Raw genomic sequence first — 144179 nt, 5'->3', positions numbered from 1 at the left:
CATAGGCTATTTTGAGGATTTGTAAAAAATGTTAAAGCATTCACCACATTTCTAAATATATAATAAATAATGAATGTTATCAACATTATTAGAGTTTTGTACTCCCTAATAATATTTCAGTTTAAGTCCCAATCTGTAAGTTACCCTAGTTATAGGTATAGCCTGTATATTGTTTGATTATCCTCTTGCTATGTTTTTAATCCATTTTTCTCTTAATAGAGAAAATATTCATTCCAACAAATACTTATTTTAATCATTTTAGTATTTCCTGTTGCCCTTGACAGTAGAACCTCACTCCTTAGTTAATCTTATTGTAGTTTTCACTATCTGGCCCCTCTCTCTTATCTCAATGGACAGCACTGCACAACTCATTCTGCTAATGTTATCCCATACTTTCTCTTGCCTTTGGGTTTCTATCCTGCTTTTGTCCAGCAGATCCTTCATTGTAAATTCTCATCATTGGTTACACCAGATTCCATCCTTAAACTTGACCTTAAACTTCACTTCCTTCCTGAAAAGGCTCCTGTCTTTGCCTTGGTCTAGCAGATACTTCTGTACATATCCATAGCACACCACAGCTTGTCCATCATTACATGCAGAAGCATTACAGCAATAACTTTTAGCTAAATTTCATCTTGGATAGAAATTACATGAAAACATGATTCATGTTATCTGGTTCCCCTATAAACTCTTAATGCCCACTCCACAATATGGCAAATTGTAGCTACATGACAAATATAAGTGTGTGATGTATGTAATGTAGCTATACTAAATTTAATTGGGTTTAGTCCTAATTGGTTCTCACTGGAGTATTTATAATAGTCTCCTTCATTTTCTGCCCACCCACCTTGTCATTCCTAAAATGTATTATTCACTACATAAGACAAACTAATCCTTCCAAACACAATCCCACTTGCTAAAACCCATTAGTGTCTTGCCATAGTATGTGAGTTACATTCTAAGCTATGCTTTCATTCATCAAGTATCTATCGATCAAACTTCTGTGCAAAGCCCTGAGGTAACTTGCTCAGCATTTTATCAGTGCTTCTACAGGGCAAGCTGAGCAATCTCCCTCAAGTCCTCCTCTCCTCTCTACTCAGCAGTTAATGAGACAAGCTCTTCTCATCCGACACAGGGAGCCAATACACTCAGTTATAAAAAGACCATGGAAAGAGGTGCATTACTATCCATAATTAGTATACACTATAGGCATTTTACTTAAACAAATATATTCCCAATTAATTATTATTTGGCATGTTTTCCATTTGTTTATCTTTTAGTATAGTCTTAGTACATTTTGCTAAATGTAAGGCAGTTGATTTAAATTCTGATTATAGTATTATTATATATTATTGTATAATTTATTATTATAAAAGAAATGCTTGTTGCAAGTATCAGTCTTCAACGTATTTGGGAATCATTCTAATTCCTAAATTATTATTTAATTGTTTTCAACATCTTTTTATATATTTTGTCTTCAAAATTCTTCAACAGCTTCCATCATTTTAGTTATAATCAGCAAAAACATATTTTGAGGCCGGGCGGTGGTGGCGCACGCCTTTAATCCCAGCACTCGGGAGGCAGAGCCAGGCGGATCTCTGTGAGTTCGAGGCCAGCCTGGACTACCAAGTGAGTTCCAGGAAAGGCGCAAAGCTACACAGAGAAACCCTGTCTCAAAAAACCAAAAAAAAAAAAAAAAAAAAAAAAAAAAAAAAAAAAAAAAAAAAACATATTTTGATTTAGAATCTGTATTCAGCAACCATGTTAGTATACAAAATTATAATTGCCACTAAAATAAATACAACTGACTCTTGGCGTGCATAAAAGTCAACTGTTGAAGTAGCCAAGGTCAAGCCATCCAGGTAGGAAGGTAAGTACAACAATGTATGTTTTGTGCTGAATGCAACTTATAATGTTCTAGAGATGAAATGGAAAAGCTAAGCTAGTCAAGGAATTAAACTAAAACTGTTTTTTTTTTTTTTTTGTCCTGAAATCCCACTTGCCAGTTGACGGAGAGAGAATGATTTGCAAGCTATTAAAGACCTATAAACCAAATGCTTGGCCACCAACCTCTAGTACTATTAGGAGTCAGGGCAAACATCCTATGTTAAGGGATGTAATGAAGTTATTGAGGCTGTGCCTTTGAAGGAATATTGAGACTGGAACTTTCCTCTCCTCTCTCCTTTCCCTCTTGTGTACTTTAAAGTGAGCATTTTCTCTAGCATTTGCTTTCCACCATACTATGTTTCTTTCCCAAAAGCCTGAAGGTGACAAGGGGTAACAACCATGCACTGACACTTCTGAAATTGTGAGCCAAAATAGGTTATGTTGTTTTTCTCTACAGTTTTTCATAGCCATAGAAAGCTAACTAATTCAATGACCTTCATTCAGTACTACTACCAACCTAACTGATCATGTCTGAATCTGTTTGGTTTATTCCAACTAAAAAACATACTTTTACTCACTTTGAACACTTACAACTCATTCTCAAACATCACATTTCTGCTTAGATTCTAGAAAGTCTTTCTTTTGTTTCTAAGATACTGGATGTCCCCTCTATATCATACTTTGCACAACACATTGAAGCATTAGGTAGATTTGGATATAATTTCATTAGGTTTTATTATCCTAGAATAAATTTTGTTCTTAAAATTACTTTTTTGCAGAACCTTGCTTTCTTCCAGATATATCATATAGAGTCAAGAAGTACCTACTAATGTGATTTTTCTTGTATTATCCACTAAGAAATTCAACCTCATCTTTATCACCAATTGGAATGCTTCTAATGGCAAGGTTTACATTCTGAAATCTTGAGTTCCAATTACAAGAAATTCATTGAATCTGCTTTCTGATGCTCAGCCAGCTTTTGCTTACTCATTCAGTCACACCTCTGACTCCTGGTTCATCATTTATATCTATGGTAAATCCTATAACGTCTCCAGAGCTTTGTGTTTTCTGTTTGTTCATTTTAAAAAGAATCTGGAGAGTAAATTTAGCATTTGTTTCAGTACCTACTGTCATCTTCTGTTTTTTCATAAAATTGTCTTACCTAAAGGAAATAAAAGTCCTGGCTATTCACAACCATGTGTAACTTCACTAGTTTCTTTCATTTTTTGAGTAAGATCCACCATTCCTCGTTTTCAAAATTCAGTCAGCCTGCCTACTTATTCTTACTTCTGGAACTTGCTCTATTAACATTCGTAGCTCTCATTTGCATTTTAATGTCTTTTTTCAACTTTTTTTTCTGATTCTTTAGATCATCCATGTATCATACATTGTGATTTTTCAATACAGCATTTTCCAATTTCATGAAAAGTTTGCCAAAAGATTATCTTTGTAAAATTTATATGATTTTTTAACTCACTAACCATTCTTGCTATTTTCAACAACAATATAGTACCTTTACTAATATAACTTCTACCAAATATTCACTATTTTTGTTATATGATGTTTCCCATGTTCATTACCATGTAAAATCTTTTAAGTATCTCAAGTTTGCTTTCATATCATTGTATCTCTACGAATTCTACCTAACATTTGTCTTTCAACAGTCACTAGCCATTTTTGGCTTTGTTTTGTTTTAAATTGAAGTGAAATGTAAAAGCAAACAACCTCTTGAAAGAATTCAATTGAGCATTATTTAGGATGTTGTTTATATCGTGCACAAATCATATCATCTCAAACCTTAATAACCCAAATTTTGTCATCTCCTCTAAAGATGATTTTATTTCCATTAATCAAGTTCTCCCTCCCATCAATCCCTGCCAATCCCTAAGATTATTTCTGTATAATAAATTCTCCTTTTGTGTATGTTTTATATAAACATAATCATGTTGATATATTTCACTTTTCCTACTATTTTATTGTTATCATGTGACTCATCAGTATTGATTTCTACTGAAAAAGTATTCCAATGTAATGTTATAATATGTTTAGTTTGTTGGTTGTTCTGCTTAATATTTGCATCAAAATGAAATTTTGGCTATTGTTGAAGTACTGTTATGAACATTCCAGCAAGCTATGTGTGTTAATACTTGTATACCATTCTTCAAGTACTTATCTAGGAACTGCTGCTGCTTCATGTAGTAAAACTAACTTTCTGAGGGTCTCCAGATTATAGCTGCAACATTTATATCCCTATAAACAATATACCAGGGCTGTAGTTTCTTCACATACTTGTCAACACTTAGTTTCCATACAAATTATAGTGATCAGCGAAGTGGCATTTAATCATAATTTTGGTTCAAAATTGCTAGTGATTTAATAGGATAATAAATTTTCATGTGCTGTAAACTATTATTATTTTTGCAGGAGAATTGGTCTTTATGTTATATTATAAGAAGCATTAATATATTCTGGCTCCAGAACACTTACAGAATACATTATAAACAATTATTTTCTCACATATTAAAACTTTTCTCATTATACTGAAAGTGGTCTTTTTTATTAAGATTTATTTATTATGTATACAGTGTTCTGCTTGCCTGCCAGAAGAGGGTGTCAGATCTCATTACAGATGGTTGTGAGCTACCATGTGGTTGCTGGGAATTGAACTCAGGACCTCTGCAAGAACAGCCAGTGCTCTTAACCACTAAGCCATCTCTCCAGCCCGAAAGTGGTCTTTAATGTACAAAATACTTTTTCAATAAAGGGTCTAGCTTACAGATTTGTTTAGGTACTTATGCTCTTAAGGTTCAATGTAAGAAATCATGGCCAAGTTCAAAATTATAAAGATTTTGTATTGTATTTTTCAGTCACAGATCTTATAGTTTGGTCTTAATATTAGTCAAATTTTAAGTGGTATGATATAGTGCTCATTTTGGTGTTTTACCTATAGAAATCCAGAAGTCTCAGTGTAATTTGTTGAAAAGACAAGTATTTTCTTGTCTTATTGTAATGTAATCCTTGTCTAGAATCCTGTGAGTATGATAGCAAGGTTGATTTCTGAAGTCTATTTTATTCCACATTTACACATGTCTATTATAGTATCAATTTCTATAGTATTGATTAGTATACCATTATAGTAAATTTTAATAAATAATTGTGAATCATCAAACTTTTTTTTTAATCTGAGAGGAATGAGAAGTGATGTGATCTGTCCCTACATCTGACAGAAGGCTGCATTCCAAATTATATAAAGAATTAAAGAGATGAGACATCAAAAAAACCAAGTAGTCCAATCAAAAAATGCAATACAGCTCTAAACAGAGAATTCTCAACGGAAGAATCTCAAATGGCTGGGAAATACTTAAAGAAATATTCAACATCCTTAGCTATCAGAGAAAGGCAAATCAAAACAACTCTGAGATTCTTCCTTATACCTGTCAGAATGGCTAAGATCAAAAACACAAGGGACAGCTCATTTTAGAAAGGATGTAGAGTAAAGGGAACATCTTCCATTGCTGGTGTGAGTGCATACTTACTTGTACAGCCACTTTGGAAATCAATATGGAAGTTTCTTAGAAAATTAAGAATTAATCTACCTCAAGACCCAGCTATACCGCACTTGGGCATATCCTCAAATGCTCAATCATACCACAAGGACACATGCTCAATTATATTCGTAGCAGCTTTATTCATAATAGCCAGAACCTGGAAACAACCTAGATGTCTCTTAATTGAAGAATGGATAAAGAAGATATAGTACATTTACAAAAAGGAGTACTCAGCTGTTACAAACAATGAAACTATGAAATTTGAAGGCAAATGGATGAAACTAGAAAAAAAAAATCTTTGAGTGAGGCAACCCAGACCCAGGAAGACAAACATGATATATAACCACTTATAAATGGATATTAGCTCTAAAATAAAGGAAAATCATTCTACAATCCATAGACCCACAGAGGCCTGATAACAAAGAGGGCCAATTGGAACACTCAGAACTCCCTGGGAAAGGGAAAAAAAGAGCGAGTTTGTGGGTGGACTGTGGACAGATGGGGATGAGAATACAAGGGATCAGTTTGGCGCAGGGTGGGGGGAGAATATTAAAAGAGGCAACTTTTGCATAGGAAACTCCCAGAAATCTACAAGGATGACCCCACCTCAGGCTCCTAGCAAAAGGTGCCCAAACTGGTCACCTCCTGTTATCAGGCAAGACTACCAGTGCAGGGATTGGGAAACCAACCTAGTCACATAATTTTTTACCTATAATTTGTCCGACCTTTGGGATGTGTTAGCTTAAGGGTGATACAGGAATTGTAGGATTGGCCATACAATGATTGCTGCAGCCTGAGACCCATGCCATGAGAGTGAGCCCACCCATAACACTGCCTGGAATGCCAGGACCCAGAGACATGATGGTCCAGACACCTAGGATAGAGTCTAACAGGAATGGAGAAAAAAATGTCAATGTAATGATGTCTAACAATATTCTGCTATACTCATAGATTTTGCCTAGCCCAATAGTCATCAGAGGGGCTTCATTGCCAGGCGGTGGTGATGCACACCTTTAATCCCAGCACTTGGGAGGCAGAGCCAGGTGAATCTCTGTGAGTTCAAGGCCAGCCTGGTCTACAGAGTAAGATCCAGGACAGGCACCAAAACTATACAGAGAAACCATATCTTGAAAAACAAAACAAAACAAAAGAAAACAAAAGAGCTGGCCAGTGGTGGTTCAAGTCTTTAATCCCAGCACTTGGGAAGCAGAGCCATGTGTATCTCTGTGAGTTTGAGGCCAGCCTGGTCTACCAAGCGAGATCCTGGACAGGCACCAAAGCTACACAAAGAAACCCTGTCTCACAAAACAAAACAAAACAAAATAAAACATAACAAAACACAGGGGCTTCATCCAGCAATGGTGGAAACAGATGTAGAGACCTACAATCAAACATTAGGCCGAGCTAGGGGAATGAATCCTGCTAAAGTGAGAGAGCAAAGATTATACAGCCTGAGGGATCAAGGACTCACAAAAACCCCCACAGATTCAACTAACTTGTTCATAGGAGTTCACAGACACTGCACCTACAACCAGGGAGCCCACATGGAACTGACCTAGGCCCTCTGCATATATGTGACAGTTGTGTAGCTTGGTCTTTATAGGCAGAAGTTTCTGTCCTCAAGCTACTCTCAAGTAGCCAACACAGAGACTTAATAATAATTATAAAAGCTCGGCTGATAGCTCACACTTGTTACTAATTAGCTCTAACAACTTAAATCAACCCATTTCTATTAATCTATGTATTGCCACACAGCTCAAGGCTTTACCTGTCTTCTAGCACGTCTTGCTCCCTCTGGGATTTCTTTCAAATGTTCTGGCTTCACCCTTCTTCATTCCAACATCCTTAGTTTGGTTGTCCTGCCTATTCTTCCAGTCTGGCTATCAGCAAGATAGCTTTTTATTAAAACAATTCAAGTGACAAATCTTTATAGTGCACAAAAAAGATTATTCCACAGCAGGTCTTTTCATGGGCATCCTAATAGTGCGAGCAGTGACTGTCACTTTTCCTGGCTTTTGGAAACCTTTTGTTCATACTGGGTTGCCTTGCTCAGCCTTAATATATGGGGAGGTGTTTAGTCTTACTACAACTTGATATGCTATATTTTGTTGATTTCCATGGAGGATAACACTTTTCTGAATAGAAACAGAGGAAGAGTTGCTGTGGGATGGTCTGTATGTCAAATGTGTTGCTGATTGGTCAATTAATAAAACACTGATTGGTTAGTAGCCAGACAGGACATATAGGCGGGACTAACAGAGAGGAGAATTGAGAGAACAGGAAGCTGGGTGAGGGAGACACTGCCAGCCACCACCATGACAAGCAGCATGTGAAGACACCGGTAAGCCACGAGCCACGTGGCAAGGTATAGATTTATAGAAATGGATTAATTTAAGATATAAGAACAATTAGCAAGAAGCCTGGCACAGCCAAACAGTTTAAACAATATAAGTTTCTGTGTTTACTTGGTTGGGTCTGAGTCGCTGTGGGACTGGCAGATGACAGAGATTTGTCCTGACTGTGGGCCAGGCAGGAAAACTCTAGCTACAAATGGACCTGAGAATATTTAATAAGCAATTCTAAACAGAGACAAAACCAGGTTCATGCTTCATGTATCATACACACAGCAGGACACAGCAAAACGTGGGTTTGAGCTACTGGCTGATTCCTGGTGTTTGTGCTTGACCTGCAGTATGGCGGGAATGAGGCATCTACAGGCTGCAAATTACACTGCTGCTGTGTGGTGGATTTAGCCTTTGCTAGTATTAAAAAAAAAAAAAGGTTTCTGGGCTACACGCTGCTTGGATAAAAGCATAGACCAATGATGGCTCTCAGAGCTGGCGGTAAAAGTACCACCGCCATGTTCAGGAGCTGAGGTGGGTGGAGCCAGCAGCCATAGCGCTATTTCAGTCTTGGAATGCTGCAGTTTCAAGCAATAGGCTCAAGGTAATATAAAAAATAAGCCACATAAAGATGGCTACCACACAGAGAATCTGGATTATGTTCTCTTTGATATTCGTAACTGAAGAAAAACATTTGATTGCAACAGCTGTTGAGTTATGCCAAAATGTATATTTTAAAGATACCTTGACTTCAAAATTTGGATGTAAGGATATGTTGCTTTGGAAAGGAGGCTCTGCTTTTGTTTCTACAGAAAGCTAGAGGCTATGGATTTGTTCCAGATTAAGATACATCAGGTTTGACCAGCCAAGACCCCCTGAAAGGTCTCTGATGATACCAAGGCCCAGATGATCCAACATCCAGAACTTTTTCAAGGCAACTGGCTCAGACGATATACCCTCACAGACTACTCCATAATCCTAAAATTGTCTTTGTGTCCCCATAAGATACAGCGCCCCCCTCCAGCATGAAGCAGTAAGAGAAGCTATGCCCAAATTCCAAAATATACCAAGCTGACTTTGGAGATGTGTAAAAGTTAAAACCTTCCTTTTTGCAAAAAAAAAAAAAAGAAAGAAAGAAAGAAAGAAAGAAAGAAAAAGAAAGAAAAGGGGAAGTGCTGTGGATGGTCTGTATGCCAAATATGTTGCTGATTGGTCAATAAATAAAACACTGATTGGCCAGTAGCCAGACAGGAAGTATAGGCGGGACTAACAGAGAAGAGAATTGACAGAACAGGAAGGTGGAGGGAGTCACTGCCAACCACCACCATGACAAGCAGCATGTGAAGACACTGGTAAGCCACGAGCCACACGGCAAGGTATAGATTTATAGAAATGGATTAATTTAAGCTATAAGAACAGTTAGCAAGAAGCCTGGCACGGCCAAACAGTTTAAATACCATAAGTCTCTATGTTCACTTGGTTGGTTCTGAGTGGCTGTGGGACTGGCAGATGAGAGAGATTTGTCCTGACCGTGGGCCAGGCAGGAAAACTCTAGCTACAAAGAGTGGATAGTGGAGGGAGGCCAAGCAGAGGTGATGGGGGAGGGACTGGGAGGCAATGAGGAATATATAAGGAACTCAAGAAACTAGACATCAAAATACCTAACAATCTAATTTAAAAAAAAATGGGCTAGAGAGCTAAACAGAGAATTCTCAACAGAAGAATCTCAAATGACTGAAAGACATTTAAGGAATTGCTCAACATCCTTAGTCATCAGGGAAATGCCAATCAAAATGACTCTGAGATACCATCTTATACCTGTCAGACTGGCTATGATCAAAAACACTGAAGACAGCTTATGTTGGAAAGGATGTGCAGCAAGGGGAACACTCCTACACTGTCAGTGGGAGTGCAAACTTGTACAGCCACTTTGTAAATCAGTATAGTGGTTTCTCAGAAAATTGGAAATCAGTCTGCCTCAAGACGCAGCTATACCACTCTTGGGCATATATCCAAGGAATGCTCAATTATACCACAAGGACACATGCTCAGCTATGTTCATAGCAGCATTATTTACAATAGCCAGAAACTAGAAAAGACCTAGATGCCCCTCAACTGAAGAACGGATTAAGAAAATGTAGCACATATATATACAATGGAGTACTACTCAGCACTAAAAAATATTGACATCATGAAATTTGCAGGCAAAGTGATAGAACTAGAAAATATCATCCTGAGTGAGGTAACCCAAACTCAGAAGGACAAGCATGGTTTGTACTCACTCATAATTGGATAATAGATGTAAAGCAAAGGATAACCAGACTACAACCTACAGCTCCAGAGAAGCTAGCTAACAAGGAGGACCTTAAGAGGGACTCATAGATTGCCCAGCAAAGGAGAAATAGATGAGATCTACATGAGCAAACTGGGGGTGGGGATAGGTAATGGAGGGCAAGGGATAGGTGATGAGAACATAAGGGGATGGGGAGGTAAGAGCTGGAACAGGGACAGAGTGGGAGAGCAAGAAAAGAGATACCATGATAAATGAAGACATCGTGGGAATAGGGGGAAACAGGGTGTTAGGGAAGTTCCCCAGGAATCCACAAGGATGACCCCAACTTAGACTACTAGCAATAGTCGAGAGGGTGCCTGAACTGGCCTACTCTGGTAATCAGATTAGTGAATACCCTAAGTGCCATTATAGAACCTTCATCCAGTAACTGATTGAAGCAGATGCTGAGATCCACGGCCAGGCTCCACGCCTTGCTCCAGGAGTCCAGTCAATGAGAGAGAGGAGGGATTATATGAGCAAGGGACATTGAAATTATGATGGGAAAATGCACAGAGACTGCTAACCAAACTAGTGGAAACTCATGGACTGTGGATCAATAACTGTGGAGCCCCCATGGAACTGGATAGGCCCTCTGGATAGGTGAGACAGTTGTTTAGCTTGAACTGGTTAGGGGACCCCCAGGCAGTGGGATTAGGATCCATCTCTGGTGAATGAGCAGGCTTTTTGGAGCCCACTACCTATGGTGGGACAACTTGTGCAGCCTTGGTGTAGGGGGAGGAGCTTGGACCTGCCTCAACTGAATGTACCATGCTCTGCTCACTCTTCATGGGAGACCTTGCCTTGGAGGAGGTGGGAATGGGGGGAGGGTTTGGGGGAAGGCTGGGGACAGGAGGAGGGAGGAGAAGGAGATCTCTAATTGGTATATAAAATGAATAGACAATTTCTTAATAATAAAAATTTAAAAATCCAAAAAAAAAAAACGAAAAAAAACAGAGGAAGAGTGGATAGTGGAAGGAGGCTGAGCAGAGGTGAAGGGAGAGGGACTGGGATGAGATGAGGGATGGGAAACTCTGGCAAGGATGTTAAATAAATAAATACATACATACATACATACATATTTAAAAAAAGAAATTCTGAAATAAAGAGTATAAATATGATGTTGGATTAAAAAAATAAATTTCAGCAAATATTCTGAATTTGTTTATCCATTCTGAGCTTCTTGAAATTCTCTATTAATTCAAGATGGACTTTTTCCAACTTTACTAAAATTATTGGGCATTGAATTGAATTTATAGAGTAATTCAAGAAGGCTTGTCCTCTTATTTGTGAACAAGACATATGAAGATGATATGTATGTATAAGTGCATGTTTTTCAATTAGTGATCTCCTCCTTGCTAAGGGAATATGTACTCTTTTTACTGCATTGGAGGCTCAGAACATGAGACTAGATAGGCTATGGTGCTAGTGGAATCCAAATGCTGTTTTCTGTCAGAAGTATAGAGCAAAGAATAACTCATAACAACAATCTGCTGTACCCATAGGGGGGGACTGTGATCAAAATACATTGATCAATGCTGTTTTCAACTAAAAATAGCAAAATAAAATAAATCAAGAAATAGATTTTCTGTCATGTTGCTATTTTTCTATATTTTTGTAACCAAATCCTATTGAAGTTATTTAAGAGGAGTATTGATATATTTTATGAGTAATTTTATTATGTAATATTATGTATTCCCATTTAGTTATTATGCATATATCTCTAATTGTTATCTGAATACTTATTAACAATATTTCAACAAGTACTTTAAACTTATTGGAATTTTATTTGAATTAAGACTATTAGCCCACTAATATACAATAATGTTTCTGTGTCTCTTGTCTTCAATTTTGCTGACCTATTCTTTGTCATATATTGCTGTGGGATGGTCTATATGTCAAGTGTGTTGCTGATTGGTCGATAAATAAATCACTGATTGGCCAGTGGCTAGTCAGGAAGTATAGGCGGGACAAGGAGGAGAATAAAGCTGGGAAGTGGAAGGCTGAGTTAGAGAGACACTGCCAGCTACCATGATGACAAACAGCATGTGAAGATGCCGGTAAGCCATGAGCCATGTGGCAAGGTATAGATTAATGGAAATGGATTAATTTAAGCTGTAAGAACAGTTAGCAAGAAGCCTGCCATGGCCATACAGTTTGTAAGCAATATAAGTCTCTGTGTTTACTTGGTTGGGTCTGAGTGGCTGTGGGACTGGCAGGTGAGAGAGATTTGTCCTGACTGTGGGCCAGGCAGGAAAACTCTAGCTACAATATATACTTGATATTGTTTCATAATTCTCTTAGGTCTTTTTGTTTTTCTTTTTTCTATGGTCCTTCTACTGGGAAATTTTACTTGGTATTTCAATTTCAGAAAATTTGCCTTTGTTTCTCCAAATCAATTGGTAAAATTTTGTTTCTTTATTTTAAAATTTCTGTAATTGTACATTTTAACACATGTAGCTGAAAGTTTTCCTGTGTCCTGCCCTGTCCTCCAGCCGCTCAGACCAAAATAAGCACATAGAGGCTTATATTATTTTTAAACTATATGGTCCAATGACTCAGGCTTCTCGCTAGCTAGCTTTTACATCTTAAATTAACCCATTTCTATAAATCTTTACTTTGCCACATGGCTCTTGGCTTACCAGTACCTTTACATCTTGCTTTTCATGCTGGTGGCTGGCAGCATCTCCTCTGCTCTGTCTCTTTGCTTCCTCAGTCTCTAGTTAGAATGTCCTACCTAACCTCATTCTGCCTCACCATTGGCCAAACAGTTTTATTTATCAACCAATCAGAGCAACACATATTCACCACATACAGAATAATATCACATGTCATTTGCCCTTTTCTTTCTATTCAAAAGGAAGGTTTTCACTTTAACATAGTAAAATTGCATATAAGAAAACAGTTATCAAGCAACAATTATAGTTACAATATCTATTCTATTTGTATTTGACAAAGTTGAAGAAAATATTCTATCTGTCCTATATTTGTGAGTCTAAAGTTTCATATGTAATTTATCTTATATCATGACCAAGGAAAATTATAACTATCTAATCTTCAACTACATCAAAGACCCCAGAAGGATATAATATTACCTAAGTAAACAAGAAATGCATTGTATGCAACTTCCAAAAATCTAGAATGACAGAGACAAAGGGTTGCCTGAACAGTCACCCAAAGTTCCTCTGTAACATTGGGACATCCATCGTCAGCCCATAGGCTTGCTCTCTCAGTCACTTTTCCCTGTGTCCTGTACAATGTCTGGAAGTTTCTTCTGTGAAGCAGGAACCTGAAGAACCATCTTGCCTTGCAAAGTTCAATGGTCACCTTCCTATGAGTCCTGCATGTCCAGTTCATAGGACATATTGTCAAGCAGTTGACACAAGGGCACTTTTTTGCCCAGTGGCTAACTTTTGCCACAAAGAAAGCAAACTCCATAATGAGTTTATTCAACACCCATCATTCTCCTTGAAGTAATTGGTGCTGCCAGGAGCAGATGTATCTCATTGTCCAGAAAAGTCTAAGTTTTTAAAACATTTTAAATGCCTTATTCCGTAGGTCTTTGAAGTGTTTGAAGATTACCTACCTAATATATATATATATATATATACATATAAAACTTAATATGACTATAAGTTTGACTATCATAGAAGACTAATTATTAATCTGTATTTCTCAACTATACACTACAATTTCAACTGAGTTGCATAAACAAAATACTTTAAACAATAGTAGAAATATATATATAGCATAACAAAATTAATGTTACATTTGTATCAATAAACTAAAATCTATAGTAATGTAAAATATTTTTCTTATTTTTCTATATCATATCCCCCTTTCTTCTTTTAGAAAGAGATTGACTATGACCAATAACAATTTGTAACCACCAATCTAAACAAAGACAAACACCCATAATCTATTTTTGGGGAATGTGGGCATAGTTTTTTAGGTTAGTTCCTGCTGATAGAGGGCACTGGTAATCTTATGGGAACATAAATAAAATTTTAGGATTATGGCCAAGTCCTGACTGGAGGACTCTGGAGACTGTATTCTCTGAGTCAGTTGCCTTGAAGTTGATTTTGGATGTTGGGTAATCTGGGCCATAGTGTCATTGGAGACTTTTCAGAGGGTCTTGGCTGGTCAAATCATATTAGCCGGAAGCAATCCATAGGTTCTCATCTTCTGTGGAAACAAAAAGCAGAACCACTTTTCCAAAGTAACCTATCCTTAGACATAAACTTTGAAGACCAGATACCTTTAAAATACATTTATTATCTTAACTTAACAGCTTTTACAATCAAATGTCTTTCTGCAGTTAAAAATCCCAAAGACAATATAATCCAGACTCTCTGTGTGATATCCATCTTTTCAAGGCTTATTTTTTCTATTACTTTTACTGTCTCTTTAATGACTTTATTCTCTAAAACCATCTATTTCTTTATTTAACTGTCTATCCTCCTTTTCATATTTCTTTCAAGCCTACGTACATTTTCACACGCATTGTAAACTGTTTAAAGTCTTGTTCCATCTGAATCTGCCTTATTGTGAATCTATAATCCTTCTCTGACCAGGAGAGATTTTAAACTGCTAAACTGTGTGGCTGTAACAAAAAGCAGCAGTCTTAGCTGCTGGCTCCACCCACCTCAGCTTCCCAATATGACATGGTTCCAGCTCAGGGGGAACCATGCTCATCACTGACTCTGGGAAGCAGTGGGTCTATATGCTTCCTTCTGAGTAGTGTGTAGCCCAGAAAACTCTTTTTTTTTTAATCTAGCAAAAGCTAAATCCACCATGCAGCCTACTGTGTGGCTTGGAGATGCCTCTGTTCACTTCCATTTTGATGAGTATGTGCTATGGAAAGAAGATTGCTTCCTTATCTTTTAATGTTCATATAAATATCCTGCTTTAGGATTTCCCACCCTGAAAGAATCAAGTTAAGGATAAATGAGGTCATATTTATTGCATACATACTTTAGCAACATCTCAGACATTCTGAATAGTAAAACAGTTTAGGAAGACAATGTATACTATAATCGCTCTAAAACATTTGACACACTGGTACATTGGAGTATAACTCCCAAGAACAGAGCTAAAATAGGTAAGAGGATCAATGAGAAAAAGCTAAGTTAATATGGTACAACTTGCTCTCATAATGTTTAGGCTGCTAGTTTTCAATTCACTATATGCTTGATTGTTGTATAGCATCAAGAGTTGTGATATAGTTGATGCTGACACACGCGTGTATGTGTGTGTGTGTGTGTGTGTGTGTGTGTGTGTGTGTGTGTGTGTGTGTGTGTGTTTGTACCAAATCTTATGCCTTTAGGCCTACCCAGTGTGTTGTCTCACTCCTAAGTTCTTGATATCCAATTCTTCTCTCTTTAGAAATCTGAAAACTCTAAGGCATACTTGGCATATTGACTATCTTCTTTCATTCCCCAGTAGCCAAAACATTGAAATGTGTGCCTATAGATTGAAACAAGAACATTTTCTTCTTTTCAAATCAATTTACTTCAAATTGCACTCTGCATGTTTTTTACTTTTTTGTGTTAGACAATTACATTATTTCCTCTACTTCTCTATTGTATTGTAAATGGGTTCCAGAGGGGTTTTTGTTTGTTTAACAGCTGCTGACAAATAAATGAGAGAGAGAAGTTGGTAAAAGAATCCTTTTGATTCAAGTCCAGATTTGAGGAAAAAGACACAGGATTAAGTACCAAAATGGCCATTTTGTAGGTTGGCTAGGGTTTGGGGCTGTTATATGACAAGAGATGGAAAAAAACACACTCATTCCTTTTGAGTAAATAAACATGTTCATATCTTATGCTCATAGTACATATATTATGCTATTTTTGTTAATATTGTCATAATAATTCCAGGCTCTGCAATGTTTTTTCTTAGTCTATGCATTTTCTGCCTTCTTTTCCCCTTATTCTTTCATCATTTCCATAGAGGTTTACATTGTATATCCATTATGAGAAGAGATTAAAGGTATTTTGAGGTAAAATCAGCCCCTGTACTAAGTATTTTTACACGTTATTGCAAGATCTATCAATCAAATGATTAAAATAATACTTAAAATTATTTTAGCAAGTAAGATGAAGTTGCATGAAAAATCATAAGAAAATGAATAACTGAAGCCAAGAAAGCAAGAAAAAACTTATGAGGGAATGTATATGAAGTAAATCTAATATGAATATAAGGATTTGATAATGCACAGGAGTAAGCCAATAAAGATGAAAAGTTTTGGTAAGAATAAACAGAATGAAAGAGAAAAACCTCCTGTGACTATTGTGGTAGTTTGATTGTAATTGGCCCCCATAAGCTCATAGGTAGTGGCACTATTACGAGTTGTGGCTTAGCTGGAGTAGGTATGGCCTTGTTGGGAGCAGTGTATCATTGTGGGGATGGGCTTTGAGGTTTCTTTGATCTTGCTTCACTCAGTGTGACACTCAGACCACTCTCTGTTGCCTGCTGATGAAGATGTACAACTCTCAACTCCTCCAGCACACCACCATGTTGCAGCATGATAATAATGGACTAAACCTCTGAGAATGTAAGCCACCCCAGTTAAAAGTTTTGGACTCTTTAAGTGCTGCTTAAGTGCTTAGTTCTACCACAGCATGATATGCCATGCTTTATTGATACCCATGAGAGGCCCACCCGTTTCTGAACAGAAACAGAAGAGGAGTGGATTTGGGGAAGGCAGATGGGAGGAAAGGGGAAGGGATGAGAGAAGAGAAGGGAGGGGAAACTGCAGTTGGGATGTAAAATAAATAAATAAATGAATAAACAAATAAATAAAGGAATAAACAAAAGAATAAAGAAAGAGAGTAGTGACTTCAGGGCAAGATCCCACCCAGCTAAGTTTCCAAATTGGTAAAATGAATTAAAGGAAATGATTAAATTTGGCAGAGGCTGGTGGTTCTCTGAATTTGAGGCCAGCCTTGTCTACAGAGCAAGTTGCAGGATAGCCAAGCCAGTGAATATGTAACTGAATGAACGGACCATGTTCTAGCCCTAGCAGACAGCAGAGCTTGGCAACTTAGTCCATGTGTTTGTGGCTTTAGAGTCAAAAGATAGAAGAAAGGAGTTATGGAATATTCCCCTGTGATGAAGGAAAGCTGCTAAGGCCAGACGCGTGTAACAGTTATACCTGAAGGTAGGCCCACAGAGGCCATTGTATGAAGCTGTGATGGAGAAACCTGGACTGCTTTGGAGTCCCCAATATGTTAGAGATGCCAGGGTTGTGGAATACCTGCCAAAGAATGCTGCTAATAGGGAGTGGAACCAGCCCAAAAAAGAGAGGTGTGTTTCTGCCAACAAAGCTGAAAGGAGTTGGAGATCTGAAGTGTGTTGGACATCAGAAATGGAGAAAATTTACTTGTTCATTTGAGCTCTACAGAATCCACTTTCAAACTACACATAAATTATCTTTTATTCTATTGCTTATTGAAACTAACTAATAACTATAAACTCTGATGTCTGTAAACCAGGGAAAGAGAGAAGTGGTTTATTTCAAAGAATATCAATAAACTATTTAAAGGGTACAAATTAAAGATGGATTTAGGGTGAAAATGACATGTATATATGTTCAAAATCATGGATGTAGTTGGAGGATAAAGAAAGTAAAGTGCTACTGATAAAACTTAGTGATGATTTAATGAATATATGCTTTATGAAAAAATTTGTAGTATGAAAATGTGATTTTTGTTTATATTTCATACATATTTTTAACAAAATATATTATGTTAAAGAAGCACTATAGTGAGAAGTATATATCAGAGAGGAATCATTTTTGAAGGATTTATTTCATTTTATGAAGGTATATATTTATGAGAGGTAGTGTCTGCAACATGTCTATCAGTGTCCCGTGTAGCCAAAAGAGGGCAACAGATTCCCTACAGGTGGAGTTACAGATGGTTATGAGACATCTGAGTGAGTGCTGGGAACTGAACTCAGGCTCTTTGGAGCAACTCTAGGTGCTCTTAACCACTGAGTTGTCTTTCTAGGCATAATTTTTAAATATTGCTTTTAATTTAAGAATTACTCTATAGAAAGTTTTAACCGTGGACATTCTATTCTTTGCTTAGTTCACACTTTAAAAACAGTGATGTGGAGGATAGTGAGTTGTGAATGTGAGTTGTAAGAACACTTACCATATGATCTCAGTGCTGCAAGGCAGGATGTCACAACACTGGGATTTAATTATATATTTTTCTGATATTAACTTTATTTGTCTGTCCCATTGGTAACAGACCTGTGTTTTCCTAGGTGGAAAACACAGTATCCTAGGTAAAACCAACAAAAGCATAAAAACACTGCTTCATAAAGGAGAGCAGAGATTTAAGGAAAATTGATTATGATTATTGCCTTTTTTGTTTCCTAAAAGTTAAGTTTCTTTCATTATGTTGCCCTAATATTCACAAAATATTTACAGTTCTGTGCTTCTGAGATTCTAATAATGTCTGCAAGTGACATTCCAAATGCCAATATTAAAACACATAGAAAGATGAAGTCAACAAAGTAGGTAAGCATTGAGGTAATACAAACCTTGCATCCAAAAATAAAGTTTAGAAACTCAACTTTAGAAGAGTTAAGGAGAATGCCATTTAAAAAAATGCTTATAACTCTTCTGATTTTTAAAATGCAAAACTTTTACTATTTCTGTTTACATTTAACAGCATGTATAGTAGGAAATCCTAACATGCAGAGTTGGAAAAGTTGCTCTGATTTTGCTTCAGAAAAGCACTTGAATAAAGGCAACACACAAATAGAACAAAACGTAGATTGTCAGTCAGTTAGGACTTCCTTGAATGGAGCTGTTTGAAAGACTGATAGAACATGTCACAATAACCAACCTTACAATGTAAGATATCTAAATCAATTTGAAGGTGAATATAGAAAGACCAAACTTAATTTTGTCATTTGATATATTCTTCAAATAAGACTAATAATTAATTCTTATGTTTAAATTAAAAATAACTTTTAGTACTCTTAATACTTTAATACTTTTGAAAAGGCAAATTTCAGGAGCATGTTTAAAACTGCAACTAAAATGAAACACACAATTGAGTGTTTTTGTCATGCTTTGTTTTTTAGTGTTTCATCCTGATTTTGTATATATATTATATATATCCTCTAGTTTGTAGCATTTACTGTTCTATTCTATTGGATATGTAACTTTCAAGTGACATATGCCACCCTATCTAAAATAAATTAGTGACTGACTATGGCTGGCTATCACCTAAAGCACTAAATCAGCTACCTTGGCAGTGAATGGCCTTTGATGCCAATGACATTAAACTTTCAGATAAGTCACACAAAGTTTTCCAAAGTTCTGCATGTAAAACTGCATATGTTTCAACTTTGTTTTCCATCCAGACCATTCTCCTCTTCTCTAGTAAGGTATTGTCAATTGACTAAAAGCATGTCTATCAGAGTATGCATGTAATTTCCCCAGCTGGAAGTGAAAATTCTGTTCATTTTTGATCAAATTTACTTATAAAACATATGGCAGATAAAAGTTCACTTTGTTTTGAAATGTATGTTTTATAAATAGACATTTTGTAGGTAGTCAACTTTGGCAAAGGAGGCAAAATGGTATTGGGAAAGAAAGTAGCTATGTGGTTTTGAGCAGTCACACTCATTAGCCAAATTTATAGATCTGTAAAATGGAAGACAGTACTAAATAATTGTGTGTTTCTGCCAGACCAAAACAATGAATTGTTCTTAGTTAAAAGTCATTTGTCAAGGACATATTAATATTTGTAGAAATGAATGAGCTTATCAATCAACATAATATCATCTAGAAGACTTTGTGAAAATTCTAGAATAATTTCATTACATTTTTCTCATACTTTCATTTTGATCAAAAAGCAAAAAGACAGGCATGTGGTTGTGGAGGTAGTAGATGAAGAGGAAAAATCTGGACTCTAGTTCCAGTAAAAGAATATTTCACTAATTATTCAACGTAAGAGCTTTGTGTTTCAGTTTTATAATGTACATGGTGTAGAAAATGTGTAAATATAAAATAATCACTTTATAAGATTCAAAATGACACATGTAGAGACCTATTTGGGGGTATAATGGTGAGGTTTTACTGATATTATCATAGTGCTTTGGGAATCCAGTCAACTGTTATTAGCATACAAGAATAAGTCAATCAATATTTAATATATGAGGGGAGCTAAGTCAAGAAGTCACTTCCAATTCAGTTCCACTCTCTCCTAGCTTTTAATGTTGATGACAGATTCAAAAATACTTGATAGTCCAAAGCATAACCTATTATAATATGCACATATAACTTACTATGAATTCAGATAATCCACCATTTTCATTTTACATAATACTTTCAAACAATATATTTTAATCATATACTTCCCCTCCCCCAACTCCTCCCAAATTGACCCTACGTCCACCTCATTTCATCTTTTTCTCTCTTTTCATTTCTCTTCTCTCAAAAATAATCTCAAAACAAAAAAAAAAAAGCAAAATTATACAAAAAAAGTCCAATGAGACAAATACCAAAACAAAATAAGAAAGCACACAAAATAACGTGGAGTCTGTTTTTGTTGGCCAACTATTCCTGGATATAGGACCTGCCTTAGACTGTGGTAAATACACTCAGTGGAGAAAATTACAAATAGCTTCTTTGTTAGAGGTGGATCTTTATGCCCACTTCCTTTTCTCTGTGTTGTGACTTAGTTTGGTTTGAAGTCGTGCAGCTTTTTCACTTGCCGTCTCTGCTCCTCTGAGCTCCTATGTCCATCAGTTCCATTGTGTGTGGAAGACACACTTCTCTAAGACATTTACCAGCTCTAGCTCTTGAAATCTTCTGGCTTCTTCCTCATAGACTCCGAAACTTGAGGAGAAGGCCTTTTGGAAGAAGTGTGTCACTGTGGAGGCAGGCTTTGAGGTCTTATATATGCTCAAGCCATGCCCAGTGATGTAGACCACTTACTGTTGCCTGTGAATCAAGATATAGGACTCTCCAGCATCTTATCTGCCTGCTTGCTGCCATGTCACACCATGATGATAATGGACTAAACCTCTGAAACTTTAAGCCACCCAATTAAATGTTTTCCTTTATAAGAGCTGGTGTGGTCAGGGTATCAATTCTCAGCTATAGAAATTCTAACTAAGACAGATCAAGTGGTTTCAGAGGAAAAGAACGTTAATATGGGGCCTAGAGACTGGTCTTGTGATATTTTGGTGAAGGATGTGGCTGCTTTTTGTCCTTGTCTGAAGAGTCTACCTAAGACCAAAGTGAAGAGTTTTGGATTAATTCCATTGGCAGAGAAACATTTCCAAACAGCCTAGTACAGACTCAGCCATGTGGTTATAACTCACCACTTTTATACAGATTCATAATGAAAAGGAGCAAGCTAAGAAGGGTAAATTATAAAATGTAAAAATTGAGGGTAAAAGGAACACGGAAGTGGAATGGAGCTAAGATATATGACTAAGGAGATAAACAGATTAAGAAATGGAATAAATGGAGTGGTGACTTCAGGGCAAAGTCCCATCCAGCTAAGTTTACAATTTGTGAAATGGAATTAAAGAAAAGCTTAAACCCAGGTGTTGTGGTGCATAGCTTTAATCCCAGCACTTAGAAGGCAGAGGCTTGCAGATCTCTGGGTTTGAGGCAAGCCTTTCTACAGAGCAAGTTGAAGGACAACCAAGCTTAGGCAGTGAAAGACACCATCAAAAACAGAAAGCTGGTGAAGACATAGTTGAACAAGGGTCCATGTTGTAGCCATGGTAAGAAGCAGAACCTGTCAGCTTTAGTCACATGGTTCTGGCTTTAAGAGTAGAAGAAAGGTCTCAACAATTCTCGCTCATATAAACCCTCCTCATTCTCGCTAATTGGACTCCCAGAGATCCACCCGGGGCCTAGTCATGGATCTCTGCATCCAGATTCCTCAGTAGTTGGATGAGGTTTCTAGCACAACAATTAGGGTGTTTGGCCATCCCATCACCAGAGTAGGTCAGTTCGGGCTGTCTCTCGACCACTGCCAGCAGTCTGTTGTGTGGGTATCTTTGTGGATTTCTGTGGGCCTCTCTAGCACTTTGCTTCTTCCTATTCTCATGTGGTCTTTATTTACCATGGTCTCCTATTCCTTATTTTCCCTCTCTGTTGTTGATCCAGCTGGGATCTCCCGCTCCCCCAAGCTCTCTTTCCCTCAACCCTCGCCTTTCATTACCCCCACTCATGTCCAGGCTGTTCATGTAGATCTCATTCCATTTCTCTGTCATTGGGTGATCCCTGTGTCTTTCTTGGGGTCCTGTTTTCCAGGTAGCCTCTCTGGTGATGTGAGGTTGGATAAAGCACAGGGACAAATAGCCAAATGAATGGAAACACATGAACTATGAACCAATGGCTGAGGGGTCCCCACTGGATCAGGCCCTCTGAACGGATGAGACAGTTGATTGGCTTGATCTGTTTGGGAGGCACCCAGGCAGTGGGACCAGATCTTGTGCTCATTGCATGAGTTGGCTGTTTGAAACCTGGGGCCTATGCAGGATTGTTTGGCTCGGCCTGGGAGGAGGGGACTAGACCTACCTGGACTGAGTCTACCAGGTTGACCTCAGTCTGTGGGGAAGGCTTTGCCCTGGAGGAGATGGGAATGGGCGGGGGGGGGGGGGGGGGGGGGGGGGGGGGGGGGGGGGTTGGGGGGAAGGTGAGGGGGACGGGAGGGGGGAGAACAAGGGAATCCGTGGCTGATATGTAGAACTGAATTGTATTGCAAAATAAATTAATAAAAAAAAAAAAAAAAAAAAGAATAGAAGAAAGGGGCCTAAGCATTGTGTGTTCACTAACTGTGGCTAAAATGGTTAAAAAAGAACAAGTTAGATATATGACCATACATTTTCTTGACAAATAAACTAGCATTCTGATCTGTATAATTAAAATCCATCTTTACAAACTGAAAAAAAAAGAAAAAAAGAAAGGTAATATGGAACGTTGCTCTGTGACTAAGGAAAGCTGTTGAGGCCAATTGTGTATCGGGGTGTCCCTGAATGTAGGCCTAGAGAGGTCATTGCATGAAGCTGAAGCCTAGATTGCCATGTAGTACCAAAGATGTTAGAGATGCCAGAGCCATGATATACCTGCAAAGGAAATCCACTAACAGGGAGTAGAATCAGCCTGAGAGAAATGGTGTATTGCAGTCAACAACTCCCAAAGGAGTTGAAGATCTGAAGAGCACATTGACATCAAACATGGATAGGGAGAGTTTTGAGTTTTCCCAGCTTGTTATCAGTCTTGCTTTGGTCCAGTATTTTCTCACTATACTCCTTTCCCTACATTTTGGAAGTGTAATCTATATCCTGGGCCATTATATGTTGAAAGTATGTTATCTGATTTTGAAGTTGGACTAAATGCATTTTGCATTAGGATGTTGTTAATATTGTTATAAGCTTTTAGGGGCCAGGGAGTGAACTATGGTAGTTTGAATGGAATATTATCCATAAACTCATAGGGACTGGCACTATTAGGGGATATGGCTTTGTTGGAAAAGATATGGCCTTTTTGGAGAGTGTGTGTTACTCTGTAGGCAGGCTTTGAGTTCTTATATTTGCTCGAGCCATGCCAAGTATCACAGCTCACTTCCTACTGCCTGTGAGACAAGATGTAGTACTCTCCAGCACCATGTCTGTCTCCATACTGTCATGCTCCAGCATAATGATAATGGACTAAATTTCTGAAATGGTAAGCCACCAAATTAAATATTTTCCTTTATAAGAGTTGCCATGACCATGCTGTCTCTTCACAGCAACAGAAACCCTAAGCAAGAGACGGCCCTTCCACATTGTTTTCCAGGCCAATTTCAAAGACAATTTCTCACAGTCATGCACAAATGCTATCCTATTTTAAATTATTGTCGGAGAACATATGTGTTGTCAAATATACAATCAACATTAGCCATAGCAATCGCTTTCATAATATATTCTAAATCCTTAATTTGTCATAGTTTTACCATCCCAGATCACTAATTCTGAAATCTTAGTGTGCATTGGACTCACGAAATAGTGTTTCTTTACATAAACACTTAAAGTATACTTATATGGTGGTGTGCATTTAGTTATGTATAATTTATTCAGAGCTACAATTATTGAAGAATGAATATTCTATTCTGCTGGATGAGAAGATGAGAGCACATATCTTTACCAATAGTTACCATATATGAGATTTAAAAAAATATTGTTGATCTTAAGAAAGTCAATATTCATAAATTAGTTTGTTCAATTTTCACATTTGAATACGCTACCATATGCTACCACATTCTGAGCCTTTCAACATATGTATGTACTAGAACAGTCTGGGTACTTATACTTGTTGAAACACAGGAGTAGTTTTGGTTACAGCAGAAAGACAAGTAAAGTGAATATAAGAATACAAAGTACATATATGGCCGGGCGGTGGTGGCACACACCTTTAATCCCAGCACTTGGGAGGCAGAGCTAGGTGGATCTCTGTGAGTTCGAGGCCAGCCTGGTTTACAGAGCAAAAAATCTAGAATAGGCACCAAAACTACACAGAGAATCCCTGTCTCAAAAAACCCCCCAAAAAGTACATATGTGATAAGATATATTTTTGTTTTGTTCTCTTCAAATCTTAGCAAAATATTTCAGATTTATGACATTGCTGAGATGGTATTAGGTCTGATTTAAATTTGAGGCATAGTATAGTTTTTAACTAATCCATATGTCATTTTATATTATTTGTGAATATATTTTAAACTAAAATTCATTCTTTCTTAATTAGGCTTTAAAAGAGAGTTCTTTCTCCAAGATTCATGATAGAACTAGCCCCATGTAGTTTGACAGGTTTATCAACACCAGCTATGGTTACCTCTGTTGAGTAGGTCATAAGTCAAATTAGAGAGCTGTTGGTTACTGCCAAGGTATGCATGCCATTACTACATGCTTAAGGCTAATGTGCCTACAACCCACACCTTACCAAACAAGCATAATTCTGAACAACATTCTAAATATTTGTCCTCATCCCTACATATAAATGCAGTCCTTAAAACCCACCAAGGAAACTATACTTTACAACAGATGGACACCATTACAGAAAAATAACAATGGATCAAAATGCAGAGTTGTGGGACTCAGTACCAGCTGATAAACCTACAACACAACTTCTGCACCCAAGACTTAGGGGTCATCGCAGATGAGGACACAGAGAATTATAAGAGCCAGAGGAACAAGCCAGAAAGTGCTTGCTATGAGACTGTAACTCCTGGAATTTTTAGAAACTACACCCATAATTTCTCACCAAATGACTGCTTATTTCGGACCTGAAGAAGGATAACAATGACAGACATGCTAAAATTGATAAGGTAAATCCCATGGAACGTCAACACTAGACAAACAACTACAGACAACTGGGTAATGCAGAAAGCAGGGGAACTGTTCTGCCTCGGGGAAGAGCACATCAGTTTTTTTCTAATGCCAAATTGTCAGCATTTATGTATTTAGGAGCACACACACACACACAAACACACACTTATAGAAAGAAAGAGGTGATGAATGTGAAAAAAGCAAGGAAAGTACATGAGAAAGTTTGGAGGAAAGAAAGGGAAGAGGTGGGATTTCTAAGAATTATAATTGCTGCTTGTTGTGCTCAAGTTTACCATTAACACATGGCCAATAGGATTACTATTGTTTATTTACATGTTAGGTACTTAGAAATAAATAGTTACATGTTTATCACGATTATAAAATTCTAGACTGAGAACTCAATTTTGGTTGTTTCTTTCTTTTTTGTTTTTGAATCCTGACCACAGTTTCACCTTCCCCTGTCCCCACTCCACTAATGTACTACTCTTCTGTTTCTTTCCTGAAAAGGGCAGGCCTCCCAGAGATGTCAGCTAGCTTAGGAATATCAGGTTGCAGTGAGACTGGGCAACTCTTCTCCTATTAAGAAGACCCCAAAGTAAATCCACACACCTATGGACACTTAGTTTTTGACAAAGAAATCAACATTACACCGTGGGAAAAAGAGAGCATCTTCAACAAATGGGGCTGGTGTAGGCATGTAGAAGAATGCAAATATATCCATATCTATCACCCTGCACACAACTCAAATATTTTATAATTAGTTAAATTCATAAAGTAGGAATTGCACAGATTAAATAAAATTTTTGATAAGCCACTAACTTAGACTCAAGTCCTATGTTCAGGCCCGATGGAAAAACCCAAAGTCATTGTAAATTGCACTGTTTTCATATCATCATGAAAGCAAATGCTGTCAAAATACTTTGAAAATCCTGAAATTAGATGAGATTATGTTGAAAAGAAATGGTTTAGAATGCCATACAGCTTAAAGAAATTGCATATTTAAATGTGCTATCTGAATAAAGGAATAAATCACAAAAGAAACAATTATGGAACATATATAGATATACTTGCTAAATCCTTAGACATGCTATTAAATTCACTTGAATTTGATTACCAGGTTAGGTAATGAATTATTTTGAATTCTATCTTTATTCTACCTATGGCAATACTTATGAAAAATACCAACTAAAGAAACCTGAAAACTATTCTTTCATAATACAATTGAGAGTATGTATACATATGCTCACTCATTCCAAGGTATCTACATATATGTCTATCAGTGAAATGATAGACTTGTGCAAATGATATGTGTATCATATGTATTCTATACACCAACATGACTAGAAATACAATGTGGTGGTATTGTGTCCCCCAAAATATTGTGCACCCTAATAAACTTATCTGGGATCAGAGACAGAACAGCCACTAGATACAAAGGCTAGAAAATGGTGGCACTCATACCTTTAATCCCAGCATTCCAGAGGTAGAAATCCCTCTAGATCTCTGTGAGTTCAAGACCACATGGGAAACAGCCAGGCATGGTGACACATGCCTTTAATCCCATAAGTGAGCCTTTAATCCCAGGGAGTGATGGCAGATAGCAGAAAGGTATATAAGACGTGAAGAACAGAAACTAGAAGCATTTGGCTGGTTAAGCTTTTAGGTTTTGAGCAGTACAGTTCAGCATTCGGATATGAGGACACAGAGGCTTCCAGTCTGAGGAAACAAGATCAACTGAAAAGTTGGCTAGGTGAGATTAGCTGCTGCTTGTTCTGTCTCTCTGATCTTCCAGCATTCACCCCAATAACTGGCCTCAGGTTTGATTTAATTAATAAGACCTTTTAAGATTCCTGCTACAGATAAGAGAGGAAGGAAGAATGGAACAAAGGAAAAGAGAATATAGGAAAGAGCAAAGGAAGCTGAGACTGAAAAGCAAAGAGAAACCTAGAAAATATATCAGCAAGTTTGAAGTACTAAAGTGCATGCAAATGTAGCTATTTGTATTATTCAATAAGCTTTCAGGTATAGAATCCACTTTGTTTTCAGAGTAGTGACTAGTTTAAACCCTGTAGAAGCCCTTGGATCCTGAGAAAACCTGCAGCTACCTCCATTTTACCTGTCTGTCATTGATGAGCTTTAATGACACATGTCACTCACTAGCTCTGTGTCTTAGACACAATTTTAATTCCATTTTTGGGATAATATCACCAATATTTAGGTACAATCAAATCTAAAATTATTTTAAAATCCCAAACATTATATAATCATGTGGTGTTTTATTTAGTTTTCTGTTGCTGGATAAAACGCCATGACTGTGGCAACTTTTAGAAGGAAGAGTTTACTTGGGCTTACAGTTCCAGAGGAATGAGTCTATCACCATGGGAAATGGCAAGAATGGAGCAGAAGATGAGAAAACAAAGAAATAATTTTTGATCTCAAAGCATATTCTCAGTGACCTACTTCCTCCAGCAAGGTTGTACCAATTAAACCTCCTCAAACAGTATCAACAGTGTGAACCAAGTGTTCAAATTCCAGAATCTAAAGTAGATATTTCTCATTCAAACCTCCACAACAGGTATCATGTAGTATTAATTTTTAGTAGTAAAGTCTATACTTCTGGCTCAATATGTAAACAAAGCTTGGTGGTAGATGTATCTTACCCAAGATTTAGTCTGTATTTACCTCTCCATATTAAATGATTTGGGGTAGGAATTTATAATTTTCTATTGTCATTTCTCAACTGCAAAATTGTTAATTTATTTAAAGACATATGAGATACACATGGTAAATGATCTACACAAATTGCACATTATTAAATACAGAGAGATGAGATGATGAGGATGTTGATTTTTGACAAATACCTGCTTTAGAAACCAAATTGGCACCTTTTATTTGAAGATGAAATTTTGATCAAATAAAATAACCAGAATATGGCTTACTGGTTAACTAACAGTATGATTCTTTCTTTGTGTATATAAAAGAAATCTCATATATTATATTAGATGAATCTATTGTTTGCTATGACAAACTGTTCATGTTGAATGGGAACAATGACATCCACAGCTGGAGCAATTTCTGGCCCAAGACTCACAGAGTCAGGGTGAGACCCCAGCACTGAAATTATCTGATCACATCATTCCTACTGCAGCCCAATGCGGCCAGTATTTAGTACACAGAGTAGCTGTCACACAATGAAAAGTCTTTTGTCATATTTGGATGAGAACATCCATGATGTGGCTTGGAAGGAAACAGCAGACATAAGGTACAATCATCTGTGAAAAGAAAAAAAAAGGTCATTATTGGCTATTTCTGTGAGGTAACTTGAAAGGGGGAAGAGAAGGGTGTCACACTCTGCATGGATCCTTGAAGTTTTTCAGGCTCACACTCCATTAGCAGTGACAAGTTGCCATCTGTTAGTGAACTCTTCCAGAAGAGTAAAAGCAACCCAAGAACATTTTGCTACATTCAAAATGGTTCTCCACACCCAGTGTTTGGTTTTGTTAGATGTGCCAAGAGTCAGACTTGGTCCCTAGCAAAGTTCTTCAGTAAACTAAATAAGTGCCCAAGAATAAATTGTACACATTTCTAAATTACAAATAGCTGCATGGAATAGGTGCTGATTCTTCAAGATTAAAAAGTCATATGGGTTACATTTTAATAACATTGTGTACGATTTTATTCAGCAATTCAGAGTTTTTATTATTTTCTACCAAACTATATCTTTCCTAGGCAGTGGTCTGAGCTGTACCAGGAAAAAATGAAACTGGCCAGTTTATGCATTCACCTTAAATTGCATCTCTCACAGATTTCATGATAAACATTGGGGAAGTGCTAAGCTGTAAATCATGAGAATCTCTACATTTCATGCATGCTAAATTTATGAAGTGTCAGAGAATGAAATATTTTCACTTGAATATATCAATAATTTTGGAGATATATAAATCATTAATAAATTATATATTCATTTGTTTGCTTGTGCTTTTTATGAACTCCAAATGCATACATAATATGCTCCCATTTTATTTTTCTATTTTTCATAGAAATACAATACCAAAATATTTACAGAAACAAGCAACAGTAAAAGTTCAATTAAGGATACTTTTAAATATTAAGAATCCTAGTACCCAGATGAAAGAATAGTAATTTATATGCATATATATGTACATTTTGGGCATATTGTCTGTATTGAATTTTAACTAAGCCTCTTGTTCTTAGAAAATATTGAAAGCTAACAAACTTCCAGATCATCTTGTATTCTGTGAAGCATCTTATTGTACAGAATCATTCTTCTGTGCAATTTAATATGGCTAAAAGATGCCCTTGCTTACCCATGAACAGGGCAAATAGAGGCTGTGACTCTTCTGTTCTCTGCCTCATAAATGGTTAGCTGAACTGTATTGTCAGTTCTTAATTGCAAGAAACTGCTTGTTATCTAAACTCTTTCTCTCTGACTCTCAACATTTGTGTATGCATCCCTGTGCATGTTTTCGTCTGTGTGATATCTGTGTGATTTTTCTTTCCTTTTCTCTTAAAACTGAACTTCTGACTTATTCATAACCCAAGTGACATATAATTCTGTTAAAAAAAAAAAGACTGCCCTAAACCCCTTTCATCTTTAACATTGTCTAGTGTCCAGGTAAAACATTTTCTGTCCTACTATCTGATCATTACTCTTATTATCTTCCTTCCCTACAGCTCCTAGTTTAGCATTGTATGTTTCTTATGAAAGAAAATCTTCCATGAATGTTCCTTATGATGCAAAGAACTGTATCTTTTCTTATTAGAATCATGTTTCCACCCTACCTATGTACAATTCTTCCTTAAGAGAGATAATAATGTAAAACAACATTATTCATTAATAAATCTCATTTTATACTTCTTTCACAAAAATTAGAATAAAGATGAGCTATTTGGAAATAGCCATGGTCCATGATGCTCTTTCAATATTTTCCACTAATTTCATATTGTTATTCTTTGACCCAAACTCTAGAACAACTGCTAAAGTTAACCAAGCATTTTCATCTTTCCAATGTTTCCATCAATATCAGGTTTTTGTGTTTGTGCATGTGTGTGTGTGTGTGTGTGTTTCTTTTGTGTTCTTTAGAAGGGTCATAATGTGTCACCTATGATCTGTCAAATTTTTAACTTCCAACAAGTATATTTAAATAATTATGACAATAGGTCATGATAAAATACACACACACACACACACACACACACACACACACACACACACACACATATATATATATATATATATATATATATATATATATATATATTCCCGAATCAAATGGAAATTTTATTTTTGATTTTTTAAAGAAACTTCCATGTTATTATGGTATTATTGAGAGTGACTGAGCCATCACCTACTTATATTACTGGTTTTTGTGGTGATGGGAATGGAATCAATGGCATTGCACATGCTAGGCTAGCATTCTGCCTTTGAGTGATATCTGCAGTCTCTGTTATCTACATTTGGAAAGCTATCTACAATTGATATAGTATATTGGGTTGGCATTTTCTTTATCACTTTCTGGTAAAGATATCATTCCATTTTGTTCTCGCTCCACTTCCTTTGTTTCTGCTGAAAAATAAGATGTCAAAATTATCTTTGCTCTTCTTAATCTAATAGATTTTTATGAACAATATATTCTGATTGTATTTCCTGCCTTTTGAATTCCCTCCCCATATCTTCCTCATGTCCCCACCCACCCAAATCCATATATCTTTCTGATTTTTTCTTCAGAAAGAAAACAGGAATCAAAAGGAAAAAAAAACTAAAATAAGATTAAAAAAATAAAATCCTGAATACAGCAAAGCAAACAATTGGCAAGTAAAACAAAAATCCAAACACAAGCATAAAATCCAAATATAGACACGGAGCCACACACAGTAGCAAACACAGAAACCCCTTAAAAACACAAAATCAGAAACCATCATGCATAAACAAAATACCTGTTGGGTAAGAAAAAACATCCCTAGGCAAAGCATCATGAACCAAAATAAAGTAAAATAAAATAAAACAGACAACAACAATAACAACAACAGCAACAACAAAAACCCTCAAAAATCCTGTTGAGTTCATTTGTGTTGGCCATCTACTGCTAGGCAAGAAACCTGGCCTTAAGAATTGTTTGTATAACCAGTGAGACCCATTGGAGAAAACTAATTTTTCATTTGTGTGTAGTTAACAATTGAAGATAGTTTCTGTGTTAGAGTTGTTGCCTTGTGTCCACTTCCACTTTCAGCATTAGAGTCCAACCAGGCCATGACCTGCAAGGCTCTGGACATGCTCTCCCACTCTTTCTGAGTTCATATGTTTTTTGTTTCTGCTGTGTTTAGAAGGCTTTGTTTCTTTGTTGTCATCCCTTCCCTCCAACTCTTACAATCTCTCTGCCTCCACTTCTTAGGGCTCTCTAAGTCACAAGGGAAGGGAATTAATGAAAACATCCCATTTAAAATGAAGTGTTCCAAAGTTTCTCACTATCTGCATGTTGTCTGGCTATCGATCTCAGTATTCATTCTCATCTACTGTAGAAAAAAAGCTTCTCTGACCATGGCTGAGCATGGTGCTGAACTATGAGTATAGCAGAAATGTCATTAGGAGTCACTTTATTACTATGTTCCTTTAGCAGAATAGTAGTATTTTGTTACATTGATCTTAAAAGGTCTCATTAATAAAATCAAAAATCTAGAGCCAGATATTGGGGTGAAAACTGAAAAGATCAGAGAAACAGAACAAGCCAGCCACGTTCTTACCTCTATGAAATCCTTAGCCTCAAGAGAGAGACTTCCTGTTTACTCATGCCTTATATCCTTTTCTGTGCCCTGCCACCTTCTTTCCTTCCTAGTGCTGGGATTAAAGGCATGTGCCACCATTCCTGGCTCTGTTCCCAGTGTGGCCTTGGACTCACAGAGATCTGGATAGATCCTTACCTCCTGAATGCTAGGATAAAAGGCATGTGGTACTACTGCCTGACATCTATGTTTAATATAGTGACTGACTTTGTCCTCTGATCCCCAGGCAAGCTTTATTGGGGTGCACAATATATCACCACAATATTTTGTGTGCTCCTAGTGCAATGGCCTATTTAGCATCAGGTACTTAGTCACCCAAACAGTGATATGGTGGATAGGTTCCATCTCAAGGAGTTGACCTTAAATCCAATGAGATATTATTTAGTTAGTCCTACAAACTTTGTGGCATTATTTCACTACTATATCATACATGCAGTTCATCATTGTAGATCAAAAAGTTGATAGCTTTTTTGGTGTTTAGCTTTTTCCTTTGGTAATGAGCAAAGTACTTACCAATGCCATGAACACTATTCATTAGGGCTAAAGGCTCTAGGTAAGCACCAGTTTGACTTTTCCTTCTTCAGTAGGTTGGGTTGGTAGTGTCTCCAGAAATAGCCCCTTACCATCTGTTTGCAGAGAGCAAATAATGGTATTGGCAACAACCTGGGTTGTTTGGGACTTCCCAGGGGGCTCCATTGTCCACCAACTCAATTCAGTATAACACTGTCCCCCAAATGGAGTCTTAATTTGGTGAACTAGAGATGTCCAGACAGAACAATCAGTGACTCAGTTAGATCACTTTTATATAAGTATATATTATAGGAAGCATCTGCTGTATTAGTTTTCCATACAATCCCTCCAATGGCCCTTAAGCTTAGCTTTCTCTCCCTTCATTCTCACTCTCACCCCCTCTAGTCAATCTTTATTTTTTTTTCATTTGATCCTCTAGTTCCAACCTCAACTTCTGTCAATTTTTAAGAATCTAGTCTATTTTCCCTTTTAGGAAGATCCATCCCTCCTCCCTAATCCCTTTCTCTACCCTTAAACTCTGTTGTTATAAAGATTGTAGCCTGGTTATAGAAGACAATAACTCATATCCACATATAAATGAAAATATATGATATTTGTCTTTTGAGATCTGACTTACTTCAAAAACAAACATACTCTGCTGTACAACTACATGTATCTTCATTCCACAGTGCTTTAGTATATAGTCTCACTCTTTTGACTATTGCTGTCATTGCATAACCTCCAAGACTTTTTGTTTGTTCCTTGTTTTGAAACCTATTGTGAAATGAAATACATTTCATTTGAACTATTTAGCTAAAATATTTGAGATCAATTTGTAGGCATAGAGGAGATTTTCAATGATAATTCTTTGGTTCAATATGTCACACATTTCCAAGTAATCATGTTCTGATCACTTCTAATCTTCAATAAGATTATGTGTGGGTGTATGCTCATTGATACTGGGTGCCCCAACAAAATCTTGCTCTTATTCCATGCAGCATGTGAATTCTGAATGGTCACTGTGCTCAATTTCTCTGTCCTCATCATATTAATAGGGGCAATGTTTGACAGGTTTGAAAGTTTTAAATTTTAATATTATCAGTATATTACTGTATAATTACTGAGTTGTGTTGAGAAATACAAGAGTAACAAGTAACACGAAATTTGCAACTATGAAATAATTATGGAAAAGAAAATTAATTTTGAGTTAAACATAATTTTTATACATTTTATTTAATAAAAATGAGGCTATTACTAATTTTCTGCTATAAAAATGGAAAACAATGAAGAATTATCCTATATTTTGTTTATTTATTTTATTACTTTCTTTGTAATCATGGATTATGTACCATCCCATATTTAATTAACCCATGATGGTGAAAATTAGAAGCTTTTAATCAATTAAAAGATAATTTATCCTATGAATTACTTTCAAAAGCCATAATAGCATCACACACTTGCATATGGATTCTTGTTCACACACACACACACACACACACACACACACACACACACACACACACAGAGAGAGAGAGAGAGAGAGAGAGAGAGAGATTCAGTTTACCTCAACATTGCCTTGCTACATTCTGTGTTCAAAGCATTCACACAGGAATTAGTAGTCTTTCTTCATGCAATGCTAAATTTCTATGGTGAACTTTTACTTTTTAATTCAAAATGTCAATCCCATTCTATCTGCTTTTGTAGTAACTACTATGTGACCTTAGTATAGAAAGCATACTGAGTAGCTTCCGACTGATTCAGGCCATGGGTCTTTCACAATCTGCTCTGCAGGACAGTCTGTCTGTGTGAGGTTTACTGTCTCTTCCCTGAGAGTCAACTCTCAGCTACTCCTTGACTCGTGACCTCAGTTCTCACAAGAATGCAGAGAATCTATCTCTGTCTCATACAGGGGGCTGCTGTGTTCAAGCTTAAGTCTTTGTGAATTCTTCTTTGTTTTCCACTGCAAATGCTTTGTATTCTTCTGTGATGGTAAGGATTTTCCAAAACCAATGAAGGGTATAAATCAACCATCCTTTATTTCAAATTCTGTTTCCATGGGTTTTTAATTTTGTAACTATGCACAATTGAAAGGACTACTTCATATTTATGGTGTGTTGTAACATTATTATACGAAAACACATCTGAGTAGGAAAAGGAGATTCTTATTTTCTTTTGAAAAAACAACAAAAAAAAAATTTCTCATCGTTTTTCTTGCCTCAAAGTCTCCTTAGTCTATTCCTGGAATAACATCTTCTCAGAGATACTTTCACTGTTTTATAGTTAGAAATGAATTGATTATTTAATTCATTTATTCTTTGGAGGCTTATTTATTTCATAACTCAAAGTGATAGTCTATCTTAATTTTGTGAATAAGTAATGTTCGTATTTTAATTCATTTACAAATTGATATACATATTGCTGTGCAAATCATAACACATTTCATAATCTGAGGAAGAATACCAAAGTTTATATTTTGTGGAAGGCAAGTTGGGTCTAAACAATGTAAAAATAAGACTTTTAGTCAGTATTCAATTTTTTTGTTGGTTTTGGTTTTTTTTTCGAGACAGGGTTTCTCTGTGTAGTTTTGGTGCCTGTCCTGGATCTCACTCTATAGACCAGGCAGGCCTCGAACTCACAGAAATCTGCCTGGCTCTACCTCCCCAGTGCTGGGATTAAAGACATGTACCACCACCACCCGGCTCAGTATTCAATTTTTTTTAAAAAAAACTAAATTTTCTTTTTTGAGAAAATGATATTTGATAAAGGTGCAAGACCTCAGCCATTCAGACTGGGGTAAGTTGCTTTAATTTGTAATTGCCAAAGTTGATAAACACTTTGGGGAGTTTATTTCTTAAATGTTTTAAGTTTCTTATACTGCAAACTATCTGTTTAGATGTATAGTAACAATACAATACATATACATAATGGAATTCTATTCTGCTGCAAAGAAAAATGAATCCAGAAAGTTCACAAATAAGAATAGTTACCACCCATAATCAAAAACTCTCTTTTTTGGCAGAGCAGATAGAAACTATCCCAAAAAACACAAGAGGGCACAATGCTGAGGTCATCAGATTGTTGGGATCCCATCCCCTGCGAACACATCTACTTCATAACTCCTGCTTCTGTCACTCAGAGAACATTGACGAAGAAGTTACTGAAAGTTTGTAAAAACCACAATATCAGGGAGTCTTCTGCTAGAATCTGTTTCATAGAAATGTTGCATAAATAAGACCAGAACAATGCCAATATTAATGGATACATTAGTGTAGAAGTGAGAATATTTTCTGAGTCCTGTTTTTGGGCACATAACTATAGGAAACTAGTAACTGCTGAGATAAGGTGATTCAACCTCTCCTAGGGAAGATTATCCTTACTAGTTGTCCAGTGCAAAGTGATCAGCCTTGAAATTGTATACATACAACCAACACAAATAAACTCAATAGGATACACACACACATACACAAACAAACAAGTTTGTAGCAACAATCCTCAAAGACAAAGAGACTACCAACTTGAGAATGGGGTCATAAGAAGGGATCTAGAAACAATAACAGCATGGGACTGAAGGAAAAAATAGGTTTGGAAAAGTTATATAATTCCACTTCAATTACAAATACATTTCTAAAAAAAGAAATGGGATGTTTAAAATATGATTGTGAGCTGGTTGTTTTACTGAGCACAAGCTTATAATCTCTATACCTGGATGGCAAAAGAGTATCATAAATTTTTGGCCAGACTGGTCTACATAATGAATTACAAGTCAGTCTGGCAAAAAGTGCTTTATTACAATTGTCCAGTACTGGCTTTAAATTTTTTCCTACCTCTTCCATGATGATGCCTGCACGTTGGGATAGAGGTGGTGGGATGCAGACATCCTATCTAGACATGAAGAGTGTACAGTGTATTTCTGCTTGTATGTCAGCTAGGTCCCTGTCAGTAACGTGGGTTCAAAACATACACTATTTCAACTTTGAAGTGATAAATACATTTTGTTTTTTATCTTACTAAATCTGAACACTTAGTACTGCAAGTTGATGTGTAACTTCTGTAATTTCTTTCAATTTGTATATATATATATATATATATATATATATATATATATATATACTTACACACACATATATATACACAAATAAACACACACATATATATATACACATATATGTATATATATATATGTATATATATGGGAAATCAGAAATATTTTCAGAGTACATTTATCTAATGCAAACTGGAGAGCTGATCCAGACTCTCTTGGTTCCTCCAGACCCTAGGGCTCAGTAGAAGCTTCCAGAAGGCTGGTGTCTGGGAAATGGTCCTAATTCCTAAGGGTGAGAAACTGGGGGTAAGAATGGAAATAACATCCCCAGTACACCCACACAAAGCCAGAAGCATTGGAACTGGAAATGCATTTTCAAACTTGGGAAATGAAGTAGAATATCAAAGCAGATAAGTACCTGAGTATTAAACCACATTAATTTATTTTGGCAGTTACAATTATCACTGTCTGTGTGAAATTAACAAAAAAGAAGGAAAGATTATGTTGGTTAAAAAAATTGAAAGATGGCAAAAGTATAAAAAAAACACTGAAAATTTCTGTAATTTGAACATACTTAGAATATGAATTTAGACTGTGATAATTAGGATACAAGTTTAAATCCCCAGGAAACCATTTAAAGATGAGACATGCTCCTAGAGCTTAAATATCACGACATTAAATAAAAATGTGAGAAAAAAAAGAAGAAAGAAGAGTCAATACACTCATTAAGCAATAGGTGGATACTATTTTTATTTTCCTTTAAAATGCACCCAACTAAAAAAGCTATGGTGAGAGAAACTTGTAATTCTGCTACACCAGAGACGGTTACCCAAATATTGTAGAATAAGGAAAGACTGAGCTACATAGTAAGACAGTGGCTTAAAACAAAACAAAAGTCTCCCCTTAGAAAAGAAATTCACTGTGAAATAGTTAGTAAAAAGAAAGCTGGTTTATAAGTATAAAATAGACTATTGAAAGGTTAAGGAAAAGAAAGCTAACTACTTGAACAAAAAATTCATTTTCCAATATCATGTACATTTTGTCAAACAGCTTAAATCTACATAAATTTGGAAATGTTAAAAATAATATATAATTGTAACAGAAATTTTATTCAGTTGAGTGCATCAACTACATAAAAAATGGTGTCAACATAATTTGCCTACCAACAAACCATCTGTTAGAAAATTCCAGCTCAAAATAATGAGCTATATGCTACATTAAATCTACAGATCAGTGGGTTATCAACATCCCTAATGCTGTGGCCATTTAATGCATTCTTAATATAGTGACGCCCAACCATAAAATTATTTTGTTGCTACCTCATAAGTGTAAGTTTGCTACTGTTATGATTGCTACTGTAAATATCTAATATGCAGATACCTAAAATTTGACCCTGTGGAAAGGGTTTTTCAACCCCTAAAGGGGCTGTGAGCCATAGATTGGGAAACCCTGCTATAGATACTTATAGTAACAGCAATTAATGAAGAAAAAAAAATGTCATGTATTTGAAAAAGAGCCAGGGAGGAAAGAGATGAACAAAAGATATGATTATACTCAATCACAAAAAAAGAGAAAAAGAAGAGACAACTTCAACTTTTTAAAAACACTGTTTTTCACCAAATGAAGCAGGAGGAAAGCAGAATCAATCATGGTCTCGATTCCTAGACACAGTTGAATTTCAGTCAAAGTCTTTGAAATAACCTAGTTTCTTGCTGAGGGCCGTGGGAGTATACAGCAGGTGACAACTAGTGTTTTACAAGTCGCCCCATAAGACATGTAACTCCCTGATGGGGAGCCCCACCTGGCAAAGCCGTGGGGTCACTGGCTGTGGAAACCGGTTGTTTCCTGTCTGTACTTTCTCAGGTGCCACTGTTATGCCTCCCTAATAAGATCAGCTGTGGGGTTCTTTCTACAGCCCTTTGGTAGTGTATTTTACATCTCTGGACAGACATTTAGCTGTGGATTTCTGTTTAAGCTATATAATTCTGATGAGCAGAAATATTACCAGAATATTCTTCTTTACTGACGTAGGAAAGCAACAGTATTCTCAATCTCAAAAACAGCCTTTACACATTTTGCAATGACCTTAGAACTACTCCAAAGCAGAATAAGCTGCCCCTACAGAATACACGCAAAGACTAATACCCAGGTGTTGTTTATTGCTAAATCAAGGCCAGGCTGTTTACACTGAGATTGGCTCCTCACAGTAGTTCTCTTTCTGCAGGTACCCTGACTGCTCAAGGCTCAAGGTTCAGCCATTTGTTTAATATCTGGGACCCCTCACCAACTTAGATCTACACGCATGGGTCAGTGTGACATTACTAGCCTAAAAGAAACTATGTGACTTATCTGGGGTTTTGAGTATGGGTAGAGCCCTGAAAATTAATTGTCCAGAGTTTGGCTGTTAGAGGGGCAGCAGCGGCAGTGTGGAGAGAGATGGCTGTGTAGAGCTATGTGAGAGCTGCTACAGAATGTGAGTGGTGTGTGTGTGTGTGTGTGTGTGTGTGTGTGTGTGTGTGTGTGTGTGTGTGTGTGCTGGGTGAGAGATGAAGAAGCATGGGAGAAGTGTGAGAACGTGAGTGGGTAAGAGAATGAGCGAGTAAATGATGTAGAAGTATGTGTGTGTGTGAGTAGCTTTGAGAGAGAGCTATGTGAAAGAGCTGCTGCTCTGTAGAGGAGCTGTGCCTAGGAACTGTGTAAAGGGCTAAATGATGGGAGAGGTATGGAAATGAGATGTTTAGCTATAAACTAACATGTGGAGATTTGTAACTGTATGGAGGCAAGAAAGAGAAAGCTGTATAGAAAAGGTATGTAGAAGAGAAATGTATGCACATGAAAACAGACGTAACTGTGTATAGAGATGTATGGCTGCATGTATGTGAAGAAAGATATGTAACTGTATGTATAAAATGTAGCAGTGTGGAAATATGGAGCAGTGTGGAGACAGAAGGTGTCAGAGACCATTTTTAAGATGAAGTAAAAGAGAAAGTTAACATCAGAAAGCATGTGTGCTTCCTTATTTCACCAGTCATAGAAAAGTTAAAACTTATTCCTAATTACCCTCAGATAAAAACGTTTCCTACCCCTCACTACTCTAAAGCATTCCTTTTGTCACCCTGAGCTGATCATGGGAGCCGGTCTCTCATGGTCCATATTAGTTTCTCATGACATTTTAAGCCACTTTCATTCTGCTCACCGATTGCCTCGATTGTCCCTTTACTTTTACACTCTTTAACGGATTGTGTCATAAAGCCCCTGAGAAGGGTATGTGGGAGGGGAGTGAACAAAGGGATAAGCTGCCAAAGTATAGATCAAATCTCTCTCTCTCTTCTCTCTCCTCTCATTCTTCCTCCTTCATTTTTATCATTTTTATTGTATCTTATTTGGATCAGTCAATGTTTACTCATATTTGAAAAGTCAAATATATAAAATTCATTTGTAGAAATGCTTGTAAACTTCTAGGAAAGATGAAGAAGCAATGAAGCCAAAGAATTTTCACTTGGCTATTAGAAGGTTGACAGTGTTCCTGAGTTTCCCAGGAGTCCATTCACATGACCACGTTGCTAGTGGCTTAACTACCGCAATTGTCCAGCTGTCTGTCCACTGCTTCTTTAGGGAAAACCAATTCTGGTCACCAGACTGCAACACGAATCTTAAAAGGTCTTATTAATAAAAACAAACCCAGAGCCAGGTGAATGCTGAAAGATCAAAGAAGCAGAACAAGCCACAGCTTTCTCACCTCGCCAATTCCTCAGCTGATCCTGTTTCCTCAAACTGGAAGCCTCTGAGTCTTCATTCAAATAAATCTCAGTTGAACTGCTGCTAAAAGCCTAAAAGCTTAACCAGGCTCTAGTTCCTGGTTTTCATGCCTTATATACCTTTCTGCTTCCTGCTGTCACTTCCTGGGATTAAAGACGTGAGTCACCATGCCTGGCTGTTTCCCGTGTGGCTTTGAACTCACAGAAATCTGGATGGATCTCTGCCTCTCAAGTGATAGTATTATAGGTGTGTGCCACCATTTTCTGGCCTCTATGTCTATCTAATGGCTGTCCTGTTCTCTGACTCCAGGTAAGTTTATTAGGATGCACGATATATTGGGGAACACAATATCACCACACCAGACTTTTAGCTTTATTCTCTGCTGCGGACAGCATCAATAGTGAAAGAAAGCACAGAGCGGCTGACCTCTTCAAGCCTTCTATTTCAAGGATGTCTAGCTGGAAATACTATCTGGAACAGGATGGCATGAGAATGTGCAAATTGTAATTTCATGTTTCCGAGCCTGTTACATTCAGGAGACACTAGAAAAAGAAAATCATGAGACTGACCAAGAACAGAGCAGTGTAAGTCTAACTGACTGTATGTCATCAACCTTGTCGTCAATACAACCCACATTCAGAAACATACTCCATAAAATGTCAGTCTATTAGCACAAAATTAATGGTGAGTTAAAGGTGTTGATTCATTTGAATTTTTTTTAATTTTTTTTTTTTTATTTTGCAATACAATTCAGTTCTATATATCAGCCACGGATTCTCTTGTTCTCCTCCCTCCAGCCGCCCTCACATTCCCCCTAGCCCACCCCCCATTCCCACCTCCTCCAGTGCAAAGCCTCCCCCGAGGACTGAGATCAACCTGGTAGACTCAGTCCAGGTAGGTCCAGTCCCCTCCTCCCAGGCCGAGCCAAGCAATCCTGCATAGGCCCCAGGTTTCAAACAGCCAACTCATGCAATGAGCACAGGACCCGGTCCCGCTGCCTGGATGCCTCCCAAACAGATCAAGTCAATCAACTGTCTCACCCATTCAGAGGGCCTGATCCAGTTGGTGACCCCTCAGCCATTGGTTCATAGTTCATGTGTTTCCATTCATTTGGCTATTTGTCCCTGTGCTTTATCCAATCTTGGTCTCAACAATTCTTGCTCATATAAACCCTCCTCATTCTCGCTAATTGGACTCCCAGAGATCCACCCAGGGCCTAGCCATGGATCTCTGCATCCAGATCCCTCAGTAGTTGGATGGGGTTTCTAGCACGACAATTAGGGTGCATTTGAATTTTATTATTGATTTTTACTCTGTGTCTTTCCTTAGACATCTCCATTAAACTATTTAATTGGGATGAGCAAGGAATTAAACAAATATAAAATTGTACTATGCATAATGTATAAAATATAGATATGAGAAAAAGTATTTGATTGGAATTCTACTTATAATATATGTGATTTTATGTAATAATACAAATTAATTTTATAATTGAGACAAATCTATTGAAAGATAATTATGTCCTTAGTAACTGATGGCCTTTTATGTACTAATTTATTGAAAACTTATTATAAATTCTTATATTGATTTGTTGTAACTTGTAAGTTTAGAAAAAATACAGTATTAGTTGTTTAATAATTCACTTTAATAAAATCATTGGAATAGCATTAGGGATCCATTTTAGAATCAATAAATTTAAAAGCATAATTTTATTTTTATGAAAAAATATTGAAATTTTATTACTGTTATATGAAAAGTTGTAAGTATATTATAATCCATTTCTAATATCATTATTTCAAGTGCATTGTTATTGTATTTGTCATTATAGCTATGTCAATACTATCATGATGAAAATTTTCTAATAATATTAGTTAATACTTGATGTGAGAAAAGATAAAATAATTACTACATCTATTTAATGCAGTATTTAATAGGATATCTTTTGATTAATTTCTCTAAGTAGAATGTTTAGTACCTTTCCAATCTTTGTTTAACACTTTTGTTTGCTAAGATAGAATTTTCAATAATGTACAGCACCGTACATTCAGGAATTGTCACATGCACTTCCCTAGTTCTTTTGAGATCAAATATCTATAAGATAAATTTGTTTGGGGATTATATGAAATTCATACAAAGTGATCATTCACAGTGTGACAGTTTTTAATATGAATTTCCTAATGACAAGCCCTTATTATGGTTGCATAGAATTTTAAATATCTCAATCTTGGCTCCTCCTCTGTTGATTTCAGTCATGCTCCTTGTCAAGGCACCAGGCTAATGATGACTTCCAGCGTCTTTGGTACCAGTTCTGCTCCTTTAGATTGTGCCACACGTTTGCAGATGTGTTTCCGTTCCCCTGTGTCTTCCATGTTTTAACTTTCCATCTATTAGCTTAGTCTTTTCCTGGAGCACTGTAACTTCTCCTGTAGAATTTTCTTTTTCAGGTGTCATCTTTTGTCTGCAGACCTCTTTCATCCTCTGGGACCATTGTTTTATATTTACATACTAAATTGGCATTGAGTTCTGTGTATAAAGTGTTGTACTTCCTAAAACTTCAGTATGTGGAATATTACCACTTGTCTTCGAATAACATGTCTATTACTTAATATGCTAACTGTAAGTTAGGAACATTACAGCATATTTTTTTAACATTTGTAAAATGTTGCTAGTTATAGCGTATACTGAATATAGAAGGTATGACCTTTAAAATAAAATCTTTCAGATCTGCCTATCTATTATTGAATGTGATCATCCTAGCATTTCCTTACTAATATTATGGAACCTGCAAAATATTTAAAAAACATTTACACTACAACCACCTATAATTCCAAACTTCATTCATATTTAATTTTATTCTGAAAGCATTCATAATAATACTGACCATTTTCTCTTTTATTAACCTTTACTAATAGCTCACCTCATACTCAACCACTTTTATATTGAAAATATATCATATTTAAACCACTAATTAGCTTTATGGACTAATATGAACTATGTTAAGTAAGGAAATAGTTAAACATACTGCATCATCTCATCTATTACAAACACTTGTTATTAATTTTTTCAAATCTGATATTGCATATATTTGTACTAATGGTCAAATTACCTCCAATTATGCTTCCTCTTAAAATACATCTTCAAATTCCCTGAGAGGAGAGAAAAGCCATTATCTTTCTCAGGTTCAGTGGAGAAAAATGCATATCACATCACTTTAGTAATGATAGTAAGAAATTTTTTAGTGTTTTTTTCTCTAATTCATTCATTCCTTAACCACTAAACAATTCCTGAAACCATTTCAGGATACTGTTGTTTTATGTCATAATAATTTGAGAATATATGCTTCTCCAACTGCCACTCATCTGGCAATATTTTTTGTGCCCATTCTTTCAATAGCAACATACTATGCATTAGAAGTGTTAGTGGAGGTCTCCACTATGTCTGTGCATTACATGCTTTTCTTTTCTAAATAGTACAGTTAGTCCAATTCACACACACACACACACACACACACACACACACACACACACACATTACCTCTCACTATAATAATGTAATGAGTATCATTGTATGAGAGGGAAACACAAGCAGTTTTAATACTGTGTTCTGTGTTCTGATTACAAAGCAGCATAGGTTCACTTCAGACAGCCCCCCATGAACTTTATGATATTCTGCATAGTTTTTGATACTACAAGAATTTTAAAGTATAAATATGTGACACTGTAGTATAGAAAGCAATGTTCACATGCAAAGGAACATTTTAAATTTGTAACAATACTATTTGTGAAGAAATGTGATTCATCTAAGTCACACTTTACTCATCTTTCCTGGCAGCCTGTGCTAGCTCACAATGTGATGACAGGCCACCATGCCTTGAACCCTCTTCGTCCACTCATTGAGAAGATCAGTAAAACTGTCATCATTATCATGGGCCTCTTGGATCAAGTTCAGAGATGGAAATCAATATTTTTGCAAAGAAATGGCCATCTGGAGGGTGATATTTGGCACTTTTCCCATGGAGCCTTGTGGAGCAATTGCTTCTTTGATTCAGTGAGTGTCCTGTCAACAGCAAAAAGAGACAACAGAGGTAATAAATGATAAATGAGATCATGCTAGCAAAACACTTCTGCATGACACAATGTGATATATATGGATAAGGATAAAAATTATTTTGTTGAAAAATATTGAACTTATTCTTGAGATTCTTTTGACTAAAAGAGCTGTTCTTTTGTAGTACTTGAGGAAGTCCAACACTCTTACAAAATGCATCAATTAATCAATCAAATAAATGAACTCCTTTGGAACTGAGTGAGACCCAGGGTCTATAGAATGATATCATCAGTATATTATCAAGGGGTACTTTCCTGCATGCAGAACTTGTAAAACAATTTATTCATTTTCACTAATCACTGATAAGTGACAAGTACAATTCTCAAAAACAATCTAAGAAGATAAACTGTTTCTTTTGAAATTTGAAATATTTTGATTATATGCAAAGAGAAAAAGAGAGAGAGAGAGAGAGAGAGAGAGAGAGAGAGAGAGAGAGAGAGAGAGAGAGAGAGAGAGACTAAGAGCTCTGTTCTAGAGTGTAAAAAAACAAAAAACAAAAAACTTTAGGATTCCCGGGTCTCCTTCATAGACTTTGTCCTCCTACTTTCTTTTCTGTTGGTGTGATAAAACACTAATGCAAAACTACTTGGGAACAAAAGAGTCTATTTTATTTAAAGAATATAGTCCATCGTTCAAGGGAAACCAAGTAAAAATCTCAAAACAAACTTAAGGAAGGGACTCAAAGGAAAGTACCTAAGCAGGAATCAGAGAGGAACCCTATTTACTGACATGCTTCCCCCTTTTTCTCCTGAACTATCATTCTTTAACAATACAGGTCTATGTGTCTACGGATGGCAAGACCACAGTAGGATAAACTCCCCTCCATCACTTAGAAATCAAAACCCAACACCATATTTGTGCACACGGGCAATCAAATTAGTCAATTCCTGAATTGAAGTCTCTTCTGCACAGGTTTATCATTTTGACAATCAAGACTAGCTAGGACACCAATGCACTAGAAGTTTTCCCTCCTCTCCCCTTCAATCCCCTCCCCTCCCCTCTCCTTCCCTGCCCTTCAAACCCTTCCTCTCTGTCTCCTCCTCCTCCTCCTCCTCCTCCTCCTCCTCCTCCTCCTCCTCCTCCTCCTCCTCCTCCTCCTCTGTAGCAGGTAGCCATTCCAGCTTTGATCTGGAAGTTCCAACCCCCATTGAGGCTTCGGTAACTGTCATGCCTACAAAGCAGGGCTGAGAGAGGATCCTGAAGACCTGAGATCCAGATTCAGTGGCTCTCTTGGTTCCTGGACCCTGGACACTGGAGGTAGACTGAGCAGAGTTCTCCAGAGAACACTGCCAGACTGCACTACACTTTTCCCAGATCCTGTAACCTATCTCTTCACTTGTAAGTTACCCCATAAAATAAACCTCCCTTTCAATTATGTGGAGTTGTCTTAATGATTTCACCAACACTCCTTTTCCTTCTCCTCCTCCTGCTCCCCCTTCTTCTCCTCTTCTTCCTCCACCTTCTTTGAGACAGATCTTCTCTATGTAGTTCTGCCTGGCCTGAAGTCTGATACTTATTAGACCAACCTGGCCTTGAAAACTCACAGGTCTTCCTGCTTTTTTCTCTGGACTGCTGGGGTTAAAAGTGTGCACTGGGATACACAATAATTTTTCAGTGTAAAGATTCTATTAGGTAAATAAATACATGCATGTGATGACAATTCTCAGTATCATGCTGGAAATACCTCTGTGTTATTATTGAATGAGTTCACAACCAGCCTGATAGGATCACAGCAGGGAAAGTGCTTAAGATAAGAGCAGTAATACACATCTGGAATACATTAAAATTTGTGTAGGATCCTTGACAAAATGCAATCTATAAGCTACATAGTATCAAAGGATAAGTATATAAAATAAAATATTAAGTTTTAGTATATTATTTTGGCTAGTCTAAGAAGTGGAAAACAAGATAAGAATACATTTACATGTTTTTTAAGAAAAAATTTATCTTACACACTACATATGTGTATGTCTTATCAAAACTATATTTTAAAGTGTTGAAGACGTCTGATATCACCGTTACTCTTAGACTGTCCTGTTGATCTAGATTTCTAATAGTGCATTACTTCAAATGATGAGAGATTGACAAAGCCTGAGAACAAAGATCTAATGAGATACTGTTAAACTACGTCTAGGTGAATGGTTGCTGATATTCAATTCTCACTTAAATCTTAATGTATGCCAACACAAAATCAATAATCATATATTTATAAATATGTTCACATAGTGTTGCTATATCCTTCATTATACCTTAAATTAGAGCAAATAATTGAGTTTCTGGAAGTCTATTATTTACAATCTACCCAGTTTGTTCATTTTAAATAGAATGATATATTTTTTTTATCATTAAGTCAAGATCTCTTATTTCTGAGACAATTATAAGAATTATTCAAAATAGCCAGATATTCTGATTTAAATCATTGTTCTAGGAACTAGAGAAAGACCACTTATACTGTGTGGTCTTTGTAAATGCTCATCATCACAGCACCAATGCTTGATTCCCCTAAATATCAAACCAAATCAGATTCTTTTCTGATGATCTTGCAAGTATCTGGTCATTTCCCTAATTCTTCTGCCTCCAGTGCATAGCAACACAAGTAAAGACTACTGACCTCTTTAATGATGACTCAGAATATCATGGCATATAATCACTGTTGTATTGTGAGGAACTTTAACTTGAGAACCTGGCCAACTCTTCACTCAATGGGTCTTGGATTTGAACATTGGTTCAATAAAGAAACTGAATGATATCTCTTTCTTGCCAACTTGCAGTATCCAGAACTATCTAGGTCTCAATAATTAATTTTGCTCATCACCAAAATCCCTGGACAGGTCTGTGAAAGTACCTCCAAGAATTATAAACTGTAGGGAGAACAGTCTCCAGAATTGGACAGCACCTTTATGTGGTGGCCCAGATATAAAGAGGTCTGAGTACAAAGAGGTCTAGTGAAAAAGTAAAAAGTGCTTGTTTGTCTGGCTATGTTTTTTGCTGGTAGATGTCTATGCCATTGTTGTTGCTACCATCTTCCTTTGTCATTAGAATCCAGCTTCTTTGGCATACAACATGGACTGGAGACCAGTATCTCTCTAGGACTTCATGAGTATAATAGTATCTAGCTTCTTAGACTGTTCATCTACCGAGTTTTCATCTTCTACAGCATTCAGAGTGCAATTGTTGGACTACTCATCCCTGCTAATAAATTGTTCTACAGAATGAATCCTGTCAGTTATGTTGATTTAGAGAACCCTGACTAATACAGCCTCTTTCTTTTAATTATCCGTTACATTTTTTTATGATACCACTAAAGATAGCACCTAACTTTACAGACATTTCAGCTCCTGTTTTAAGCAGCCTCATGTATATCATTGATGATGAACCTACTCAATGGAAACTGTCTTTTGTTGGAATCTAAGGTATCAGCTTTTCTTTTAATAACTCTGTCATTGTTTTTTCTTTTATCTTTAGATTTAATTTGTGTTGTCTACCTGAACATCAAATTTTCATGATCTCCTGTGTTTGTTTGTGAAAATATTTAGGAAATTATATATCTAGTCTTTAGGAATCCTTGTTCATTCACCACTGGAATCTTTCCAAAGCCATTTTCTAAATATAGAGCTATCAATGATATAAATACCTATGTTTTAATGATTTGGTTACCTTGCAGCATCTCAGAATGAATTAGATTCCCCGTTAGAAAGAAAAAATTTAACAAATTTTGGAAAAAATTAAAAATGAGTACTAACAATTGATTTTTGTGATATTCAAAATAAAGCAACATTAACTGAAAAATATTACCCATACGTAATAAAAATAGCAATAGAAGGACAATATAGATGCTGAACTACAATGAGGTTGAATATTTAAATTTTTTATCATGAATCAATTTAAAGAGGTTAAAAAATACACACTAATAATGAATAAAAATGTCATAGAAGAAAAACATAAACCTTCTTTAAATGGGATAAAATGCAGAAACTGAAACTGAAAAATAGACACATTTTTAATGAAAATTTTACAGATTACTTCAATAACAAATTTCAGAACAAATTAAATGTTTTCATGACATAGAGGGAGGGTTACTATGTATCATATATCACACTATACACATCCAGACACAACAATAAGTAAAAAAAATTAAGTGGAAAATTTATTTTCATAAAAAGAAGTTAACAAAGAATATTACATAGCAGTGGAAAAATAAGTATCAACAGCCAATAACCCAAATCCTGACTTTCAGAGCAGAGAAAGTAGAACAGAATGATGTATGTGAGAAAATTATGGTTCAGAGCATTGTTAAAGTAGGTGAGTTTAGCAGCCTAATGGATAAATCTACAATCTCATAAAAAATAACAAGGAAATATGACAAAAAGTTATACTAGAGTTCTTATAAACTTTCAAAATACAATAAATGAAAAAATATTGAGAAGCCAACAAGAGGGAAATAGAATGCATGTAAGAAGCAATATAATGAATTATAGTTTAGATGTAACACAAAGTTGGATAAATTAAAATGTACTTTTATTTTGTATATACACATATATAGTATACATATGTACATATGTTTGTATGTATTTAACATGTATATTAAACTGCTTTGGTAGTTTCATATGTGTTTTTTAATTATATCCATACCCCACCATGAACTTTTCTCATGTACAGCTCCCTTTTCTTCCAGTCCAACTGTGTGTGTGTGTGTGTGTGTGTGTGTGTGTGTGTGTGTGTGTGTGTGTGTTTCTCATCAGTACCAATTTTTGCTGCCCAAATATTCTTATCTGTTTGGTCTTCCTGTCAGAGCTTGCCAACAGTCAGCTGTGTAGCTGGGTAGAGGTATGGGGATTGAAGAGCCAATGAAGAGGACAGAAAAGAGTCGACAGGTCTGCCGGTCAATGCCAGACAGCCCCGAGTTTATTTCATAGCCAGCTTATATACAGTTTTGAAGGACGGAGGTAGAACAATGCACAGCGCAGGCATTCAACCACTATTTATCCTGCCTTGAGTCAAGGAGCAGGCCTTTTCATTTTCTATCTTGATTTACCTCCAGCTGGCATCAGCAGCCTGCATCTAGCTATCTAGTGTGTTCCTTCCTGTGGGCTAATCAGGATTTACTCACAGCCATTCAAGGAGGCTCTGTGGGCTAATCAGGACTTTCTCACAGCCCTGGAGCACAGAAGCTTGAACTCTATTGAAAACTGGGAAACTGAGTCAGTTGTGGGCTCCCACATCTTCCATTTAAATATCGTTAACCTATTAGTGGCTACATTCTCAGTGAAAACCATCTCCCAATACCTAAAGATTGTCAATACCTCCATTACTAGGGATGACACTAAGTGCCTATTTCATACTTCCATGCAGGGATTTGGTGTGATCTGGGCTTGCAGAGGTCTTGTGCAGGCTGTCTTATTCATATGTGTAGCTGCTACTCTGTGTCTGGAAAACAGTGCATCCTTGCAGTGTAGTTGGAGTTTTCCTGCCTAGCCCACAGTCAGGACAAATCTCTGTCACCCGCCAGTCCCACAGCCACTCAGACCCGACCAAGTAAACACAGAGACTTATACTGGTTACAAACTGTATGGCCGTGGCAGGCTTCTTGCTAACTGTTCTTACAGCTTAAATTAATCCATTTCCATTAATCTATACCTTGCCACATGGCTCGTGGCTTACCGGTATCTACACATTCTGTTTCTCATCGTGGCGGCTGGCAGCTTCTCTCTGACTCAGCCTTCCACTTCCCAGCTTTATTCTCCTCCTTGTCCCGCCTACACTTCCTGCCTAGCCAATGGCCAATCAGTGTTTTATTTATTAACTAATTAGCAACACATTTGCCATACAGAACATTCCACAGCACTTCCCCCTTTTTTTTTCAAAAGGAAGGTTTTAACCTTAACAAAGTAAAATTACATACAATTTGGGAATTTGGGCGTTGCTTCTCTTACTACTTCCTGCTGGAGGGGGGGCGCTGTATCTTATGGGGATACAAAGGAAATTTTAGGATTATGGAAAAGTCCATGAGGGTGTATCGTCTGAGCCAGTTGCCTTCAAACCATTCTGGATGTTGGATCATCTGGGCCATGGTGTCATCGGAAACTTTTCAGGGGGTCTTAGCTGGTCAAACCTGATGTATCTTAATCTGGAACAAATCCATAGCCTCTGGCTTTCTGTGGAAACAAAAGCAGAGTCTCCTTTCCAAAGTAACATATCCTTATATCCAAATTTTGAAGTCAAGGTACCTTTAAAATATACATTTTGGCATAACTCAACAGCTTTTACAATCAAATGTTTTTCTGCAGTTAAAAGTCCCAAAGACAACACAATGCAGATTCTCTGTGTAATATCCATTTTTACGTGGCTTATTTTTTATACTACCTTTACTGTCTTTTTAAAGACTTTATTTTTTAAAACTATGTATTTGTTTCTATAACTCTATATATCATCTTTTTTGTCTCTTTCAAGCCTACGTATCTTTTACACACATTGTAAACTATTACATCTGAATCTGTCTTATTGTGAATCTATTGCCTTAAACTGCAGCAGCTGTGGCTGCTGGCTCCACCCACCTCAGCTTCCCAACATGGCCATGGTTTACCGCCAGCTCTGGGAGCTATCGGGGGTCTATGCTTTTAGCCAAGCAGCGTGTAGCCCAGAAACCTCCCCTTTTGCTCTGCACCAGCAAAGGCTAAGTCCACCATGCAGCTCAAAGTGCCACTTGCAAAGGCCTCATTCCCGCCATAGGCAGGTCGAGCACACACGCTAGGAACCCACCAGTAAGTAGCTCAAACCAGCAGCTGCCGCTCATTTGAGAGAGATAATTAGGAACTGTTTTTAGCTCCGTTTTAGAATCTTTTCTCAGGTTTTAGGTGGAAACTCTTGTCCCCACGTTGGACGCCATTTGTAGTTGGAGTTTTCCTGCCTGGCCCACAGTCAGGACAAATCTCTGTCACCCGCCAGTCCCACAGCCACTCAGACCCGACCAAGTAAACACAGAGACTTATACTGGTTACAAACTGTATGGCCGTGGCAGGCTTCTTGCTAACTGTTCTTACAGCTTAAATTAATCCATTTCCATTAATCTATACCTTGCCACATGGCTCGTGGCTTACCGGTATCTTCACATTCTGTTTCTCATCGTGGCGGCTGGCAGCATCTCTCTGACTCAGCCTTCCACTTCCCAGCTTTATTCTCCTCCTTGTCCCGCCTACACTTCCTGCCTAGCCAATGGCCAATCAGTGTTTTATTTATTAACTAATTAGCAACACATTTGCCATACAGAACATTCCACAGCATTGCAGAGTCCTATGTTTTTTTTCCTTCCTTTACCAGACAATGATTCCTGTGCCTTTGAAGGAAGGGATGCTGTATTTGCGTTTCATTTAGGGCTGAGCATTCTGCAGTGTCTTAGTCACTACAGCCAGGCCAGCTGTTAGTCATTGTGTCAATCACTATTTACTTCAAATAGAAGCTTCTCAGAAGAGGGCTAAGATATGCATTGATTTGTGGATCTAAATGAAACATCATTATGGGTCAGTTTGATGCTATTTCTATTTAGCAAAATATAGTAGTAGGCCTATGACCTATCTAGCCACAGATTCTTGGTTGGAAAATAGTGTCAGATATTGCTTTCATCTTGTGGAGCAGGATTTAGATCTAATTAGAAAGTGGTTGTTTACTCCATTCCTGCCAGTATTGCATAAGAGGTCATATCCTAGCAGGCTAGGCATTATTAGAGCTCAAAAGGTACACAGCTGGGGTATAATAGATGAATTTACTCTCTTCCACAAGAATTTTCAGAACCTTACAAAATTTTAAAAGATAGCCAGTAGGAATGAAGCATCGAGGTCAGTTCCAAGCATGAATTTTCTATGCTCTATGACTGAAGCATGATAACAGTAGGGTGGGAGGGTCTAATTCTGGGGGTTGCCAAGAGTAATGATAATAGCCTGGAATGTTTGGTGGTCTACAGGAACTCACTGGCCAACTGCTCCAAAAGCAGTAACTATTCATTGCACTGGGCTTTTTATTAGTCTCTGGTGCCCAGTAGGAGTATTGTTGCTCTGATTTGGGGTAATGACCCTTCCTCTGACCCTGTGTGTGTGTGTGTGTGTGTGTGTGTGTGTGTGTGTGTGTTCAGGAAACTCCCACAATAGTAGGCTAGTATAGTTTCATAATATTTTTTTTTGGTTTTTAGAGATAGGGTTCTCTGTGTAGTTTTGATGGCTGTCTTGGATCTCATTCTCTAGACCAGGCTGGCCTTGAACTCGCAGGGATATGCCTGGCTCTACTTCCCCAGTGCTGGGATTAAAGGCTTGCACCACTGTCACCCAGTTCATGTGAATTTTTGAGGTCTTTAGTGTTATTTATCCTTCAGCAAACTCTGCATTTGGTTGTTTTTACTCCTTGCTCTTTTGGGGGCCCTCCAAAAAAGCAAAAGATTAAAAAAAAAAATCAGTACCAGGGTGGGGCTCACAAATTTCCATAGGGCCTGAGAAGTCTTGAAAAACAAGACAAAACAAGCAAAAATGGATACAGTTCCTTTAAGAAGTTCTGCTCTACAGAAACTACTTATCAGGCTAAGTAGAAATAAGAAAAATAAGTAAAAAATGCCTTCCACAGTGCAGGGCACTGGTGTTCCATAGACTGTGGGTTGAATGTAGTTTCTGGTCAAGGGCACTTCTGACCAGGCTACAAGTTTTAGGCTTGGCTTTCACAACCCTAGAAGGATGCAGATCCAGCCAAGGGATGCATGGAGGATTCAGGTGTAGCTTAGCAGGTTAAAGTTTGCTCTTGTGGTAAAAAAAGTATGGAAAACAAAAACAAAAACAAAAACAAAAACCTCTAAACAGGTTCCAATGTGTTTCACAATGTGCATAGGCTTAAGAAAAAAATGAAAATGGGTATAGACAGTCACAGAAAGAAAGAAATAATTAAAAAAAAGTCTTTAAAGAGACACTAAAAGTAATATAAAAGAAAAAAGCCATGTAAAGATGGTAAATAAACAGGGAGTCTGGATCCTATATAATATCTTGTTGATTTTGAATTTTTGCTAGTTGATGGGCAAGAGACAGCTGCTGGGTGACATGGGACTGTGAACTGGACTACAAAATTGAACCAAACTATATACTTTAGGACTATCTCAACTTTAAAAAAGAAGTAAAAAATATATTTGTCAAATAGAAGTTTAAAAATGTTTTGGAGAAGCGATTTTGCTTTTGGTTTCACAGAAAACAAGAGGCTGTAGATTTGTTCCAGGTTAATATGGATCAGGTATGATCAAGAGAGACTCCCTGAAAATTGATAGGTGATATCTATCAACAAAGGTTATAGCTGGTCTTCCAAAGACTTGGCCATCATATCATTTTTTTCCTCAGAGACCCCTAAAAATGACTTCACCCAGAGATAATAGGAAGCAGTGTAAAGAAAATGACATCCTCATTCCCAAGAGGGGTGAGGACACTTTGGTTATTGGTTAGTTATGGATATTTGTTATAGTGTAGTATAATATAAGAATATTGGATAAAAAAGACAACTACTAAATTCAGATCTTTTGCATTGGCATGGATTTTGGAATATTAATACAAATTTAAGGTTAACTTTGGTACACTGTGCATATGTTTCTACTCTTGTTTGGGGTATTTTTCTTATGCAGCTCCTTTAAAACTGCAACATAAAAATAAATGAGATTAGTAGTTAATCTATAATAATCTTTTATGTTGCATTTGTTTAACCCTGTGAAGCTGTAGTTCTTTGCCTGTCTAAAACACCTGATGGTGTAATAAAAAGCTGAAGTGCCAATAGCAAGACAAGAGAAAGAGTAGGTGTGGCTGGAAGACTGAGAGAATAAATAGAAGGAGAAATCAGGAATGAGCAAGAGAACAAGGAGACGAGAACATGAAAGTGCCAGCCCCCAAGCCTCAAAGCCAGCCACACAGTAAGTGCAAGAAAGGTATACAAAAATAGAGAAAGATAAAGGCCCATAGGCAAAAGGTAGACAGGACAATTCATGTCAAGAAAAGTTGGCTAGAAATAAGCCAAGCTAAGGTCCGGCATTTATAAGAAAAAATAAGCCTCCTTGTGGATTTAATTGCGAGCTGTTGGCAGGTCCTCCAGAAAAGCAAAAGAGTTACAAAACAACTACAACACTCATTCCTCTATCAGACACTCCACATCTTAACCTCAATTCCTTTGTTTTTCATAGTTTTTTAAAAAACATTTGTAACAGTGCAGAGTATCTGCTCTTACTTGAGTGCCCCTTCCCATAGATCATTAGTAATTTCCTCACTCTACAAATATCCTAAATAGTTGTCCTTTTAATATGCTGAAAGAAACAAATCATAAAATAATTCTGCATTCAGCATGAGATCTTCTTCTAAAACTAAAAACTAAATAAAATCTTGATAACATATTATAAAATGTTTAGTTGCATTTTTGTTATATTACAGGAAATAAAATTGATTTAATAAAATTATATCAGATAATAATAGAACCGAAATGTCAATTCTATGGAAATTACACACATTAAATATACCATACATCCATGACACAAATAAATTTAAGAAAATTATATTATTTCAACTTTCCTGTGATTCATATGAGTATATTCACTAGCCAGCTCTATAAAAATTAAGACAGCATATTTTAATCTCTAAAATAACCATTGCATTTTGCTTTAAAGGCAGAGGTAAAGTTTAGTTATTAAAACAAAATGCAATATTCAAAATATATTCTCCAACAGTTAAAAAATAGAACAGAGGTGTAAAAACAAATTAAAAGAGAAGGATAATAAGATGTTAAATGTGATTCAAATCATATCAATAACATATTTCAAGGCAGATGAACTGGACACTATAATCAGAAACAGGTAATAATGAAATAGATAAAAATAAATACACTATTCTGACTGTAAAAATTGTATTTGAAATACAGTGACATAAATTATTTGGAAACAACCAGAAAGAAGCTAATGCTAGCAAACAGTAAATAAGAGCCCTAGAGTGACCATATTAATGTTAGACAAAGTTTAATTCAGGAAAAAGATGATTACATGTGAGATTTGGAACTTTGTAACACTTAGCATATGAATGAATTGTGAAGTTACTATGTTTATGAATATATATTTCTAAAAGAACCTTAAAATACAAATATATATATATATATATACATAAGAAAAATAGACAATTTTACAACTGTAATAGAAAATTTCAGCATTTCAAAAAACAAATGGAAGTTTATTAAAAGTGAGGCCATGAAAGATAGGAACATCCTCTCATATCTGTATTTTAATTATACTTTCTAGAACATTTACTCAGCAACTATAGAATACACATGGCTTAGTGCTGTTCATAGAATGTTCAACATCTTCCAATGGCTAGAACACGCAAAAGTTTAAATGTTATCTAGAATATGTAAGTCTTACAGAATAAGTCATGAAAGAATTTTGACAGTGGTCATGAGTGTATGACTGTGAACTTTCTCTTAACAAAGACGGCCATGAATGATTATTTCCAGTATTTAAGATTGATCTTTGTGGCACATGTGAGGTATATCAATAAAGATGGTATAACCATTTCAGTGTGAATAGATAACCCCAAAATCTGGATGTATTTGTAAACCGAAGAAAACAAGTTAAAATAATTTTTCTTTTAAAAATTATTTATCTATAATTTTTCCACAGATAAAAGATGAAATGAAATTTTAGGAATATTGTAGTCAGGATCATTATTAAAGCACTATAAATCTGTTTATATGTCATGTTCTAAGCACGAGTTAATGGTCAAATCTGTAGCTTTAAATGCTTATCTAATAAAAGAGGACACAATCAATGGCTTACATACAGCAAAGGCGGCAAAGAAACAGTCACTAGGAAGAGCATGTCACCAGGTCATACACTACCCGCAGTTTATCTGATACTCAGGTTATGACATTCCATCCTTCCCTTCCACAGGAAAAACCATTTCAGAAGGAATGAAATAGAACAAATAACAGCACCCCGAAAATGTAGTCTAAGGAATACCCCTACAATGTGCATTCCAGCAACGCTTCAAGACAGCATCAGAAGTGAGTGTGACTGTATTATCAGTAGTACGAAATCAGTCTGTTAAATTGTAGTTCAATGTAATACAGCGATGATGATGTGCTATTTTAAAAAATCTGTTCAGTATCATTTATTCCAAAACTGATAGATAGCTATTTTCATTTGAAATTAATATTTTATTATTATTATATAATGTTCAGTCATATAGTATAGTATATAAACACTAAAGAAATTATAAATGAATTTATAAACTAATATTTTCTAATGTTCCTGTGATAACAGGTGCAAAGGGAAACAGAACTTATAATTCATAAAATTTAATAATATTTAATAATTTAACAACTATTACACTTGTGAGATTTTGTTCTTCAAATAATTCAAACCATTCTCACTAGTATGATTATTGTTTTTGTTTAAGGAATGGAATCTAAAATTTATTGTGAAAAAAATCTAAACTGTATTGTGCAAAAATTCTTTTCGTCTGTGTTCACAAATTAATTGAACTAAAGTTAGGGTTTTTTTTTTTGTCATTTTCTCTTTCTAGTATCCTTTTAAATCTTTTGAGGTCTCTTCACTTTTATTTTATGTGTATGGGTGTTTTGGTCTGCTCATCACATGTGTACAGTGCCCACAGAGGTCCCAAACCATCAGATTCCCTGGAACGGGAGTGGCAGGCAGTTGTTAGCTGCTATGTGAGAGCTGGGAGTTGAACCAGGGGCCTGTGGAAGAGCATTCATGGCTGTTTACCACTGAGCCATCTTTCTGGTCCCTGTTTCAACTATCTCCTCATGTATTATAGCCTCCATAATTTGGTATGTAGTGGTATAATTTTTTATATTATATAGCAAAATAGTAATTTAAGTTTTCTTTCTTGTATTACAAAATGATTTTTTAATTTCTTTGGTCATATTTATGACACTATTTTGTGATTTCTTACTTCAAGGCCTCCTGCACAGATCAAATTGTTTCATGAAAACCCTTAAGATAGGCTCTATTAAATTATACCAAGTAAGAAGACTTATGAAGGTAGCAAGCACCTCTGGTAGAGGGTGAAAATAGCAGGAACACTTGCTCATACGTTTGCTAACATCCATTTCATCACCACAAGGGAGGAGACCACATTAAGGTAAATGTACTGAAACAACCCAGTTGCAAAGGTAGATCACCACTGTTTCTCCTCAGTTGCCCTGAATAGTAATTCTATTGTCTCTTAGAGAATGCTTTGGTAGTGTATTTCCCTCTGAGGAATTTTACAATGTTCTCATTATAAGAATCTGTGAACTTTTCCAAAATAGTTACATTTTGAAACCCCAAGAACTCCTGAATTTACCAAAAGTCCCATGATTACATGAATCATTTTTTACTAAATGCTAGGTTGAAACCCTGAACAAATTATTTAGTTCATTTTCAGCCTTAAAATTCCTACCTGTAAAAAAAACAAACAGTATTTTCATACAGTCCTAAAAGAATCTAAGCAAAGGCATGTAAGAACAAGATCATTCCTTTGTAAAATATGCAGAGCCTACATTCGCCACGCACTCCAATTGTCGTCTTCATCCTACTCCCCTCATTTCCCTTCCTACCCTAGGAAAGTCGTCCCTTCCTACTCTCATGCCTCCGTTTTCCTTATTGCATTTCCTTTTATCATTATTTCTTTAACATTATTTCAGGGAGCCAGAGGCCTTCCAATTCATTTACCATTATGTTCTCTGAGCTTTGAGGTTCATTTAGGCCAAACACTCATCAGAAAGACTATGGTTTAACATTTACTAACTTCTTTTATTTTTCAAAAATTAAAAAAAAATTCATATGTTATTGTTAAACTTATTGTATATTGAAATGATAGTTAATTGTATATACTGGTTAAACTGATGTTATTAAAAATTCATTTTATTCTCTGTATTTCTAAAGCAAGTAATAAACAATATATGTATTAAGAACTTTGAACAAACTCACTTCTCATTACCCTCTTATTTTTCTACCCAAGTTCTCTTTCTTCTTCATGAATCTCTCTCTCTCTCTCTCTCTCTCTCTCTCTCTCTCTCTCTCTCTCTCTCTCTCTCTCTCTCTCTCTCCCTCTCCCTCTCCCCCTCTCCCTCTCTCTCTCTCTCTGCCTCTCTTACACACACACACACACACACACCATGCTCTATGAGAAAAATCACATGATGTATGTTTTTAGGGAATTAACTTAGCAAAATGATCCTCAGCATTCATCTTCCTGGGGGTAAAAATACTGTTTACCTTCATGGCTAAAAGAAATTTTGATATTACATTTTCACATTGTTCTGCTGATGGATGCCTAGGATTTGTCTATAACTTGGCAATAGACTACTTAATATCTTGGCCATAGTAATAACCTAAGTAGAAATAAGGGAAAAGTACAGAAATAGGAAGAAAAGAAGTCAAATATGCACATGCAGATTCAAGGAACCTGTAGTTAAAAGGTCCTAAAGTCTATAGTAGAAATCTCTTAGGCTTGATAAACACTTTCAGCAAATTATCTGGATATGAATCAACATATGAAAACTCAGACTTTTCTATAAGCCAATAGTGAGACCAAGTTAATCAAAGAAATAATCTCACTCCATACAACCTCAAAAACATTGTAAGCATAAATTTAACTAAGGAAGTAAAAGACCTCTACAATAAATATTTATATACCGAAGAAAGAAATTAAAAAGGGAACTATAAAGTGGAATGATCTCCCATGAACATGAAAAGACAGAAGTTATAAAAAAAATGTTTCACTACTGAAAAGACAGCTAAACTTTTTATCAACTTGACACTCCTGAGAGAAAGTAATGTCATTTGAAGAACTTCTTCATCCTATTGACATGTGAGTATATCTAGATTCCACTCTCTTGATTGCTTATTGTCATAGGATGTCACAGCTCACTATGAGTAGTACCATAGACATGTGGGCTTGAGCTGTAAGACCAAGGATTCTGAGCATGAATCAAGAGCAAACAAACAAGAGACTTTTCTCCACATTTCTATATCAGACTCCTGTCTGAGTTCCTGCCCTGGCTTCCTTCAGCACAGATTGTGACTTTTAATCTAAATAAGCTTTTTTTTTCTCTCCCACATTGCTTTGGGCAGGATGTTTATCTCAGAAAAAGAAAGAAAACTAGTATACAAAAGATATTCGTATAATAGGTTGGAAAAAATCAACTTAACTTTTATGTGGGAGCACAAGAAACATCATGCTATTGCACAAAAAACAGACATGTCTGCTCAAGGAATAGAACTCCAAACCAAACACAAGCCTACACTTAGTAGCCTATATTTAATATATTAGCCTATATTTAATAGCTACAACTGTACATTAAATGTAAAGAATATACATTAAAAAGAAATGATGTTATTCAAGCCAAATATTAAGACATAGAAGAGTGGAGTATGACCTGTATCTCTTACCTTGAAAAGAAATCAATAAAATCAGTCAAACACATAGTATCAGCTGAGATTCTGAAACAACCAGGGAAACACAGAAAAAATCATGATTCATGTAGGTATAGAAGCAGACTTTTTTAATGGGATTCTAATAGCTGAGTAACAAATTCCAAAAATTGACAAATAGGAGTGCCTGATATTAGAAAACTTCACTACAGCCAATGAATGTATTAACAAGCTTAAGATTAGGTCTAAAATTGTGAGAATATTCTTACTAGTTATACCACTGATGGAGGACAAATATCTAGAATATGCAAAGCACTCAAAGTTAAATACCCAAATAACCAATGCATAGACAAGATAAATGAATGCACCCCTGAAAAGAACAACAGACAGGCAACATATATTTGTTTAAAATGTTCAGTTGCTTAGCCATCAGAGAAATGCAAATTATTTTATATGTTGTGATACTACATCACCAGTCTCCTAATATCAGTCATTAGTTTAAAAAAATGCTGGTGAGGTTGTGCTGGAGAGAACATTAATTTGCTGGTATGAATTTAAATGATTGAAGCTTCGATAGACATCATTATGGAAATTCCATCAAGATTTTTAAATGTAATCTAGCTATATCGTTCTTGGTAATATACCAAAGGACTATGAAAGAGGATACTACAGACACACATTTATCTGGGATAATTGTGGTTCTGTGTCTTCTTTAACCCCTTTGCAAAATTGCTGCTTATCTTTCTATCTCACTTCCTACCACTTTAGTGCTCATAGGTGTCTGTATATGTCAAGTCCTTCTTAACGGTTTGTATAGTTGCCTGATGATGTGATGAAGGCACAGCCTAAATAACTCTTTTGTATTTCAGAGATTCTTAAATTACAAATTTTCCATTAACCAAATGCCATGTATGAAATTTATAATGCATGGAATAGACTGCAGGAATAAGTAGAGGCCAAAAATGTTGCTTGGTATGCTTTAAAATACAAAAGAATGTTGTTGTTGTTGTTATTTTTTGTTTTATTGAAATTAGATTCTTATCTCATACAATAAATCCTGACCACAGTTTCCCTACCCTCCACTCCTCCTAGCTCCTCCCACCACCCCTCTATGACCTCCCCTCTCCCCAGATCTACTTTTCCTCAGTTTCCCTTCAGAAAAGAACAGGCCTCAAAGAGACAACACATTTTTTTCATTTGGTTATTTGTTTGTTTGTTTTTTACAAATGATTTGAAAGCAATAAAAGGCTCTGGGTTTGGCAAGGGCAAGAACTTTCTCTTTCTGATTGTCATACAAATCATCTTCCAAGAACCTTATAGCAGTTGGGAGGTATTCTAGATGAATTATAAGGGAACAAATGTTTCATGCGACGAGTAGGGTTTTATTCTGGTACTGAAAGAAGCCTTAAGTGTAGGCTTATCTATATGGGTTTTCTGTATTTGATAGAAAGAATAATAACTTTAGTGAAAATTGAAAATTTACCATATATGTTCAGAACACTACATGAGTTTATATTGTCCATCCATATTTCAATTATCTGCATAATTTCAGAGACAAAACAGTTGAAAGATTCAGTGAAGAAAGAATAACATTGAAGCTTGACATAGTATTTGAAGATTTACCATGGTGGTGGTATTTGGAATAGAGATAGGTAAAAATGACTTTTGTTCACAGAAGACTAGAGGAAAGTTGAAGAATACAACACAGAAAGAATATCTTTAACGTGGATTTCAAAATATGGTCTATTGCTAAAGTTTTCCTGCCTGGCCCACAGTCAGGACAAATCTCTCTCACCTGCCAGTCCCACAGACACTCAGACCCGACCAAGTAAACACAGAGACTTATATTGCTTACAAACTGTATGGCTGTGGCAGGCTTCTTGCTAGCTGTTCTTACAGCTTAAATTAATCCATTTCCATTAATCTATATCTTGTCACATGGCTCGTGGCTTACCGGTATCTTCACATGCTGCTTGTCATGGTGGTGGCTGGCAGTGTCTCTCTGACTCAGCCTTCCACTTCCCAGCTTTATTCTCCTCCTTGTCCCGCCTACACTTCCTGCCTAGCCAATGGCCAATCAGTGTTTTATTTATTGACTAATTAGCAACACATTTGCCATACAGAACATCCCACAGCATTGGTCCATGAAAACTTGAGTTCTAAGCTTGAGTCTGTTCATTAACTAAGCCTTTTCTTACAAGAAGGCATAAGAAACTTATGTTGTGTTCTCAGGATTTGAACATTAAATGAACAAGAAATTGAAGTTTCTGTTAGAATTCTGAAATGACATACATTGAATCAGAAAGATGTGGAAGACTTCCAGTCCTGATGCTCAGGCAAGTGTGTATTTGCAAGTTCACTCTCTTAAGGTGAGCATGTAGCAGATTTATTGGAATTATGTGTAAAAGATGACACTGGAGAGACACAGCATATGTTCACTCCGAAAAGAATGACAAGAGGGAAAAACTGTGAATTCCCCCAGGCTTGTTTGGTTTTAGAAGTATACTGTTCAGTAGTAAATAATATAACACATGTCTTCAGAGTGAAATATCCTTAAGTGACATTGAAGCAATAAAGGTTTTAATTATGAATCAATGGATTTATAGTCCAATACCACCTGTGCACACTGCCATCATTCTTGCTCTTTAATATTACAATTACTCATATTGGTGTAAGTAAATCAATGAGTAGGCTTCAGAAATTATTGATGATTGATGAGGGAAAATTTAGTTACTTGGAAAAATCAAGAATATGTCATTGCTGAGAAACCCTGTATTCTCATAATTTTCTATAATTAGATATCTTTGCAATAAAAGCCTTTACAAAGCTTTATATTACAAAAAATGACTTTATAAGTAAAAATAAAAATATTAGATATCTTTTTAACTATAAACAATATTTTATATGTGAGTATGATGTACATTCATGTATATATTCATGTTCCCATGTGTTTCTATTTGGTTGTTGCTTAGATGTTTTGTAACGAATATCTATTCTACTATGACCTTGAGGTACAGCCTCTCAAGATGTAGTGGGTAACTGTTTTACTTAGAACTTTGAAGTTCCTGTCCCGGGGTGTGGCCTCAGGGCTACCCTTTAGACGTGAGAAACACGTGTGCTGCTCTCTTTTCTCAGTCATGGGCTTGGATGGGACGGACTGACTCAGTGGTAAAACAGCGTGGGATTGCACCTCAACCTTCCCGGACCCTGTGCCGATTCTCCTGTCTAGTGCGTTTTCTTTCCTAATAAATTCCTTTTATCCTTTAAGCAGACTCCCATGGATTTCTTGCAATAGTGTTAGGTACACAGTAACATTTAGTAGAGCAGCAGACTGAATTAACAGAAACAACGATTTCATGGCAATCCTGCTGATATCATACAGTTAAAAAACACTGGTGACTTCGTTTATATCCAGCTATTGTTTAGAGACAGAGCCATATGGCTGATGTTACTGAAGGTGTTAATAATGAACAAGTTAAAAAAAATAAGAAAGAAAATATGGGAAAAAAAGAAAAGCGGGAGTAATATATGAAAGACAATGTATCTGGAAGTTTTCCTGTGTCCCATAGCTGTTTGGTCCCAAATAAATACCCAGAGGCTTAATATGAATTACAAGCTGTTTGGTCTTTGGCTCAGGCTTATTGCTAGCTAGCTATTACATGTTAAAAAAGCCATTTCTATTCATTTATATTTTGCCACATAGCCATGGAGTTACCAATCTGCCGGCATCTTGTTTCTTGGGCGGCTGCAGGGCATCTGTCCAGACTCTGCCTTTCTTCTCCCTGTATGTTTGCTTGGATTTCTTGCCTGAGTATAACCTGACTTGCCATAGGCCAAAGTAGCTTCTTTAATAACCAATGATGGCAACACATATTCACAGCGTACAGAAAGACCATCCCACAGCTGAACAATGAAAATATATGTGCCAGGGATATGAGAAATAATGGAGAAAATATTAAGGAGTAGGTACAAGCAAACAAGTATAATAATTTTCTATTCAGGAATGAGTTAAGCTAAAAGACAACAACTAAACAATCAGAATTAAAAGCATGAAATTAAAGATACACAAATATAAATAAGAATAACATGAACTAGAAACTGTTAAACTGTCATTTTGTGATCAACATCCAAAAAGTTTCTCATCCCTGAAGTTAATGTTTGTAGCTGTCTGTGCAGATGGAGAGAGGGCTGTGGGTCTCAGATATTCAAATGAGTTAGCTGGGTATGTCTCCCCTGCTGGTAGATGATTCTATGTCAGATTCAGCTTTCTGTAGGAGTTTCCCAGTCTGAGAGCAATGGCCCCTGCACACATCTGCCAAGTGTAGCCTTGTCTCTGGTGGTCTGGAGACCTTAGTTTCCATGTAGAGCTTTTAGCATCTGAGGCTCTGAAGGGATGAGGTGCTGCAATCACACTTGTATTTACATTTCCTGCAGGCTCTTCTCCCACCCAGATGGCAGCCATTGAGTTTGTTTGCTTTGTTTTATTTTTCCCAGTGTCCCCAAATCTCATTTGAGAACAATTGCTTCCATCTGCAAGACTCCAGCAGGTCTTATATTATCCTATCGTTGCGCACTTAGGCAATGGCTGGGATAGTCATTCATATATTCTCTAAGCTTGAAACTCAAGCAAAAATATATTAATTTTCAGCTTCAGTTCCAGTGATACTCTTTTCCCAAAGCCTTCAGGGCCATCAATACCGTTTCCTAAGTCTTGAATCACTAAGTTCACAGTGCTCCTGGCTGTTCATCACATCTCTACAATCCTTCTTTTTGCTCCCCACCTTGCAGTTCTTATGACATCCAAGCCTAAGAGAAGACAAGACTTATCTGACTCTTCACTCCTCTTGTGGAGATGTGGGTTTTGCATTATGACCTGGAATAAAATAGTGGTTACTCTAGCCTACTTCTTTCCATGAAGTATTCAGTACATCTCATCTTGGCTTATTTTATTTCTCTGTGTATCCTTTGTTTTAACCTATAAAAACTTTTAATGTTTCTGACATTTCCCCCCTTCAGGTTAGGAACAGAATTTGCTCTTTTTAAATCCATACTCTTCTCCTTCACTAACCAGACAAACAGAATCATCCCCTCTGTTAACTGGAACCCCACAGTATTGTTTTATGCACCACAGATAGAGCTAGAGACTTTCCCGTATATGGTCTTTTATAATCGAAAGCAGCTGAACAGGAGTATTATTATTTTTCTTTTACCTGTGATGGGATCTGATAGAATCACTGTTAGATAAGAACAGGAGACAGAGGGATCTGATACAGGGACAATGTCTGATCTGATTGCTCCCTTCTCTGATAGACTGACAAAGTATTTCGCTCCATTGTCAGTTGGTAAGTCTTTCGCCACAATACAAACACTTATAAATCATTAATTTTGGATCAGTAGGCAATGTCAGAAACACTCACATGACAGAGTAAGTGCTATATGTTTGAAAACACATTGTTTTCCCTGATATTGCAGCTTTGTTTGATTACTTTTTTCCTTTGCTAGGAAAGACTGATTCTGAGGATATAGTATTCAGTGGTGACAAGATTTTGTTCAACTCGCTCTACACATATCTATGTGTCAAGTAGATTTTTAGGTGCAATGCATGAAAAATTGAAGTACCACAGTTTCTCTACTTGTGTAGAACATAGTCTACTAAGGACACTGGTAATTTTAACTCTTTTTGAATCTTACAAAGTAACAATTGCAACGTGGGATTCAAGCAGCTTATTGGTTTGAAGAGCAAGCCTTCAGGAAATTGGACAATAAGATTAACAACCAAAAGGAATTTCTTATAGAACTAACTAACTATAATTTCAGCTTCAGGAGTCATATTCTTGATAATTCCTGAAAGATATTAAATTAAATGACATGTTTGTTTTAGTACTTGCAACAGCTAGCTAAACTTCATTTTCTAAGTAACTTTACTATAATGGAATACAGAAAAAAAATAGAACACAGAACATCTGAAAGTAATTTTACTGCAGGCTAAGAAATGGCATATATAAGTTCTAAGGATATCTAGCCAGTCAATGACACATGTCTGAGTTTTAAAATATGAAAATTTTTCTTTAAAAATGATTTCACCATATGGTGGTGGCACACACCTTTAATCCCAGTACTCGGGAGGCAGAGGCAGGTGAATTTCTGTGAGTTTGAGGCCAGCCTGAACTATAAAGGGAGTTCCAGGAAAGGCGTCAAAGCTACACAGAGAAACCCTGTCTCAAAACAAAACAACAAAAAAAAATATTTTAAATTTTGAAATATACTATTTTTAAAATAAGCAAATGAATAGCTGGATGATAGTTCAGCTACTAATTTGTCTGTAAGGTAACTGATAAAACTGTGAGGAGGCATTAGGGCAGACAACCAAACTGGGATAGACAGCACAGGGCAAGCCTAAATATCTGAAGACATAGTTGGAAGATGCTTTCAGCATCTCTCAGTACGCTATGTTATAGCCTTTGTACTCCCGCAGTATTCACAAGGAAAGTTCTGAACTGGAAACATACACACTACAGGCCAAGCAATAGAGTTTCATTGGGTCAAAGAGACCACACTGCTTAACAAATCTGAGTACACAGAAAAGGACTATAATAAGAAGATGTCTGGTCTTCAAAGAAGACTTGGAGAAAATTGACAATTCAATTTTGCACATATTGAAGAGCAAGAGAAGGACTCGAAATTGTGAATACAGACTAATGTGGATATTTCCAAGGAATCAGTGACACTCCCTGGAAAGCTCAGTTGTCACTCCATTAACTTCTACACCTCCCCCAAAAGACTTTCCTTAGTTCTCTTGCTGAGAATGTCTGTATTAGTTACTTTTCTGTTGCTGTGATAAAACCCATGACCAAGGCAAATTATAGAAGGAAAAAAGGTTTGTTTTGTCTTATGGTTTCAGAGGGATAAAAGCTAATCAGGTCAAGAAGGCATGGAAGTAGGAAGAAGAAACTAAGTGCTCATGATTTCAAAGGAAAGCATTAAGCAAAGAGAATAAACTGGATATTGGATAAGGCTATACAGCATCAATGTCTGATACCAGGAACACTTCCTCCATCAAGACTGCATCTAATAAACTACTAATGGAAACATAGTCCTGAAATACCCAAGCCTATGAGGGATAGTCATCATTGAAGCCACATGTCTGTAGCTAGTTTTTCTCCCCAGGACCTGCCAAGCCCCGGCAGTCCCTTAGCCCACTTATAAAATAAACATACAGATGCTTATATTATTTAAACTGCTTGATCATTAGCTCCGGCCTATCATTGTCTAGCTCTTACTCTTATATTCAGCCCATTTCTATTAATCTATACTTTGCCACATGGCTCATGGTTTACTGGTACCTTACATCTTCCTTGTCCTGGCAGCGGCTGCAGTCTCCTCCTCTCCGACTTCCTGTTCTCTCAATTTTTCTCTCTGCTAGTTCCACCTATACTTCCTGCCTGGCTACTGGCCAATCAGTGTTTTATTTATACAGAGCGATATCCACAGCACATGTCTGTCTTTCTTTTGCCTCCCAGATACTTTTCCAGAACTCTTTCAGCTGCAATTCACTCATACTGATTTTCTTTCACTAAATATAATAAAGAGACAAACTTTTCTAAAAATGTATATTTGTTTCAGTTTTATGACATCAATCTTAGCAATTGGGAGGCATAAGCAGGTCTCCGTGAGTTGGAAGCCAGTTTGGTCTACTAGTGAGCCATGGACCAGCCTGGTTCATACAGTAAGGTACAGACCATCCAGGACTTCTTATTGAGAGTTTGCAAAAAATTAGTTCATTAATTAACTAGACTAATTAATCAACTAAAATATGCATTCAATGAGTAAAAAGTTATTTTAAATATTTAAATGTGATTAAAGTCAAGAATAAACACAAAACTGTCCTGGCTAGTTTTATGTCAACTTTTACTAGATAGAAGCCTCAGAGAGGAAAGACCCTCAATTGAGAAAATTCCTCCATAAGATCTGGCTATTTAGCATTTTCTTAGGTAGTGATTAATGTGGGAGGTCTCTGGCCATTGTTGGTGATAATATCTCTAAGCTGGTTGTCCTGGGTTCTATAAGAAAGCAAGATGAATAAGCCAGGAAGAGCAAGCCAATAAGCAGCACTCATCCATGGCCTCTGCATCAGCTCCTGCCTCCAGATTCCAGCTCTGTTTGAGTTCTTGTCCTGACTTTCTTCAATGATAAACAATAATATATAAGTGTAAGTTAACTAATCCCTTCTGTCTCCAACTTGCTTTTTGGTCATGTTGTTTCATTGTAGCAATAGAAACCCTAACTAAGACCAAAAACCAAAAATCTAATTAAGAAAATGGTAAGTTCATAAGAACAAGAAAAGATGCCTTAAGGAATTCACAAAGCAAGCAACCCTGAATGCATATTTTGTTTTACCAGGAATGATGAATTGTTAATGAAACAAATTTTCAAACATTTTCTCATATATCATTTTTATAAAAGCCAAGGAATGTGCATAGAAAATGGTTTGAAAAATATTAGTTAAAGAGATGAAAACATTTTTAAAACACATTGATGAAATTATACTATATATTAGTAAAATAGTTTGGCAAAGCATTTTGTGATTTTTCAGTACCTTTCTAAAATTAAAATGTATATAACTATGCTTCAGTGACTCTCTTGCTTTTATTTTATACCTATGTGATATATTTTATATATAGGAATAAATATCTGTGATGGTTTGTATAAGAATGGCACCAATATCCTCATGCATTTGAATGCTTGGTCAACAGGGAATGGCATTACATGAGAGGGATTAGGAGGTATAGACTTGTTGAAGTATATATGGCCTTGTTGGAGAAAGTGTGTCCCTGGGGGTGGGCTTTAGGTTTTCAGAAGCTAGGTCAAGACCAGTGGCTCTCTCTTTTCCTTCTGTCCTCAGATCCAAATTAGAACTTTCAGCTTCCATGCATGTCTGTGTGCTGCCATGGTCCTCACCATGAGGATAATAGACTAAGCCTCTAAAACTGTAAGCTATCCCTAATTAAATGTTTTTGTTTGTCCTTTTGTTTTTTAAGAGTTGTTGTAGTCATAGTGTCTATTCATAGGAATAGAACATTGACTAAGATAATGTGCATGTCTGATAAACTTAAAGTATCATGATTGTAAATATTTACATCTGAATGTTCATATGCAGGTAGGTGAAAACTAAATGTGTTGGCTCAAATGTGTTGGTTCAGTGTTATGTAAAGTATGCAGCTGTTACAGAAGTTATGTAGACATTATGAGATATCTTGAAAGAACCATTTATGGGGTGTCTTGAAAGAGCCTTGGACATATGTAGGAATTTTATTATTTGTTATATAAATTAAATATTTATTATATATTCATCCAGTGACCCATTTGTTTATTTAAATGCACATCCAACAGTTAATCGTCAATTTATAGCATAGGATAATAAAGGTCTGAACATTCAAAGAAGAGAAACAGCACATAATTTTTGCCACTGTGGAATTTAAAGTTTTGAGATGAGAAACACATTAATATATGCAGCTACTGCAACAAATCAAAAATTTACAATTGTGAAAAACACAGGTGTGTAATTGGATTTCTGTTAAAACATGCTGTGAGCTTGCAAATGAAATGGAAATAAATGCAAAAAAACATTATCTATGTTAGTAGAAAGAAAAAAGAGGCAAAATGGATTGATCATATCAGTCTCATAATTTTATGAATCATATAAATTAATAATAGTGGAAATGCATTTACATAAAATTCTGCAATTAGAAATTACATGCACTAAATAGAGTGCCAAGCTGTAAAATATACATTTTATTTTCACATATTTACATATTTAAAGGCCAGCAAAGAAGCTTTTGTATCTCTCAAAAACTGGCATCTGATGATAGCTAGTTGTTTCCTTTCCTTTCCTTCAAGTCCCTCCCCCTTCAAGTGCAATTAAAACTGTCCAGAACACTAATAATAAACTTTATTGCTGTCATAGTCAAATTAGGCAATCAGGAAATGATACTTTCCATTGTCCTGTGCTTTTATAACATAGTTGTATAACTTTTCCAAAGATGACATTGTATTGACTAGGTCAAGGTAAAAGTGGGACTGCTGGTGAATGGGATGGCTCCACAGACTAATTATAACGTTTGGAGGGTTGATGATGGAAGACAATGAATTTAAGACCAGACTAAGCTGTACAGCAAGAAATCATGCTGAGAGAAAGAGAGAGAGAGAGATAGGGCAGAGAGAGACAGAGACTCACAGGAAGACAATGTACAGAGAGTGAGAGACATTGAAACACTCAGTCTTAAATGGGATGTTTCCATCAAATCCTTCCCCACAGAGCTCAGGGAACCTCATGAAGAAGAGGCAGAAAGAGTGTAAGATCCAGAAGAGATGGAGGAGATCAAGGAAACAAGGACCTCTAATTCAACAGGATTGATACACATATGAACTCACAGAGACCGAGGCAGCATGCATAGGACCCACACAAATCTATACCAAATGGGACCCTAGAGCAGGAACAGTGGACACATGACTCTATATTTAACCCAGAAGCTATCAACAATTGATAACTACTTGCTAATGAAAATTAACTTTTCTCCAATGGAGTCTCAGTGGAAAAACATACTACTTTTGGGGTTAGACTGTATGCATAGTGCTAGATGAAGAACAGAAAACAAACTTAATGTAATGTTTGAAAGTTCCTTATCTCCAAATGTCAGGTCAGGGCGTTTCTTCTTTTCTAACTTAATAAAATTTTGTGGCTTTTATTTTTACTTTTATTTTTTCTCTTTTTAAAATCTGCACGCATCTTTTTTGTATATATTATGGCTTCCAGTTTAGAGTTTTCATAGGGTTTGTGAGTGTGAAGGCATCTGTCTCTGTGTCTACATCTGCATCTTATGACTTTCCTTTGCTCTTTTCCTTCTGTTTGTTTTTTGCCTATTCTAATGTGTTTGTTTTTGTCTTGTCATATTATATTATATCACTATCTTATACCATATTATTATCCCTTAGGAGCCTGTTTGTTTTCTAATGAGAGATAGAAGGGGTTGAGCTGGATGGAAGGGGAGGTAAAGAGGGAGGAACTGGGAGTAGAGGAAGGAAATTAATACTTAGGATTTATTATATGAAAAAACACTTTCAATAAAAAAGATGGAGAGAGAGACAGATACAGAGAGAGAGAGAAAGAGAGAGAGAGAGAGAGAGAGAGAGAGAGAGAGAGAGAGAGAGAGAGAGAGAGAGAGAGAGAAGGACTTGTGATCTCCAGAAAAAAAATTCCAATGTTGTTTCTCTGCAGATTTTTTTTCTCATTTCTTAAACTAGTTCCTTGAGAATTTCATACAATTTAAATTGATCATGTTCAAAAATCACCTTCTCAGCTCCTACCAAATTTGTTTCCTCTTAAAACAAAACAAACCAAGGTAAAAACATCTAGTTCAATTTGAGCTGGCTTTGTATGTTTAGCTTTCCGCAGGAGCCTGATTTACTTAGCAGAGGTCACACACTTACATACACAGATTCTTCCTCTCTCATTGGCTGTCTGTTGTCAGTAACTGCTGTCCCAGGAGTGAGAGTTCTTGCCTACTTGCTCTCTTTACGTTAGCAGTTTGTCTGGATTGGCTTTAGGGTGCTCATCCATGCTGCCACAACTATGATGAGTTGATAATTCTAAACTGCTCTAGTGTGTCCAGAAAACACTGCTCCCTTGTTTTCATCCATCACTTCTGGCTCTTACAATCTTTCTGTCCTGTTTTCCTCAATGATCCCTGAGAACTGAGAGGAGGGGAAGTGTTACAAATGTCTCTTTGAGAACTGAGCACTGTTTAGCATCTGATTTCTGCATACTGACCAGCTGTCCATCTCTGAGTTAATCTCAATCTATTCCAAAAAGGATCATTTCCCGTGAGAATTAAAAGGTGCATTAATATATGAATATTAAGAATAAGCCATTAGGAGTCAGTTTAATACTTATCAGTTTAGCTGAATAATAATGGGAAATTCTCCCCTAGCTTCTGTGACCTACAAGGGCAGTGAGGACATAGTCATTGCATTTTTTCATCTATGTACCATCAGTTTGTTTATTTAGTATTGGAAAGCCTTTTTCTTCTCTTATTCCACATTTTTATAGACTCTTTGAAGTTCACACTCAATATTTTCAAAATCTAAAATAAGTGTAATTTTTAAAATAGAAATATACTCTTTCTATATTATTAAGTACTCTAAAGGAGATAATTTCATATTTTGAAAAGTATAAACACCTTTATTGGAGGAAAAGGCATTCTCTTACTTATTTTCACCCCTGATAATAAAGTTCCTATTCCTATCAAAATCCTATGTACATGTGTGCTATGAAATGTTGTTCTGTATGCTGTGAGTATGTGCTGCTCTGATTGGTTAATAAATAAAATGCTGATTGGCCAGTAACCAGGCAGGAAGTGTAGGCAGACAAGGAGAATTCTAGGAAGAGGAAGGCTGAGTCAGGAGTTATCAGCCAGACACAGAGGAAGCAAGATGACAAGGCAGAACTGAGAAAAGGTACCAAGCCATGTGGTTAAATATAAATAAGAAGTATTGATTAATTTAAGTGTAAGAACTAGTCAATAATAAGACTGAGCAAATGGCCATACAGTTCTGTAGCTAGAGTTTTCCTGCCTGGCCCACAGTCAGGACAAATCTCCCTCACCTGCCAGTCCCACAGTCACTCAGACCCAACCAATTAAACACAGAGACTTATATTGGTTACAAACTGTATGGCCGTGGCAGGCTTCTTGCTAACTGTTCTTACAGCTTAAATTAATCCATTTCCATTAATCTATACCTTGCCACATGGCTCATGGCTTACCGGCATCTTCACATGCTGTTTCTCATCGTGGTGGCTGGCAGCGTCTCTCTGACTCAGCTTTCCACTTCCCAGCTTTATTCTCCTCCTTGTCCCGCCTACACTTCCTGCCTAGCCAATGGCCAATTAGTGTTTTATTTATTGACTAATCAGCAACACATTTGCCATACAGAACATCCCACAGCACAGTTCATAATTAATATAAGCCTCTGTGTGTTTACTTGGAAGATGCAAGTCAGAGAGATTTGTCCTGACTGCTGGCCAGCTGGGACACATGAAAATTTCAACTACACATGTGTAATTGTAACTGCTTAATACCTATCAGAAACATTGCTTGACAAATGTCAATGATGAGGCATTTCTTATCTTTGTTTTGTCTTTGTGAATAGTCTGCAATAAAGTTTTATTTCAGGAGATTAAATAATATTTTTATATTTCTAGAAGATAATTATTGTATCACATGATGTTTTGACTCAATTTTCTGGTAAAGATTCTGGATGATGTGAGTAAGAAGCTTTGTTGGACATGTGCAAAATCTCAAAGTTATTTATTTACCTCATTAAACTGAATAAAAACAAAGCTAGCTGCTCAAAAGGAAACAAGGATGCATTTATTCTTTCCTTGCCTTTATTCTTTCCTTAATGTACAGAAGTCTGGAGGGAAAAGCATTAAAACTTGCATCTGTTGTACGTATTTGTTTTAGAATTAAGTTAACTAAAGTTCTATTCCTTTCAAAGTATTTCACTGGGAATTTTAAACACTGAAATGACTCTACTATGTAAAATGTACCTCTAGTGGCATTGTATTGAGTATGTAACTTGGATATTTTATTTTATCCGATTATGGTAATAACAGTATTATAATAACATAAATTTACTTATATAAATCACTCTTTAAAAAATATCAGCCTCCAGTCAATAGATTTTTCTAAATACTATGGTCCAAAAGCAATCCCCAGATCTGATGTGTGTGTGTGTGTGTGTGTGTGTGTGTGTGTGTGTGTGTGTGTGTGTGTCCATACATTCATGTGGAAGTGTAATGTCAACCTTTATATCGTAGGGTTGATATTAGGTGTCCTCCTTGATAGTTCCCTGTCTTACTGTTGTAGACTAGGTCTGTCACTTAACACAGAGCTTGACGACTTGGGTAGACCAGCTGGCTAGCAAGTACTCAGGATCTTCTTGTATCTATCTCTGTAGCATTGGAATTCCAGTTCTATGCTTGGCAGACTCTGTTCTTTGGATGTGTTCTAGGAATTTGTAACCAGGTCTTCATTCATGTGTCATAAGCATTTGATCAACAGATCCATCCCCTCATCCTATTTTCTTTTTTTAAAAATGTATATTTGTAATTTACAAATATCAAAATATTTGAGACCAAAAGTTTCTATTTTCCCCAAGATATTTTTCATCTGGTCAAAATTAACAATGAACAGGGTGTTTTGTTGCTGTTTTTATAAGATTCTTAATATAAAAACAGTATTTTATAAGTTACTTTGTTCAAATTTCAGGTTTTCCTGAGAATTTCATTATTTTAATGGAATAGGTTCCCATATTGTATATGCAACTTCCCTTTGAGTCAAAAAACATGGTAGTGTGTTTCTCCATACCTTTTCTTGTGCCTACTATGCTATAGATTCAAATTGAACATAAAATCCATTTAATTCAGATAGAGTGATTAGTATGTGATCAATTATTAATTGGAAAGATAAATTGAATATATTTAATCGTTTTGAGATCTAGTCATTTGACATTGCTTCTGATAGATTTTTTTTAAAGCATTCATACTCCATAAAGCTCTAGTCATAGGCAAACTATATTGCTTGGGAAAAGGTAAGTGAAAGCCTTGAATTGGTTAGTCACTAGCACAAGCTTTTAAAATGAAAACCCTGGCTTCCTCTAATGTACAGAAAACTCAGTTTATGGTGGATTGGGTTAAGCTGTCTTAAGTCAGCTTCTACTTTTTTTTGTGACTTAACATAAAAAGTAAATGTTTTCTGCCTTGTGCTTCTATGTTGTTGGGTTTGTAAGACATCAGTGATCTTGCAGGAAGGAGAATCAGTAGGCACAGCAGATCCAGCACTTTAGAAAGCAATGATGGAACCATACTAATCTGACTGAAGACTAAACAGAAGGCAAAATATTTCCCTTCCTCTTCTCAAACAAGCCTTGCCTGGAGGTGAAGAAGCATCTCATGTATGCACTTGTATTAACAGGCCTTGTCTTTCCATGGTTCATTGCCAGGAATAACAGTAAACAGTAGCTCATTATGCACAGTGCCATCTCATTATACAACAAGCTACTCTAGCATATTAAAAAACAAAATATAAAAAGCCTAAAAGAAAACATGATTGAAATTAAATGCAAACAGCTATGCCTTTTATTTTAGAAATATTGATCCTCTGCAAAAGAGTGACATGTTTAATGAATACCCTTAATGATTTTACAGTAGTGCAAATCATCTATGAAAGTAACATGCTTCAGAGAGACTGTTATAATCTGGTGCCCAGTGAAATCCAATATTCTTGTAAGCAACAACAGTCAACTGTGTCAAAACTATCTGGGAGCAAGAGAGCTACAAAATCAAGAAGGAAAATAAAGCTCATTTATTTTAGCTTTAGTTTCAAAGTCAACTAAAATGCTTCCAGGGGTTCCATGAAAACATTTCCAAAACTAATCTAATCCTGTTCATAGTAATTACTTTCTTCCTTTCAGGCAAAACACAGTTGACAGAAAACAGCAAATGGGTTTTAAGGGATTTAATAGGGATGAGGTATCATATTCAAAGAAAATTTCCATTACTTTAAACCATACCTTTTAAGATTTTATTTCTAGGAATACTTCCAAATGTTTAATAGCAGAAAAATTATCAGAAACTAAGAAAAAAAGTAGGCTATAAAAGATTAAGCTTGAGGGAGTTTGAGTTAGCCAAAGCTTTGAGATCAGTGCTAACAATATCTACAATTGTTCAAAGAATTTTAAAATAAGCATATAGAAAGGTCATGTATATAAAGAAATACACATGCTTAAAATATAATAATTGATTTGCTTTATAAAATTATAAACAATGCTTTAGCATTTCAAATATAAATATGAATATTTCCCCATAGGGTACAATCAATTCATATAGTATTGGACATAAGAGACATAAGAGATGGCTATCTAGAAATTATACTATCCTTCTTTACACCTAACAAAACTTGTAGGCTCATGTGCAAAAACAAAATGTAAGAATGGAAATATTGTTTATTATTTCTGAATAGTATTAGTGTTGTATACACCATGAAAAATAAGGCTTTTAGAGTTAAATGGAAAGTCTCATCATTGTTCTGACCTTATCCAGGTTCTGTGAATACACATATTGAGGTCACTTGTGATGTTCATTTCATAACTCTGCCAATCCAGCCTACAGCCTCCACATTATTTTTTCCTATAAAATTAGAGAATATTTAAGTTAAAAGATAGCACTAATGCAGTTTTATTTTTTATACATTAAAATAAAATGATCTTCCCTTTAGAATATGAATGTTACTCCAGTAGACCTTATTTAATCTTTAAAGAAACATTGTAGTGTATACAGTTGTTCATTTTATTGACAAAATATTAGTTTCAAAACAATTAAAGGGTTTGCTATAGGTCCTTCATCAGAATAAATGCTAGTAGCCTTCTTCCAATCCAAGCTTAATTATGGGGAATGACCTCTTCAATACCACAATTTAATTAAAATGTGGATAGGTAGATAAAACACTTGCTGCTTAATGATTCTTAGCTTCCATAAAAGGAAGTGTTTATTGACTTAAATAGAAAACCATAATTCCAATTTTTTTTTTTTACCATATTGCTCTATCAACTTCTTATATGAATGCAAGGGTTATTTTTTTCAAACTATACTTTTGAGGAAAAAAACAAGAGTGACATATTTTGTAATGATCCCTTGGCGGGTGGGGATGGGGGTGGGGAAATACACTATTGTGTGTTTGTGTTTTATTGATTTTCTATTCCAAATGACATCTGAAGAGAATTTTCAATTACCACTTATTTTAAAGTCTAGGTAGCCTCAGGAACACCTGGGAGCTTAGAGATAAGGAGAGAGTTGGAGGAGAGAGTGGTGTGTCTTGCTAAAAGACCTGTGCTTCTTTCAAGTTTTTCCCTTTACCTGGTTCTGTGACTTTAAAAGAAGGTGAAGGTAACTCAGCAGGACAGATATGATTTCCATCTCTTTTGGTAATCTACGTCCTCTGAGTTGAGAGAATTTGTGACATTTACTCACTTCTATATGACAAAGGTGATGGGATGTTACATTTCTTATCCTGTTAAAATACGGAAGATACACTCTAGAATCAGAGACCGTACTTGTATCATAAAAGTTAGTTGCCTTGTTGAAGTTTAAGAATTCCATGTGGCAGAGAATCAAAAACAGCCTCTGGTATCAGAATAAAACCAGTCTCATAGAACAGCTGCAAGGAAATGAATTCTACCAACAACTAGAATGAGATTATGAACAACATCTTCCTTGTACAACTTCCAAACCTATTCCAGCCTGTTATGCTGCACCTGGACTTGTGACTTCAGATACACAGGACTTAAAAATGTAGTATGTGGTTATATATCCATTTGTATACACGTACGTATGGATGCAAGAATGAGTGTGTGTGTGTGTGTGTGTGTGTGTGTGTGTGTGTGTGTGTGTGTGTGTGTGTGTAGCAGCACTAGTTAAAAAAAAATAGAGTCCATGAATTTGAGGTGGAGAAAGAAGATAAGATGAAGAGAGAGGACAGAAATGATGTAATAGAGTCTCCATACAAAATTAAAAGATTAAAATTTAAATGCATGGGTATTTTAAACCAGCCTTTTAACATTATATGATTCACCAATTTAAAAAATAAATGAAGACATTACCTCCATTGATTCATGTTTAGGCTACTTCCATTAACATATGTTCTTGCCTTATTTACTTTCAATATTTTTTCTAGATCTTTAGCTAGGTAGGTATTATTTTCTGAGATTTACTTCAATATTTGAGATCAAAGTCACTGCTCTCATTTAAAGAATAAAGTTGAAAATTTTAAATAGAAACTCATGTAGAAATACAAATTCAATGTATATAGCTTAGAAAAGTTTTGGTGCTGAACTGTGGATTGTCTATCATATAAGAGTCCAGGTTCAGTGACTTCTTTAATGAAGGATGGAGACTTTCTTCCTATGACAGTAAGATTTCCAAAATGAAAGACTAAAAATTCATGACGTTTTTGTTCGTGCTGTATTTATCCTGCACGTCTGGAAAATGCCTGGAGACACTGAAACATGATCTCCTAAACACTAACAGAAAACCAAATTGTTAACTATATGGTTAAATGTGTCCAAACTTCTTCACCCAGACATTCTTCTAGAAATCAATTATCCATCCAGTTTTCAGATACATAGTGGAACTTTTAAGATTTTGTTACATTTTCCTCGATATTACAAAACTAAAATATTAATATTTATATAACCAATAACATGAAAGTGCATTCTGCCTCTACAAGGGGCTACCCTAACAGACTAGCAAAAACGGGCCTTGTACTTGCAGAGTTAGACAATACATGCAATTCCTATTACATGGATTTGAATTTTAAAATTCCAATCTATACTGCTATTTTTTATGGTTTAAAAATATGAGAACAGAATATTTTTGTGGCTTTGGGGAATGATTACCCTGTAAAGGCGAGGACTCACAAGATACCATTTTGCTACTTTGTGGGAACTTTCTGCTTTTACTACTAAGTGATAATACAACATCTCATTTGTATTCTGATAACCTGACCCACTTAGATGTTTTGTGATTTTTTCTAGTAAAATGCCAGAAAAAAATAAAGCATTTTGGAATGGAGAAAATGTGCTTCTGTATGAATTCTCCTTTCATAATGACTTGAAGATAAATGTTCCCTCCTCTTCTTTTTCTTTGGAAATAAAGGTGTTTGTTTCACAAAGATTCATTGCCACACCATTTACAATGCATAGTCTCCTTTTCTGTATCCCTCCCTTTTTTGTTTGCCCTCTCCTTTTTTTTTTACCATGCTGTCTCCAAACACATTGGGTCTGAGATGCTATAACTTGTGTGTAATTTTATCCCTGCTTCATTTGAACAGCTCTGCAGGGATGTTGGAGGAAAACAAGGTTTTATACGTATTAAAAATAAAATGTGAAGTGCCAGTATGGAATACAGAAGAGAGTCTGTCTACTTATGGGAAAACAGAAAATGAGCTCCTTTCCTGAGATTTTAATTTAGAATATTTTATGTGAGGTGCTTGGAGCACCTGTTTGCATTCATATCATGGAAATGTGATTTGTCTTATCTAAAGAAGATGGACCAAGGTGGAGAGCCTTTGGGAATAGCAGTATGAAGTAATTTAAGAAGTATGAGTGTCATCTCATTTTCTTGTATACACACACACACACACACACACACACACACACACAAACACATGCATGTACAAACATACACATGTACAAGCGTACAACATGCCTGTGGTGGTTAGAAGAAGAATGTCTCCCATAGGCTCACATATTAAAATGCTTAGTCTCTAGTTGGTGAAGAGTTTGAAAGGAGTAAGAGGTGTGTCATTGGAGGAGGTGTGTCACTGGGGTGGGCTTTGAGATTTCAAATGCCCACACACTAGGCTGAATGGCCCTCTCTGCCAGTTGCCTGAGGATTAGGGGGTAAATACTTTTCCTGGCTTATGTCTGCCTCTGAGCTACCATGCTCCCTGCCATGATGACAATGGACAAAGCTTCTGAAATTGTGAGGCAGCCTCAGTGAAATGCTTTCCCTTCTAAGAGTTGCTGTGGTCATGGTGTCTCTTCACAGCAAAAGAACACCAAGATAAGCCCAAGCAACTTATACATGCTTTCTGGGTTTTTTGTTTGTTTGTTTTTTGTTTCTTTCTTTTTATTTTTTACTTTTTCTAATTTCTGTTTTTGTCTGTACTGTTGAGAGAATTCCATACGTGCATATAATGTGTTTTAGTCAAATCCACTTGTTGGGAAGACAAAGTCTTTGTAATCACAGATAAGCAAGAGGAAAACCAGGAATGTTAAACACGTAGAACTGTCTCTCCAAGAGGAGAGATGTAATACCTGATTTTACTCCCCTAGACCCTTAAGATAACACATAGTCTCTCTCTAGAATTAATCTTCATGAAAGAAGTGACATGTACTTTGAGAAGAGTTTCAACATAATTACCTTCCTGTGCACAGAGGGTTTTGTTAAACCAGATTTTTCCCCCAAACTGTACTGTACTTAAATATGCTTACCATAAATTACCTGGGATTTGAACCAACATGGGCTACTGAGTCCTGTTGAGCCAGATTTCTTTCTTGCCGCACATGAATCATCAGTGTGCTGGCTCTGGTCGGTGCAGAGACTAACATCTCCATTTGCCATTTATTTTGCTCCCAACTCAACCACCCACCACCAATTTCCACTCACAAACTCATGTGCTCTTCTTTCAAGCACACTGAGTCACTGTCTATATGTACAAGGGTATGTGCCCATTTACTGTAGTTTCCAACTCTTGTATCCTTCATGTTTAGTTTTATTCTCTTTAAACCTTTTATGAGATCATTCAGTGTCATACATCTCAGATTATATTAACAGCCCTGGGAAAGTCTATTTTTTATAAACAAATTTAAGTCATCAACACATGCGGAATATCCCTAAGACATGAATTCAGGGTTCTCCACCTAATTTTATTGTTCTCTTCATACAGTTTTAGTAAAGTGTATTTCTCATTTTGTATTCAAATGTTTTGTCATAAAAAGTATTTGGGAGATACAAAAATGCTAGAAGGTTAACTTTATATGAATAGTCAATTTGCAGTTTTCTAACAAGGAAACTCACAGTTTTTATATATCCAGTATTTGTTTATAATATGTGTTATCTTGATGATATTTTTATGAACATTTTCCAAGATTCATTTTTGAGAACCGTCTTGGAAATGCACTCAGCATCGATCATTTCTTTTTTTTTTTTTTTTCCTTTTTTTTTTTTTTATTAATTTATTTTGCAATACAATTCAGTTCTACATATCAGCCACGGATTCCCTTGTTCTCCCCCCTCCCGTCCCCCTCACCTTCCCCCCAACCCCCCCCCCATTCCCATCTCCTCCAGGGCAAAGCCTTCCCCACAGACTGAGGTCAACCTGGTAGACTCAGTCCAGGTAGGTCTAGTCCCCTCCTCCCAGGCCGAGCCAAACAATCCTGCATAGGCCCCAGGTTTCAAACAGCCAACTCATGCAATGAGCACAAGATCTGGTCCCACTGCCTGGGTGCCTCCCAAACAGATCAAGTCAATCAACTGTCTCATCCATTCAGAGGGCCTGATCCAGTGGGGACCCCTCAGCCATTGGTTCATAGTTCATGTGTTTCCATTCATTTGGCTATTTGTCCCTGTGCTTTATCCAACCTTGGTCTCAACAATTCTCGCTCATATAAACCCTCCTCATTCTCGCTAATTGGACTCCCAGAGATCCACCCGGGGCCTAGTCATGGATTTCTGCATCCAGATCCCTCAGTAGTTGGATGAGGTTTCTAGCACGACAATTAGGGTGTTTGGCCATCCCATCACCAGAGTAGGTCAGTTCGGGCTGTCTCTCGACCACTGCCAGCAGTCTGTTGTGTGGGTATCTTTGTGGATTTCTGTGGGCCTCTCTAGCACTTTGCTTCTTCCTATTCTCATGTGGTCTTTATTTACCATGGTCTCCTATTCCTTGTTCTCCCTCTCTGTTGTTGATCCAGCTGGGATCTCCTGCTCCCCCAAGCTCTCTTTCCCTCAACCCTCGCCTTTCATTACCCCCACTCATGTCCAGGCTGTTCATGTAGATCTCATTCCATTTCTCTGTCATTGGGTGATCCCTGTGTCTTTCTTGGGGTCCTGTTTTCCAGGTAGCCTCCCTGGTGATGTGAGTAGCAGACAAGTCATCCTTGTTTCATGTCTAGTATCCTGCTATGAGTGAGTACATACCATGTTTGTCTTTCCGAGTCTGGGTTACCTCACTCAGGATGATTTTTTCTAGATCCATCCATTTGTCTGCAAACCTCATGATGCCATTGTTTTTCTCTGCTGAGTAGTATTCCATTGTGTATATGTACCACATTTTGTTTATCCATTCTTCAGTTGAAGGGCATCTGGGTTGTTTCCATGTTCTGGCTATTACAAACTATGCTGATATGAACATAGCTGAACAAGTGCTCTTATGGTGTGGTTGAGCATTTCTTGGGTATATGCCCAAGAGTGGTATAGCTGGATCTTGGGAGAGATTGATTCCCAATTTTCTAAGAAAGCGCCATATTGATTTCCAAAGTGGTTGTACAAGCTTGCATTCCCACCAGCAGTGGAGGAGAGTTCCCCTAGCTCCACATCCTCTCCAGCATAAGGTGTCTTCAGTGTTTTTGATCTTAGCCATTCTGACAGGCGTAAGGTGGTATCTCAGAGTTGTTTTGATTTGCATTTCCCTGATGATTAGGGATGTTGAGCAGTTCCTTAAATGTCTTTCGGCCATTTGAGTTTCCTCTGTTGAGAATTCTCTGTTTAGTTCTATATCCCATTTCTTAATTGGACTGTTGGGCATTTTGATGTCTAATTTCTTGAATTCCTTATATATTCTGGATATCAGTCCTCTGTCAGATGTGGGGTTGGTGAAGATCTTTTCCCATTCTGTAGGCTGTCGCTTTGCCTTGTTGACCGTATCCTTTGCTCTACAAAAGCTTCTCAGTTTCAAGTGATATTCTGAATAAATACTAAAAAGTAGAAAGTCTAGGTAGTTCACTAAATCTCAAATGCATCTTCCGTTTTCTGTTGAATTTAACTGAGACTTTAAGAAAATTAGACAAAGAGAGGGCATTTCATTGAGGAGAACTCACAGACCTAGGTGAAATCTGGCATTGTTTGTATGTTTGTGGTCAGAGGGCACATCAGAATGTCTCTAAAATTCCATGTCATGGTGAGAATTCCTTTGAGACTTTGTTATCCATTTCTTAGCAATTTATACTACAAAAAGTTGCAGATATCATAGTTTTAAAGCTTATTTTAAATTTCTTACTTAAAATGAATTTGCAATACATAGGATAGCCACAAATAATAAAGCAGTTTTCATACCCATGACAACTTTTGAAAATAAAAATTCATTTTCTTGAAAGATCTATGTAATTCTTTAAAGTATATTATTTCTTAAAATTCAGGGCAGTTCAACATGAGAAATAGTAACAGATTCATAATGCCATCTGCTCAGTACATGTGTTCAGGATGAATCAAAATATCAGGTTTCTGTGAAGAGTTTTAAAAGTTCTCTATTATTAACTAGAAAAAATATCTCTTGTAGTATTGTTAATCTTTCTCTGTCTTTGGTTTTAAAATAATGCTCACTTGGAACAGAGACTAGCTTTGTAAATTAATAATGCTTACATCAATTTTTATTCCATATATGTCTCTTAGTGACCCTCGGTTAAGACTGCTTATACAAGGAACATATGACTCCAGTTGTATATCAATTATCTACATGGTTTAGTAGGTAGTGCCTGTGAGGTCCTTAGTTTAATACAAAGAACACAAGGAACATACATACACAGATTGATACTAAAAATAATCAAAATATAGCTAAGGTTGCATATGGCACTCCACTAGCCTCTCTTCTTCTACGTAAAACTGAATCAATAACAATACATAAATAATGATTAAATTTTGTGATAGTCTGTGAGCAGCCCACTTTCTGGAATGCCTTAAATATTCAGCAAGTGACATTAGTATCATAATTATTAACATATTTTAAAAAAACAAATTATATAACAGTTTTAATAATTTTGACAAATTCCATTTTCAAGTAAAATGCCAAATTCAAAACCAAATACACTATAACATTTAGGGCTGTTTGTAAGTATAGGACTATCTATCTACATGTATACTTTGAATTTAGCTAAGAGGAAAACTCAATAAATACTAGTATTTTTAAATTATCATAATGCATGTCTTCTTATAGAGTATTTTAAAGAACTTGGCCTAAATATCATATAATTAGTGAAAGTACATTGTAATCTTTCTTATTTTTTACCACCAAAAATGGTAACTAAAAACATACATGTATAAATGTTATCATCAATATAATCATAGAGATTTTCTGAGTTTTTCCTTTGTCTCTATCCATCAAAATAGCATTCATTACAACACATCCAGTCACTAAGAATAAAGTCCATTACAACACATCCAGTCACACACGCACTGAATTTCTAGTGAAAAAGAGGAGATTGAAACATTAAACTCATTGTTATTTGTGTGATGTATTAGAATGTGGACACAAGGAAGTGTTAAGTTCTTTGACACATTGAAAATATCTTTTATTAATAAATGCCACAGTTGTAGTTATCTTAACATTTGATAAGACCTTGGTCAGTACATAAATGCCAGCCAAGCTGAACAGCCTCTGACACAGTTATGTTCTTCAGGCCTGGATAGTTCAACAAGTTGGAAACATTTTTTAAATGGGGATAATTGGCAGCCTACACTGAAGCATTACTAATCTCTCTGTTGTCTGAAAGAGTTCTGAGTAGATCAATAGGTGAATGTTTAAAACATAATAGACAACTTCAGCTGACTCTGGCGTCAATTCAAATTGAGAGAAACAAAAATATTCATACTGCAGGTAGCCACACTTGTGCCAAAATGCCAACATATGTTCAGAAAAAAACAGAGTTAAATATAAATTAAAAAAAATCAATGGTAGAAATTTACTAGTTTTTGGTCTAGTAAGAAATAACTTGAGTTTGTTGCAATATGAAACTATTAACCCATGAAGTAGAATTTGAAAGTAATATATAAGACCTTTAATTATAATCATTGCTTCCTTTCAAACATCTACTCCAATGTAAAAATTAAAATTTGAATTTATTAGAATAATTCTAAATTCTTAGTGTTATACTATCTTAATCTGTTCTTGCCTGTTTATAGCAGGAATGAAAATGAACATTACCATGTATTTTCTATTAGGAATCCCCAAATATATCTATTAAAAATAATTAACTAAGCATTGAGGAATGGCTTAAAAGTAAAAGTTGAGATCACATACTGGACTTGCAGGGGACCCATGTTCAGTTCCCTTACTTCCCACCAGGAGAGTCACAGTTCAGCTCCAGCAGCAGAGTACTCCACATCCTCTTCTAGCCTCCGTAGACAACTGCGCTCACGTGTACCAATACACAATAAAAAACAAATACTTACGAATGTCATTAACTAGATCAAAATGGAAAATATCATCTATTAGTGATGACACATTTCCCATATTGATTTATTAGCGGCCGAGTGTGATTTAGGAAATGTGCCTGTACCAACAGTTATTTGATTATTAAATATATTAGCAGAGGATGGAATGTACTTTATTTAGAAAAACCAGAACCTGGATCAAACCTTGATTCTGTGCTGTGTGTCCTTGTTGGACTGTGATTTCTTTATTCCGTCTTCCAAGACGGTGTCTGTCTTCCAACATGGTTTCTAAATGTTGATAAAGTGGCTAATAATTGGGGATCATTGAAGACTTACGTAATCACAGTTTTCTGGGTGCAGAGGTGGTGGATCACAGGATGCGACAGGTCAAACTGACCTAAATAGTTAGGTTCTGTTTAAAAGCAAAATAAAAAAAAAGAACAAAGAATGCTTGCATACATAAAAGTTCGTTATGGACTATAATTGTATAATTGTTGAGCAGAGCTAGAGACACACGGCTATCAAAGTTCTAGTAGATCTCTACTGTTTATCAAACTGTATCAAGGAACATTGGTCCTTAAAGGAAACTCGACAAATAAAACACTTGATGAGCTAGTGCTTTCATATACGGGAGCAGCACAAACAGGCCCTCCTCTGTATTATTCCCAGTTCCCTGTCAACCAGCAGCATATGCAGGGTAATTTTGCCATTGCATTCATCTTTTTTAGTAGGGGAAGCAGCTCCCAACTATCTTTGTGGAGTCTGAAGTATAGAAATCACGAGTAAAATAAGATTGGGCACATTCATTAGTATGGCTGTAGAAGAAAATATTAGTATAAATAATGTTAGGCAGAAAGTCTATTAAATGCAAATGTGTTTTATAGAAAGAAAGCATCGATCCAACGGTCATTTCAGTTACTCTGCTATTAGAATTACTTTTTTTTTGTTGTTTTTTTTTTTGGTTTTTCGAGACAGGGTTTCTCTGTGTAGCTTTGCGCCTTTCCTGGAACTCACTTGGTAGCCCAGGCTGGCCTCGAACTCACAGAGATCCGCCTGGCTCTGCCTCCCCAGTGCTGGGATTAAAGGCGTGTGCCACCACCGCCCGGCTAGAATTACTTTTAAGATTTAATTTTTAAAAATGTGTCTATGCTTGTCTGTCTATGTGTCTGTACTTACATATAGTGCCTTTTTTTGTTTTTTGTTTTTTTTGAGACAGGGTTTTTCTGTGTAGTTTTAGTGCTGATACTGAAGCTTGCTCTGTAGACCAGGCTGTCCTCAAACTCAGAAAGATCCACTCAGCTCTGCCTGAGTCCTGGAATTAAAGGATTGTACCACCACCACCCAGAATATAGTGCCTTTGAAGGCCAGAAGATGCCCTGGATCGAGGGTTGCTCTAAGCCACTGAATGTGGGTGCTGGAAACTAAACCTAGGCCTTCTAGATGTGTAGCAAATGAATTTATGATTTAGCTACCTCTCCAGGCTCCCACTAATTGTTATTATACTTGTGGCTATTTTATGGAAACCTGAGTGGCTCAATTATTATTTTATTTTTGTGTGAAAATAAGATTTCACAAATTATTTTTTTTTAATTTAATTTGCTTTGAAATTAGAGAATAACAAAAGAGATTGGGGGAATGAAAGAGTGTCTGTGAGATCATCACAAACTTAGCATGAAATACAAGCACCTATCATTGGCAAATATGAACATTAAACTCAGGTGGTTTTTCTTTAATGTGAGCTGGTGTAGAGGTCTGTTCTATGGTCTTGACAGACAGTGCATTATGTCTAGATTTACTTTTTTTAAGCTCATGAGGATGACTGAATGAGACTGGGAAATGTACTGCAATGTACTTGTAATGAGAGTGCTGGCTAATGTGTGCAAATGAACCACATGCTTTATTGAGGCTTTACTTTATAGGATCCTTTCAGTGATGTCATTACAGGATGCCAGAACCTAGCTTACAGTAACAATATCAACTTTTACAACAGGTAATGGGAATAAGAAAGTAAAGGTAGATAAGCTAAAGGTTAAATAAATTCAGACTCATAACCAAGCTGAATAGAGACTTTGAAAAAGAGTTTGGGAATGTTTATTAAAGAAAAATTTATGCTTCAAAACGTTATCTTATAGTACCTAATTCAAGACAATTACATGACCCTTTCCTAGACTCCAAAAGCATTTCTATATGAACTGTGTCATTAGCTGTTAAAATGTACTCTCCTTTGTTAACAATTTATTGTTGTCTGAGAGTGTTAATTAGCTTTCAATCAAACTAAGACTTCCCTTATCCTAAAATAATGAATGCTATTAATTTACTCCATATTAGCTTTGATTAAAGATTGAATAAATGGATAAGGAATATGCAAATAATATTACATAATATTAAATATTTAATAATATTAAAATGAAACATGGAATCTGAAGGAAGTTATTAAAAATAAAATCATTAACAGTGTCCTTAGAAACTTTGTTACGTTCAGTTATTGTTTTAGAGTCTAGGAACATCAAAGGACAGTGGCCACCTTCTGACTCTGTGGAATCTGGTAGGTACTGGGTCTTTGGAAATTGTCAACTACTTTGTTGTGAGATTTCAGTCTATCACAGACCTCATTTTTCCCACTAAATAATCAAGTCTTTCCTCTATCTGTCAATATATGACTTTCAAGAGAAGAGTTGATGAAAAGGAATGAGGCTTAGATACTTAGGATCTACTAAAACTAAGTGTTTGGGATTGTTTCATTTTTATCACAATGAATTTTGAACTGAATGTATTTACTCTACCTTAAATATTATTTTCATTTTCAAATTCATCTTTATTCTTTACACAGTATTTTCTCCTTTTTGCTTGTGCATACACTTTTACTTTGAACATTTTTCTCAAGTGATATTGCTAAAGTGAATATAATTTCATAAAAAGGAATTTGAATTCTATATACTGTGACACAGTGTAGCTTTGATAGACTAAATCAATTAAATGTTGCTATTTTTTAAATTTCATAACCTATGCGCTATATTTCACTAACTGTTGGCTTCATTGACAACCTATACTCAATGAAGCAGCTTTTTCAAAAGCACACATAGAAAATTATGGCCACAGGAAAGTACATATTTGATATCACATCACTGCAACATTCAAAGTTCCTCTGCCAATAATGAGATCAAGAGATTTAATCGTTCATGCTATAGATCCCTAAAAAGTCTATTAACCATGTGAAATTATTCTTTGCTTGCTGCTGGCAAAATACAATAGACAGAGATTGGTTGAATTTTAAGCTTGAAGATAAATGCAAACAGGAAAACAATAAAAAGGACTCTGTTTGTTACCCAATTTTCTAATTAAGCCTTGTGAAAATAGTGCTATTCTGGGTAGTTCTTCTATCCTTAATGCTCCACGTCTGTTAGTGATTTTCAATGAATTTAGCTTTGATTCTATCTATTACTTTCTCCCATATTTTACCTGTATTAATACTTTCTTCTGCTTAACCCACACATTTCACTGTAGATGAGTAGTTCATGCCCTAATAAGTACTTAAAAGTACACTTAAACTAATTTTATGGCCTTAAGATTTGAACTCAGATGTTTTTAGGCTTCTTACCCTGCTTCATCTCTAATCAGAGTTCCCACTTTTTAAAAACAAACTTCTTCTGTCTCTTTGTATTCATGCTCATATCCCTCTCCTTTGGGTCTTCTTGTACTTCTGGTATGACCTTTGTTCCTCCTGAAATTAACCCGGTGAATTCTTACACATGATCCAGACACCAGCCTAGACATCATGTTCAGTCTCACCCTGGCCTGACCTCATAATTCCTAGACAGATGTTGTTCCTACAATGTCTCATAGAACAGTTCCACTTTTACACTCATGAATAATTACACGTTTAATTCACCTTACCAGATGGTGAAGCACCTTTTCACCCTTGAATATCCAGCTAAGAGAAGAGTGCCTGCCACTGTCATAAATAAAATTAATAACAACCATCTAATGAAAGAAAAGATTTGTTATGTATTTTAATTTTCTTATTGTAGAATGGAACTTTTATATGGAATATATTTTTACTTAGTTCCTTAAGAATTAAATTAAGAACTTGTGAGAACAAGTTAATATCACCTTTTTGAATATACTTTTTAAAAGTACTTCAATGATCCTGGTTTATCATTGAAAATCATTCTTAGACTCAAACATCATTTACAAAAAATAAAACAAAGTATAATAAGCAAACTAAATAGGCCAAGTGAGCATTCATAACACAAATATATGAAAAACAAAAGTGTAGAAACAAGGACCTCATTGATTACACAGATACTAATTATGGTTTCACATTTAGAATTTACAAATTATTGTAAATTAAAGGAAAACGTCCATGGAAGATCAGGATGAATTAGAAAGAGTATTTAAATGAATGGAATTAACTGAATAACTGTCCTTTTAAATATTTTAATTAAATTCTTAAAATAATGAATTTTATGGAGATATTTTCTTGTACATATATCATTGTGTTTTGCTTGTATTCATTCTCAAATATTCTTCTTTTGTCTGTCTTCATCCATCATTCCTTATCTCACCAATCATCCATCTGCTTGTATATATGCATTGACACAAATGTATATTACATTTATAAGAGAAAACATTCAATACTCTTCAGAGCATGGTTGATTTTGCTTAACACAATGATGACGCAATGAAACTTGAATACATGCGACTAATATCACCCCTGAAGACCTGTTTTTGACAGTACAGACCTTAGAACTTTGAAAGAGGGACAGACATGAAGCATCATATAAGAAATAATATAAATTACACTCCCAGAATGAAGGATTGAGCCCCAACATCCTTAAAGCTAACTGGGATATCAGAGTTAATAAAAATATCATGATTTTTGAAAGAAAGTTTGTAACTGAGCAGAAGTGAGGCAGATAGCAACATTCATGTGAAATATTCAACAAAAAGCATTCAGAGAACTTTTAATTATCCAAGAGACAAAACCAAATGTGAACCTCTGAAAAAAGAAATTAAAGGACTTGAGAGATGCCATTGATAAAATTATGATGGTTGAATTTTATGAACTCAGCAAGAGGGTTTACAGACAGTTCAAGCTGATTTCCGTAGAGCAAAATAAAAGAATTGAGAGGTAAAAAAAAAAGTGGAAAAGATTAAAGAAGTTCTCTAAAAAGATGAAGAATTTATCAATGATGTATTTGAAGAACATTTAGAAGAACTATAGAATTTACATATCTAGCTAGAAATAATCTACCTTATACAAATATAATATTTAGAAAATTGACTTAGCCTTTTGTATGATTTTGAACCTACTGATATCCACAGATATATTAGAATTTGACATGGTAATGGTAAAGTAACAATAAAACAAAAATAATATTACAAGTGTTATCCAATAAAAATTTTCCTCATTTTTCTACTAAATATCAAAATATTGTAAATATCAAAATCAAATACTATGATTTTAGTAAACCTTTTACTGTCTATGTTATAAATAATAATAAAAAATAAGAATAATAAAAAGCATTAGATCTTTGTTTATTACATACACCTTTGACCTCAGCATTTGTGAGACTGTGACAGAAAGGTAGCCATTAATCAAGTCCAGCATGTGCTACACAAAGAAAACTTGTCTCAACTACAACAGAATATATTTGAATTCCCCAACACCTGACTGCCAAGTTCAAGTGGAGAGCTACCTTGTAAAGACTTGGGTGCAAATACTTTTAGTTTAAGTCAGTGAAACTATAGAAAACATAAAGAAAGGGGAAAAGGTAATGGTTCTGAAAAATCAAATATTAAAACATTTTTCCTCACTTACTTGAGAATGTATAAAAAAGTTATTAATCAAAGCAAGGAAATAAGGCAGGCCAGATGAATAACTAGCTTCCTAAAAAATAATATGAAGGAAAATAATAATAGTATAGATAATACAAAAGCATTATGAATGGCTATAACTGCATATAATTTAAACAAATAGGATAATAAAAGAAAGCCTCTCCTTCCAATTTTAAAAGGGATAGTAAGAAAAGGACTGAAGGACAGAACAAATTGATTTACATGTAGAATAGAGTGGAGAGTGATGGTAATTTTGTATTCTATTACCAGCTTTTAGAAACATTTGCATTTAAATACATGAAAATGCTCATGTAAAATGAAAATTAATTACAAGGAAAATTACCGTTGGTTTTTTTTTTTCCTGTTTTTTTCTAAGGAGTCAGAAGTCAGATTAAATGATTCCTAAAGAAAAGCTCAAAATCCTTGTGAATGAATAAAGCCCATGGACTCCCTACCTTCATTATTTGAGGACAAGTAATAAATAATTTGCTAGTGTGCTGCTTTCTGTGATACAGTGGTTGATTGCTAAAGTGCCCAGCCTTTTCCTATTAAAATTGCTGAAATAATAAATTCTTGGTTTTTGTCCAGTAGTTCTTAGCATTGTACCATGAAACATATGATGGTAGAAAGAATTAAATTATTTTCACTAATAATGACTAGGGCTCTAGTTCTGCCACAGAAAGTTCTTTCTGCTTAACCAGTCTTATAAATGGACCTAGGTTCAACTATGTGTGGTTATACAGCACTATTTGTTTAAAATATTTTCAATTGAAATAGAATTACACCACTTTCTGCCATCCCTTTCTTTCCTCCAGCCTCTCCAAAGCTTCCTCCTTCCAGCACTTCCCATTCTTTCCTGCTTTCAAATTGACTAACTCTTTCTATTTGAGTATATGACTATTATCCAATGATTCTTTTTTAGTTGTTTGTGTGTATATGCTTTTAGTGCATTTAACAACCAATAAGGGTACTCATCCCTGGGAGAGGTGAATTCTTCTTGTGGTCTTTAATTACCTTGTAGCTTTTTTTCTAGGAGTGAGACTCTGAATTTTTCCAGCTTCCAGGTTAACATATCATTGATAATGCCCGTGTTCCAGTCTTTTTACAAAGCTTTTCTGGGAAGAAACTGTTTCACTGCATGCTTTCCCAGTATTCTGAGACTCACAATCTTTCCTCCCCATGTTCCATTGTTTTCCCTGAGCCATAGATTTAGGGATTGTGATAGGTAAACTCTTCTACACTAAGTTGCCCACAGTCCAGTGATCTGTGCATCATGTCCAGTTGAATTTTTCTGTTATGGTCCTCACTGGTGTAAAGAGAGACTTCTTTGATGAGCAGTGATAGCTACACTTGTATGTGGGTATAAGAATAAGATTTAGAATATAGTATGGAAATATGCTGGGCTAGCAAAGAGATGATTATAGATAGTTTTCTGTGACCTTGACCTCCATCACCCCAGGAAGCCGCCTAAGCTCTCAGTACAGGTATGATTTCTCTCTTGTTGAGTAGGCCTTAAGTTCAATAAGAGAACTGTTGTTTGCCACTAATAAGTGATTGTCACTGCTCAACCTTTATGGATATCTTGTCATGCTGGACATTTTTGCTGTTCACAGGTGTTGCAGCTGGGCAGAGCAGGGCTGGTGAGAAGGGGTGAAAGCATGCCTAAAACCCTGGATTTTCTCATCTGAGTATGGCAGGAGTTTGGCTGTTCCCCTGCCTTGCTCGAGCACCAACAGACCCAAGCAGGTAGAGTTTCCTGGGTGCAGACATGCCCTGGTGCATGTAGCAACTAATAAGACATTATATATCTATGTATAGGAAGTGTTTGGTTTTAAGGACCTAGACAAGGGAATATCAGAAGTCATACCCAGATTACTAGAGTTGATGCTTGTGTTCAAATAAATATCATTAACCAAAGCCTATTAAATTTGAAACTGCAAAGGAAAACTGAGGCAATCAAATTACATAACACAAATATGAGAATGCTTTCTATACATTCTTCCATTGTCAATTACATATGAGGTCACAGTTAAACATTGTAAGGAATTATTTCTATAGGGCAAGACATAGAATGCTGGGACCATGAATCCAAAGCAAAAGGTGTTGTTTTCGCCAGGCGGTGGTGGTGCACGCCTTTAATCCCAGCACTCGGGAGGCAGAGCCAGGCGGATCTCTGTGAGTTCGAGGCCAGCCTGGGCTACCAAGTGAGTTCCAGGAAAGGCGCAAAGCTACACAGGGAAACCCTGTCTCGAAAAACCAAAAAAAAAAAAAAAAAAAAAAAAACCAGGTGTTGTTTTCAAGGAGCAGGAATTAAGTTTAATAGGCTTAGTATTTGCAAAACAATAATTCTTCACATTTTCCCCAAACAGATTGAAGCAACTGCTACAAGAAAATGAGAGTGAATATAGAATTGAAAGCAATCACTTAGTTAATAAATGGACAAACAGGAGACAGTTGGATATAGGTGTTCATGTATACATCTCCACATAATGAGGAGACACATTTGATTCATTAGACCATTCTTCTCCAGAAGTCTTAGAGAAATCTGGAGAAGGATACAGAAACTTAATGGACATTGCTATGTATTCCAAGAGTTGGGGTGCTTGAGAAAAAAAAAAAAACGAGCTGTGCATGAAAAGAAGAAAATATATACTCAAAATACTCAGGTATAGGTGACATTATATTGCAGAAATAGAATTCTTTTCTTCTAGAGAATATTGACAAGCTAGTTGGGACCTAAGTAGTTTCTGGTGAATGAGAAATGAGGAGAAGATGTTTTTGTAAGTAATAGGTCAAGTCTTTAAAGGATGATGCTTAATTTTCATTAAATATTTCTCCCTTTCAGATATCAGAAACATAGAGATGATGATTAGAGGAAGCAGGCACAGTACTGAATGATGAGCACTTAGAGGAAGGTTCTGAGTTATTAGGTTACCTGAAAGCTGAGAAGCGTATCTATCTTAATGCTTTTGTGAGAAGTGAGATGATGATCATATATTTAACACACTTATTAAAAGGGATATACCTAGGAATATGTAGGGCACAAATATAACTACATTTATAATCTAGAATGATACTACTAACATTCTAAAATGATATCTATAGTTTGGAAGACAGGCTAGAAAGAGACAGACCATCCAATTAGACAACTAGAAATAGCCCCTGTGAGTAATGATGGTGTGAACTCTAACACACTGGCAACAGCAATGAAGATGAAGACTGTGCTTTGACAGATTTTGGAGAAATGAAACTGACCAGACATTTTTAACTAATTAAATTTGAAAGTTGAAAAGTGAGTAAATTTCAGAAATGTTCTAATATTTTTTTCATTAAGTGTCTATAATATGCCAAACACTTAATTATTTGCAGCATATAGAGAAAAATATTGCCTCTTTGAGTAAGTCCACAATTTTGTTTAGAAGATAGTGACACTCTGTATATATATGAATAGAGGGAGTCTTGCTTGATTTCATGTGAAAGGCAGCCCAGAAAGGATAAAAGATTTTGCCAGAAAGACTCATTACATTTAAAGATCTTTCATAAAGAATGCTCTGGACTTAGTCCTAAAATCTCTAGGAGTAGACTGAAGGATAAGCTAAACCTGTAATGGGTGGTTAATAATCTTTTGGAGGTACATACATTAAAACCTGTATCTAGTTTGCAAGACAGGATTGCCAGTTTTGATTTGTGAACTAAAAAACTGCTATTATTCTAGGTATAAAAAAAATGTGTGTTTTTGTACATGACAAGAGAATATGTTTTCTCTATTTTTATATATTATATAATAAGTGCTTTTGGGAGCAGTGTGGTCTAATTTAAGATCAGCGTGTAAGTGCCTGTACAATGGGTTTCCATGAGGCAAGATCCATGGAGATGGTCTCTCACTTGGCAAGAGCCAGTGGACTTCAGTACAGTGGTGAGTACTGCTGGAACTGCACAGCCTGCATGCTCTCCTTTCTGTCATAATGTTGATGATTCTCTTGGTGGTTTTTAGTTGGCAGTCATGTAACATGGGACAGATGTGATCATTCCTGGAAACCTAATTTTTTTTTCTCAAATTTTCCCCTAAAATCCTTCGGGAACTAACGCTTCTCAGGTTTCTTATCTGGAAATAGGAGCTGTCACCACAGTCCCTGGGCACTGTTCTGATTCAGTGTGGACAGGATCACAGGCAAGAAAAGTTAATGGGCAGTTAAAGAAATAGGAGGAAACAGTATGCAAGCAGTGTATGGCAAATTACCCCTATTTCTGTAACTATGCTTTGTTAAGTTTTAAATGATATTGTTATTCTTGAGAATGTGTGCCCATGTCAAGAAAGGATGTGTCTGAGGTGGGATTTAGCTGAGTTAACAAAATGCTAAGTGTTGTATTGGCTTTAAAAGTTATTTTTGATATAAAAATTGGAAGAAAACATATTTGTATTTTCTGGAGGCTAATCCTGAAGGGTGGAAAAACATGCTTATTTTTGAAGTATAAATGAAGACAGCTTGAGCTATTCAGGGCCAAGCACTGATGTGAAAATCATCTGGTGTTGGACAGTTCTTCCACCAATGCACCTTCCCTGACTCAGGACCTGAACCCCAGGCTGTGGCATGCCCTGGGCAAAATACAAGATGGAGAAGATAACTATGCAGTAAAGATAATAAATACAATGCATTTAACCTCTATATTTAAATTATTATATTTTGGCAAATTTCATATATTAAATTTAAATTGATTTATATTTAAGATTTGTCATAAATGTTGTGGGAGAAACTAATCACTTACTGATTATATCTAAGATTTAGTTCATGAGATAAATGCCAAATCTGACACTGTTAAAAGGGCCAAGAACATGAGGCTAGGTAGGGCCTATATGGATAAACAATAATATTATTCTGAAAAATTGGCATAGTATTAAAATTATTACTGATGCTTATTGCTGTGCCCTTAGATCACCACATTTCTCAATCCTTTTCAAAGAAGCACTCCCTTACAGTAGATGGAAATTAATACAGAATCCCACAAATGATCCATGTTCAATAACAAGAGATGTTGGAGAGTTCCTCTCAAAACAGGATCATCATCTATCATACTGCTACCACTAACACTGAGGCATCTTCATCAGAGAAGACCTGGAAAGATTATAATAGGTAGAAGTAGATGAAAATGCAAAGGATACATAGTTTCTGGACACAAAAAGACAGCTGCATGTATGGACTCATGGCAATTGTGACATCCTACTCAAGAACTTTACAAGCTTGAACAAGACAGAATTCCAGGATAGAGAAAGAAGGTGGGCATGGAATCCTACCCCTCACAGAGGAGCTATTGGCATTTGATTGCTACTGCAAAGAACATTAGCTTTCTTTAATGATGTGATCCCTGGAAGATAAATCACAACTCAGGGCAGGGACCACTCCTAAGACTTTTTGTGCAATACAAATTGGACTCGAAGTATGAGTAGAGGGGGGAAAAAGCTCAAAGATGGGTGGGTAGGAAAGGAAATATGGAAAGCATATGGGTTATGGGAAAAATTGTGAGGGATGAATTGAAGCATAAACCTAATTACTCTTATCAATAAAAACCAGGAGTCAGATATCAGGGTAAAACCTATAAGTTCAGAGAAGCAAGAGAGCAGCCATAGTTGTTCCTTCCTCTTCCATTTCTCCATTCCAAAAAGGCAGAAATCCTGTTTCCACCCTGCCTTATCACCTCCTGTTCCTCTTTGTATAGGCCTCCAGGTCTCTATGATTAACTAGTGGCTAACTTTACCCTCTGACCCCCAGCAAACTTTATTTGTCAGAACATAAACAAAATATCACTCAACAGAGATTATGTTCAAAACAAATTGTATGGAAATCTCTAAGTATTTAAAAAATATATTGTTAAAAATGACTTGGCATTGCACATCAGCAGAATTTTAACAACTGAGCAATTTTCCCATTTCCCTTTTCTATTTTACTCTGGAATGCCCAATATTGCTTTTATCTATATGTGGTGGTTTGAATGATAATGGCCTTTGTAGGCTAATATTTGAATATTTTGGTGGAACTATTTGAGAGGAATTAGAAGTTCCACCTTCATAGGAGGTGTGTCACTGGGGGTGGGCTTTGACCTTTTAAAATCCCCTGCTAATCCCAGTTATGCTGTGGGATGTCCTGTATGCTGTGAATATATGTTGCTATAATTGATTGATAAATAAAATGCTGATTGGCCAGTAGCCAGGCTGGAAGGATAGTGTAGGTGGGACAAGGAGAGAGGAGAATGCTGGGTGAAAGAAGGCTGAGGAGAGAGACGCTGCCAGCCACTGTGATAAGAAACAACATGTTAAGATACCGGTAAGCCACAAGCCACATGGCAACTTATAGATTAATAGAAATGGGTTAATTTAAGATATAAGAACAGCTAGCAAGAAGCCTGAGCCATTAGGCCATACAGTTTGTAAATAATGTAAGTCTTTGTGTGTTTGTTTGGGTCTGAGGAGCCGGGCAGGAACAGGATAACTTCAGCTACACAGTTAGCTCTTTCTCTTCCTTGTGCTTGTTATATCACCATGTAAACTCTCAGCTACTACTCCATTGCTGTGCCTGTCTGCTTCCTACCATTCAAGCCATCTCCCATGGGTTCATGCTAGTCGTGGAATCTAACCCTCTGGAACTAAGAGCCCCTAAATTAAACGTTGCCTGGATGTGTTGTTTTATCAAGGCAATATAAAAGTAACACAGCATATAAATATTTATGCCATCCTTGAATGCTTATTATATACTAGGTTCTGTTTTAATTATATGTATGATTTTTTTCTCTTTAAGAAATGAGGCAGAAGGAAGGGAAGGATAAAAAGTGAGAGACAGAAATGGAAAGAGAGAACAAAATGTGTATGTAGTTCATTATTAGCATCGCTCATAACCCTAAGTTTGAGGATGGCCCTGCTTTTCTCATTTTTAATATGTAATAGATGCTGTTGAAATACATGTTTTGAAAAATATTCAAAGAGGAGTATACCTATTGCTCTCTAGTATATTTCTATTATCTTTCCCATTGCAACAGACTCAATCTTTACAGTGTTCAGAGAACGAAAGCCTTCTAGTAATTTTCATCCCGAAGCCTGAAATTCTGGCTATATTTTCTTTGTTCACCATCTATTTCTACTCCCTCTATCTAATTTCTTTTATGTTTCCTCTCTGCCACTTATATTCTGACCACAAGGATATAAAATCCATTTGTGCTTTCACTTTTTTAACTAGTATTTCCCTGGTTCCACTACTTATATTATCCCTGTATGCTTGGGTGAGGATTTGAAGACAAGTCAGTCTATGACAGCATATTTGTTAGAGATTTTGAGGCAAGAAAAAGAAACCAGTGAACATTTATGGGTTAAAATTTATATTATTCCCAACACAATTAGAACAGTGCTATGCAAAAACTTCTGGAAATAAAACTCTTTTATACTTTGAGGATTCAGTGTCCAGGGCATTCACCACGTTAAAATTGTCTGACTGTAGAAAGTTGTTAATAAATCCCTGAAGGTATCTTCCATATTCTAGGAAACTGAGCACATACAATAGCAAGCAGGATAATTCTATCTAGTTCCAGTAATTGCACCAATTTGTGTGAAAGATAGAAATGTGCCCTTTACTCTAAGAAAAATGAAATTGAACATCCTTATCCAGTGCCTGCAGCCAATTGACTTTGTTCTGGGGAGATCTTTACAACATTTCACATTGCCCCAAGTTATCAGCAATGTCCACTTTACTTTTTTAAGTGTTTAGTCTTTTTCTTACACGTTTTCAACCAAATCCCTTCATCATTTTGGATTTAACAAGCATTTCTTCCATCGCAAGAATATTCTAGACACAATGCCTGCTTCTATGAATACTTATACAAAGAGAGACCTGGCACTGAATTCAATGAACTTATGCTCTTTTTCACATGTAAACTCATATTGGGCACAACATAAAATAGGTGACTTAGGAATATCGAGTAAGTTCCAGGAATAACTCCAAGAGATGGGAAAGGGATACACAGTACTGATGCTTCCAAAGTCTATACACTTGTGTGGGATGATGAAGAGAAGAGGATCACAAGAAGGTGACACGGAGAATAAGAAGACAGATAAAAAAAAACACAAGTCAGACCAAAACAGAAAGCACTGTATCTCCATCTTGAGAGATGGATGAGTTTTATAGCAAACATATTCTCCTCAGATTCTTAGGCATTTTAATTGCACCCGACACTTTAAATCTACTTTATTTCCCAGACTACTTTCATTAATAATGTTCCTTTTTATAGAGGAAAATGAGTAAATAAAAATCTTTTTTGAAGCTAGGCAGTGGTGGCGCACGCCTTTAATCCCAGCACTCGGGAGGCAGAGCCAGGCGGATCTCTGTGAGTTCGAGGCCAGCCTGGGCTACCAAGTGAGTTCCAGAAAAGACGCAAAGCTACACAGAGAAACCCTGTCTCGAAAAACCAAAAAAAAATATATATATATTTTTTGAAATTCTATAATCTGTCATTCTTTTCCTGAAATTATTTAAATGTACTTATAAATATTATCTACTATACAATAGTCACCGTGTTTCTTAGTATTAAGGATTGGAGCACACATATCACAAATAATATAGTGCAGTCATTGCTAACGTGGTGTTTTCTACCTGGTTTACAAAAAGTAAAATATGCAATTTGGAATCTCAGACAGTACTGCCAGTGTATAATAGTACATACAAGCAGGGACACATTAAAATGTGGATTTGTCTTATAAATAAATGTCATATATCTCTGAATATTTCTTACCAATTAGAAAGGAATATCATTGACAAATTTGTCTTATATGACATTTTAAAATATATCTCAGGAAAAGTCCCATGAATTTATGAATGAAATATTTATACATTATTCCTCAAGTTGCACTACATAGTTGACAAAATTATTGATGATAGACTCATAGAAAAATTTATAGATAGAAGAATATAGATTTAGGTAGACACAATAAACTAGCAGAGATTTTATGCAATGATATCCTTCCAGCATGTTCCTTATCATTCAGAGTCTAAAATTAGAAAAGAAGAGATCATCTAGATTTTATCCAGCATATTAAGATGGTAAATATGAACTAAGTGAGATGTCCCATACAGGGGTCCCAGAGCCTGGAGAATGGCCAGCAGAGGCTCTCTAATCACCTCCTTACAACAAATGGACATTGTATGCAGCAAACATCTATGGGAATAGTTTACAATAATGAAATTTAGCCTTTTAATTGTGTAGTTTGGTACACTGATTAATTGCCTACAGATGTGAAACAGCTGTGAATAATATTTTATACTGCCTTCAACACTCTAAAATGTTACTTCATATGCCCTTGTTTCCACATTCCAGATAATTTCCTGTGAATTTAAGTTTTCTTTATATCATCTTTTTTTTTGAGACTCATCCTTACTGTAGCAGGTATAAGCCTATTTTCTCCTTGTTACTGAGTAGATACAGTTGTAATAACATGACTATTCCTTTTAATCCATTCATCTGAGGGCAGGTGTTTAGATTTTGTCCATCTGGAGGCTTTCACAAATGTCCATGTTAACTTTCTTCAGCAAATCTTCTTATTAACATATATATGCTCTTTCTTTTTGATAAATAAGAGAAATTCCTGGGTCATGTTATAAATGAGTGCTTACTTTTAAACAATTTATCAAATAGTTTTCCAAGGTGACTATTTGATTTTGTCTTTCCTACAGCAATGTATGATGAATTCGGCTCACACTTCTCTGTCAGCATTTCCTATTATCAATCTTTTGAGCTGTCTTTTTGCTACTATCATGTGAACATTTTACTGTGGATTTAATTTATATTTCTGTAATGATTACTTATTTTATATTTTGTGTATTTTCCATATTCTGACTACTCATTTATATATTTACTCTTCTTTATTATGCTATTCATTTTTAAACTGTGTAATTTCTTATTGAACTGTAAATGTTCATTTGTTTTATCTATAGATATATAAGCCAGATAAATTTCTTATATATACTATGAATATGTGAGTATAATTCTATGTATCTATAGAATATATAAAACTCTATTTTATAGATTCAGTAGATGAGTAGGTGTAAAGATTACTCTTGGATTGTCAAATATTTTCTCTGTATAAGAAGCTATCTCTGCACTCAGTCTTTATGTGAGCAATGTCATTAATTGGAACAAAGTCCATAGTATGCAATCAATTCTGCCTTTAATGTAGGGAGGAAATAAAATGAATGTCTGATTAAAATCTTATCTACTTTAGTCTTATTAGGTTAGTCTATTCTTCAGTTGAATTCACATCTCTTTATCCTTTGTTTATGATCATGAAATCCACCATCACTTTACTAGAAATGAAGCCAGATGGATAAGCATTTTCTGTTCATCTGCCACAGGATATTTGGTGGCTTCCTCATTGTCTAAGTTACATTTTTATTTGTTGTGAAGACACAGAAAATTTTACATTTAAAATTAAAATAAAATATTTAATTGAAGATGGCTTATACTTCAGAGATTTATTCTATTATAGTTATGGTGTGAAGCTTGGTGACATGTAGGCAGACACGGGGCTGGAGAGGTAGTTGAGAGTTCTACATACAGATAGGAAGGTAGTAGGAAAAGAGGGAGACACTGGTTTGAGCATTTGAATCCTCAAAGCCACTCCAGTGACAAACTTTTTTCAAAGAGGACACAACTAACTAACAAGATAATAACTAATAGTGCTACTCCCCATGAACTTATGGGAGCGAATCTTATTCAAACCACCACACCCACTTGTCCCCTGACTTTTTGTAATTATTTCTTTAGTGAATTATGTTTGAAAGAGACAATTTGGTTTTTCACACTCTGAGATATATTAATGCAAGCAATATTAGGTCCAGCCTATATTGCTTGCTCCCAGGGTCCGTGGAAGAGTCTACCAACCAGCTGAGGATTCTAATCTGAGGGATATTCAATAAATCTAAGCACACTGAGTTCTTTAGTCCATTCACTTTATTCTTCTATGGTGATTCTATCTGCACAGTTTCTTTTCTGCTCTCTTACTTAGCTCCTCTTGGTCCCTCCTGCTCTCAGTCCCTCCTGCTCTCAGTCCCTCCTGCTCTCAGTCCCTCCTGCTCTCGGTCCCTCCTGCTCTCGGTCCCTCCTGCTCTCAGTCCCTTCTGCTGTTCTCTCATCATTCTACCTAGTTCTTTCCATCTCCGTCCTCATCTTTGTTCTTTTCCATCAATCCAATCCTAGTGCTCTCAGAGAACCAGTATATATACCCACACAGTAATTCTTTGGTAAAGCAATGTGAGGCTTGAAGTTTTCAGGGTCTCAGAGAGAGGCGATAAGGACCCACACATAAAGCAATTAATTGTCAGCTTCCAATTAAAGCCCAAAAGGGGAGTGACTAAAGGGGAGTTCTCTGGTAGGGTCAACTAAAGGCTAAGATCAATTAGGGAATTTATGTGCTCAAACTATAATCTAGAAATGGCTAGGTAAAATGTTAGGGGTCAGTAAGTCACAAGAAAGTAAACTGTCTTTGGCGCCACTTTTCCCGCTCATCCAGGCTGCAACTGCTTTCTGATAGGGAGGGGGACATATGTTAGGTGGCTAAGCAACCCATGTCAGAGCATGTAGTATTTGGTTAGTAAAAGCACTTTCACTCAGAGTAATTGCAGAGGAGAAAAATCTAGGAATAGCACCTGGCTGAGGAGGAATAACAACTTAATTTGCACAAGAAAGAAGCTTGGTACCTATCCCCTGCCTGGCCTTGTAGGCAAGCTCCTTGGGTCAGTGGGAAGTAACTGCCTTAACTCAGTATCTAGCAAATGGCTAAAACTTCACTCCAGGAATGTGAGCAGTAAATCTCTTAAATTAGGGTCTTGTGTAAATAACCTGGGGTGAAGGTAAGGGTTTAATTGTTAGTGGTTCTTTTCTCTATCTGTGAGTGAGATGAGCTAATGTTTATCTATGTACAGTTTTGTCCTTGGAAAAATGTATCTTTGTTGAAATACTTTTGTCTGGAGAATGGCTCTGACCAGATATATGTTAATGAAAGATAAACACAGCTGGGGCAGTTGTCCAATTACCCCAAATGTATAGGGAAAGTTGTGCCCAAGATTGAGATGCAATCGTGAGATTACATGTACACATAACATGGAGATGCACGGTAAATGGGGAGACTCATAGCTGTTATTGCACAAGAAGTTTACAACAAGAGACAGCCAGTTCATTCAAAAGGCAGTAATTCCATAACACCTTGTGTGATGGTTTCCTGTAACAAAACCCTTACTTCTGATAGGTTGACCTTCTGAACTCTAGTTGTCACTGCTGTATACTCTCATGGACTTTCACTACCAGTGGCTCTCAATAATATATCAAGGGAATTAGCTTTGTATCTGTCTGGAATACAAGTGTTTACAACTATGTATATTTGCATTTTGTGATTTGACTTGGCACCCTATTCTCAGCCTTTTAATTTGTTTTGCCCATTGAGTATTTCCTCAGATTCTCCTCATAGGCATTGCTAGGCTTATCCTGGGAAGCCACTACTGAGACCACCTTTATCTAGTGCTCAAAGACATGAGACAATTAGTCATAACCTGACAATAGAAAATTAAATACCCATGCAATCATTGTGGCAAAACATTTTAGTAACTATTAACCATCTTGCTTTTGGTGTCCTAAAATGCCACATACATTAATCATACTTTTTCCCTACATGAGCAGCAACTTATCTGAATTTGGTTTCTACTGGTGTAAAGATCATGACCAAGGGCAATTTTTATTTACTATTAGTCCTGATCACAGAATATCATAGACTGAGGCCAAGGCAGGAATTCAAACAAGGCAAGAGCCTGAAGGCAGGAACTGGAGCAGTGACAGCAGGAAAATGCTGCATACCAGCTTGCACTTCAGATTTAACTTTAGCTACCTTTCTTAGACCTTCTGGTATCATCTTGCCAGGTTCAGCACTACCCAAATTGGCCTATGCCATTCTCAATAATTGCAAATCAAGAAAATCCCCCCCCTGCATTGTGCAAATAGCCCAATCTGACTGATTTTCTCAATTGAGGTTCCCTCTTCCTAATAATCTAGGCTCCTGTCAAGTTGACAAAATCATAGCTGAACAAAGGAGATTACATTCAGGGGTTTAGTTTTGAAAAAAAAGGAAAAGAAAAGAAAAAAAAGGGAATATAGAAATGATAGGATAAAAAGGTAGATTATTGAATCTACTGTGAAAAAAAAAGGGGGGATATAGAAATAGAATAAAAAGGTAGATTATTGAGTCTAGTTTTAAACTAAAAAAGCAACTACTAGTTTTAATATTTTATATTGATATGGATTTTTGTATATTGATACAAATTTAAGGTTATTTTTGTTAGAACATACTGTAAATACATTTCTAATCTTGTTCAGGGTATTGCACTTAGGCAATTGATTTAACAATATAATGCAAATTTCTAGTCCTTGGAAGCTATTATTACAAGCAATTTAGGACAATAAAGAAATGCAGGTTAGTAATTAGTCACCAATTACAATAGAACTTGTAGTCATATTAGATATGTTTTCAAGCTCAAATAGGGATATATTTTAGATAGTTAGGTCATCTTTAAACACTTCAGAGATCTACAGAATATGGCATTTAAGATGTTTTAATAACATAGGTTTTTTTTAAATGACAATGAGACATGTCTGCTTCTGCCAACACCAATATACTTTGGAGAAGATGATGGGCATTGAAGAAACTCTACATGGAGTTTACTTTCTTTGTGGCAAAGTTAGCCACTGGACAAGAAAGTGCTCTTGCCTTGAGTGCTGACAGTTTGCTGTCTAAAATGGACAAGCAGAACACAAAAGAAGTGACTGCTGAACTTTTCAAAGACAAGGTAGGACAGCCCTTCAGAATTTCCTGCTTCTCATAAAGCGTGTCAGATATGCCAGGCTAATAGGCCAAAGATGGATGCCCCAATGTTACAGAGGAACTTTGGGTGACTGTAATTAAGACCAATTAGAATTCATGTTACACAGCACATTCCTTCCTAAATTCTTTTAAAAGTGTTTGTTTTAAGTTTCATGTATATATACAATGTAGCTTGATTATATCCATTCTCCACTGCTGTTCCAATTTCCCCCACACCACAGTCTCATTTCCCTTATTATAGGATTGTTGTCCATTTATTTAAAACTCACTGAATCCAAGAGTGCTACCCATATACATATGTGCATAGAGTCATCCACTAGGACATGGGGTCCACTTACCAGTGACCACAATTTGAAAGAACACATATCCCTCTCAGAAGAGCAGCTATCAACTGCCAATTGGTTCCCATCTAGGAACAGAGAGCTCCTCCCTATTCCAGCTGATATTTTTAATTAGTTTAATCTAGTGCAGGCTATACATAGGTAACCATAGCTGTTAATGAATGCAACAGCCACATTGTACCCAGGAGAAGATATTTTACAGCACTTATTCCCAACTTTTGGCCCTTACATTCTTTCTGCCCTTCTTCCAATGTTCTCTGTGCCTTGAGGGAGGGGTATACAGCTGAACACTCATATTTTCTTAATCCCAGAGTAAAGTTTCTGCATTAATCACTACTATCTGCAATAAGAATCTTCTCTGACCAAGGGTGAGAACAACATACATCTAAAGATATAATTCTGAAGATGTAGAAGGCAGTTTGACAACATGACCATTTAGAAAACACCATCAATAGTTTCTCTCCTAGGACCTAGGTTAATTTTCCTACCCATGGGTTTGAGTATGTTGACATACCCAAACCTGAAATGTGTCCTGTGGTGCTGGCCTCAAATCCAATTAAAAAAGCAATTGGTTAACTCCGTAAAATACTTTCCACTAGTGGGCATACCTTGCCTGGCAGCTAGAGCTATAGCATGCATTATTCAATCACCCCTATGAACTCTGATGTCTGTTCCTCCACAGCACCTTCCAGCACTATGAATGCTAGCTATCTGGGAAAGTTTCCTGTTCAGTTCAATACTGATTTCTGAGTCCTGCAGCAAGCCTGTGTAGTGTCTTCAACAATAGGGTTTTCCCAGATGCTATAGTGAACAAACAAGAGAAATGGCAAAAGCCTGTATTTGTATTATGATGGGAGCCTCTGGGATCTCTCTGACCAGTAACTCACATAGGAGTAACCTGTGCCTGGCACTAACATTCTCATTTAGTTGCCCAACTATTCCAGTAATAGCATGATTCAACATGAGAAGTACTTCTCGTTAAACTCCTTTGTTCTTTAAATGTGTTTAAACCATCATAAAAAGTAAGTGTAATTTAAAAAGGGTTCTACATACTTTCTTACCTTTTGTTCAACTCATCTACAGCCCTCCTTGCCACATGCACCCTCCCCCCAACCCTATTTCAGCTTTAACCTTTAGCTTCTAATTTTCGTTACCCCATTCTTTCATATCACATTTTGTTTTATTCTTATCATTGCTTTTAAATCTTGATTACAAGATGATAGGCTCCCAAATAGCATCATCCTTCACACTTTCTTTGGGTATCCTTTCCTCCCATAGTACCATCATTATCACTTCACTACATACATGAGGCTTTCTGCCCCAAATATTCCCCCTCCCTACTTCCATTTTACCTGTACTCTATCTTGCCCCTTAAATACACTCCTTCAACCAATGGCATGTTTCTTGTAGCTGTAGTTTTTTTTGGTCCTGCCTGACCCACGGTCAGGACAAATCTCTCTCACCTGCCAGTCCCACAGCTGCTCAGACCCAACCAAATAAACACACAGAGACTTATAAACTGTATGGCCGTGGCAGGCTTCTTGCTAACTGTTCTACCTTAAATTAACTCATTTCTATTTATCTATAAGTTGCCACATGGCTTGTGGCTTACCAGTATGTTTACATGTTGCTTATCATGGCGGCGGCTGGCAGTGTCTCCCTGACTCAGCCTTCCTGTTCCCAGAGTTCTCTTCTCTGCTTGTCCTGCCTATACTTCCTGCCTGGTTACTGGCCAATCAGCATTTTATTTATACAGAGTGATATCCACACCACTTCCCCACTTTTTTTTTTCCAAAAAGGAAGGTTTAGATTTTAGTTTATTGATACAAGTTTAAACTTAATTTTGTTATACTGTATATATATTTCTATTCTCGTTTGAGGTATTATGCTTATGTAATTCATTTAGATTAGAATGGATAATTAAATAGATTAATAATTAGTCATCTATGATAATCATACTTATAGCCACGTTAGTTAAGTCTTCTAGGTATACATAGATATATTTCAGATAGATAAGTAATCTTCAAATACTTCAAAGATCTACAGAATATGGCATTTAAAATATTTTTAAAAATTTAGACTTTCTAGACAGTGAGACATGTCTGCTCCTGGCAGCACTGGATTTACTTCAGAGAGCAGGATGGGCATTGAAGACACTCCATATGGAGTTTATCTTCACCTTGGCAAAAATAGCCATTTGGGCAAGAAACTGTTCTTGCCTGGACTGCTTGATCGACTGGACATACAGGACCCATAGAAAGATGACCACTGAACTTTGCTTGACAAAATGGTCCTTCAGGTTCCTGCTTCGCAGATGAAACTGCCAGACATTCTATAGGACACTAAAAAAATGACTGAGAGACTCCAGCCCTGTGGGCTGAAGACAGATGCCCCAACTTTACAAAGGAACATGAGGTGACTATCCAGGCTGTTAGCTGTCTCTGTCTACCCTGCAAGACTCCCGAAAGTTGCATGCATCCTTCTCCCGTTTCTCAGGTAATATTATATCCTTTTGAGGTCTTTGATGTAGTTGAAGCTAGATAGTTACAGTTTTCCTTAGTTATGAAAAAAGTTAAGTTAGATATAAAACCTTAAACTCACAAATATAAGATAGATAGGATATCTTCTTTAATATTGTAACTGTAATTCTTGCTCAATAATTGTTTTGTTATATGTAATTTTACTATGTTAAAGTTAAAACCTTCCTATTTGAAAAAGAAGAAAAGGGGAAGTGCTGTGGATATTTCTCTGTATAAGTAAAACACTGATTGGCCAGTAGCCAGACAGGAAGTATAGGCGGGACTAACAGAGAGGAGAATTGAGGGAACAGGAAGGCAGAGAAAGAGACTGCCTGGAGCCGCCGCCAAGAAAAGGAAGATGTAAGGTACCAGTAAGCCAGAAGCCACGTGGCAAAGTATAGATTAATAAAAATGGGCTAAATGTAAGAGTAAGAGCTAGACAATGATAAGCCTGAGCTAATGGCCAAGCAGTTTAAATAATGTAAGTATCTGTGTGTTTATTTTATAAGTGGGCTCTGGGACTGGCAGGACTTGGCAGGAGCTGGAGAGAAATTCTCCAGCTACAGTTTCTAGTATCCTTTAGAAACTATCTGTCCTTAGGGTTAAATACACAAAAGATTTAAAGCTATGGCTTTCATTTACGAGATAACAAGTATTTGTTTTGGGGTCTGCCAGACTTCACTTAGTATATATAGTATTTGAAGCTCTATAGATTGACCTGCAGTTATCATGTTCTCGTTTTCTACAGATAAGTGGTATTTCATTATGTACATGTTTCATTACACATGTGTTAGTTGATAGACATCTAGGTTGATTCTGTTTTCCAGATATTGTGAATAAGTAGCTTGCAACTAATACTTTATACACTTTCTATAGACTAGTGGTCCTCAACCTGTGGGCTATGACCACTTTGGGGGAATGAGCCTATCACAGGTGCCACATATCACATATCCTGCATGTTAGATATTTACATTATGATTCATAAATTATCAAAACTATAATTATGAAATAGCAATGAAAATAATTTTATGGTTGGGGTCACCACAACATGAGCAACTGTATTAAATGGTCACAGCATTAAGAAGATTGAGAACCACTGCTCTAGACCATCTAATTTGTTCTCATGAAATCTAGGTTACCTTTGTGCTAGAATTTCTAAATGGCTCTTGTGTAGCACAAATCCTAACAGGTCTTATTAATAAAAGCAAATCCAGAGCCAGGTATTGGGGTGAATGCTGGAAGATCAGAGAAGCAGAACAAGCCACAGCTTCCTCACCTCACCTGTTCCTCAACTGATCCTGTTTCCTCAGACTGGAAGCTTCTGTGACCTCATCCAAATGGAACTCAGCTCTTTACCAGCTCTATTTCCTGGTCCTCATGCCTTATATACCTTTCTGCTTTCTGCCATCACTTCCTGGGATTATAGGCGTGAGTTACCATGCCTGGCTGTTTCCAGTGTGCTTTGAACTCACAGAGATCCAGATGGATCTCTGCCTCTGGAATGCTAGGATTAAAGGCATGTGCTACCACTGCCTAACCTCTATGTTTGATATTATGACTGTTCTGTTCTCTGACCCCCAGATAAGTTTATTGGGGTACACAATATATCAACCACATTCTTGTTAGCTTGATCCTTTGAAAGTACATATTCAATTGTTCACTTGCTATTTCTATTTTATTATCTTACTTAAGCTTCAACATTAATTAGATCAATTGTATATTTTGCTTTTCCCTCTGAAATTTGTGCCCATATTCGTGTACTTCTATTTGTAGTAATAATGCCATTGTTTTACTACTTTTTGAATGAGCAACCCAGATTCACAATTTATTCACTCTTCCTTCCCAAACTCACATTGTCACTTGATATATATTTAATTAGCATGCTATCAATTTATTTTAGTTTACTATGCCCCCTTACCTGAACTATGAACAATGACAGCACATTTTGTTGATATGTAGATGATTATGTTCTATGTGCCAGGGTCCAGCCTTGGCTTGGGTTCAGGTTCTGGGACAGGAAAGGGGCATCTGCCCAAGGAAAAGTTATGAACACCAGGTGAATTGAACTCAAGTAGCCCCGAATAGCTCAAGCTGTCTTTATTTATACTTAAAACAGAGGTTTTTTTTCTATGTGGCTTACATGAACAACTTTATTATTGGCTCCTATTTTTGACTTTTAAGAAATACATCATATTTTAAGATATACATCATAAACATTATGAAATCCCCCATTGTTCCCCTTTATACTTCCCTAAATACACCTTCCCACTCCATACAAAACCTTATTCTAAACATAGTGTTCAATATTTTTGCAGGCTTAACTAAATATTGAGCCAGACACACCCTGCTCTTGCAGCACTTATGTTAGCTGGAAACTGCTTGTGGTTACAAAGTTAAAAAGTAATAGACATGTGTACAATGCTTTAAGAACAACAATATTCAAACCTAAACAGTTCTTTTATATCATCAAGATATGATTTTATACAGTTCCCTTTCTACAAGAGATTCCCAAGTCTCAATCTTTAGCCCCCTGCTGAATATTAGGGGAAATATTTGAGAATAAAACAGAATTTCTAGGGGAAATTACAGTTATTGCCTGTGTGACTGACAAAGTAAAACTAAAAAGTGCCCAAAGAATCAACATTATAATGACAGACAAAAGAGCCTGCAAACTGCATTAATTTTGCAAATTCCTAAGCTGCCCCATGGTTTACAGGTCCTTGCCAAATGTGAATCAATTTCCACAGGTTTCTTGTCCCAAGAAAAGACATTGGACAGCTGATTAGGGACTAGACTGCATGGTTCCCAAAAACTATGGGTTGTCCCTAGGGCCTTTCAATTACATACTATGCAAATCCTTTACCACTCAGCTACATCCACAACCCCAGGGTCTTGCAACATAGTTCAGGCTGTCCATTCATTGACTATGTATCCTATGCTGCCCTGGAACTCTTGACTGTTCTGCATTGTCTTCCAAGCACTAACTTTGTACACATGTACCACTATAACCATATTGTGTATACCTTCCAATATGACTCTTTTTAGGGAAGGCAGAGAGATCATATTAGATCATGCCATGCCCAGTTGTAATTTGTTCATAACTTTATTATTGAGAAATAACTCAGCATAAAAAAACCTTGGAAATTGATGGTCGTGCTTATTTGTTCTTTTTCTGCTTCACTCACTAACTGTCCTGATATTATCTAATATGCCAGGCTTTCCCCAGATCCATGACATTTACACATTCATCTACCTAGGTGCATGTCATGCTTAAGCCTTGATCGCTCCTTCAACTCTCATAGTACATAACACATTGATTGAGAAACATCTGTACATCTAAATAGGACAGTCAGCAGCTCCTGCGTGTTCTGTTTTAGCACCCACTTGACTCCCTTTCAAGCTCAGGTAACAACTTTTATTATTTGGTGTACTTATGCCTTTGCTTATCAACTCATCAGCTCTAAATAAAAACTTCCTGAGTGAGGATTGGGTTTCCTGATTAGTGTATACTGCTAACTAATGCAGTATACTATATAAGTATAGTTAATATTTATTATATAGTGAATGATTAGATACACATGTATCATCTGCCTTTTCAATGTGATATCCTTCAGCATAGCTATGGGCAGTTTACTTGTACCTGGCTTTCTTTTTCAAACCTGAGTTCTAAATATCAGGTTCAGTTTTTTATACTTATGCAAATTTTTAATCTAAATATTTAAGTGGCTTTTGGTGAAAAGGACAATGATATGTCCAAAAGGATGTTATGAACAGTGTTACTTTGAAAACACAGCTTGATTGAAAATGCAACTTTGCATCAAAAGAAATGGGAATAAAAATGGGCTTTATTATTTTCTCAAGTTCACCAACAAGCAGCCTTGCATTTGGGCAAGCTCCAGGCCAGTGAGAGATGCTGTCACACTGAACAAACTGATGGTACCTGAGGAGGAGCAGCAACGGAAGCTGAGTGCTGTCCTCTATTCTTGTTCACACACATACGCATGTACACATGCACACATGTCCCATATGTACAAGCTTCAGCACATATACACATACTGCACATGAAAGAATAAATACCCAGATCAAGGCAATTCATTAAATAGTTTGTAATTTTTTTCTCTTGACATTTAGACATATAGTGTAGCAATTGTTTTTCCAAAGATCCCTCACAGTAAATTCCTCTGTTAATTATGATTATGTTGTGAATACTTTATATTATTTTATCTTATACCTAACTGCTACATTGTTCCATATTTCTGAAGTTCTTAACTTACAAATAGTTTCATTAAATATTTCCCCCTCAACACCCCATCCTAACCAACTAGTAAGTAGGAGATAAGATCAATGTTGAGATTCATGAATTTTTATATATAAAATATTAATATTACATATTAACTCCTTTGTGCAATCCTTGTGACTCATGGTTTAAACTGGTGAGTCCCACCAAAGGCCCCTCTAGAGTCACTCACAGCCACTCTCTAAACTCATTTGTTGAGGAGGGGAAAAGGTTTCCTTGAGCAGTCCTTTGGGTTGCAACTTGAGAGCCACCAAAATTTATGTATGGCTACTGCTCAGACATGTAAATTGACATTAAGGCTTCTTGAGAGGCCCCCTACACATATTTGGGTGCCTCATTCTTCCCCAGAGCATCTCTCTTTCCCCATAACCATTTAAATCTATGTTAAACCTTGTTCATAATGAACCCCAGCTGTGCTCCATATTGTTTTGTCCCGAAATTCTCTACTGTGCTGAACTGTCTTCAGTTGAGTAGAGGTCTCTAAAAACAACTCAGGCCCTCACAGCGAGCACTGCTAGCCTGCTCCCCAGTGCTACTAACCAGCAAATGTCCAGAAGGCTGAGACAGACGGATCACCACAAGCTCGAGACCAGTCAGGGTTACAGCAGTTACCTGTCTCAAAAAAGGAAAAAAAAAAAAAAAAAAAAGCCAAGTTTGAATCTTAACTTGGTGGTGTATTTGTCCTAGCATTCAAAAAGGAATGGTTTGTAGGGCAGTGGTGACTCACGCCTTTAATTCCAGCACTTGGGAGGCAGAGCCAGGCGGATCTCTGTGAGTTTGAGGCCAGCCTGGTCTACAGAGTGAGATCCAGGACAGGCACCAAAACTACACAGAGAAATCTTGTCTTGAAAACAAAGAAACAAACAAAGCAGTGGTTTGAGCTCCAGTGCAACATAAAACCAGGAGCGGTAGTGCATGCCTATAACCCCAAGTTCATCAAATGGTGCTGTGGATATCGCTCTGTATAAATAAAATGCTGATTGGCCAGTAGCCAGGCAGGAAGTATAGACAGGATAAGCAGAGAAGAGAATTCTGGGAAGTGGAAGGCTGAGGCAGAAAGACGCTGTCAGTTGCCATGATGAGAAGCAACATGTTAAGATACCGGTAAGCCATGAGCCATGTGGTAACTTATAGATTAATAGAAATGGGTTAATTTAAGATACAAGAACAGTTAGCAAGAAGCCTGCCATGGCCAAACAGTTTATAAGTAATATAAGTCTCTGTGTGTTTCCTTGGTTGGGTGTGAGAGGCTGTGGGACTGGTGAGTGATCGAGGTTTGTCCTGACCGTGGGCCAGGCAGGAAAACTCTAGCTACAAAGTGGGGTTAAGAAAACACTTGAACTTTAGGATTAGGAATAAGTGTATGTTGGGGGTCTCTGAAATCTAGAAGAGCTCCACCCGGGATCCAAGACACCATGGAGCTGGTGACATCTGAGGATCAAAACATTTAAGGTCCCTGCAGCTTCCTCTGTGAGGGGGCGGCAATTAAGTACTGAGATTTATGAAATTTAATGTCACTCTATTTGCTTACTAGCATCAACAGAAAACATGAACACATTTTTTTTTTTTTTTTCATTTCCTTCTTTTTTTTTTTTTTTTTTTTTTTTTCTCGAGGATATTTCACTTTATTTCCAACATAAATATACAAATAATGACAAAAATAAAGAGGAAATTTAAAATAAGTTCAAGTTACTCAGCACTTAAATTTTCACACATGAAAAGAAAATGGCAAAAGCATGCTTTTAAATTTGTGTGTTTGTTCTATGAAATCAATACAAAGAATCTGCATATAGACATATAAGAAACAAAAGTAAAAAGAGACAGGAGAAATCAAATACCTAGTGAAAATATACCAAAAGAATGAATATATAAATAAGAATAGGTATTAATATACTGCATACAATAACTCTGGTGTAGACTTCCGGTCCCATTAATGTAATTTCTGAGTTCAGCAATTTGGTCTGTAGTAAAAGGCATCTCATTAAAGTATATGCAGCAGATTTACTTAATTCTTAATCTAGAATAAAATACATTAAGTAATACTCAGGGGTTTATCAAGTAAAAAAATACCCAAACCAAGACTTGATTAAGCTCTTTAGACTATTTCTAGATCTAATCCATGTTGATTTTAACAGAAAGAAAATCAATATAATCCTCATCCTTGTGCTTTTCTCAAAAAACTTCGAAGAATCAAATGAGTTACAAATCCATCATGAATAATATGAAACAGATTTCTGCTAGTAAATGCTAGGGTTGCTTAGTCTCATTTCCAATACATACCAGGGAAATATCCAATTTCTTTTTCTTTTTTTTCTTATAAAAACAGCATGAAAGCTACATGTATACTAGGTTCATAAATCTGCCTTCAACTTTTAATTGTTTCAGCCATTCTTATTATGTAAACACAAGCTTTAACTAGGTAGTTAGTCTTTGACACATTTTCTGGTACAACTATGCAAGATTTAATGGAACAAAACATTAGTGTACTATGTGGGACTTCTTTTATCCTGGTACAGAAACTAAAATACCAACACAACAGAATTATTATTTTTTTTTCCCCTTTTCTATTTTAATAAAAAGGAAAAAAAAGAAAAAGGTTATAACTAACAAAAGAAAAACTATATACAAAAGTACAATGACTATATACAATATATACAAGTAATAAATGTCTAAACAATGTCTAGTCCATTTGTATTTGACAAATTCAGAGAAAATAATTTCATTATCTATCCTATTTTGTTAAGTCCAAAATGTATCTAATTCACTTTCTATCCTAATTAATCTTCAACTATAACTAACTAACCTTCAACTATAACTAACTAATCTTCAACTCCCTCAGAGACCCAAGAAGGAAATAATATTAGCTAACAAAAATAAAAACAGAAAGTGCATGCAAGCAACTTCCAAAAAATTTGTGAGTTGACAGAAACAGCCAGCTGCCTGGACAGTCACCTGAGGTTTCTCCACAGTGTTGGGGCATCATCTTCAGCCTATAGGCTTAGCATATCTGACAGACTCATTTGTGAAGTAGGATGTACACAAGGTCGACAGTTCAACCTCACATTGGGTGAGAGCAGTCCATGTACCAGAAACACCTGAATTCCACTAGTGTCATGTCATGATTCAGGATTTTAAATTCTGGAAATTGTTGTTGATTTTTAATTCAGCTGTCCATTCTTGGCTGTGTATATATGGCTTCATCTTAACATCCCGTTCTTCTCCACATCCCTCTGTCAAATGCCAGTTTACTATTGCGAGGCGTGAGCTTAGTTACTCTTCAAGAATAACTGTTTCAGCTGCTGTTCCATTGCACATCAGAAGCCATCGGCCCACTGCCTATTCAGCTGCCTTCGAAGAAAAGGGCACTGTACCTTTTCCAAATTGCGAAGGCCACTTCAGGGATGGTGCCATATTGTCCTGGCCTCAGAAGATGCCTTTTGATAAAGCCATAACCACACTCGTTTTGGCAAGAATCAGTAGTCCTTTGTTTCATGTCCTGTCTGTCCATTTTGTCAGCAGTTGATTCAAGGATACTTTGTTGTCCAGTGGCTAACTTTTGCCACAATGAAAGTTAACTCCATATGCAGTTTCTTCAATGCCCATATTTTCTCTGAAGTAGATTGGTACTGCCAGGAGCCGACATGTCTCATAATCATAACAAAAAAGAAAAATTTTCTAAGTTATTAAAACATTTTAAATGCCATATTCTGTAGATCTCTGAAGGGTTTGAAGATGACCTGTCTAAAATATATCTGCTCAATTTTTAAAACATATCTAATATGACTACAACTTCTATTGTAATGTCTAACTACTAACTTTCATTTCTTTTTTTTTTTTTATTAATTTATTTTGCAATACAATTCAGTTCTACATATCAGCCACGGATTCCCTTGTTCTCCCCCCTCCCGTCCCCCTCACCTTCCCCTCAACACCCCCCCCCCCCCATTCCCATCTCCTCCAGGGCAAAGCCTTCCCCACAGACTGAGGTCAACCTGGTAGACTCAGTCCAGGTAGGTCTAGTCCCCTCCTCCCAGGCCGAGCCAAACAATCCTGCATAGGCCCCAGGTTTCAAACAGCCAACTCATGCAATGAGCACAAGATCTGGTCCCACTGCCTGGGTGCCTCCCAAACAGATCAAGCCAATCAACTGTCTCATCCATTCAGAGGGCCTGATCCAGTGGGGACCCCTCAGCCATTGGTTCATAGTTCATGTGTTTCCATTCATTTGGCCATTTGTCCCTGTGCTTTATCCAACCTTGGTCTCAACAACTCTCGCTCATATAAACCCTCCTCATTCTCGCTAATTGGACTCCCAGAGATCCACCCGGGGCCTAGTCATGGATCTCTGCATCCAGATCCCTCAGTAGTTGGATGGGGTTTCTAGCACAACAATTAGGGTGTTTGGCCATCCCATCACCAGAGTAGGTCAGTTCAGGCTGTCTCTCGACCTCTGCCAGCAGTCTGTTGTGTGGGTATCTTTGTGGATTTCTGTGGGCCTCTCTAGCACTTTGCTTCTTCCTATTCTCATGTGGTCTTTATTTACCATGGTCTCCTATTCCTTGTTCTCCCTCTCTGTTGTTGATCCAGCTGGGATCTCCCGCTCCCCCAAGCTCTCTTTCCCTCAACCCTCGCCTTTCATTACCCCCACTCATGTCCAGGCTGTTCATGTAGATCTCATTCCATTTCTCTGTCATTGGGTGATCCCTGTGTCTTTCTTGGGGTCCTGTTTTCCAGGTAGCCTCCCTGGTGATGTGAGTAGCAGACAAGTCATCCTTGTTTCATGTCTAGTATCCTGCTATGAGTGAGTACATACCATGTTTGTCTTTCTGAGTCTGGGTTACCTCACTCAGGATGATTTTTTCTAGATCCATCCATTTGTCTGCAAACCTCATGATGCCATTGTTCTTTTCTGCTGAGTAGTATTCCATTGTGTATATGTACCACATTTTGTTTATCCATTCTTCAGTTGAAGGGCATCTGGGTTGTTTCCATGTTCTGGCTATTACAAACAATGCTGATATGAACATAGCTGAACAAGTGCTCTTATGGTGTGGTTGAGCATTTCTTGGGTATATGCCCAAGAGTGGTATAGCTGGATCTTGGGGGAGATTGATTCCCAATTTTCTAAGAAAGCGCCATATTGATTTCCAAAGTGGTTGTACAAGCTTGCATTCCCACCAGCAGTGGAGGAGAGTTCCCCTAGCTCCACATCCTCTCCAGCATAAGGTGTCTTCAGTGTTTTTGATCTTAGCCATTCTGACAGGCGTAAGGTGGTATCTCAGAGTTGTTTTGATTTGCATTTCCCTGATGATTAGGGATGTTGAGCAGTTCCTTAAATGTCTTTCGGCCATTTGAGTTTCCTCTGTTGAGAATTCTCTGTTTAGTTCTATAGCCCATTTCTTAATTGGACTGTTGGGCATTTTGATGTCTAATTTCTTGAGTTCCTTATATATTCTGGATATCAGTCCTCTGTCAGATGTGGGGTTGGTGAAGATCTTTTCCCATTCTGTAGGCTGTCGCTTTGCCTTGTTGACCGTATCCTTTGCTCTACAAAAGCTTCTCAGTTTCAAGAGGTCCCATTGATTGATTGTTTGTCTCAGAGTCTGTGCTACTGGTGTTCTATTTAGGAAGTAGTCTCCTATGCCAATGCGTTCAAGACTACTTCCTACTTTCTCTTCTAGCAGGTTCAGAGTAGCTGGATTTATGTTGAGGTCCTTGATCCACTTGGACTTAAGTTTTGTGCACGGTGATAGATATGGATCTATTTGCAGCCTTCTACATGTTGATATCCAGTTTTGCCAGCACCATTTGTTGAAGATGCTTTCTTTTTTCCATTGTGCGCTTTTGGCTTCTTTGTCAAAAATTATATGTTCATAGGTGTGCGGATTAATGTCAGGGTCTTCAATTCGATTCCATTGGTCCACATGTCGGTTTTTATGCCAGTACCAAGCTGTTTTTATTACTGTAGCTCTATAGTAGAGCTTGAAGTCAGGGATCGTGATGCCTCCAGAAGTTGTGTTATTGTACAGGATTCCTTTGGCTATCCTGGGTTTTTTGTTTTTCCATATGAAGTTGAGTATTATTTTTTCCAGGTCTGTGAAGAATTGTGTTGGTATTTTGATGGGGATTGCATTGAATCTGTAGATTGCTTTTGGTAAGATTGCCATTTTTACTATGTTAGTCCTGCCTATCCATGAGCATGGGAGATCTTTCCATTTTCTGACATCTTCTTCAATTTCTTTTTTCAGGGACTTAAAGTTCTTGTCATATAGGTCCTTCACTTGCTTGGTTAGTGTTACCCCAAGGTATTTTATGTCGTTTGTGGCTATAGTAAAGGGTGATGTATCTCTGATTTCCTTCTCCGCTTCTTTGTCCATTGTATATAGGAGGGCTACTGATTTTTTTGAGTTGATCTTGTATCCTGCTATGTTGCTGAAGGTGTTTATAAGCTGTATCAGTTCCTTGGTGGAATCTTTGGGGTCGCTCAAGTATACTATCATGTCATCTGCAAATAGGGAAAGCTTGACTTCTTCCTTTCCAATTTGTATCCCCTTAATCTCCTTATGTTGTCTTATTGCTCTGGCTAGAACTTCAAGTACTATATTGAATAAGTATGGGGAGAGTGGACAGCCTTGCCTCGTTCCTGATTTTAGTGGAATTGCTTTGAGTTTCTCTCCATTTAATTTGATGTTGGCTGTTGGCTTGCTGTAAATTGCCTTTATTATGTTTAGGTATGTTCCCTGTATTCCTGATCGCTCCAATACCTTTATCATGAAGGGGTGTTGGATTTTGTCAAATGCTTTTTCTGCATCCAGTGAGATGATCATATGGTTTTTTTCTTTGAGTTTGTTTATATGGTGTATTACATTGACGGACTTTCGTATGTTGAACCACCCTTGCATCCCTGGAATGAATCCTACTTGATCATGGTGGATAATTGCTTTGATGTGTTCTTGGAGTCTGTTTGCCAGTATTTTATTGAGTATTTTTGCATCAATGTTCATGAGGGAGATCGGTCTGTAGTTCTCTTTCTTTGTTGTATCCTTGTTTGGTTTAGGAATTAGGGTAATTGTAGCCTCGTAGAAGGAGTTTGGTAATGTTCCTTCTGTTTCTATTGTGTGGAACAATTTAGAGAGTATTGGTATTAACTCTTCTTTGAAGATCTGGTAGAATTCTGCGCTGAAACCATCTGGTCCTGGGCTTTTTTTGGTTGGGAGACTTTTAATGACTGTTTCTATTTCGTTAGGGGTTATTGGACTATTTAAATAGTTTATCTGGTCTTGATTTAACTTAGGTATGTGGTACCTATCCAGAAAGTTATCCATTTCTTTTAGGTTTTCCAGTTTTGTCGAATAGAGGTTTTTGAAGTATGACCTGATGATTCTCTGGATTTCCTCAATGTCTGTTGTTATGTCCCCCTTTTCATTTCTGATTTTGTTGATTTGGATGCTCTCTCTCTGTCTTTTGGTTAGTTTGGATAAGGGCTTGTCTATCTTGTTGATTTTCTCAAAGAACCAACTCTTTGTTTCATTAATTTTTTGTATTGTTCTCTTTGTTTCTATTTTATTGATTTCAGCTCTCACTTTGATAATTTCCTGGCGTCTATTTTTCCTGGGAGACTGTGCTTCTTCTTGTTCTAGAGCTTTCAGGTATGCTGTTAAGTCTCTAGTGTGAGATTTCTCCAACTTATTTATGTGGGCATTTAGTGCTATGAATTTCCCTCTTAGTACTGCTTTCATAGTGTCCCATAAATTTGGATATGTGGTGTCTTCATTTTCATTGATCTCTAGGAAGTCTTTAATTTCTTTCTTTATTTCTTCCTTAACCCATTGGTGATTCAGTAGGGTATTATTCAGTTTCCATGAGATTGCAGGTTTTCTGTAGTTTTTGTTGTTGTTGAAATCCAACTTTAGACCATGGTGGTCTGATAGAACACAGGAGGTTATTCCAATTGTTTTGTATCTGTTTAGATTTGTTTTGTGGCCAAGTATGTGGTCAATTTTAGAGAAGGTTCCATGGGGTGCTGAGAAGAAGGTATATTCTTTTTTGTTAGGATGGAATGTTCTGTAGATATCGATTAAGTCCATTTGAGTCATGACATCAGTTAAGTCCTTTATTTCTCTGTTAAGTTTCAATTTGGGAGATCTGTCCAGTGGTGAAAGTGGGGTGTTGAGGTCTCCCACTATTAACGTGTGGGGTTTTATATGTGATTTAAGCTTTAGTAATGTTTCTTTTACATATGTGGGTGCCCTTGGGTTTGGGGCATAAATATTCAGAATTGAGACTTCATCTTGGTGGATCTTTCCTGTGATGAGTATGTAATGCCCTTCTTGATCTCTTTTGATTGATTTTAGTTTGAAGTCTATTTTGCTGGATATCAGGATGGCTACACCCGCTTGTTTCTTAAGACCGTTTGATTGGAAAGTCTTTTCCCAGCCTTTTATTTTTAGGTAGTGTCTATCTTCGAATTTGAGATGTGTTTCTTGTATGCAGCAGAAAGATGGGTCCTGCTTTCGTATCCATTCTGTAAGCCTATGTCTTTTTATAGGTGAATTAAGTCCATTGATATTGAGGGAAATTAATGACCAGTGATTGTTCATTCCTGTTATTTTTTGGTGGTGATGTGTGGGTACTTCTATACGTTGGGGTTTACTGCTGTGGCTTTATCTGTTGCCTGTGTTTTCGAGGGTGTATCTGACTTCCTTAGGTTGGAATTTTCCTTCTAGTGCTTTCTGTAGGGCTGGGTTTGTGGATAAGTATTGTTTAAATCTGGCTTTGTCATGGAATGTCTTGTTTACTCCATCTATGGTGATTGAAAGTTTTGCTGGGTATATTAGTCTAGGTTGACATCCATGGTCTCTTAGTGTCTGCATTACATCTGTCCAGGTTCTTCTGGCTTTCAAAGTCTCCATTGAGAAATCGGGTGTTATTCTGATGGGTTTGCCTTTATATGTCACTTGGCCTTTTTCCTTTGCTGCTCTTAATATTCTTTCTTTATTCTGTACGTTTAGTTGTTTAACTATTATGTGGCGAGGGGACTTTTTTTGGGGGTCTAGTCTGTTTGGTGTTCTATAAGCTTCTTGTATCTTCATAGGCATTTCCTTCTTTAAGTTGGGAAAGTTTTCTTCTATGATCTTGTTGAATATATTTTCTGTGCCCTTGAGTTGGTATTCTTCTCCTTCTTCGACCCCTATTATTCTTAGGTTTGGTCTTTTCATGGTGTCCCAAATTTCTTGGACATTTTGGTTCATGACTTTGTTGGTTTTAGTGTTTTCTTTGACTGATGAATGTATTTCTTCTACTGTATCTTCAACGCTAGAGATCCTCTCTTCCATCTCTTGCATTCTGTTGATTATACTTGCATCTGAAGTTCCCAATCGTTTTCTCAGATTTTCTATTTCCAGCATTCCCTCTGTTTGTGTCTTCTTCATTTTTTCTATTTCCCTTTTCAGGTCTTGGACTGTTTCCTTCATTTGTTTCATTGATTTTTCTTGATTTTCTCTCAGTATTTTATTGTTTTCTTCCAGGACTTTATTGATTTCTTCTAATTTGTTTGCCCTTTCCTCTAGTTGTTTACAGCGTTCTTCACATTTTTTTGTCTTTTCCTCTACGCAAGCCTCTAGCTTCTTCATGATGTCATTCATAAGGCTGTTTTCTTCTGCTTCTTCCAATTTCTGATGTTCAGGTCTAGGTGTTGGAGGAGGGCTAGGGCCTGGTGATGCTGTATTGCTATTCATTTTGTTGTATATGTTTCTGCCTTGACGTCTGCCCATCTCCTTGTGGTTCGTTCTTGGCCTTATCCGCACACTTGGTTCAGACAGACCAGTGTTCCAAAAGGGAAGTCAGTGTTCCAAAAGGGAAGTCTGGAGCAAGATGGGAGCTGGGGGCCGGCCTCTAAGTCTCAGGAAGAGGCTTGGGGCTCAGGCGGATGGGCGTGGTGGCAGGGCGTGGAGACTGCAGGGTCTGCCAGGGGTCTTGGAGAAGGGGATCCTTCCCGGTGGGGCTAGCAGGGAACCTGCCCGGTGGCCAGAACCTGGGGCCGAGTTGGGCAGGTCTTCCCTGGAGTGGCTGGTGCCCAGGGATGGGGTCTGGGGCAAGGAAGGGTACTCACGATTGTTCCAAAAGGGACGTCCGGAGCAAGATGGGAGCTGGGGGCCGGCCTCTAAGTCTCAGGAAGAGGCTTGGGGCTCAGGCGGATGGGCGTGGGGGCAGGGCGTGGAGACTGCAGGGTCTGCCAGGGGTCTTGGAGAAGGGGATCCTTCCCGGTGGGGCTAGCAGGGAACCTGCCCGGTGGCCAGAACCTGGGGCCGAGTTGGGCAGGTCTTCCCTGGAGTGGCTGGTGCCCAGGGATGGGGCCTGGGGCAAGGACGGGCACTCACCAGTGTTGTAAAAGGGACGTCCGGAGCAAGATGGGAGCTGGGGGCCGGCCTCTGAGTCTCAGGAAGAGGCTTGGGGCTCAGGCGGATGGGCGTGGGGGCAGGGCGTGGAGACTGCAGGGTCTGCCAGGGGTCTTGGAGAAGGGGATCCTTCCCGGTGGGGCTAGCAGGGAACCTGCCTGGTGGCCAGAACCTGGGGCTGAGTTGGGCAGGTCTTCCCTGGAGTGGCTGGTGCCCAGGGATGGGGTCTGGGGCAAGGAAGGGTACTCACCAGTATTCCAAAAGGGACGTCCGGAGCAAGATGGGAGCTGGGGGCCGGCCTCTGAGTCTCAGGAAGAGGCTTGGGGCTCAGGCGGATGGGCGTGGGGGCAGGGCGTGGAGACTGCAGGGTCTGCCAGGGGTCTTGGAGAAGGGGATCCTTCCCGGTGGGGCTAGCAGGGAACCTGCCCGGTGGCCAGAACCTGGGGCCGAGTTGGGCAGGTCTTCCCTGGAGTGGCTGGTGCCCAGGGATGGGGTCTGGGGCAAGGAAGGGTACTCACGACTGTTCCAAAAGGGACGTCCGGAGCAAGATGGGAGCTGGGGGCCAGCCTCTAAGTCTCAGGAAGAGACATGAACACATTTGGAATAATGAAGAGACTCCATGGTAATTTGCAAGTGAATCTGAATATCAGTGAATTTATGTTGTGTCTTTATGGGTTGTACACTTTTCTTTTTTAAAATCAGAGCTGGAAAAAAATCCAGTATATATTGTCATTTGTAGAAAACTTTTTTTTTTGTTTTGTTTTCAAAAACATTTCTGCCTTTTTTGGCTAATTCAACAGAATGCAAACCTTTAAAGTGTTTTACATTAGGACTTGGGGTTATGTTAAGATGTAAATAATATCACATAAAAAGTCACCTTTGCTTGTTATGTAAACACAGTTTCTTCCTTGTTATGTAAACACAGTTTCTTTTATTATTTATTTTTTTAATGGAGGATTCATATGACCTGGGGAGATATATATAGAATAAATTTTATTCATTAAATAGTATGCACCTTAGTATATAAACCGAGTGAAATAATTTTATTCTACACATGAAAAATTATCTAGAAGAAAGACTTAATAAATCCTTGTATTATAAATTACAGGTTTATTGGTATTTGCATTTATGGTTAGTTGAGAAACCAGTGTTCAGCTCTTTCTACACATGCATATTGAGCCAGCTGTCACAGTAAACAAAAATTTCTGAGGAGTAACATAAGTCAAAGAAGTTCCCGACTTTTTATGAGCTAATATTAGGCAATGTCTGCATAAAATCATGGTGTAATTTGAAAGAGCCTGTACAATGATTTCAGAATACAGATTGGGTTTCTCCTTCAATCAAGGCTAGTAACTATAGTCCTTCATGGCATGACCTCAAATAAATTCATGATACAACAATTGATCTTAACATCAGAATGCAATTCTAACTCTTACCCATTTGCAAACTCCACAGATGGAATTAATTGTGTTTTCCACCTTGTCCTGTTTATCTATTGGGGCTTTCTTTCCTAATTGCATACAGCAATTACTAATTATACATAACCTGTTGACTTCTAGTCCCAAATTATTTATTTGTGCCATTTTCCTTGTTATCTGGGGCATCATTAATTCTCATTTGTTCCTTATGATGCTGTCTGTGTATTTCTCATAAGCATCCTTCAAATGCTAAATAACTGTGCTTCTCAAGTTTGTCACAGATAGGTTTAAAAGTAGAATCTAGTCATCAGGAAACCAAGGATGAGATAGTACAATTACTCTGATTCTGATTCTGCAGCAGTCAGGCAAGGTAGCTGTTTATCAGCCATGTTTCCTGCAAAAATGTGCTTTAAGAATCAAGATTCCATCCCCATTCATCTAGCTCACATCTATATTCAGAACTAAGTGAGAAATCAAATGTGAAAAGAATCTGAATACTCCGCAAATCAGAAGAAATTTGAATATAGGAGATAGTCAAGAGGTAAGTCCCCTTTCTGATTCTCTACAGGCATTTTTGATCAGTTTTCTAGATGTTTATTAGTTCTGTTCTTACCATTTTGTACTTATTGTTAAGCCCACAGTTGACTCTGAAGTACCTTTGTTTTCAGAAACCAATCAACCATTTCCTGACTACAGCCGGCTTTGTGTTTCTTTTCAAGTTTTCTCACTATGTTTCCGTTTAGGCTAACATGTTGAAACACCTAGTCTACTTCTCTCTTAAGTAACATATTCTCCATCTACAGCAATGGTCTCTCAACCTGGGAGTTTATAGACCCTTTCACAGGGGTGATCCAAGACCATCAGAAAACACAGATATTTATATTATGATTCATAAAAGTAGCAAAAATTATCTTCTGAAGAAGGACTAAATATAATTTTATGGTTGGGATTCACCACAGCATGAGGAAGTGTATTAAAGGGTTGCAGCATTAGGGAGGTTGAGAACCGTTGATCTATAGGATCCAGAGTCAAATTGTTAATCTTGTACCTAGAATGTTAGAACAAAGTACTGTAGTCTGACACTCCTTAATTCTCACTCTCTTGTCTTGCTACCTGTGGGTTGGAACACTCAGAATCCATGTGTACATGAACGCAGAAAATACAATGCATTTTGACAAGGGAGAGAAAAATGAGAGGCAATAACCTGGTTTCCATAGGTGGAAAGTTTCCACCTTGAACTTCTTTTGAGTTTCTTAGTACAGAACACTCAGACTTCTTTTCAGAGACAACCTCTGCATTGGGGCAGTTCGAATTTCCCCTGCATTAGGGTCATTTGAAAAATGTTATCTGTGCTAAGTGACCTTAATAATACTGGTGAAAGAAAAAAATCAAAGCTTATTAGAAAACATATGAACATAATAAAATAATACTACATATGGATGATAAACGAATGCTTTCAATGAATATACTGCTGACCACTCATGTTCATATTAAATAAAACATTAAAGAAAGGTATATGGAATAAATCCTTCTATCAGGTGCCTAAGATGAACTTATTTTCTTAAGGCAGCATAGCATAGGGACTAAGGACAAAAGAAAAAAACTGGATGTAATGTACCATGTTGTCAGTTTCTACCTGAATGACTCAGATGATAAGTGTTAATCTTACAAAGAAACAAATAATATAATATCTACATAAAGGCAATATTGTTCTTAAATGGGATAATACTCTAAAATATTACACTGACTATGAATAGTTAATACTATCACCACTCAGCTATCAGAATCAACATTATTAGACTTGTTTTTTGTGACTTTGTTTTATGTTACTTTTCTAAATGTGATGCAATCTACTCATTATAGGAGTATATGTTTGTCTTCCTGAGAATATATATATATATATATTCTCGATAACTTTGTGGAGAGCACATTTAGTGTCTTTTAAATCGAGTATAGTCTAGCCAGTACCTAGGGAAAGCTAATTTTTACAGACTTTTATCACATGCATGGGTTGCATTGCTACTGAAACCTTTATATTGCTGCCAGTACAGCAGCACCAAAGTGAAAGCAATAGAGAATGATAGTTTAATCGAAGGTCATCTACTTAAATAATATCTGCAGTGGAGAATTCATTGCTAGAATGAAAACCCCGGACAAACAGAATTTGACATTTTAGAACCAGTATACCAGCAAGAAGTTTAAAGGGCCTGTGTGGTTTTGAGATTGAAAATGATCTGGAACTTTAGCCAGAGCAATCAAGACAGCTCAGTGCACGAGTCATCCATTGTGATGCAAGGCTTTTGATTATGACCAGTTTTTGGAGTATAATGTTATTTCAAGATAATAACCATTTCAAAATTGTATGTCATCTCAGAGTCTTATTGTATTATATAGAGAAAAAAATGTCAATCATAAATAATTCATATTGAAAGTAAGTAAGTTTTCATGTTAATAATATAAAAATGCAATCAATTGTGAATCTGCAAGTTTATTTGGCTTCATACATATGAATTCCAGGAATAACTCAAGTAAGCTTCACTGACACATCACTTTACAAACAAACAAACAAAAACAAAAATAACAACAACAACAAACCCCAGCAGTGGGAACAAAAAGCCTATATCCTTGACAGCACTTGAAGAATAAGATAGACTGGGATTGGAAAGCATCTTCTTTGATTCTTTCTTTCTTTTATTTCAGGTTCTGATTAAAATCTAAGTATTTATGAAATGTCCTGCATGGATATGAAATGCTGAGTTATTTGTTCTTCTACTTAAACTACAGGGAGATGTCATTTCCTTTAAATACGTGTACCAGATCTTGAAGCAAAGGAAAGTACATCAAGGATGTACATACATGAAGAGAACTTCTCAATGAGGCGGACAACAAAAAAGGTCACTCTAAAAGCAAAAGAAAAGACTAATCATTTATATTTTGACTAATGCTATAACTCATTTCTAAAAATTTTGTAAAGGTAAAGTCACAAGAATATGATATGCGAGAAATATGTATCCTTAAATTTTAGCAATAGAAAGTAGGGAAGATTCCTTGTCTAGATTCATGATTCCTATTTGAAATTACAAACAAAATGAAAGCAAAATGAGCCATGCAATTGTTATGGCATAATGTGCCTGAGTTGCTTCAGATATTCTATGTAGGTTTCTCTCACAGAATTTTACTATATGTGTGGGTTTTACTTAATGTGCTCCTGTTGTAGGGAATTTAGAATTTAACATAATAAAAGAGCAGAATATCCCAGATATGTGATATACATAGCATAAAACTACCCCCAATTTTTTTTTCTAATTTGGCTTTTTTATTGGTTCTTCGTGGATATTACCTAATGTATCTTCATCCCACTCATCTCCCCATCCCTTCCCATCGCTCTCTACTCTTGTAACTTTGCCCCTAGGACAAAACAAAATAAAATTTAAAAGAAAAGAAAGGAGGAAAAATACAAAGATAAAAAGGAAAACAAAAATGAAGAAAAGAAAAATCTTGTCGTGGAAGCTGTAGTGTGACACAGTGAGTCAAACTCTTTAGCCCACATATCATTACCTGTAAGTGTTCATTGCAAAGTCTTTGGTCTGGTTCAAAGCATCTGGTTTTTGCTACACCATAGATAGTAGGCTCACACTGGGGCTACTCCTGGATATTCTATTTTTGCTCTATATCATGGAGATCCTGCAACTTTGGGTCTGCTGGGCTGGCCCTTCACATGCTCCAGCAGATCATAAATGGGGTGGATGATTTGATGGGCCAACTCATAGTCCTGGTTCTGAGTCTGGATAGTTGCGGCGTGGGTCAGTCATCTAGCTCTCTTTCGTCTTCAACACCAGGGTGAGCTCTCCAGCACTGCTCAGGCTAATTCACCCAATGTAGTAAACAGCAAGGGTCAGGGCCAGTTCTCTTGCTCTCATGTCCCCTGGCTGGCTTGCCCACTGCTATATCACCAAAGTCAGTTTTACTGTGTTGCCCAAGTGAGGTATAGGGGTCACACTGTACAGTGCTGCAGCTGGTGAGAGTCAGGGCCAGCTTGCTCACTCTCGTGACCTCGAAGACAGCTTTCCCACCTACCATAGACCTCGAGGTGTGTGGAGGGGATTCTCTCCCTTGCCCACAGCACTATATGGCAGACGAGGGGTGGGGCCAGATCTCTCAGCATTACATTCTCAGAGCCAGCTCACTCACTCCTTCATCAACAGGGTCAGTTCTACTGTGTTAACCAGGCAAAGTGCAAGGCCTGTCCAGGTGTCAAGGGGCAAAGGGAGAGGGCGTCTTTGCCTTGCCATTGCCACCACATGGCAGACGAGGGGTGCGGGGCCAGCTCTCCCACTATCACAACCTCGGGGCAGGATCACCCAAGCGACCACCCACTGGGTCAGCACTACTGTGGTGCCTAGGCAAGGCACAGGGCCCACTCTCCCTAGTGTTGCAGCACATGGGGCAGGGCCATCCTTTTTACTCTCGTGACCCAGAAGCCCTCTCTCCTGCCTTCCACGTCTCTCCCCTGCCCATGCCACCACATGACAGACAAGGGGAGCAAGACCAACTATCACACTCTTAGGGTCAGCAATCCGCACCCCTGCCAACAGAGTCAGCTCTGTCATGCTACCGAGATGAGGTTCAGGGTCCCCCTCTCAACAGTACTGGAGCCGGTGGAGGACAGAACCAGTTTTCCCTAGTATTGCAGCCAGTAAGCAGACAGGTCCAACTCTGTGCAGACTCATTGGTCTTGGCCTTCAGTGCCAACAGGTGCAGCAGAAATCAACACAGACCACAGCTGTGGGAGGGACACTGGTGCAGACATGACCCTTGGCAAGCAACTCTAGCCTGGATATCACCATGGTTTTGAGTAGCAAGCAGGCCTACAACTTCAGTCCACTCCTAACTGCCTTCACATCTTCGAATCTGCCTCTACCACAGGACATAAAGCATTTTTTCTCTCTCTCCCTCCTTACCTCCCTCCCTCCCTCCCCACTGCCCCCATAACCTACCATGTATTTGCTCACCATAATAGAACCCATGTTTTCTCCTCTGGGCCAGAGGCAGAGAGCCCCAGACCAGCATATGGATGGATGTTTGTCTCCCACTTAGTCTTACATGCATTGCTCATGTGCCTGTTTCCTTCTTAGGGTCTGAGGTGGAGAGCCCGGACCAGCATGTGAATCTCTGACTCTCACTCAGTCTTAGGGGCACTGGGTAGGTTGCTGTCTTCTCTTTTGTGTCCCCAAATCATTTTAAATTGGGGAAATGGAAAAGATGCTCCAGATATATTATAAATTCATGCAAATTTTCAATCAAGTGATGGAGAAAAAAATACTAATTTTCATCTATATTACTTGGCTTTAGGGAAATAAATATGACACTAGGGAATAATTTAAATATAATTATAATTTAATATGACTATATTTCAAAGGAGACGTGGAATAATGAGGATGGAAAAATGGATGGGTGGAAGGAGGAGGAATGGATGAAAAGATGGATGTAGGAAGAAGAGTGGGAACATGACTGCGTCACATCCAGTGGTGTATTTTCTGATTGTCCTGCAGGATTAGAGCAGAAGTTCTCAACTTGTGGGTCATGACCCTTTCACAGGGGTCATATGTCAGATATACTGCATATTGGGTATTTATATTAAGATTCAAAACAGTAGCAAAATTACAGTTATGAAGTAGCAATGGAAGCAATTTTGTGGTTGGGGGTTGTCACAACATGAGGAACTGTAATAAAGGGTCACAGCACCAGGAAAGTTGAGAACCATTGGATTAAAGATCTCATCTTGGCAAAGGTTGCTGAGGGTTGTCAGTGCTCCTCCCTCTTTTTTTTCCCTCGGTATAAGATGAGGAACATTTGTTTGTCCCTCAGCATCATTTTGGTGAGAATTAACTGATGCCTGTTTAGATATACTGCCACAATGGTACTGAAGTTATCTACTCTAACTTAAAAACTGTTTGTCTGGAAAAAGGTGAGAAAAAAGTCCTAAGCCTATGATTAAAAATATTAGAACACAAGAGCATCAATAAATGACGCATTTTTTTTCCAGAAGGGAATCTTGACTCAAAATACAATTAATTTCTTCAAACTCTGTGCTTCTCACTTAGAAGCAACTTTGTACCTTAAATGGTATCAAATGTGATTTTGTAACTAAGAAATAGTAACCATTATTCTCCAAGTGGGAGCCATTTCTGTCTAGAAGTCATGAAACCAGTGTAACTAACCCACTCCCTATTGGTGTAACTAACCCACTCCCTATTGGCCACTATTGAGATTGCCATAGTCCTAAGTTTTAGCATCTAACTTAGGATACATCTGCTGCATGATTTGTGATATGGATACTTAAGAAAATTCCTCTGGCCGGGCGGTGGTGGCGCACGCCTTTAATCCCAGCACTCGGGAGGCAGAGCCAGGCGGATCTCTGTGAGTTCGAGGCCAGCCTGGACTACCAAGTGAGTTCCAGGAAAGGCGCAAAGCTACACAGAGAAACCCTGTCTCGAAAAACCAAAAAAAAAAAAAAAAAAAAAAAGAAAATTCCTCTGAAATAAATATAGAGTATCAAAATGAATGGAAACTCCTACATTTTAAAGGCTTTCCAATTGTTGGTTCTGAGCATTCCTAATTGTTCTCAGAATGGTCTGAAAATGCCACCAAGTAGCGAGAGGAGAAACTTGTCAGAAGTAAGCAGTTCTGAAGTGCTAAAACATGAGGAAGGTTTTTATTAAGCCTCAGAAGTGGAAAGGCTTGTGGATTCTGACCCTGGATGAGATGGGGATGACATAAGGAAATGTCCCCTTGGAAGTCACTTATTTGTAAAACTTTCCTTGTCTTTTCTGTTCTCCCGAGGAGAATTTGCAAGAAAGAACACAGGTAGATGACACTCCTGGAATTACATCCTCATGGAGGTTATCAATTCCAGTATTCAAGAGAGTGGATGATTTTTGTTTTTCTTTAAGCAAAGCTTTACAATGCATTTTGTCTGTTACATGGATAGAAAGACGTGAAGACAGTAGTGTCATGTACCTACACTCTGACATCCAAGGCTTTTAATTAGTTGGATTTTCATTTTGTAAAGCTACACTTCTGTGTGTTTTATTCATTAGAACAATTTACTCTGTGATGCCTCTGCTGTAATCTCCATGTAGCTTACAACTTTAATTTAAATTATTTTTCGATTACAATATATTCTAAAAATGAAACAAAAGAGCGAATTGCCTATTTCATGTGCATTTGTGAGATTAAAAATCAATGGGAATAATTTTACAGTAACTGTTTTGTTTCAATAGTACCAAAGTACACACTTTGTAATAAGTTTTCTTAAAATTTCTTAAGCTAGGAATATTATCCATTCTTGAAGTGAAAAGCAGGTGCAACAACAGTTGATGTGTGTCTCTCTAAGGAGAATCCATTAGTCATATTAATGAAGAACAACAGAAAAACAAATCTGTGAAGTAATGAAAGAAAGCTGGAATCTCAAGGATGATCTCTTTATATTGGAATATTATAAATTACATTTATATTGGAGGCACCTAAATATACTATGTGGAAAACTAAAGAGTTGCTTCATATCTTTTTTCTTAATAAGGCATGACTAGAAATAAGTCAATATATAGGGACTATCTAAATTTCTTTTTAGTCTGTTTGTATATGGCTAGAGACCAAAATTTACTGAAATTACTAATTAGTACAGCAGATATTTACTTAGTAAAATCATTTCCATGACATAGAAGTTGCAAAGGCACAGAAGTAGAATGGATTCCTAGGACATCACCTGTGTCCCAGCCTCCTTCATCACTGACCTGGGATCCACTTCAGGAGGCAGACATCAGGGACTACTCCTGTCTACAGTTGAGAGAAAGTACAAGAATTCACCAATTGGAGAGTTTACTAACACTGTCTGACAGGGAGTTGCTGTGTATTCAGGAGTTCTGCCTTGGAAGTATGTGTTTGTGACATTTTGTGGATAATTTACCTGAAATGTCCATGAGACTAGATTTGAGAAATCAACCAGGACTGTTTCAAATCTGCTATGAGTATTTGAAAGGTGTATTTTGTTCATAAACTATGAGTGTGAAAGGCACAGACTTATGAATTGTGTTTAATTTTTTATTTAATGAGAAAGCAAATTAAATAGTAACAAATTAAATGTTACTGGACAAGTCAATGTTAGATAGCTGCGATGTGATATGATTTTGAGCCTGTCAGTGAACATAAAGCCCCTTTCAAGTAGAGTGAGATAAGCTGAAGATCTGAACGAATGTTTCATGCTGCTAATTTCTTTAATATTCTAATAACTTTTAGAATTACACCATACTCATTAAATATTGAAGATATTTGTGTAGTGGTCCAACTATGACTACACAGCAGCTGAGCCTATGCATTGTCCATTGTCATTAAATATCCCTCAGTTCCTCATTCATAGTCCCACTCGCTGCTTTCTTAAAGTATTATAAAAGGGACGTGCATTGAGGGCACCAGGAAGGGAAAATACTTAAGATCTCCTGGGTAAACTGGGAGAGGGGGTAAAAGGGAAGGGATGGGGGGTGGTAACAGGAGGGACTGAGAAAGCAGAGTGGAGGGAGGGACAGAGAAGGAGAGCAATGAAAGAGACATCTTGGTAGAGGGAACCATTAGGGGGTTAGGGAGAAACCTAGTGCCATGGAAATCCCCAGGAATCCATGAGGATGACACCAGTTAAGACTCCTAGAAATAATGGAAAGGGTGCCTGAACTTACCTTTTCTTATAATCAGATTAGTGACTACCCTAATTGTCATCATAGAACCTACATCCAGTAACTGATGGAAGCAAATGCAGTGATCCACAACGAAACACTGGACTGAGCTCCTAGACTTCAGTCTAAGAGAGGGAGGAGGGATCATAGGAGCAAGTGAGGTCAAGATCATGATGGGGAAAACTTCAGAGACAGTTGGTCCAAGTTCGTGGGAGCTCATGGACACTAGCCTGTCAGCTGGGGAACATGTATGGGACTGAACTAGACCTCTAAATGTGGGTGACAATTATGTGGATAGATCTGTTTGGGGAGCTCATGGCAGTGGGACCAGGACTTATCCCAGGTGCATGAAATGGCTTTTTGGAACACATTTCCTAGGGTGGGATAACATGCTCAGCGTTGACACGGGGGATGGATTTGGTCATGCCTCAACTTAGTATGCCAGACTTCACTGAATCTCAAAGAAGGCCTTACCCTCTCTGAGGAGTGGATGGGGAGGTGGGGTGGGAGAGGTGGTGGGTGGGAAAAGTAGAGGAAGGGAGGAACTGGGATTGGTATGTAAAATAAAAATATTTTTTAATTAAATAAATAAAATACATAAAATAAAAACGAAGCAGAATAAAAAAGAAACAAATGAAATAAGGCATATTGAATTTGAAGTGTAACATGCCATGTATAATGAATACTATTTAAGTGTTATTGATCTATTTCTTACTATTCGAACTTACTTACAAACAAGAATATATCAATAAGTAGTTGCAGGAAGAAAAGAAAGCCCTGACCATTTTCTAATTGTGTATTTGTATTCAATTCAGAATTTCACACTGAGTTCAGAATCCATCATACTAGTTGCTCACCATATTTTATCAAATCATTACACACCATGCATTTCCTGATTATCCCATATATTGTCAAAATTTAAACCGTTACCATTTACAAATATGTCCATTTCATAAAAGCGATGAATGCAGGTGGATTAATGAAGTATTCTTACTTTCTTCAACTGTGCCTTCTATCTGTTCTTAGGAGGAAAACCTAAGACTAATTCCAAATGTGTTGTCACGTTTTCAACAAAACTTTTTAAAATATATTATGGAATACAGTCGAGTCACAAACTTGAGTATTTTTGAAAATAAAGCTACCCTGATCATCTGTCTAGGGTGGACACAGCAACATGCCAGGGAATGAACATACACTAGCAGTGTGGACAGGACAGAGGAGTCTGTAATGGAAAAGTTCCCTAATCTGCAAATAAGGTCATAAAGGTGAATATATGTTTCAATACAGATATAATTCAGCACCATTCTTTGCAAATTACCAGAGAAGCTTGGCTTTGTTTTGACTAGAACAGGAGAAAGGAATCTTTCAGGAAGTTTAGGGGCAGCAACCATCAAATGAGGCAATTCTGTTTTTTGTTCTTGAACAATGTTGTGTTTCCCAGTTCCTAAACCATAGGCAGGATTTGGTCACTCATCTGATGGACTGCCTATAATTTCCACAGGCATTTATGTGACTCATTTAATTCGCATGTCTCTCAGAAGAAATCTGTCTCTTTAGCACCTACTGTTTTATAATCTGGGTCTAATAATCTTCTTCTATATTTTCATAGCTATTCTATGCCTGAAGCCACAGTTTGAAGTCATCCAGTATGTTGATCTCGAAAATACTGTTTATATTGTGAATATAAATTTAAAATTTTAAATATTAACTCTTGAGTCTTTTGAATCTTCAAAAACTAGAGCAATATCATTTATCAACACAGCATATCTCTTTATCTACAAATGATTTATTTATTCTAGTATATTGTTAGAGTGCCTTCAAATATTCTTATCTATCATTAAGTAATTTAAACCTCTTTATCTTGTAATTTTCAGTTTATGTATGGCCTTTGAAAACGTCATGTACAAAATTGGCAACATAAGCAGATGAAGGGACCTGCTGCCAAGTCTGATCCCTTGAAACTAAGGGGTGTAAAGGCAGAACTACCTTTCAAAAGTTGTTCTCAGACATCCACACGGGTTCCATGGCATATATAAACATTCATTAATGCACATGCATGCACACACACACACACACACACACACACACACACACACACACACAAAAAAAAAAAAAAAAATCATACAAACACACACACACACACACACACACACACACACACACCACTGAGGCACACAAGAAATAAATAATAAAAATAATAATTTTCTCCTGTCTAATTATAATTATTCTACACTTGAATAATAATTTTGTGCTGAGCAATATTAATGTTATATTTTAAATTCTACTAATATGAGGTTCAAAAATGAGTGGCGATTTCTTTTCTTTTTGCTAATCTTTGTACTATGCACTCATATTCTTAGATTTATTAAAATTGCTAGAACTTGCTACCTGTATCTTTCATTTACAAAATAAAGCAGGAATAATGATATTTAACATCCTGGTGGTCCAAGATTATTATTTGTATCCTTAAAATACTGTCAATACCTGTTCCTACTTGCTTATTTGTATATTTGATTCATTTACTCAATAAATTAAAAGAAGTTTTCAGCTTAACTGCTAAGAATTTTCCTCCAAACTACAAATGATTTTTATTATGTCTCTCTCTTTTCTTTAACTTATTTTACTCAACTTCTTTTGTCAGTAGTTCTCAACATGTGGGTCCCGACCCCTTTGGTGGTTTAATGACTGTTGACAAGAGTCTCCTAAGACAATCAGGAAAACAGAGATATTTACATTAAGATTCATAACAATAGCAAATTTACAGTTATAAAATAACAACAAAAATATTTTTATGGTTCAGATCACCACGACATAAGGTGATTGATATGATGGTCAGAGATTTTTCTAGTTATTTTTATTTATGAATTATCTATTTCTTGTTTTACTCCATAAGCTATTTTTGGAACCCCTCTGAGCACACAGCACCAACTTTTATACATTTAGCTACACATCAAATACATCTGGTTAGTCTACTTTCACTCATTCTTATTAACTTTCACATGACTATACCATCTAATTGAAAAATCAGCCTCAGACAAACCTTTTAATTAAGGATAAGATACCTTAAAAGAAAACAATCCTAGAAATGGCATAAATGACAATGTGCAAAACACCACGGTATAATCCGGGAAAGTTTAGTTTGACTAATGGTATGACTAGTGTTATGAAAAAAAAAACAATGGGCATCAAGCATGCAGTGATGATCAGAGGTGGCCTCAGTTCATAAATCATTTTATTTTCTCATAACTTAGGTACTATTTTTAATAGTAAAGAGCAAAAATAACGTATACTTGGCCAATGCAGCAGCTGCTTACTAAGTGAGTGCCTATTAATTTATGCTTGAATGCTCAGCATCCCTTCAAAAAGCAAACAAAAAAATAAAGGTGGTTTGATCCAATGAAGAGTTAATCAGACTCCTACCTTTAACATTGTACTTTACTGCTGTCATATGGAATGCTTGAACTGGTTCATGAAAAGTCACCTGTGCTTCTGTAGCCAGGAGATATTTACAGCATGACAGAAAAAAAATAGCAAACAGAATTTTCTGATAAAAGTCTGAGTAGGGCAGAGCCCTTCACACTGTCAGAATCTATGGCAGTTCAAAGGAAAAAATGAAGAAAAAAATCTCCGAGAAATCTTGGAGCACACACACATACACATGCTCACCCATGTAAAAGTGACTTTTCCAGAGCCACAAATGACAAAAATCATAATGACAGGTGGTTAATAAATTACATAAAACTTATTTGTGAATAGTAAATAGATGCAAGTATTAAAAACTAGAATGCAAGGAAATGTTTCATGGTAGCAGGAGTAGTAAAACTAAGATGTGCTTGTTAATCTACATGCATGATACAAATGTTGGAATTAATATTAACTCTGGGTATAAAGCATTGAAAATTGAGAAATTATAGAGTTAATTATTATATGTCTATCTCTCTGAACAGAAGTCAGCTTATGATAGAATTTAAAACAAGAAAGAAACGTAAATAACAAGATTAAAATCTAGATTAAAGCTGGGCGGTGGTGGCGCACGCCTTTAATCCCAGCACTCGGGAGGCAGAGCCAGGCGGATCTCTGTGAGTTCGAGGCCAGCCTGGGCTACCAAGTGAGTTCCAGGAAAGGCGCAAAGCTACACAGAGAAACCCTGTCTCGAAAAACCAAAAAAAAAAAAAAAAAAAAATCTAGATTAAATAGATGTTAAGTGTACAGGCTGTTCTTGCATAGGACCCAGGTTCAATTCCTAGTCTCCATTGTGGCTATAGTCCGTGGAATCCAATGTCCTCTAATGGTCTTCATGGGCACTGTCCACACATGATGCACAGACATACATGTAGGAAAATCATTCATATCTATAAAATAAAAATAATTAGTATTTAAAAACAAAAATTATATTAAATATACTAACATACCATAATTTATAAAAATAAAATGATATCCAAATACAAACATAGAAAAAAGACTATGAGATTTTTAAAGTGAAGATATTTTTTCAATCCAATTTAATATAAGTATATGAAAAGATGTTCAACCGAGTTGTCAATATAGAGAAACTTAACAAATGATAAGTGTTATTCATTAATGATGTCAGAAAATAAAATACTGATAATAATGTGCAATGCAGAACGTATTGATTTAATTAAACACTGACATACATTTTTATTGAGTGTGCTAATTACACATGTGTTTTACAACTAAATCTGTTCAAAATCAAAGTAGAAATGTGTATTCTCAATGAGTATTTTACTTGGTAAAAATTTATGGTAAGAAAGGATTTATCTTTTAAAGATGTGTAGTGAATGATATTTCTTGCATAATTTCTTGATATTTTAAAAAAATGAAGGTACTCATAAATATACTGGTTAATTGAATCCTATAATAGCCAAAAATTATCTAATATTTTATATCCATTCAGGAAAATAAAGTTGATTTACATGACATATCAATTCTTTAAAGGAGCATACAGCAGAACTGCTGCATCATATATGGTATTTTTGTAAAAACAAGATGCAGATATGTCTGTATTTTCAAGGACATCAAAAATATTAGGAGATATACACAGTATACAGTTAATAGGTTCCCTTCCAAAATAGGCTAGCAAATAGGAGGATGTTTTGGATTTTGTTATGAACGTCTTTCTGTGATTCATTAGTTGCAAAGACCGTGTTAAAAATCTGTAGTCTGACCTTATGCTGGAGAGGATGTGGAGCTAGGGGAACTCTCCTCCACTGCTGGTGGGAATGCAAGCTTGTACAACCACTTTGGAAATCAATATGGCGCTTTCTTAGAAAATTGGGAATCAATCTCCCCCAAGATCCAGCTATACCACTCTTGGGCATATACCCAAGAAATGCTCAACCACACCATAAGAGCACTTGTTCAGCTATGTTCATATCAGCATTGTTTGTAATAGCCAGAACATGGAAACAACCCAGATGCCCTTCAACTGAAGAATGGATAAACAAAATGTGGTACATATACACAATGGAATACTACTCAGCAGAGAAAAACAATGACATCATGAGGTTTGCAGACAAATGGATGGATCTAGAAAAAATCATCCTGAGTGAGGTAACCCAGACTCAGAAAGACAAACATGGTATGTACTCACTCATAGCAGGATACTAGACATGAAACAAGGATGACTTGTCTGCCTCTCACATCACCAGGGAGGCTACCTGGAAAACAGGACCCCAAGAAAGACACAGGGATCGCCCAATGACAGAGAAATGGAATGAGATCTACATGAACAGCCTGGTCATGAGTGGGGGTAATGAAAGGCGAGGGTTGAGGGAAAGCGAGCTTGGGGGAGCGGGAGATCCCAGCTGGATCAACAACAGAGAGGGAGAACAAGGAATGGGAGACCATGGTAAATGAAGACCACATGAGAATAGGAAGAAGCAAAGTGCTAGAGAGGCCCACAGAAATCCACAAAGATACCCACACAACAGACTGCTGGCAATGGTCGAGAGACAGCCCGAACTGACCTACTCTGGTGATGGGATGGCCAAACATCCTAATTGTTGTGCTAGAAACCTCATCCAACTACTGAGGGATCTGGATGCAGAGATCCATGACTAGGCCCTGGGTGGATCTCTGGGAGTCCAATTAGCGAGAATGAGGAGGGTTTATATGAGCGAGAATTGTTGAGACCAAGGTTGGATAAAGCACAGGGACAAATAGCCAAATGAATGGAAACACATGAACTATGAACCAATGGCTGAGGGGTCCCCACTGGATCAGGCCCTCCGAATGGGTGAGACAGTTGATTGGCTTGATCTGTTTGGGAGGCATCCAGGCAGTGGGACCAGATCTTGTGCTCATTGCATGAGTTGGCTGTTTGAAACCTGGGGCCTATGCAGGATTGTTTGGCTCGGCCTGGGAGGAGGGGACTAGACCTACCTGGACTGAGTCTACCAGGTTGACCTCAGTCTGTGGGGAAGGCTTTGCCCTGGAGGAGATGGGAATGGGGGGGGGGTTGGGGGGAAGGTGAGGGGGACGGGAGGGGGGAGAACAAGGGAATCCGTGGCTGATATGTAGAACTGAATTGTATTGCAAAATAAATTAAAATAAATTAAAAAAAAAGAAAAAAAAATCTGTAGTCTGAAATGACAATTCAATAGAGAATAATATTTTACTGAAATATGCATGTATACTACTCTATGTAATATAGCAGAAAACACAGTACTGTTTATTGTACATAAGAAAAAGACTATGTCCTCTCCATTTTTCAATTAATTTAATATCAACCCAATAGCTGGTATTGAAATTTACCAAGGTTTATGAAATCCCAAAAATTGCTAGGGAGCTTTCAGAGACAAATGATACTTCCTTTAAGGGCATTCTGGCTATTCAGATGAGAGTTAACAGATTGTAGCTACTGGAACATTGTGATCTATTCTAAACGATACAGTGGAGTACTATAGTTCATGGCAATGTGTCAACTGCAGTGACTTTATCAGTAATGTGATATTGCCAACATATTCCTGAGCACAGTATTACTGCTTAATCCTTGACACACAGAAACAAAATAGTTTCTAATGTTTGTGAGTATCATATCTCTTAATAAAAATGGCCATTTTTATTCGCCTCTAAATTGTTTTTATCTGGAACAATAGTGCCCTGCTATATTGAAAGCCTGCAACTGCAGATTTTATAAAACTCTGTAAAACATCGTTCTATTCAGCTGTATCCTTTTACTAAGTATTATGTATATCCTTAAAAACTAAAAATCCAGATGAAAAACCTACTTGAAGATGTTTTTATTGTATCCAAAATAAAATAATTCTATTTTAGACAATAAATCACTAACTTTTTAAGATTTAAGTTTACCGGGCGGTGGTGGCACACGCCTTTAATCCCAGCACTCGGGAGGCAGAGCCAGGCGGATCTCTGTGAGTTCGAGGCCAGCCTGGTCTCCAAAGCGAGTTCCAGGAAAGGCGCAAAGCTACACAGAGAAACCCTGTCTCGAAAAAACAAAAACAAAAAAAAAAAAAAAATTTAAGTTTAAGTTTTTAAAGATCTAACCACTCTGTTTGTTGGTCGGTAGGTTCTGTATTATCATTGATTAACATAACTTCATAGTAATAGAGAATGTATACAATACGTGCTACCTTTTTAAGAATCCACTAAAATTATAGTAAGCACTTCAATAATGCTCGTTTTAAACGTGCTTGCTCAAAATATCAATTGAAAATAAATATTCATTACTTGGTTATTTGACCTCTTTTGCACGTCTATATGAATTTTTATAACCTATAAGATTATCTTTTCTAGTTTTTGAAAATTGATTCAGGTATTGATTTTTAAAGATGTGTGTGTGTGTGTGTGTGTGTGTGTGTGTGTGTGTGTGTGTGTGTGTGTGATTAGATTCTGAAGGTGGACAGAAGGCACCTTGGATCACTTAATACTGAAATTACAAACATTTATAACTCCCCTTTTGTAGGTTCTAGTATCTGAACTCTGGTCCTTTAGTAGAGTAGTAAGTGCTCTTAACCTCTGAGACATCTCTCTGGCACTGACATTGGTACATTGATGAGAATTTTATTGATTTTGAAAAGATCCATTTTAATAATTTTCATTCTCCTTGTTTTGAGCAATAAATCCAAACTATATACATTTCAATAAGTTTTTTAACAATCTGTCACGATATAGTAGCAGACACAGCCTGATATTGGAAGGTAGACCAATGAAAAAGAACTGAAGACTTTAAAATAAACTGACATATCTATACTACTAGAAGTATGAAAGAAAAAATGTCAAAAATAGTTCAGAAAAGACTGCATCTTCAGCATACAGTGCTGGACAAACTGAATATACACATGTAAACATTTGAAGCTCTATTCCCCTGCTTCATTACATATAAGAAGCAACTGAAGTTGTATCAGGTCCTTAATGTGAGATGTGAAAAATTGAAAATGCTATAGGTAACCATTGCACATATGGAATAGGCAACAATTTCACCAATTATACACAAACAGATTAGGAAATTAAAGCCAGAGTGTTCATTGACATTACATCCAAATAAAATGTTTCTGTAAGGTGCTAGAGTCATGGTCCAGTGGTTATGACTATTTACTGTTACTCCAGAGGACCCAAGACTGATTCATAGCTCCCCCATCAGGTGGTTAATCTCTCACTCCATCTCTAATAGATTCAATGTCTTTGGCCTTTGCCGGCAACAATACACACATAGTTACACATAGGCAGTCACACCTACATATGATTAAAAATAATACAACCCGGAGATGAGAATGGCAGGTCTGCTGGGGGGAAGGGGAGGGGTGCGGGAGGGGGGACACCAAGGGAATCCGTGGCTGATATGTAGAATTAAATTATATTGTAAAATAAAATAAAATTTAAAAAATAAAATGAAAAAGAAAATATTATCAACTTTTTAATCATTTATTTTCCTCTCTGACTTAAGAAATAAAAACAAATCACTTTGTAAAAAATAATAATAATACAACCAATCTTAAAAGAAAGCTGCACAGCTAAGTTAACTTTCAACAGAGTAAAGGCAGGGCTCTACAGAATGCTCAAAATCTGCCTTCTTTACATCCAACAGAATTACTAAGATTCAGACTATTTAAACCAAGATATAAAGTCAAAACAAACCAGTAATTAGAAATGGAAAAATAGCTCAGTGGGCAAATACTTGTGGCAAAAGCCTGGTGATATGATTTTGGATTACCAGCATCCACATGAAAGCTGGATGCCGTAGCACATGTCTATAGATTCAGAACTGGGGTGCAGAGACAGGTGGATCTGGGGTATTCTGGTAAGTTAGTCAGATCAACCTGAGCTTCAAGCACAGTCAAAGACTGTTTCTCAGTAAATATTGTGGTAAAGCAACTTAAGAATGCATCCTGATAGAGATCCCTGACACATACTCACAAGTATGTTCATACATAGATGCACACATAAGCCAATAATTAAAAAAGAGAGAGAGAGAGAGAGAGAGAGAGAGAGAGAGAGAGAGAGAGAGAGAGAGAGAGAGAGAGAGAGGTATGGAGGAAGAAAGAAAGAAAAAGAAAGAAAGAAAGAAAGAAAAAAAAAAAGAAAAATCATTGGAACACACATTTCTTAAAAACAAAAATAGATGAGTCAGTGGTCAATACAGAGATGTAGAAATGCTCATTCTCTTTAATCATCAGAGACACACAGATCAATACTACATTGAGATTCCACCTCGCCATCATCAGAATAGGTATTACACAAAAATGAAAATAAACAAACAAACAATCAAATTCTGGTGAAGATGCGTGGCCAGAGCAGAAGGAATAAATCTTATTTACTCTTGGTGTGAGTAAAAATAATGATGGAATTGCAGATAATCATATTGAGTTAAATAAGCATATGAATCGAAATGGCACATTTCCTCTAATAATATGTGATATTACTAGAGATAAGAGTAAGGTCTTTCCCTCTCTCCCTCCCTCCCTCCCTTCCCCTCCTCCCTTTTTTTTTCTTTCTGCAATGTAGTCTCCCTTGGAGAAGACAAAAGCTATAATCCAGAGGTACCTTTAGTGAGCTCTGTGTAGGCAGAGGCTTTAAACTCATTGTAAAAGAAAGAGAAACCAGCAAAGTAGTGGAAAGTTTTCTGATGAACTTGATGCAGACAGTGAATACTGAGATAGGATCGAAATACTGAAAATAGCTCAAAAATTTTAAATGTATTTCAGAAGCCCTGATTCTACGCTTGGGTACTGGACTGGACCTTGAGAGCACACTGCTGCTTAGTAAAGTTCATTCTGTGTAAGTTGAACTCAGTTGTGTTGACATATCAAAATGTTACCGACTAAGTCCTTTACACTAGTAGTGGCTGATTATCAACTCTTGTTCTCCTCACATCCTTGTTCTTTGAATCTTGTGGGGCTCTCTTGGGTCTGTGCTCTCTTGCCTTGTCTCACACCCAACCAGAGTCTGCTAGACTCACTCATTTTAACCAAACAAAAGCCTCCCAACTCAGTCCCTAATTTACATACAGACCTAGCCAGTCATGTTGAAGCAGTGGGCATATAAAGAGCCAGTTAAGGCAAAACTGACTTGCACTTTTTCTTGTAGCAAACAGCTTTAAATTCCAGTAAAGCTTTATTTCACCTTTTACTTTCCTTACTTCTGATTCTTTGCAATCATGAAGCAACAAACTTGGAAACTTCTGTCTCAGAGTGTCGTGGTGTCCCTTAAGTTTCCAGAGCTCTTTCTCTGGGTTAAGGCTACCTAAGCCAAGAAATTGGCTGTGTTACATTCCAAAGACCCTAAAACAGTATCTTAGTGGACAACAAAAGTTATGAATATCAGAAAGTAGACCAACAATGGAGGAAGCAAAACAAGGAAGAGGAGGGAGAGAGAGGAGGCCAAGATAGGGTGTTAAACATTATGACCTCAAACAAAATACAAGGTATTTATGCATGTAAATGAGAGAGAAAACATTATCTCTAAATTAATTCTAGAATAATATTACCAAAAATATCAAAAAAGTAATGATGTGAATTTTTTCAGTACTGAGTTTACAGACATGCTGTCTCTTTTGTTTTGTCCTCTCAGTGCAACTTTGTAAATGCTTCAGTAGACACAGCAGATTGTCATGTAGTTTCCTCCTGGCCTCCCATGCTCTCTCTCTCATATATATCTGAGTGTGTGTGTGTGTGTGTGTGTGTGTGTGTGTGTGTGTGTGTGTGTGTGTGTGTGTGTGTTGTCTGTGTGTATTCAACTGTTGTGCAAAAGAAAAGCTGTGAATGTTTAGTGTGTGTAATGTAATAACCCTGGGCATATAATAAACACACTTAAAAATCCATCTCTTTAATATACCTAATGACTAATGTCTCCTTTGAAATTCACTTATAAAGTCCCTTTGATTTTTATGATACCTTGATATGCTCATTAAAAGTCATGTATTTTATCAAATTCCTAGAGCTGTCAGCTCAGCACTGTATAGCACAGTGTTTCCAGAACCTGTTCTTCCCTTCTTGGTATAAGATCGAGGTATTTAAGTTTAATCAATTTACAGCTGTATCTTAGGCTGCACAAATAAAATACAGCCTCTAGTCAAGGCTGCTTAAAGAAAGAAAGCCTCAAGGCAAGCCG

Source organism: Peromyscus californicus, unplaced genomic scaffold (genome assembly GCF_007827085.1).
Source record: "Peromyscus californicus insignis strain IS unplaced genomic scaffold, ASM782708v3 Scaffold_12__1_contigs__length_115047231, whole genome shotgun sequence".
Classification (NCBI taxonomy): Eukaryota; Metazoa; Chordata; class Mammalia; order Rodentia; family Cricetidae; genus Peromyscus; species Peromyscus californicus.
Note: the sequence above shows the minus strand (reverse complement) of the source record.